The 107,929-nt window shown below is 37.3% G+C and overlaps 2 protein-coding genes across 4 annotated transcripts; one reads left to right on the top strand and one right to left on the bottom strand.

Annotated features, from left to right (window-relative positions):
- Nucleotides 1-5,187: 5,187 nt before the first annotated feature.
- Nucleotides 5,188-92,768, bottom strand: MINDY2 (MINDY lysine 48 deubiquitinase 2). 3 transcript variants are annotated; one of them, XR_014293749.1, is made up of 10 exons: nucleotides 91,801-92,768; nucleotides 78,087-78,144; nucleotides 66,788-66,852; nucleotides 56,520-56,678; nucleotides 48,003-48,105; nucleotides 41,481-41,623; nucleotides 21,524-21,697; nucleotides 18,159-18,353; nucleotides 14,080-16,885; nucleotides 5,188-5,206 (listed from the first exon to the last, which is right to left on the bottom strand). XR_014293749.1 is itself a non-coding variant. In XM_082617723.1 (10 exons), exons 1-9 carry the CDS (start codon nucleotides 92,644-92,646, stop codon nucleotides 17,705-17,707), a joined length of 1,824 nt encoding a protein of 607 aa, XP_082473849.1. In that variant the 5' UTR covers nucleotides 92,647-92,768; the 3' UTR covers nucleotides 16,810-16,885. The 3 variants fall into 3 exon arrangements, 2 of the variants coding, with proteins under 2 accessions (XP_082473848.1, XP_082473849.1); XM_082617723.1 differs by lacking the exon at nucleotides 5,188-5,206 and adding an exon at nucleotides 17,705-17,785 and having other exon boundaries at nucleotides 16,810-16,885; XM_082617722.1 differs by lacking the exon at nucleotides 5,188-5,206 and having other exon boundaries at nucleotides 10,073-16,885.
- On the top strand, nucleotides 27,197-28,485 carry LOC309802421 (RING finger protein 11-like; the record flags this gene model as incomplete). Its single annotated transcript, XM_082617980.1, has 1 exon — nucleotides 27,197-28,485. One exon carries the CDS (start codon nucleotides 27,197-27,199, stop codon nucleotides 27,743-27,745), a length of 549 nt encoding a protein of 182 aa, XP_082474106.1. The 3' UTR covers nucleotides 27,746-28,485.
- Nucleotides 92,769-107,929: the final 15,161 nt, after the last annotated feature.

The following is a 107,929-nucleotide window of genomic DNA, read 5'->3' as shown; positions in this document are numbered from 1 at the left end:
TATTTTCCCTTTTTTATATTTAGTTATTCTCCTATGATTATTGGGGTACCATGTTCAAATTTAGTGAGATCCCCACTAATTTGAACCCCAGTGTTAAGTCCATGAAGCTGTGCGAATTGGTACGTTTTAGTAAATGTTAAATTCAGAACCTGCACGTTGTAGAGGCACAAGAGCCAATCAGCTCTGTTTTTATCTTTTTGTTATATAAGTTCTTTTAGCAAATTTTGGATTTCCAATTGGCTCAAACTGTGAATCTTTGTTTCAGTTTAATAATGTGTGTGTTTGTGTGTGTGTTCATTTATTAGCTTCTCCTGTATCCAGGCTCCTTTCCTTTCCTTTCTCCTTTTCTTTCTTCTTTTTCTTTTCATTTCCTTCCCTCTTTCTTTCTCCCTTTTTCTCTCCCTCCCTCCCCCTTCCTTTTCTCTTTCCTTGACTTTTCCCCTCCCTCCCTCTTTCTCCTTTTCACCTCCTTCCCTCCCTTTTCCCCTCCCTTCCTCCCTCCTCTCCTTTCCTTCCTTACTTTGACACTGGATATACTGGGGGGAGGTCCTTTATTCTGCTCATATTTTTTTCCTCCAGAGAGCCTTAAATCAGTATTGTTAGGGTTAGGGGCCTCTCTCGTGGCAATGGTTGTCTGGTTTAAGGACGCTTGGCTTAAGTTAGGTTTGAACTAATCCCTTTGCTGTGCTGCAGAAATACCATGGTATTTTTGAAAGATGGAAACTACTGTGCTACAGATCTGCCTTTTGCTTCATGGGGGAAGCCACAGCTTTCACTTTGTATCTCTGCCTGATGACTCATAGTGCCAACCTTTTAGGTGGTTATGGGAAAAGGAAGGGAAGAGGCATGGTCTACTCCTAGGTGGCTGTCTTTCCTTTCCAAAGGATCTGGGTTGGGACTTAGCACCAAAGGAATCTCTCTCCTTGGTACAACGCAGTGAGCCCTTTGTCCAAAGTATCAGTCCTTTGGCATGTGTTATGTGGTGACAGCTACTAAGGCACCAGCACACTGTCTAGGGGTCTTGCATTATTGGGTAACTTTAACAAGTATTCTGGGTGGAGAGGTGCAAAGATGAGATATTCCTCCCCCTCTCCTCTCCTGATTGCTTTAAGATTTTCTATTTATCACTGTTTTTTAGCAATTTGATTATGATGTGTGTTGGTGTATTTCCTATTTGTGATTTGTTGAGCTTTGTGGCTCTGTAACTTTTTTTTTAAATCAAATTGGAAAATTTTGGCCATCTTTGTTTTTTCTACACTCCGTACTGTTATTCTAAGACTTCATTTACATGTATTTTCTAAGATGATATTGCTTCAAGGGTCACTGAACTTCTGTTTATTTTTTAATTCATTTAATCTTTTTGCTTTTCTGTTTACCAGTCTTTTCATCTGCAATGTCTAATCCACTGTTAATGTTATCCTGTGAAAATTTTATTTCACATATTTTTTTAAATCTCTAAATGCTTTACTTGGTTTTTAAAAAATATTTTTGATTTCTCTATTATGTTCATGTTTGCCTTTAAATACATAAATATACAATAGTATTTAAGGTCCTTGTCTGCTAATTTAACATCTCTTACAATCCCTTTCATTTGAGGTTTCTTCCTGGTTAGGGATCACATTTTCTTGGTTTCTGGCAAGTCTAATAATTTTTGACTGGATGCTGAATACTATGAATGCTGTATTGTTGAATGGATGGATTTTGTTATCTTCCCTCAAGGAATATAAGGCATTTAAGTTATTTGTTGATCAGTTTGATAAATACGAGCTTTGTTTTAAGGATTTGTTCATTCAAGGGATAGTTTAATCATAATATTGTGGGATGGTTTCTTTGTGGTCAACAATGTATGCCCTAGTTGATCACTTAGAACTCTGCTTTGGCTGGTTGAAGCTTGTACTTATTGCCCTGCATACCTCTGGGGACTGTTCAGTTTAAAACTATGTTTGTTTGTTTGTTTTTTAACCCAACCTAATGAGTTTCAGTTTTTTACTCAGCCTAATGTCCATTTAGGTCTTCTGCCCATTTTTTGATTGGGTTGTTTGTTTTTTTGATATTGAGCTGCATGAGCTGCTTGTATATTTTGGAGATTAATCCTTTGTCAGTTGCTTCATTTGCAAGTATTTTCTCCCATTCTGAGGGTTGTCTTTTCATCTTGTTTGTGGTTTCTTTTGCTGTGAAAAAGCGTTTAATTAGGGCCCAATTGTTTATTTTTGTTAATATATCATTATTAGTGTATAGAAACACAACAGATTTCTGTATATTAATCTTGTATCCTGCTACCTTGCTGAAATTATTTATTCTAATAGTTTTTGTGTGGAGACTTCAGGGTTTTCTACATAAAGTATCATGTCATCAGCAAATAGTAATGGTTTTACTTCTTTCCTTCCAATTTGGATACTTCTTATTTCTTTTTATTGTCTGATTTTTGTAGCTAGGACTTCCAATACTATGTTGAATAGAAGTGGTGACAGTGGGCATCCTTGTCTTGTTCCTGAATTTAGTAGGAAGGCTTTCATCTTTTCACTGTTGAGTATTATGTTGGCTGTGGGTTTGTTGTAAGTGGCCTTTATTATGTTGAGATATGTTCCCTCTATACACACTTTGGTGAGAGTTTTTGATCATAAATGGATGTTGAATTTTGTCAAATGCTTTTTCTGCATCTATTGAGATGATCATGCAGATTTGTCTATCTTTTTGTTAATGTGGTGTTAACATTAATGTCAATGAACATTTGTTGATTAATTTACGTATCTTGAACCATTCTTGCGACCCTGGAACGAATCCAACTTGATCATGGGGTATTATCCTTTTTATGTATTGTTGGATTTGGTTTGCTAATATTTCATTGAGAATTTTTGCAACTATATTCATGACAGATATTGGCCTGTAATTTTTTTTGTGGTGTCTTTGTCTGGTTTTGTTATCAGAGTAATGGTGGCCTTGCAGAATGAATTTGGTAGTGTTTCCTCCTCTTCAGGTTTTTGGAACTGTCTGGGAACGACAGGTGTAAGTTCTTCTTTATATGTTTGGTAGAGTTCCCCAGGAAAGCCATCTGGTCCTAGACTTTTGTTTGCAGGGAGTTTTAAAATTACAGATTCTATTTCTGTTTTAATTTTTTTTTTGGCTGCACGCGGGCTTTCTCTAGTTGCAGCGAGAGGGGGCTGCTCTGTTGCAGTGCACAGGCTTCTCATTGCGGCGGCTTCTCTTGTTGCAGAGCACGGGCTCTAGGCATGTGGGCTTCAGTAGTTGTGGCACACGGGCTCAGTAGTTGTGGCACACGGGCTCAGTAGTTGTGGTGCATGGGCTTAGTTGCTCCGCAGCATGTGGGATCTTCCCGGACCAGAGCTCAAACCCGTGTCCCCCTGCACTGGCAGGTGGATTCTTAACCACTGTGCCACCAGGGAAGTCCTCGTTTCAGCTTTATAGACACACATAGGGTCAAAGTGAAGGGATGGATGATGATATTTCAAGCAAATTGAAATGAAAAGAGGCGGGTTTAGTCATAGTTATATCAGACAAAAGAAGACTGCAAGTCATAAAGGGTAAGAAAAGACAAAGAAAGTAATTAAATAATGATAAAGGGGGCTTCCCTGGTGGCGCAGTGGTTGAGAGTCCGCCTGCCGATGCAGGGGACACGGGTTCGTGCCCTGGTCCAGGAAGATCCCACATGCCGCAGAGTGGCTAGGCCCATGAGCCATGGCCGCTGAGCCTGCGCGTCCAGAGCCTGTGCTCCACAATGGGAGAGGCCACAACAGTGAGAGGCCCGCGTATCGCCAAAAAAAAAAGATAAAGGGGTCAATACATTAAGGAGATACAACAACTGTAAATATATACACTCCCAATACCCTAGCACCAAACTATATTAAGCAATTAATAATAGATTTAAGGGAGAAATAGACAACAATACAGTAATTGTTAGGGACTTCAAAACCACACTATCAGCAAGGGATACATTTTCCAGACAGAAAATCCACAAGGAAACATTGGAATTGAACCACATGTTAGAACAAATGAGCTTAACAGACAGAACATTCCACCAAACAGGAGCAGAATACATTCTTCTCAAGTGCACATGGAACATTCTCCAGGAGAGGTCACATGATTAGCCACAAATCTTAGTAAATTTAAGGAGATTGAAATCATACCAACTATCTTCTCTGAACACAATGGTAAAGAAATAGAAATCAACAATAAGAGGAAAGTGAGAAGATGTACAAATATGTAGAAACTAAACAACACACTTCATTTGATCAAAGAAGAAAAAGGGAAGTTAAAATTTATCTCAAAACAAATGAAAATGAAAACACAACATATCAAATATTGTGGAATGCAGCAAAAGCAGTTCTGAGAGGAAAGTTTATAGCAATAAACACATTTGTTAAGAAATTAGAAAGATCTCAAATAATATAACTTTACACCTCAAGGAACTAGAAAAAGAAGAACAAATTAAGCTCAAAGTCAGCAGAAGGAAGGAAATAGTAAGGGTCAGAGGAGACAAATGAAATAGAGAACATAAAAACAACAGAAGAGGGCTTCCCTGGTGGCGCAGTGGTTGAGAGTCCGCCTGCCGATGCAGGGGACACGGGTTCATGCCCCGGTCTGGGAAGATCCCACATGCTGCGGAGCAGCTGGGCCCGTGAGCCATGGCCACTGAGCCTGCGTGTCCGGAGCCTGTGCTCCGCAACGGGAGAGGCCACAACAGTGAGAGGCCCACGTACTGCAAACAAACAAACAAACAAACAAAAAACAATAGAAGAATCAACAAAACTAAGAGCTGGTTCTTTGAAAAGGTAAACAAGATCGATGAACATTTAGCTAGGCTAAAAAGAAAAGAGATGACTCAAATAAAATTAGAAATGAAATGGTGAGAAATTGAAAATGTTTCTCTTAAGGTCAGGAATAAGGCAAGGATGCCCAGTCTCACCACACCTATTAAATATAGCTCTGGAAGTCCTAGCTAGAGCAATTAGTCAAGATAAAGAAATAAAAGGCATCCAAATCAGAAAGAAAGAAGTGAAACTGTCATTATTTGCTGATGATATGATGCTATATATAGAAAATCCCAAAGAATTGGTCAAAAAACTTGGAATTAGTCAACAATTTCAGTAAAGTGGCAGGATACAAAATCAACAGACAGTGTAGCATTGGTGGTACAGTGGTGAGCATAGCTGCCTTCCAAAATCAACATACGAAATCACTGAAGTATCTGAAAAAGAAATGAAACCATCCCATTCACATAGCATCAAAAATAATAAAATACTGAGGAATAAATTTAAGTAAATGAAAGATTTGTATAATGAAAACTACAAAACTTTACTGAAAGAAATTGAAGAATACACAAACAAATGGAATGATATCCCATACTTATGGATTGGAAGAATTAATATTGTTAAAATGGACATACTACCCAAAGCCATTCACAGATTCAATGCATTACCCATCAATATGCTAAAGACATTCTTCACAGAAATAGACGAAACAATCCTAAATTTGTGTTGAACCATAAAAGACCCTGAATAGTCAAAGCAATCCAGAGACAAAAGAACAAAGCTGGACGTATTACACTTCCAGATTTCAAACTATACTACAAAGCCATAGTAATCAAAACAGTATGGTACTGGCACAAAAATAGACACATCGACCAATGGAACAGAACAGAGAGTCCAGAATTAATCCCCAACATATACAATCAACTAATATCCAACAAGGGAGCCAAGAATACTCAAAGGGAAAGGACAGTCTCTTCCACAAATGGTGCTGGGAAAACTGGAAAAATACATGCAGAAAAATGAAACTGGACCCCTATATTTCACACCACTCAGAAAAATTCACTCAAAATCAATTTTTTGAATTTTTCAAACCTGATACCATAAAACTAGAAGAAAACATGTGGAAGAATCTCATCGATATTGATCTTGGCAATAATTTTGGGGGTATGATGCCAAAGCACAAACAAAAAGAGAAAAAAAATCAACAAATGGGACTACATCAAACTCAAAAGCTTCTGCACAGCAAAAGAAACAATTAACAAAATGAAAAGACAATGTAAAGAATGGGAGAAAATTTTTGCAAACCATGTGTTGGATAAGGGGTTAATATCCAATATATACAGAGAACTTGGTCACTCAGTAACAAAAAAAACAAGCAATCCAAATAAAAAATGGGCTGAACTAGTCATTTATCAAAGAGGACATCAAAATGGCCAACAGACACACGAAGAGGTGTTCAACATCACTAATCATCAGGGAAGTGCAAATCAAAACCACAATGAGATATCATCACACACCTGTTAGAATGGCTATCACCAACAAGACAAGAGACAACAGGTGCTTGTAAGGACGTGATGTAAAGGGTACCCTTATACATGGGAATGTAAACTGGTCCAACCAATATGGAAAACAATATGGAGGTTCCTAAAAAATTGAGAATAGATCTACCATAGGATCCAGCAATTCTATTTTTGGGTATATACCCCCCAAAAGTGAAAACAGGATTCAGACAAAATATATGTACTCCCAAGTTTATCGTGGCTTTATTCACAATAGCCAAGGTATGGAAACGGCCCAAATACCCATCAACCGATAAATGGATAAAAAAGATATGTACATATTAACAACAGAATATAATTCAGCCATGAGAAAGGAAGATACTCTCTCATTTGCAATAACATGGATGGACCTTGAGCAAAGTATGCTGAGATAAGTCAGAGAAAGATAAGAACTGTAAAATATCACTTATATGTGGAATCTAAAAAAGTTAAAACTGTAAAAAACGGTAAAATGGTGGTTACTAGGGGACAGTGATGGGTGGGGAATAAGAGTGATGGTGCTTAATGGTATAAACTTGTAACAAGTAGTAAATAAGCCATAGAGATCTAATGCACAGTGTAATTAATATAGACAATAATATTGCACTATAATTATGTAATATAAGCATATTATGAGCAATCAGCAATCATATTAAATATATAAATGTATCAAAGTAACATGCTGTGCCCCATAAACTTAGTGTTACACATCAAATTTATTCAATTAAAAAGAAAAAAATTAACTTGAAATGGATCATAGACCTAACTGTAAGGACTAAAACAATGACACATCTAGAAGAGGAGCAAATCTTTAGTGATCCCAGGCTTAAAATTTTGATTGGATACCAGGAATGTAGATGAAAAATATCAGAAATATAAGAAGTGGTTTAAAAAGGAAGGAGGTCATTGGAACATATTAGGTATGCAAATTTGTGAATGCTTCCATAATTGTGCAGTAAAGAGAATGGACTATAGAATATTAGACAGGTTCAGTTTTAAATTTCAAGTTGCCACTAAGCACTGACTTTTTGCAAGTTGCTTAATCTTTCAAGTTTCTGTTTCCTTAGCTGTGATAGTATCAATCTCTTAAAATTTTTGTGAGGATTAAGTAAGAATAATATAAACAGTTCAATGTCTGATAAATGATAATATTCCAATAAATAGGGAGTACTGCTGCTATAATACTTATTAGTAACCAGTTAGTTCCATATTTTAAGGACTAGGACATTCAGTGGAATGCCAGGGTTCAGAGGCTACTATATTTTATTTAAAGTATCACCACTTCTTTATAGTGATTTATTTAGTAAAGTTGGCAGCCCGAAGAAAAGTCCTCAAAAGGATGAAGAATCCTTTAAATGCTATCACCTTCTGCCTGAGTTGATTGAAGGGTAGCAGAATATGCCACCCCAAAATATGCCTCTTTGCAATAAGAATTATTTGGAGAAATAGCAGATACAGAAGAAGTTCTGAAAACAAAGTTGCTTTTTTGTAATGGAAATTTATACTTATAAAGGAAATCTTCCTTTACCAGAAAGAGGACTAAATCACAAGAGAATCTAATCAATGGAGAAGGCACCAATTTAAAGACTTTAATCTGCATAACAAATCTTGCTCTTGTTTACTGTACTTTTCATGGTTACTTCTGCATAACTGGTCTCCCACACACACTTTCTTTTGTCTTTAACTGAAATGGTATTTAAGCCAGAATTCTAAGCTACCTCTGTGAGTTACTAATTTTTCCCTATCTCCCATGTAAACGTATTATAAATTTGTTTTTCTCTTATTAATCTGTCTTCTGTACAAGGCCCCAGCCAAGAACTTAGAAGGGTAGTAGAAGGAAAATTATTCTTTACTCCCCTACATGACCCTGACATTGTTGAAGGTGCTGACTTGAGCCTGGCTGACTTTCTTGGTCCTATGCTCTTGACTTCTACTGCACTTAATTTTAAAATTTAATGCCATAGCTTTAAATATAGATCATTGACTGTCCAAATATGGTCCTTCCTATTAAGTCTAACTTCCTGAATCTTCCTTGATAAATGAGTAAACTAATGAATCTCCAGGGAGAACATGTCACAATTTCCAAAGTCTTATCTGGAATTTATGATTATATTATTTTATGTATTCTGAAGTTTTGTTTGTCCCATGTTTTTCACTCTGGGCCATTCTGAGTCCAGGTTGATCTCAGTTCTTATGGTAGGATCAGCATTATAATTGGGAGAGAATCAAAAAATGTTTACTTTTATAAGGATTAAGGGGCCTTCCTAATTTAAAGAGGTGTTTTTTCACGTTTAAAGTTCTTGGCTGGTAAGAAAAAAGTTATCCCTAGTCTGTTATCCACAATCTGTTATAATTTATTGAGTGTTTATTATGTATTTGACAATTTAAGTACATTAATCTTTATAAAAATTTTACGAGAGAGAAATTATTGTTTTACAGTTGAGAAAAGAGGCTATGCAGATTAACTGGCTTTAAGACTAGTGAGTACAAAGGAGGCTTATAGACCTGATTTTGAAGATTTCTGCAGGGTTTGAAACAGATGTGTCTTAAAAAGTCAAGAGTCAGAATTTGAACACAGACCTGACCTAGATTTATCTGTCCCCTTCCAGATATATTTGTGAGCACAGTCTCTGGAGTCAGATTGCTTGGCTTCAAATCTCAGCTCCAACAAATTAATAGGTATGTACTTCATAGGATAATATAAAGTGAGGAAAGAGACCCTGTAAAAAGGGTATGAAATGGGGAAAGAACAAGGCTGCTTACTTTAGTTTTGTTGAGGCTGCTGTTCCCCAAGCAGCCTAGGAGGATACAGGATGATACCCACAGAAAATCAGGGGAGTCAGGTAGTAGGGGGAAACAGATTAAGGATTTTGGTTCCTTCTATCTATATAACTTTTATGCTAAAGGGGAAAACTGATTAAATAACTCAACTTACTTATCTTACTTATTTAAAGGACAGGCAAGCAATATAACTTACCACATAATATAGGTATTTAAAAAAATTCCTCTAAGTAGATATTAGGTTCATTTAAAGTGCCAGTGATCATGTAATATTGCCAAGAAAATCAAGATGAATAAAACATGATCCCTGTTCTTAAAAGGCTCACAGTCTAGCTTAAGTGCTATAAATGAGGAGAAGTCGTCAAAACACTGTGTGGAATGATTAATTCTGCCTAGAAGGCTGGAGAGTCTAAGAAAGCTTTCACAGGCACTTCCCTGGTGGTCCAGTGGGTAGGACTCTGCACTCCCAGTGCAGGGGGTCCAGGTTCAATCCCTTGTCAGGGAACTAGATACCACATGCATGCCGCAACTAAGAAGTCCGCATGCTGCAACTAAGACCTGGTGCAGCCTAAATAATTAATTAATGAATTTAAAAAGAAAGAAAGAAAGAAAGCTTTCACAGAGAAATGCCAGACATCAGCTGACAAAAACTTTGTTGGACAAAAAACTTTATATTAGGATTGGCATGGTGTAAAGAGAAAATATTCCTTCCTCAGTTCTTGCTAACTTAGTCCTCCAAGAGAATATTAGTATCAGATATAACAAATCTACCATTGGGATCAGGTAGTTAACTATTATATAATTTAGAGTTAATTGTTTCTTTGTTCACTGTCTCTTGAGGGAAAAGCACTGTCTTTATCAAGAGTTGGTCCAAGTATGTTAAGAGTTAATCCTAAGTAAATATGAATTAATGTCAATTCCCCATTTCCCCACTCTTAACATTTGTAAGTAGCTTAATGAGATTAATATATATAGCAGAAAGACTTTTTGGTCTAAATATCAAAGTTTATTGAAATAAAATATAATCTATAATAAAAAATACTAAGGGTGTTACCACTGGTTACAGATTTAAGTATATTAACAAAAATCCAACATTTTAATCCAAGAATGACACTATCCTTGTGGTACAATAACAAACATGAAATTAAACGTTGAATAATACTGAATAATTCTTTCAGAAATATCTTATATTTTCCCATCTGTGTTCAATATGCCTTTTTTAGGAGTATCCTCCAAAAATGAAACTTCTGAAACTTAAGACTTACTTTTTAAAATCAAATGGTTTTAGCATAGTTAGCATATAAAACAATAACTTTCTTTCATAGAAATTCAATTCAACCCTAAGCTGGGTAGATGCTTTTAGGTGTCTTTATTCAAAAAAAGTATTTCAATGCTCTTTTCCATCAATCTCTAGGGTTGCTATTATTCTACAACTAGAATTAAAGCTGGTCATAAAGCAAAACAGATGAATTATTTCAGAAGTAGAAAGGGCATTAAGATAGTAAAGGAAAGGAGGAGAAAAAAAAAAAAGGCACTCGTACACAATCTATATATTTAAACTCTTTGAGAACTCTATTTCAATTGGCCATTCTTGGCCTGGCATAGAGATCTATCATAGCAACCTCCTGACCCAAATAGCTGGGCAATAAAGTGGAAGAAGAAAATTTGTTTTTTCTTGTTGTATTTCAAGATCACTTTCTCTGCAGCCATTATACCATTTCACTTGCTACTCCTCCAAATATGTGCCACAAGCCAGTTATTCTGCACAATTCAAGGAAAAAAGACTCACATGCACTAACTTTAGGAAATGACTTTCAGGGTACCTCTGAAGTTTCACAAGTGAAGATTATCCCTTTTGCTGATTGTTAGGTAGCAATCATACATCAATCTCCGATCATATTGTCCTACTTGTGATATGTGAATGTGTGAAAATAATAGTTGTCATTTTACTGAGAAGATAGCATTTTAACAAAAACTACTGGAAGCTTTTCAAGTCCTCATCTTTAAAAATCTGTAAAGCTTTAGGATATCCTATATACCCTGGGAAAAAATGGTTATTTCATACAACCACGATGTAAAAAACAACAAAAACTGACAAAATTCAGAGACATACTGGACAGATTAAATGCCAATCTTAGTCTTAAAACACATTTCATTAGTTAGAACTGCTCTGCAGGGTATTTCAGTTATAATGCTCATTTGGACAGGTCACTGATTTGGGAACTTAAATGGGTATTTCAGTTTACTGAATTCCTATTAAAGCTGTGACTACTAGAGCCAAATAAGCCAGGATCACCTTCAGAAGAATTTTGCTTTGTCCATGCTCTAATCTAGGAGGCACCCCTGCCTCTCAAGATAGGATATTACAGTGAGGATAGATATAAGGTTTGTAAAGTTAATGGTGACAAAGTATTAAGTGATTTGAAGGAATTCTTAGAATTAATATCAGATGAAGTAGAGACATTATAGAATAATACTACAACTTTTTGTTCTTTAAATCTACTGTGGTTTAAAGCTTAGATTTTATATGTTTCTGCCACGGTATTTCAACACCTTATCTGGGATAGTACCATGCCCTAAAAAATATCTTTTATAAGCAGACAAATGTAAATCTTGTCCTTTCTCAGCTCAACAGGATAAAGCTAAACTTGAGGCAATAGCTGAAGACTTTTACCCTGTTTTGTCTTTTTTTTTTGCGGTACGCGGGCCTCTCACTGTTGTGGCCTCTCCCATTGCGGAGCACAGGCTCCGGACGCGCAGGCTCAGCGGCCATGGCTCACGGGCCCAGCCGCTCTGCGGCATGTGGGATCTTCCCAGACCAGGGCACGAACCCGTGTCCCCTGCATCGGCAGGCGGACTCTCAACCACTGCGCCACCAGGGAAGCCCTACCCTGTTTTTTGAGTTGATTTTTTTTGAGATCAGAAAAGTGAAATTAGAATCCTTCATGTAAAAATATATATGTGTATCGCCATTTATTAAACTCTAATTTCTAATGGCAGAAACAATGGGATTAAGTAAGACATGCATGAGTTAAAATTTAGACAGATCTTCAAAATTAGTTAAACTTATCAGGGTCCTGCAATTTGTCCCTTAGACTGCATGATCTCTATATTGCAGTATATTTTGTTCAAGAAGCCTTCAATTATAATTTTAGTTTTAAAGTGTCACTAGAGAAGAGTAACCACAATTTTTTATGTTTTCCCAAGAGCTTTAGAAGTGTTGGACATCAGTAAAAAAGGACACTCAATTACTAGAGGGCCTAAGAACTCTGGTTCTGGTTAGTTATTTTACTATTTTTGGTCACTTTCTAAAAGAAATTTAATTGTATATTATCAAATAACATTTTACACTTAAAAAACAGAAATAATTTAAATAGCCCTAAAAAGGACAGTACTTAAGAGATCTAAATGAATTCCATCCATGCAAAAATGTTTACATATATGTATTAGTAACCTGATCCCATTGTACTTTGTTCCATGAAGAGGCAAAGAGAATCTAAATATTTAGAAATATGAAAGATATCAGAAAAAATAGATTTTTAATGCTTTTATACTCCCAAAATACTCTTGGTTTTGATCCTATAGCCCACAGAACACAAAAGCAACTGTAAAATACTACATTTGGGGAAGAGGGAATTCCCTGGCAGGGGGCACGGGTTTGATCCCTGGAGAGGGAACTAAGATCCCACATGCTGTGCAGTGTAGCAAAAAAAAAAAAAAAAAAAAAAATTGGGGGAAGAGATGATGCCATGCTCAAAGACAAGATAATTCTACAAACTTTGACAGCATTAAAAAAAAACAACAACTGGCTTTAGAAATATTGTCATTGGGGAAAAAAATCTACACATTCAAGAACAAAAGATGTGTGTAATATTTATGATTATTTCAATAATACCCTGTGCTTATACTATGCCCTTTATTCCAAGGTGCAAAGCACTAAAAATGAGCATCCTTTAGATATTTAGAGTAAATTGAGGCATGGTAAATTTGCCGAAGGCAAGATAAAAGCCAGGTTTTTAGACAAAATGATTCAGAATTTCACATTTCCCATACCTTAAAATACAAATTATATGCCATCTTTAATGCCTCCATCTTATTTTATCAAACATTAGTAAATTTATTATTATAGTTTAAGTTGTATGCCCAAATATTCTGTGATAGGTAAAAGCCATAAGCTTTCCATCATGTTTTACAATATCTCCATTGAAATAGGAAAGTTAAGTGAAATACAATCAATTTGCTCTTTGTTTTTAAAAAAATTTTTTAATAAATGAGATTGTTTTAGGACAGTTCTAGAAATTCTTGCCTTGATTTTTCTCCAGCAGAATTTTACAAATATCTGCTTTATATGCCAACATTAATATGATAGTTCTTTCCTTAAATATATATTTTACTTCTAGTCCTCTTTCCTCTCAAGATCTTCTGTCTCTTAGTGAACTGAGTTGGTGATTCATTAAAAACAAAATGTTAAGGTTTTGTGAAAGTACAAAATGGTTAATGTTGGGTTCAGTCAACTAATCTCTGACAGTAACTTGCTTAAGCTAAGATCAAGAAGTATGAGGAAGAATTCAAAACATAAGTAGTCAAATACTAGAAATTTTAGACAAAAAATATATACATATATTCCAAAGACTAATCCTAACCTTAAATCTATGTCTCACTCAACTACTAACTTGACATCTTGAAACATGAAATAAGTTACTTTAACTATGCACATTGAAACAGCATATTATAGGAAGCAGCCCACTGCAATTTTAGCTGCCTCAAACAGCTTGGTGATGATGATTCTTAAATCTGAGACTCCTTTGAGAATCTATTAGAAGTCATGGATCCTTGCTTCAGAAACACACACACACACACACACACACACACACACACACACACGATGTATTTTTTAGTGTTGATAATGTATTATAAATCACAGCGTTGTTGATTCAATGGGATTAACATGAGGAAAATTTTCATACTGTTAACAAAGACTGGTCACTAACCTTAAGGAAAAGTCTTTGAAGTATGAGACAGTTCAATGACCATATCCATTCATTCATCTGCTTCTTTTGCTAGCTCTGGTTGCAGAAGAGGTGACTGGTTGATGCAAATGTGTCTCTAATCTAGCCTATAAATCTTAAAAACAAAAATGTTTAAGTTCTAATTTCTACTAGCAGTGCACATTTAACAGTTTTCAAGCATTACAAAATACTGTGAAGGAAAGACTTTAATATACCACTATCAAATTCCAGTGTACCTAAACCAACAATGAAATGTCTGAATATGTAATTTGTTGACTTGAGCAAAATAAAGACATAATAGCTCTAAATTCTTTATAACTTTCAAGGATGGGAAACCAGTATCTCTCAGAAGTTTTTTTTTTTTTAAATAGAATTGAACATTTAGTTTTCCCCCACAGTATTCAAAGTAAACATTTTATCATTATTACTCTTGGTATATCAAACTGAATTCCAGGAATGTAAGAAAGCCTGACTGGGAAATATTACATAGAAAAAGGGTGAATTAACAAACACATTACATTTCTTAGTTATTTCTTATAAGTATACATTGACATTTACTTATCTGATAGCAGCACTGCTGGTTTTGAGTGAATTTTTTTTTCTTCTAATGGGACTGCAGAATGGCAGTGTTATCTTTGGAACAAATTAAGACAGTAACAATTAACAGAAGAATAGCTTCTACACATATATTTTGCAAGGGCAATAAATAGTTAATTATATAATTATGGAAAAATATGCCTCAAATATGTTTTTTAAAATTTCTCAGGATTTATTGTTTTGCTTCTTAATAAAATATAATGCACTGTCACTACTATCTGTTCTGGGAAAAACAAACCCTGAGGTTTGAGTTTCCTCCTTTAACCAATAGAGTGATATCAAGAATAAACTTGGCCTAAAAGTCAACTTGTTTGAGCCAATAGAGAATTCTGTAGTACATTTGATTACTTTAGCAATATACACATATTCTGGGTTATTATCAAGAGACTAACCAAATATTTTGTATGAAAGTTTTATACCCCAAACAGGTTCTCTGATGACTTATCATGCTAGCATATGAAATTTGAAGGAATAACAAATGGTATAACATAAACAGACATGCAATATAGAAGGATGTAAAAGATACAGCTTGACCCTGGATATTTCCCTTAGAATAATTTCTTCCATAAATAAGACTTTACTTTTTACATATAGATTTATCTTATATCTGGTCCTGGATCACGGAGAATGTTAAGGACATAGCTTAAGAAATCAAGACCACATTTTTTTTGTAGTCTTTTGTCACCCCAGACCACAAAAAGCATTCTCCAAGTGGATGCTCAGGTTAGATTAAGATGCTCTTGAACAAACAAATTTACTGAGGCTTAGAATGTAAATCACGTAACTACTTGCAGCAGCAATAGTCTTTTCAAAAATGACTAAAACAAACTTTTAAATATAAAGCATATAAAAAGGACTATTAAGGATAGTTTTCCAAACTATAGAAATACAGGAAAATATGTGTTGCCTCATAATAAAGTTCAATAAATATTCTTTCTGAATCCTAGAAACACTATGTTATAGGTTTATTTGGTTCTCATAAGTTAGAATAATCTGATTGCTTCTACATAAATTCCTCCAGATTCTTATCCTCAAACAGATTTTTTACTAATGCTTTTCTACTAGACTGAGAGATTATCTAACATCCTTTCAAAAATGTGCTTTTTTGTTGGTTTTAATAAGTATACTTAATTTTCTAGAAAATAAACATGATTTAAAATTTAAGGTTCAAGGTAATTCTAGAAAAAGGTAGACACTGAACTATCTCCTTTTCTATTTCTACATCTCCATATTTACAAGGCCTAGCATCCACATGGTTTCCTCTTTATACTCACTTATCACACTATCAATAAATAGTAACTGTGGTCCAAGTAACCTTTATTAAAGATTTCAAAATTCCTCAAATTTTATAACACTACAAAGTTATTAAGATTTGATTTTGATGAGTATTGGTGTTATGTAATTTTTTTTAATTGGAAAAGAAATACAAATCTTTTTTTTTCTATCTAAATTAAATCCAAGCTCTATTATCAGTTCTCAAGATATATCTAAAATGTACATTCCTAAAGAAAGGTAAAGCTGTTCAAGGGCTGAACTAGTCCAATATACAATTGAGGGTTATTTATTCTTGTTATTTTTGTCTTTTCTTTTCTTTTTAAATCTATATTAAACCCCTGGTTTCTCATGGATTAGATCATAATTTAACATTGTAAAAATTAATTTCAGAAATTATTGTGCTAATATTTAGATTTGAGGAAGGAAACAATGAATACTATTCATTGTTAGAACAGAAGATGAAATAGCTTACTAACTGATATGAGTTATGAATGTCACTATGACACAAATTTGCTGTGATTTGCTTATTTGGCTACAAGTGTATTATTTTTCATGAATGACAACACACAGCATTTTCAACTTGTAACATGAAACTCCAGCTCATAAAGAGTGTACTGTGTGACTTGAAAAAGTCTGATTGTAACTAAGTAACAACCTTTCCCCTGAAAAACATGAACAAAATCCATTGGGAAATCAGGCACAGACGGTATTTATCGGTTTTTCTTCCTTTCCTCCTATGGTTTTGTTTCTGAAGACATACAGATGGTTCCAACAAGATCCACACTTGTTACAAAATGACACAGCTATTTTTTTCCTTTTCTTTTTCTTTATCTTTTTCTCGAGGTTCCTTTCGTTTACGTTCACTATTCCCAGATTGTCTGCCACTCGATGGAGAGGCTTGTGCTGGCTGGCTTTGCTTTAAGGAAAATAAACAGGAAAAAATTACCACAATTTTTCCAAGATGCTTAAGCATAGTTATCTAGAAAGAAAAACTACAGGAGTGAAAGGAATTATTAATGGAAAAAGGCTATTGGTGTATAGACTTGTTATGTGATATGGTATCTGAATAACTGCCTCTATCATTCAGAATAGATATAATTAATGTATCCATTATTCTAAGTAAATGGAACTTCAAACAATAAATAACATATAGCATTATATTGCCTGAAGACTCAAATTCAAGATAACTTATGTTAAAGTTTAGGAAATGTTAAAGAAAGTGACACCTTTTGGCAAGCTACAATAGTTTTCCAAGATCTCATTAAATACTATAATAAACAGATTTTAAAAGGAGGGGGAAAAAATCCCTGAGGACTCAGAGTGTGAAATGTGTATTCTGTGCAATGAGAGAAATTTTTTAGTGAAAAGCTAATCATAACATGGTAGGTTTTAAATTTTAAGCTTGGAGTAGTCAATATTTCTAGAAATAGAAATGTTATACCTATTTTAATAGAGACCTCTATATTTAAAGTTTCATCAGACCTTAAAGGGCATCAAGTTTTCTTGAATACCCAAATCAAAGGAATAGTTTCTAGCATGGTACAAACATAAAAGAAGGGGAATATTTTTTTCATTTAATGAAATGAGATTTAAGAAATAGAAACCCCCTTAGTTACATTTTCAGTGCTTAAAACATTTAGCTGGGGAAAGTGGAAAGGTGCTAACCTTTGTTGAATACTTAGCACATGTCAAACATTGGATTAAATGCTAACATTATTTACTCTTAACCACAAACCTAAGGTTTAAGTATTATCTTCTTTTTTCCAGATAGGGAAAATGAAGCTAAGAGACGTAGAGGACTTTGTCCATGTTGCACCTAGTAAGGGGAGACAGAAGCAGAAAATGCAAATCCACATTTATCTGGCTCCAAAGTCTACATTCTTTCCAGCAGTACCTCATACTGCCTTCTAATTGATAGGAAAGATTTGTTCAAATTGGTTTATATTGTTTGAAGCTATTAAGAACTTAATAAATTTAGAAAATCTTCCCATCAGAACCTCAGAAAAAGTAAATTTAACTAAATTAGAAATATATTAAGATAATCACAAACTTAGGACAATGTCATAAAATCCATGGATGCTAAAAATGCTAACAGAGTCAATACCTAACTTAAAAGTTTTTATCTCAGCACAAATTTCTTTATTGCTAAAGTGATCATTATATTTAAGAATCAGAACACTAGTTTTTACCTGGGCCTGTGTAGAAGCAGAAGCAGCAGCTGCTGCCGCTTGTTCCTGTTCCTGGTAATACTGAGAAGCTCGTCTATCCTCTTCTTCTTGGAGTTTCTTTGCTAGTTCCAAATCACTGATTCCTTCAGGTATTTGTTCCCAATTGATCTCTTGGCTCTGCTGTTCTTGTTGTAGAGATAATGCCATAAGGTAGTCCTAAGAAATTAAATGATAACCATTTTTAGCTATGAGATTTTATCCAAGAACTAACGTGTGTGAATATAGGTGTTATATCTACAAACCTATGAGAGTGGCTTTTAAAAAACATACCAGAGGGTAAATGTAAAAATAGAAGTTTTCTATTTATTTCTGTTTGGGAGGTATGAAATTATTTCACTGATGTTGCCATTGTTATAAGTATTTTAAATATTCATTTGAAATTCTTTCTAGAAGCAGTATATAAGGCATTCAGAAAAGCTTAAAAAAAAAAGAAATACATGTCTGTAGAAAATTGTTACAAAGGAAAAAAGCATAAATAAGAAAGTTAAGATTACCATAATATCATTACACAGAGCCAACTACTGTTAACAATTAATATATAATTGTTATATATTAATCATTTTTTTCTATATTCACATACAAACACAAACACATCTCCCAACCCCTGAAACTATCATAATCTGCTTTCTTTTCCATTTAATGTCATAAAAGTCTTCTGTTTAAAAAAAAGTCATAAGAACTTCCCAAGATTTTTTTTTATTATTTTATTTTTTTTGCTTTATAACAAATTTAATCAGTTATACATATACATATGTTCCCATATCCCCTCCCTTTTGCATCTCCCTCCCACCCTCCCTATCCCACCCCTCCAGGCGGTCACAAAGCACCGAGCTGATCTCACTGTGCTCTGCGGCTGCTTCCCACTATCTATCTACCTTATGTTTGGCAGTGTATATATGTCCATGCCGCTCTTTCGCTTTGTCACAGCTTACCCTTCCCCCTCCCCATATCCTCAAGTCCATTCTCTAGTAGGTCTGTGTCTTTATTCCTGTCTTACCCCTATGTTCTTCATGACATTTTTTTTTCTTAAATTCCATATATATGTGTCAGCATACAGTATTTGTCTTTCTCTTTCTGACTTACTTCACTCTGTATGACAGGCTCTAGGTCCATCCACCTCATTACAAATAGCTCAATTTCATTTCTTTTTATGGCTGAGTAATATTCCATTGTATATATGTGCCACATCTTCTTTACCCATTCATCCGATGATGGACACTTAGGTTGTTTCCATCTCCGGGCTATTGTAAATAGGGCTGCTATGAACATTTTGGTACATGTCTCTTTTTGAATTATGGTTTTCTCAGGGTATATGCCCAGTAGTGGGATTGCTGGGTCATATGGTAGTTCTATTTGTAGTTTTTTAAGGAACCTCCATACCGTTCTCCATAGTGGCTGTACCAATTCGAAGAGGACGACCTTCCCCGATAGAGGAGGACCGTTGTTCGGTCAAGGGTATATGAGTAGCTGCGCTCCCCTGCTAGAACCTCCAAACAAGCTCCCAAGATTATTTATTAATTATTCTTCCAAAAGATGATTTTTAAAGCCAACATAGCTGTCCATCATACAATCATATTCAGTTACTTAACTATGCCTTTCTCTTCCCACACACACACCCAGATTATTTCCTAAGAGATAAAGTGATGCATCTTTGGTCAAAAGTTATATTATCTAACAACATCCACTTTTATTAAGAATTAGTGCTGAATGAAACTTGACTACTCTTGTGCACCTCCCCCAATCTACCCTCAAAATAAGAGAATTTTAAATAACCACAGAGGATATGTAAAAGGTTGTTCCCTGTGAAGTCCTTGTACTATCTAGCATGATTATCTTACTGACATCAAGAATTTGTCCTTCAAATTTTTCTCCTCAATTCTTCAAACTCTGCTCTTTGCCAAGTCCCTTCCTTGCTACTTTTAAAGACAATATCATACATTTATTCTCAACACCTTATGACTAGATTACTGTGGCAATCTATTGCTTTACTTCATTCCTGTGCCAATATTTTTTACATACAGTGGTTAGAAAAATCCTGTATATTTCTCTTAAGTAACACTTAAAAAACCATGCCCCTGTATATCTTCTGAAGGAAAATGAGTATGTTGATTATTATGGCTGTTTGTCAAAGGAAAGCCAAGAGTCCTAGAAAGATCAGTATTTGTTTGAATCAAGTATTCTTTCGTCCATTCATAGCTTGCTATTCAAATTACCATTATAGAACTTAACATATAATATTAGTTGGTCAAATACCTGCCTCCCCATCTAGACTGCAGAATCTTTGAGGACAGGACTGAATGATTTATCTTTGTGTCCCCAGGACGTAGTTGTAGTGCTCAATACAACTGCTCAATGAATAATGGTTAAATGAACACAGTCTCTATGCACTTAAATTATCAGCGAAACATGTGCCAACTGTTTAACATAAACATATTTCTGCCTCAGTTGAGGAAAATGTCACATCACTGTTATACTTCTAGTAATAAACACACCTGTGGCTCTAAGCCTACCAACCAATAGCAGGCAAAAATCTCATGTCTCAGTTCCAAATAAGAATTCTGCTCAGTAGTGCAGCTCCTGCTGTAAGTGTCTGTTCCTCCTTATCTTGGACTCTAAGGCTTAGAACACCCCCCTACTCTTTATCCAGTGTATGCTATCTTCAAGATTCCCTCTCTTCTACTTTTTCTGACTAACCAAAATAGATCTCAAATATGTACTTGTCTCTTCATCTCTACCACCAAGGCTAAGCCATCATCACCTCTTGCTTGGACTGCTAGTCTGCTTACAACCGTGTCCTTCCTATGCATTTGCCACATAGCAGGTTTTTAAAAAGGTAAAGTAGTGCTCGCTTCAGCAGCATAAATACGAAAATTGGAACAATACAGAGAAGATTAGCACGGCTCCTATGCAAGGATGACACGTGAATTTGTGAAACATTCCATATTTTTTTACAGAAGTAGAAATATACTGTTATACATATGAAACATATAATGTTATAAACTAATGTTACCTCAATTTAAAAAAAAGGTAAAGTAGATCATGTCACTTCCATGTTTAATACTTGGCATACCTTCCCTACTACAATTAGAATAAAATTTAAACTCTTTACCATGACCTTCACAGTTCAATATAATCTGGCCTTCTGAACCAAAGTGTACAATTAATGTACATGTAGAATAATCACTTACCTATTTAGGAAGTGTCAGGAAAATTTCACAAGTATATTAATGAACAAATCTTTAGTTCAAAAATTTAAATAACTAAATTCACGTTTGAAAGGAATGAGCACTTTAAACAATATGAAGAAGATAAAACAACAAATTTACCTGATCTATCTGATCTTGTTGTCCTCTGTATACGGTTTCAGGATCAGAAGGTGGCCGCAGATGAAATTCTGAGTCACAGAAATTTCCATCACCATCGACATTGTGTAGGCTTTCCCAAACAACTTTTTCTTCAGTGAGAAACCCCTGGTCTGTTACCAGCAAATACAGTAGACCCTTAATAAGAAATAAGAAAAAGGACTGTTAAATTGATCAAAGCTAGTTAATATTTAAGAGAAATTGTATAATCTTTTTAAAACATATAATTATTCCTACTAGTTAGATCTGCACAACATACTAAATAGTTGACCAAGTAGATATCTTATTTGCTCACTGAATTATATCCACTTGGCTTTGAATACAGTATAAAAGGTACACTACAGTATGATGAGAAATAGGAGTTCTTGGCATGTTCAACTAATTCATAACTTATAAATAGCCCTTGGGGTTTGTTTTTTTTGTGGTACGCGGGCCTCTCACTGTTGTGGCCTCTCCCATTGCGGAGCACAGGCTCCGGAAGCGCAGGCTCAGCAGCCATGGCTTACGAGCCCAGCCGCTCCGAGGCATGTGGGATCTTCCCGGACCGGGGCACGAACCCGTGTCCCTTGCATCGGCAGGTGGATTCTCAACCATTGCGCCACCAGGGAAGCCTCCTTGGGGTTTTTTAATCTCATTTCACAAAATAGAAAAACACTATACAAGTTCCTAAAAAATACATCAGATAACAAATAAGACATAGTCACAATAAAATTATATTGCCTGGTTTTTAAAAAAATTAAGCACATATGACTAATCCATTTCATACCAATTTTTCCTTCTCTGCACCATTAGCTGCTCTTAATTTGTAGACCAACAGTACTTTGTACTTTTTCTATAGTAGCATTAAATCACACTGTACAATGATTATGTTTTCTTCCTTGTTCCCCAGACTGTATTTTTTTTTTTTTTTTTTTTTTTGTGGTACGTGGGCCTCTCACTGCTGTGGCCTCTCCCGTTGCGGAGCACAGGCTCTGGACGCGCAGGCTCAGCGGCCATGGCTCACGGGCCCAGCTGCTCCGCGGCATGTGGGATCTTCCCAGACCGGGGCACGAACCCGTGTCCCCTGCATCGGCAGGCGGACTCTCAACCACTGCGCCACCAGGGAAGCCCCCAGACTGTATTTTTTAATCTATCTCTGAGCCTAGTGTAGGCTGTATCATAAAGTTGAAGCCTAATATTTATTGAATTAATCAATGAAGTCATAATGTATTTACAGTCATTACATAGAATTTAGCATTGATCTCTAATTGCTCATATGCATTAGTTTTAACTCCAATCATATGTAAAGTGTCCCTAGTATACCATATAACATTTGTAAGCCATTTTTATTTCACATTTGCCAAGGACAAGACTTTCATTTACTTGTTCAGAGTTCCCACTGGTTAATATAGTGTTTATTATTGCACAAGAATCATACTTTTCAAGTCTCACTTATACACAATCTTAATAATTAATAATAAGAAATTCCTTTAAAGAATTTGGTGGTGAGAGTAGAGAATTACTGAATAAATTCTGAAGCTTTAAAAAAAACTAAGTAGTTGTTATTTTTGAACATTTACTATGTGTCCAGCACTATGGGACACAGCTCCTCCTAAAGTACAAAGTTTTTCCTGTTGTCTAGTAGCAGTTACATTCAAGAATCAGCTGTAGGTACTAATTAATTTACAAGATCACTGAAATTACTATTGCAACATGAAAAGGATTCATAAAGAAACACATTTTGGTATGAAGTTTAAAGACATTGTTTTAAGAAAAAATTAAGTCCAGGCTCATGTTTTGTTTTGTTTTTTAAATCAGGTATGTTCCAATTTATCAAATATTGAATGCCTACCATATGCTTAGCACTATGCTAAGTGCGTGAGGATTCATATCATGGGTAGTAATGATCCCATCTTTCTCTGGTATTAGTGCCCCTTTTATGTGACTTCATAGAATCCTGGACTTAACAGTATTATAGCACCTTATACATTGAATTGCAGTTGTCTGTTTACTTAATCATTTCTCTTAATACATTCTAAGCTCCTTGAGGACCAGAGCCATGTTTTATTCACCCATGCAGTCTCATTACCTAACATATTTTTAATACCCAGTTAGGGTCTACCTTGTTCTGGGATGATTTAAGAGAAAAACTAATTTTCCACTGAATAGATCTGACCCTTCTCTTTATACTTACCACAATGCATTTCAACATATTATATAATATATAAGTTTTACAGTTTATTTTGTATAGATCATATATTAGATTGGCTGTTTGTTGGGAAGGAACTATAATCTTTTCAATAATTTTCCTCCAAATGACACTTTAGGATAGGTAAATTCTGGGAGCATTTCTATTGAAAGCTACTATCACCCATAGCACATGAATATTTAAAAGTTTTAACTAAAAGTATCTATTTCTTGGTATAGGTGACCTGTCTTCTCATGGACCATCAGCCTCAATTTCTTCCTCTTTTAGATCTTGACATTTATCAAAAAAAGTGTGTAACTGGTCCACTGTCAACAATGCTGGTTATTACTTAAAATAACAAAGCATGTGTCAGTATAGTACTGAATACTTTAGGCCCATTTGTTCCTGAGAGTCTACAATTAAATCACCATCAAGAATATTTCTTGGGGATTCCCTGGAGGTCCAGTGTTCAGGACCTGGCGCTTTCACTGCTGTGGCCCGGGTTCAATCCCTGGTTGGGGAACTAAGATCCCGCAAGCCACACGGCGCGGCTAAAAAGGAAAAAAAAAAAAGAATATTTCTTGCTTTTGTATCCCAGCACTTCTGTTAATATTATCTAGCCAAAGGTTTCTTTTCTAAGCCTTAAATCTTCTGCCTAATCTCACTCACCAGTCTCTAAAATATTAATTTCACAATACAGAATGCATATATTAAATTAAATTGTTTATTAATGTATAAAATGTATGTTTATTATTACATAAAAACAAATGACATTAGATAATTTTTATAATTTTTTTAAAAATGAGCAATTAAATCACAAAAGAAGACTGAACGAAAACCTGTTCTATCTAAAATACTCTGATAATTCTATATAGAGTATATACGTTACTTTTATTAACAATATACATAATACTATCACATTTTGTAAACTGGTAAAATAGAAGAAAACCTGATAATGTAATACAAAAATTAAGTAATTCCAGCCTTTAAAATACGGAGGAAAGCACTGCCTGAATATTTCTGGTTAACTAGCTTGGATTTGAATTATTTAAAGTCTTTGGACCTTAGTTTTCTTTTCTTATAAAGTGATATAGAATCAGTGAGACGAGACGATTTCTAAGGAATTTTATAAATTGAAAGATGAACTTTACTTCTACTTAAAAAACATCAATCTCACCTACAAGTAACTTTCTTACCCACCCAGAGAGGCAGAGCTGTTGAGAGTGTGAAGTTAAAAGTCAGACTGGAGCTGTGTACAAGCTGTGTGGTCTTGAGCAAGTTACTCAGGGCTTTAAGCCTGTTCTCGCAGATGTGAAGTGGGAAGTTGTGAAAATTAAATGAGATAATGAACGTAAAATGCTTAGTATAATGCAAGGCACATGAACAGCCCCTAAATCTATCTCGGTTTCTGTATCTATCTCCTTTTCCTGCCTCTTATTTAAAAGGAAAAGATGTATCTCTCTGCCTGTACTGTGGAATCACTTTTCTTACTCTGTTACCACATTTCTTTCCCCTTCCCGCTTCTAAAAAATTTTTTTAAAAGAAAGTGACAATTTGGAAATTCCCTGGTGGTCCATTGGTTAGGACTCCACGCTTCCATTGCAAGGGGCACGGGTTTGATCCCTGGTTGGGGAGCTAAGATCCTACAAGGCGCGTGGCACAGTCCCCCCCCCAAAAAGTGACAATTTTTTATGTATCAACTACCTTTTAAAAATATCTAAATTAGGGCTTCCCTGGTGGCGCAGTGGTTGAGAGTCCGCCTGCCGATGCAAGGGACACGGGTTCGTGCCCCGGTCCGGGAAGATCCCACATGCCGCGGAGCAGCTGGGCCCGTGAGCCATGGCTGCTGAGCCTGCGCGTCTGGAGCCTGTGCTCCACAACAGTGAGAGGCCCATGTACCGCAAAAAAAAAAAAATATGTCTAAATTAGGTAATTTTTACTTAAGTGTAGCCTTCTGTGGAAAAAAAAATTCCCACCATACTCTTAGCTGAAGAGAAAAGTGAATGGACAAACTTACTCTCACTTCTAATCCTTAAATGTAAAGTAAAAAAGCAAACTAATAAAAGCCAACCTTAAAAAACACCTTGGTTTCGAATATACTCCAGAGAGTTGTCAATAATTTAAAACCAAGAGGTAGAGGAAACAGTCAAGACATGGATATAAAAGTTGATATGGGAAAGGGATGATCAGGGGGAGTCACGATGGGGAAAGAACTAGGCAGATGTCGTTATTTAACCAAAGATCTAGAAGCTAGGTGATCTAGACAGAGGCCAAGGAATCAGTAGTTTATTTTACTCAAGAGCAAGCAGGGGGGCTTCCCTGGTGGCGCGGTGGTTGGAAGTCTGCCTGCCAGTGCAGAGAATGCGGGTTCGATCCCTGGTCTGGGAGGATCCCACATGCCACGAAGCGACTGGACTGGACCCGTGTGACACAACTGCTGGGCCTGTGCTCTAGAGCCCTTAGGCCACAATTGCTGAGCCTGTGGGCCACGGCTACTGAGGCTCGCATGCCTGAAGCCTGTGCTCTGCGGTGGGAGAGGCCACCGTGGTGAGGGGCCTGCGTGCTGCAGCAAGGACTGGCCCCCGCTTGCCGCGGCTGTAAAGTGCCCGTGTGCAGCAGCGGGGACCCAACTCAGCCAAAAATAAACAAAATTTTTAAAATTTATTTTTTAAAAAAAGAGCAAGCAGGAAGTATTAGAGAAGCAGAGGAGGATCATTAAAATAAAAAGGAATAACTAGATCTTGGATATAGAGTTATATATATAAGAATCCCGAAGCAGAACAGACCAAAATGGGTCTGTTTCTAGGAAAGTGGGGATTTATTTACAGCCCATTTTTATACTTTCAAATTTCCTGTCTGGTTAAAAAGTCATCTTACTATTTAGAACCACAAGAATGGCCCTGAAAGCATGTGCACTCTCACTAGCATCTCCTCCTGCTACTTTCAGATCCTAATCTTAGTTATGCTGATGAAAAGCACAGATCTTCGTAGGATCATGTACTCAATGTGGATTTGCCAAAATGATCTGCCCAGTTTAACTGTACGAGATTAGATGGAATTACATGGAGCAAGGTAACATACGAGATAGAAATTAGGGGTATATGTATTTTTGCCAATGGACAGGTGAGGGAAGAATAGTTTAATCAAGGGTTCATGGAGAGTGCTATTACAACTAATAACTAACAAGAGCTGGACTTGATTGCTTTGCTAGTAATGGAAGAGGTACTTGTCCAGAGTTTAGGAATGGTAAACCACAAAACTAGAAATAAGAGGAGTTTCCAAAAACAGTAAGTCAACTAGTATCTGCTGTCAGAGAAAATGTCATGAGAAGCTGTGCAATCAAAACCATAGATCCATACACAGTTGAGAAGTGTGAAGTTGACTGGCAAATTATTATAAAAATCAAGAATAGGAAAAAAGTATAATAGGGAAAAAATCAATTTAAGTCACACATCCTCTGTGACTCTGCGATGACAGAAGGCCTAATTAAAAAGTCTATGGAGGGGAGAAGACTGTCAAAACAGCGCACAGATCACACACCCCAGCCCTGGAAGATGGGGAACTGCCTCAAGTCCCCCACTTTGGATGACATCTCCCTGCTTCACGAGTCTCAGTCCGACCGGGCTAGCTTTCGCAAGGGGACGGAGCAGGATCAGGAGCCACCGCCACCATACCAGGAACAAGTTCCAGTTCCGGTCTATCATCCAACACCTAGCCAGACTCGCCTAGCAACTCAGCTGACTGAAGAGGAACAAATTTGGATAGCTCAAAGAATAGGCCTTATACAGCATCTGCCTAAAGGAGTTTATGAACCTGGAAGAGATGGATCAGAAAAAAAGATCTGGGAGTGTGTGATCTGTATGATGGACTTTGTTCATGGGGACCCAATTCGATTTCTCCCGTGCATGCACATCTATCATCTGGACTGTACGGACGACTGGTTGATGAGATCCTTCACATGCCCCTCCTGCATGGAGCCAGTTGATGCAGCACTGCTTTCGTCCTACGAGACTGATTGAGCCACGGTCTCTCATCTGACTTCAAGTGAACCATCATTTTTGGTGGTTTTGATCTTTTGTCACTGAGCCCAAAGAGCCAGGGATTAGGGATTAAGATCATGCACAAAAGTTTCCTAAATATTCCTGAATGGCTGCAGATGTTGGGGAAAAGTATGTGATATTTTAGAAGCTTAGGGGGGAAAGTAGGAAGGTATTTTTATGTAAAGCCTTGACCCAGTGTTCAAAAATATAATTGTATTTAGATCTTGTTATTGTTCCAGTACATAGGAATTGTGTAAAGTGTTAAAGCAGCTGTATAAGTTTAAATTGTGTATGTCGAAGATTAGGAAAAAGATAGTGGTTGTTTTTCCTAAATGAAATAACTTTCTTCTTCCCCCCACCCAAATTCTTTTCTCAAGTTGCTGGCATTTGGGTCAAGGTTTTATTAAAAGCTACATTTTACAACACTGGCACAAAAAAAGGAGTTTTAAGCTTGTTTGTACAGTTCTTTTTTTCCATTGGAAATGGAATTCATTGCCTTAGGTCTTTTTAAATAGTGTATTATTATCGTTGGGGCTGGCTCTATGCTTGAAAACCAGTTTATTTATAACCTGTTATAAGTGCTATATCTGTTTGCAGTTAGGAAATGCAGAATTCAAAGTGATCTCCTAGTGTGTAAGCAAGCTGAGATGCACTATCCCTTTTCTATAAAAAAAATGAGTTAATGTGTCAAGAAACCAACTCTAGTATAAAGTGGGATTTAATATTACCCTTTCTTATGTGTTTCACCTAATTATTTTGGTTAATATGGTGATAACTAAAAGTCAAGGTAAATTTTAAACATTAAGAATTCTGATTTATTGAGCTTGAATTATGCCACCATGCTTATGTAAAAATGAAAGTGGCACCATGATTAAACTGAGAAAAGTTTCTCAGTTGTAACAGTTTTGATTTATTCTTTCCTGTGACCTCCTTCCCTGTATTGTAGTGCTGAGGTTACTGAAGTCATGTAAAACACATCTCTGTTTCTGTTTCTTGGAAGAACAGTCCTGCTAGTTGACTGACAATTCTAAGCAGGGAGAATTAAGATAAATGTGTTTCATGTTTTGCACACAAATGCAGAATTTGTATAACCACATGACTTCATAGTTGTGATCTCAAAAAAGAAGGAATTTCTCTTTTATCTTTTTCTTGCAGTTAATATAAGAACACTGAATCTCTAAGCTTCTGAAGTGTTAGAAGTAGAGATGGTCTAGTAAGGATGTAGTTGTAATGCTTTATCCATTTAGCATGCGTTTATTTTTCTTAATGTACTCAAAGGTGACATATTTGTTCAACTCAGTGATATTACAGCTAAAAAAATCATTCATTAGGGCTTCCCTGGTGGCGCAGTGGTTGAGAGTCCGCCTGCCGATGCAGGGGACACGGGTTCGTGCCCCGGTCTGGGAGGATCCCACGTGCCGCGGAGCGGCTGGGCCTGTGGGCCATGGCTGCTGGGCCTGCGCGTCCGGAGCCTGTGCTCTGCAGCGGGAGAGGCCACAGCAGTGAGAGGCCCGCATACCGCAAAAAAAAAAAAAAATCATTCATTAGCAAAAGGAGAAGCAATCTCAACCCAACAAATCAGAAATGTTTCTTATTTTATATTGAGTTGAATATTTGACTTTAACACTTTTCTACATACAAAACACAAGTCTCTTGAAGGGTTCTTCATAATTGCATTATAGAAGAATTTAGTATGTCATAAGCACTTAAAAGATTTGACATTCAACTGTAGCAGTATCTATGTTGGTTAATTTTCTTATAAGCCCCATGATGAGTTTCAGAAAAATTGAAAGAAATTAGATTATCAGGTTCTGTTAAATTGTTACATGTATCTTGCTTAAGTTTTTGTTCATTAATTTATATCCAATTACATAAAGCAAATTTGGAGGAAACACCTGAAGTTGTGCAATATTTTCATAGATATTACTTTTTTTATCTTTGTGTTTTCTACTTAAACATGATGTCTGTCATCAAGTATTACAGTCACTTTCTTTTTTCTAGATTGTTAAATTGATAAATGAACTTTTTTAAAAAAATCATCTTCTATGTTGCTGTTAGTCTTTATTACAAGGCTTCTTTCACAGAAGTTTGGCAGTAATATTGAAGGAACCAGGATTGAGCTGACTGCTTTTTTTTTAAGGTATTTTATATTCTTTAATTTTGATCTCTACATACCATGTTAAGAACCATCAATTTTGACTTTTACCAAGTTAAATAAAGTTATAATACAGTTGCAAAAAAAAAAAAAAAAAGTCGGTGGAGGGCTTCCCTGGTGGCGCAGTGGTTAAGAATCTGCCTGCCAATGCAGGGGACACGGGTTCAAGGCCTTGTCCAGGAAGATCCCACAGGCTGCGAAGCAACTAAGCCCGTGCACCACAACTACTGAGCCTGTGCTCTAGAGCCCACGAGCCACAATCACTGAGCCCGCGTGCCACAACTACTGAAGCCCGTGCACCTAGAGCCCATGCTCCGCAACAAGAGAAGCCACCACAATGAGAAACCCTCACACAGCAAGGAAGAGTAGCTTCTGCTCACCACAACTAGAGAAAGCCTGTGCACAGCAACGATGACTCAACACAAGCAAAAATAAATAAAAATAAAATTAATTTTTAAAAAAGTCTATGGAAATGGAATCATAAAGCTAGTAAACAGAGAATACTTTGTCCAGTTTTAGAAATATGGTTTGAGAGAGTCACCAAAAAGTTTAACTGAACAAGAGAATTTGCCCCTGCCTCTATCCAAAGTCTGGAGACAGGAGTTAGAAAAAAGATATAGTACTAAAGAATATTAAAGGAGACACATACCTTCTTCCCTTTGGTCAAACAAAAGTCCATGGCTCATACATCTCTAGAGTTCCAAAAGACTTTAGATGACAAAAATATTTTACACACAAGGTAGAATTTAGTAAATTGCTAAGGAAATTGGTACAACCTATAAAGAAACTAGAGATTCCCTTTCCTAGGTAATCCTTTTTGTCCCAACACAGACTTCTTCCTTGTTGGTCTTGGTCCTGAGATAATAATGGCATATAATACAATATGGATACCAAAAAGTATAAAGATCCTTTCTGCAAATCACAGTAAAAATAAGCCCCACTAATAGAATAATACACTTATAGATACTTTTGACTGATTGCCAACTTATTATAGACTGGCAGTTTATTATTATTATAGGTCCCTAGTTATAGACACCATTTATCTGTAGTAGAAAATATTCTATCCAGATATTAAATTTATTTTTTGTTGAAAGTATATCTAGAGGGACTTCCCTGGTAGTCCAGTCATAAAGAATCCACATTCCAATGCAGGGGACGCGGGTTCAATCCCTGGTCAGGGAACTAAGATCTCACGTGCTGCAGGGCAACTAAAGCCCACGCACCTCAACTAGAGAGCCCACGTACTGAAACTACAGAGCCCACGTGCTCTGGAGCCCGTGCGCCACAACAAAGAGCCCATGTGCTCTAGAGCCTGCACACCACTAGAGAAGAGAAAACCCACATGCTACAACTAGAGATAAGCCCATGCGCCGCAATGAACAGCCCACACGCCACAACTAAAGATCCCGCGGGACTTTGCTGGTGGCACAGTGGTTGAGAATTCGCCTGCCAATGCAAGGCACACGGGTTCAGTCCCTGGTCCAGGAAGATCCCACATGCCTCAGAGCAACTAAGCCTGTGTGCCACAACTACTGAGCCTGCACTCTAGAGCCTGCAAGCCACAACTACTGAGCTCGCATGCCACACTGAAGCCTGTGCACCTAGAGCCCATGCTCCGCAACTAGAGAAACCACCACAATGAGGAGTCCACACACCACAACGAAGAGTAGCCCCCGCTTGCCACAGCTAGAGAAAACCCGAGCACAGCAATGAAGACCCAACACAGCCAAAAATAAATAAATAAATTTATTTTTAAAAAAAAGATCCTGCATGCCTCATCAAAGAGTCCACGTGCCACAAGACCTGACACAGCCATAAAAATAAATTAATTAATTAATTAATTAATTAATTTTTTTAAAAAAGAAAGTATATCTAGAATTCCATGGAATGAACTGTGTTTGTACTCTAGTTGTTCCAAGGAGTTCACAGGGGCAGGAAGATGCAAAATAAAGTGATCATTAAATATGAATGCATAAAATGGCCCTAAAAATCTCAAGGTCCTTCAAAAGTGAAATGTTAGAAGTCCTTATGAAGATCTAATACAGCAGTAAAAGTAGGCAAAACTTGTTGGAAAAAGCAGCTTTCTAGTTTTTCCTTACTTATATCCTTATAGATTCCCTAGGGCTCAAGTTTATAAAGAACTACAGAAACTCTAACAACCCAGCAATTAGTGGTACAGAATAATAGTTTTAATGCTGAACAGGTTTAATAGAACAAGGGCAAAATCTTCCATCTTATTTCCTTATCAAGCAAATGGAGGAACCCCTTCCTTAAATTTTAGTAAGTATTCCTAAATTTAGGGCTTCTAGTTTTATACCAACAACTGAAGAAGTGCTATAGATTTTGTAGTAAGTCGGTTATCAGTCACTGGGTCAATTAGGAGGGAAAGTGTCTCTGACTCTTATAAAGAATGTACTCATTGGGTACTTTGCCAGAGTAAAGCAGTGTCTAATTTAAAGACCCTCAGAACTGGAAAGAAAGTTCAACAGGAATATAGGAAATAGAACTGGGAGGATTATAATGAGGCAGATACAAATAGCCCAAAGACCCAAAAGATTCCTGGAAAACACAGGATTTATGTCTAAAAAGGACTTACTTCACCAAATGTAACACAAGGTCCTTGATTAGATCCTGGTTTGAACAAACCATCCATAAAACCATTTGGGGGACAAATGGGAAATTTGAATATGGACTGGGTATGAGATGATATTAAAAATTATAGATAACTTTGTTAGATGCAATAATGGTACTTTGAAAGAGTGATTTGAAAGGGAAATGTTCTTGTTTAGAGATACGTACTTAAGTATAAGCAAAAATATAAAAATAGATAAAAATAATACGTCAAAATTGCTAAAAGTAGGTGATGAGTATAATAGGAACACATTAAATTAGTCTCATCATTTTTCTGTAAGTTTCCAATTTTTCATAATAAAAAGTAAAAAACAGTGCTACTGTTTCAGTTTGGTGGTCACTATAGAAAATAATACCATTTCCCCCTAGTGACTGGCCACCAGGAGTTGTTTCCATTTATCCCTTCTATAAAAATAGTACTACCAGGAATTCCCTGGTGATCCAGTGGTTAGGACTCATTGATTTCACTACCGAGGGCCCAGGTTCGATCCCTGATTGGGATACTAAGATCCTACAAGCCACGTGGCACAGACAAAAAAAAAAAAAACAAAAAAAAACAGGACTACCTTGTAAAGAATGGTGTGGTTTTTTTTCTAGGAAAATATTTGTAAGTTTGGACAATATCATCTTGTACATAATAACATCACGCCCCTAAATTCCTTTGCTCTTCTATTCTTTGATGCACCCACTTAACGAAGTCCCAAATCTAGGATAACTAACTACCTTCACCAGGCCTACACTCTGATGAATACTCCCGCAGAAAAATGACACAAGTGGTATATTCACGTAATAATTACCATCCTTAACACTGCCTAGTGATTCTTAATTTCTCTAGTTAGTCCTTTCTCCCACATGCTGTAAAGACTACTTCAAATTTTCTTTCTTCAAATCTGGAACCAAACCAAGATCTTACCCCTCCTCAGTCTCAGTAAATGATCTTGCCTTCTACATTACAGAAAATAGAAACATTGAAACAATAACTTTCTCAATTTCCTGCCAACAAATCTATAAACTTACCTGTAGCTCTACTCATAGTCTATTCTTTCCCTCCTTTACAATGGAGAGGTCTCTTTTTAAACCAAAGGTCAATCCCTTTTACCTGTGAAAATGTCTATCCTTTCTCACCTTCTTGGAGGGTTCTAACATTATCTCCTCTCCTGAATTTTCAACATTTCTCTCTATTGAGTCCTTCAATATTTTAATATTGTCAAGTTTCTCATATCAAACAAAAACAACCTTCCCTTGATTCCACACTCTACTATAGCTATGAGCCATTATGTCTGTGCCTCCTCACAGACAAACTGTTGTTTGTCAAAAGTTGCCTATAATCTGTTCTAGTATCTGAGACCCCAATCATTTCCTAACCAATTCAATGAGGTTTTTTTTTCTGCTTCCACCACTCTCTAAAAGATATCAATGAAATCCATATCCCTAATGAACACTTTCCCCCCAAGTGTTCTTATCTTACTCATTTTTCAATAGCATTTAACAATTGAGATCTCCATTCTTCTTGAAACACTCTCTCCTTGTTGGTTTACATGATACCATATTCTTTAGATTTTCCTTTTGTTCTTTTCTTTTCTTTTCTCCTTTGCCAGTTTATACTCCACTAGTTGATCCTTAAATGTTGGCACTCCTCAAACCTCTGTCCTAGGCCTTCTCTTTTCTTCCAATTCCACATTTTTCTTGTAAATCTCATACTCTCCCTCTCCCTATTTGTACACAAAACTTATTCCAATCCTGAACCATTTAACCAACATTTCCACTTGGAGGGATGCCTGAGAAGCAGCTCTAACAGTTCTAAAAGTTCACATCTTTTTTCTGTTCCAGTGTTCTGCGTTTTGATAAAGAGCATCATCATTCATCCAGTTGTCCATGCTTAGAACCCGGAAATCATTCTTTCTTTTTTTAAATTAAAGAATAATATATTTACAATACTGTATTATTTTCAGGTGTACAGCAAAGTGACTCAGTTACACATATTTTTAAGATTCTTTTCCATTATAGGCTGTGATAAGATATTGAATATAGTTCCCTGCTATACAGTAAATCCTTGTTGTTTTTCTATTTTACATATAGTACTGTGTATCTGTTAATCCCATACTCCTAATTTATCCCTCCTCCCCGCTTTCCCCTTTGGTGACCATAAGTTTGTTTTCTATGTCTGTGAGGCTGTTTCTGTTTTGTAAATAAACTCATTTGTGTTATTTTTTAGATTCCACATATAAGTGACATACAGTATTTGTCTTTCTCTGTCTGACTTATTTCACTCAGCATGATAATCTCTAGGTCCATCCATGTTGCTTCAAATGGCAATATTTCATTCTTTTTTATGGTTAACATTCCATTGTTTATATACACCACATCTTCCTTATCCATTCATCTGTTGATGGACACTTAGGCTGCTTCCATGTCTTGGCTATTGTAAACAGTGCTGCTATGAACATAGGGATGCATGGACCTTTTTGAATTAGAGTTTTTGTTTTTTCTGGATATACGCCCAGGAGAGGAATGGCTGGATCATATGGTAGTTCTATTTTTAGTTTTTTAAGGAACCTCCATACTGTTTTCCATAGTGGCTAAACCAATTAACATTCCCACCAACAGTGGGAATATTAATATTCCCACATATTAATATTTCTCCACACCCTCTCCAGCATTTATTATTTGTAGACGTTTTGATGATGATCATTCTGACCAGTGTGAGGTGATATCTCATTGTGGTTTTCATTTGCATTTCTCTAATAATTAGCAGTGTTGAGCATCTTTTCATGTGCCTGCTGGCCAGCTGTATGTCTTTTTGGAGAAATGTTTATTTAGGTCTTCTGTCCATTTTTTGACTCGGTTGTTTGTTTTTTTGATATTAAGTTGTATGAGCTCTTTGTATATTTTGGAAATTAACCCTTTATTCATCACATCATTTGCAAATATTTTCTTCCATTCGTGGGTTGCCTTTTTGTTGATGATGTCCTACGCTGTGCAAAAGCTTTTAAATTTGTTTAGGTTCCATTTGTTTATTTTTATTTTTATTTATTTTGCCCTGGGAGACTGATCTAAGAAAATATTGCTGTGATTTATGTCAAAGAATGTTTCCCCCTTTGTTTTATTCTATGTAATGGTGGCCTCATAGAATGAATTTGCTAGTGTTCCCTCCTCTTCAATCTTCTGGAATAGTTTGAGAAGGATGAGTTCTTCTTTGTATGTTTGGTAGAATTCCCCAGTAAAGCCATCTGGTCCTGGACTTTTGTTTTCAGGGAGGTTTTTTTTTTGGGGGGGGGGTGTTTTTTGTTTTGTTTTGTTTTGTTTTTCTGTATTTTTTTTTTTTTTTCTTTTTGCGGTATGCGGGCCTCTCACTGTTGTGGCCTCTCCCGTTGCGGAGCACAGGCTCCGGATGCGCAGGCCCAGCGGCCATGGCTCACGGGCCCAGCCGCTCCGCGGCATATGGGATCCTCCCAGACCGGGGCACGAACCCGTATCCCCTGCATCGGCAGGCGGACTCTCAACCACTGCGCCACCAGGGAGGCCCTGTTTTTCTGTATTTTTTTTTCTGTATTTTTTTGTGTGTGTGTGGTACGTGGGCCTCTCACTGTTGTGGCCTCTCCCGTTGTGGAGCACAGGCTCCGGACGCACAGGCCCAGAGGCCATGGCTCACGGGCCCAGCCGCTCCACGGCATGTGGGATCTTCCCAGACCGGGGCACGAACCCGTGTCCCCTGCATCGGCAGGTGGACTCTCAACCACTGCGCCACCAGGGAAGCCCTGTTTTGTTTTTTACAGATTCTATTTCATTTCTAGTGATCAGTCTGTTCAAATTATCTGTTTCTTCTTGATTCAGTTTTGGCAAGCGGTATGTTTATAGAAACTATCCATTTTTTGTAGGTTGTTCCAATTTGTTGGCATAGGAGTTTTATGGTATCATGTCTAATATTAAGTCTTTAAGGCATTTTGAGTTTATTTTTGTGCATGGTGTGAGGGAATGTTCTAACTTCATTGATTTACATGCAGCTGTCCAGCTTTCCCAACACCACTTGCTAAAGAGACTGTCTTTTCTCCACTGTATATTCTTGCCTCCTTTGTCAAAGAGTAATTGACCATAGGTGTGTGGGTTTACTCCAGGGTTCTTTATTCTGGTCCCTTGATCCATATGTGTTTTTGCACCAATACCATGCTGTTTTGATTACTGTAGCTTTGCAGTATTGTCTGAAGTCTGGGAAGATTATGCCTACAGCTTTGTTCTTTTTCCTCAGGATTGCTTTGGCAATTCGGAGTCTCTTGTGGTTCCTTATAAATTTTAGGATTATTCTAATTCTGTGTAAAATGCCACAGGTAATTTGAAAGGGACTGAATTAAATCTGTAGATTGCTTTGGGTAGTATGGCCATTTTAACAATATTAATTCTTCCAATCCAAAACCACAGGATATCTTTCCATTTCTTTGAATCTTCTTCAGTTTCCTTTATCAATGTTTTATAGTTCTCAGTGTATAGGTCTATCACCTTCTTGGTTAGGTTTATTTCTAGGATTTTTTTTTTTTTGGATGCAATTTTAAAGACTTTTTTTTTTTTTTTTACTTTCCTTTTCTGATATTTGTTAGTATAAAGAAATGCAACAGATTTTGGTATACTAATCCTGCTATCTTACTGAATTCATTTATTAGTTCTAACAGTTTTTGTGTGGAGGCTTTAGGGTTTTCTGTATAGAGTCTTGCATAGAAAGACAATTTTACCTCTTCCCTTCCAATCTGGACACATTTTATTTATTTTTCTTGTCTGATTGCTGTGGCTAGAACTTTCAATACTATGTTGAATAGACATGGTGAGAGTGGGCATCCTTGTCTTGTTGCTAAATTTAGCAAGAAGGCTTTCAGCTTTTCACCATTGAGTATTATATTGGCTATGGGTTTGTCATAAATGGCTTTTATTATTTTTAAAATTTATTTATTTATTTATTTGGCTGTGTTGGGTCTTGGTTGTGGCATGTGGGATCTTTGTTGCGGCATGCGGGATCTTTCATTGCAGTGCATGGGCTTCTCTCTAGTTGTGGCATGCGGGCTCTAGAGCACAGGGGCTCAGTAGTTGTGGTGCGCAGGCTTAGTTGCCCTGCAGCATGTGGGATCTTAGTTCCCCGATCAGGGATTGAACCCTGGTTCATCCCCTGCATTGGAAGGCAGATTCTTAACCACTGGACCACCAGGGAAGTCCCATAAATGGCTTTTATTGTTGAGATGTGTTCCCTCTGTACCCATTTTGGTGAGAGTTTTTACCATGAATCGATGTTGAATTTTATCAAATGCTTTTTCTGAATCTATTGAGAAGAGCATTTGGTTTTTGTCTTTTCTTTTGTTGATTTGGTGCATCACATTAATTGATTTGCATTTGTTTGAAACATCCTTGAAACCCTGAAATGAATACAACTTGATCATGGTGTATGATCCTTTTTATGTATTGTTGGATTCAGTTTGCTAATACTTCGTTGAGCATTTTTGCAACTATATTCATCAAAGATATAGGCCTGTAATTCTTGTGGTGTCTTTGTGTGATTTTTGGTATCAGGGTGATGGTGGCTTCATAGAATGACTTCGGTAGTGCTCCCTCCTCTTCAATCTTTTGGAATAGTTGGAGAAGGATAAGTTCTTTGTATGTTTGGTAGAATTCCCCAGTAAAGCCATCTGGTTCTGGACTTTTGTTTGCAGGGGGTTTTTTGGGTTTTGTTTCTTCAGGGTTTTTTTTGTTTGTTTTTTGTTTTTTACAGATTCTGTTTCACTTCTAGTGATCAGTCTGTTCAAATTATCTTTTTTTTTTAAATTAATTTATTTTTGGCTGCCTTGGGTCTTCATTGCTATAGGCAGGCCTTCTTTAGTTGCGTCAAGCAGGGGCTACTCTTTGTTGTGGTGCATGGGCCTCTCATCGCGGTGGCTTCTCTTGTTGTGGAGCATGGGCTCTAGGCGCATGGGCTTCAGTAGTTGTGGTACACAGGCTATAGAGTGCAGGCTCCTCAGTTGTGGCACACAGGCTTAGTTGCTCTGCGGCATGTAGAATCTTCCCAGACCAGGGCTCGAACCTGTGTCCCCTATATTGGCAGGCAGATTCTTAACCACTGCACCACCAGGGAAGCCCCAAATTATTTTGACTCAGCTTTGGCAAGCTGTATGTTTATACAAACTTGTCCATTTTTTTCTAGGTTGTCCCAGTTTGTTGGCATATAACTATTCATAGTATTTCTTATGATTTTTTTGTATTTCTGCAGTATTGGCTATTAATTCTCCTCTTTCATTTCTTATTTTGTTTACTTGGGTCTTCTCTCTTTTCTTCTTGGAGAGCCTGGCTAAAGTTTGTCGATTTTGTTTATCCTTTCAAAAAACTTGCTTTTGGGGCTTGCCCTGAAGTCCAAAGCACCTTAATGTTATACAAGGGGCAGGGAGACACACACCACTAGTGATACACTGTTTAGCTATAGAATAAGGTTTACTGAGAAAAACTTAGAAGTGAGAAATAGCAGAATGCACACATTCTCTCGGCTATCATCATCTCATGGAAATGCATACTCAGTCCAGAAACAGACCCAATGCAGAAAGTGCTCCAGGAGAGGCACACCCTTCCCAACCACACAGGAAGATTGCGAACACCTAGGTGACTAGTAAAGGACTTCCAGGTCAGGGATATGGCCTTGTTAAAAAAAAAAAAAAAAAAAGGGAACGTCTAAAACTCAATTTTGGGAAGTTGTAGAACAACCACTCGTGACAGCCAGAGATGTTGTTTTCTCAATTGAACTATCTTACCCCTATGGAGAAAAAAAAAAAGAGAGAGAGAGAGAGAGAACAAAAAGAACAACTAGGCGATCAGGAGACCAAAGTCTATTTCTCTCATTCATTCATTTATTTAATTTTTGGCCACACAGCATGGCTTGTGGGATCTTAGTTCCCTGACCAGGGACTGAACCCGGGCCCTGGCAGTGAAAGTGCCAAGTCCTAACCACTGGACTGCCAGAGAATTCCCTATTTCTCCTTTTAACTTAGGACTCTACAAGATCTGATATCTATCTCTTGAGCCTTACATCATGCCTCTTGAGCCTTACGTCATGCCTCTTATTTTCTATGCTTCAGTCACATAGCCCTTCTTCGAATTCCTTAAAAAGTTAGGTTATTTCCCTCCTCAGGGCTTTTGCACACATGTTCCATCTGCTTAGTTAACTGCACCACCCCCCTTTTTTTCCTGACATCTTCAAATAGGTTATAAGTCCTAATAAAAGTACTCACAGCATGTTTTATGTACCCTTCACAGAGTGTATCTCAATAGAAATGATACCTACTTGTGTAGTTATTTAACATTTGTACCTTGTCAAACTAGGAGGTCCTTAAATGGCAGGAACTATAGCTGCCTTGCTCAGGCTGCAGTCCTAATACTTAGCTAAGTACCCAGTCATAATCATGCTCAATAAATATTTGTTGAATGAATGAATTAAGTGTGGACTTGAAGAGATCAGGTAAAGCGAGATGACTTAGCAGTATTTATTATGTAGCAATAATTCTGATTTTGTGGTTCTTTGGCCTTAGATTTTTGAGGAGTATGGATAAGTCTGGGCCCATACCTAGCACACATCTAGCTTAAATATGGGAACAATACAAACAAACCCTTGCTATAACTAACAGGGGAGCAGGAGAGCTAGGGCTATAGAGTATTCTTAAATAAGCAAACAAATCATTATTTTACACTACTTTGTGCAATTCACTGATTAAAGTGTTGAAGGAAATACAAAGTCAGATTCCTGACTTCAATAAGCTTACTTTCATTTAGAAAAATGAGACACATTTACATGGAAAGAAAACTGTTAACTAGGTACTCATCAATAAGGGCAAAGTAAGGACAATGTGGCCCATAACAAGTAAAGGAGGAAGGGTAGAGTAGTGATCCAGAGCCTTAGCTGCATATTTAAATCACCTGGAAAACATTTTAAAAATACTGTTGCTCAGGTCCCACCTCTACAGATTCTGATTTAATTGAGTTGCTGTTGGGTTCTGCGCATTGGTATTTTTTAAATAGCTCCGTAGGCAGCTCTAGCGTACAATCTGGGTTGAGAACCACTGATTTAAGGAGAGAAGAAGTAGCTTTACTGAAGAGTTAGTATTGAAAATGTTTCTTAAAAGATAGGTGAAATTTGGATAGGCAAAAAGGAGTGAGAATGTTCACATAGGGATTAGGAGTAAGAAACAAAATGGGAAAGCATAAAGTGTATATGGGGATGGAGGACTATTAATGAGTAGACAGATCATTATGGCTGAAGCAAAGTGTTGACACAAGGGGATAGCAGAAAATACCTTGCATTTTTATCCTCTAGGCACTGGGTGCTACTAACATTTTTGCAATATTATTGACCTGATCAGAGCAGTATTCTGCCACAGAAATCTAGAGATAAACTGATAAACTCCTGTATTAGGTGGCAGCTGTAAAAATGGAAGCACTGAAGAGATAACAAGAGGGATGAATCAGTAAGATTTTTTTGGCAAAGCCATAAATGACATGATAAAAAGAATTTAAAGTCACACTGATAACTTAATAATAGAAACACTATCATAAAGACAAATCTTGATTCTTTCTCTAAACTCCTTTAGCCCTCAAATGTAAACATCCATCATTAGCAGTCATCCTAGTTCTAACTCTAGGGTTTATCTTCTTTTTTCTTAGAAAGAAAATAATAAATACATTTTAATGCAGTAACCTGTGAAAATGGAGTTGAGACCTAAATAAAAACAAAAAACTGATTTTAAGTAACAAATTGCTAATCCATTCCACCCTAAAGAATTAATTATTACCTTTATAATTTGATGGTTAAAGAATATTATGCTAAAATTTTTTATTTGGAAGCAGATCATAAGACATCTCTAAATCAAGCTCCTTTAGTTTAGAATAACAGTAGCTATTTCTATATCATACCTTGTATTTGGTCATGGTGCTAAAATGATTATTCCGAAAGAACACACAAAGTTCTCCTTCCTGAACCGTTGAAGTTAGTTCACATAATCCATGGTATGTCAGTTGAGTGGCTGTGTTATTTAGAAACTGCTCAGCTACAAAGCCTAGGAACCAATGCATAATATTAGATGGAAGAATAATTTCAAAATTTAAAAGTTTTCCTATTTACATTGTGTTCCAAGTATGAACAAAAGCCAATCAAAATAAGACTCTTCCTACTATAACATGATGGCCCTAAATTGGAGATTTTTTTTCTAATTCTGCGATGGAAGATGTGTCTATAGACATTTCCAGGCTAAAGAAACAGTTACCTGAAATTCTTTTTATCGATAAATGTATTTACTTATACCACACCTACTTCCGCAAAGGATTTCATGCTCCTTGCAATAAAAGAAACACACACAATAAAACTAAAACCCAATAAAACAATAAGAAGGTAAGGGTTAGCAATTTAAAAAGTGGATAGGAGCAAAAGTTAACAACTACTTCCCCAATGGATAGGTGTTTAGAAATTAAAAGTAGCCTCAAGAAATTGAGTTACTTAAGATTTTGACAAAGATCCCAGATAATTTTCAATTCACAAACTGCTCAATTCTTGCCTTAAAACTAAAAGCAGGCATAAGACTGAACAGAAAACAGTGGGGTAACTGATGATATTTTTATCCTAATCTCCTCCAACATATTCTACTCATTATGTAGATATATCAAGTTCAGAAATAGAAATCATCTCTTCTGTTTTCAAACATAATGAAATATAAAGAAACCTTCTGGGGTTTAATTTAAAAGCCATATATACAGTTGATCCTCATTATTCACACGGGTTCGTATATGCTAATTTGCCTACTATCTAAAATTTATAACTCCAAAAATCAATACTTGTTGCACGTTCAGGGTCATTCTTGAATATGCGCAAAGCAGCAAAAAAAATTGAGTCACCCAACACACACATTCCCCACTGAAGTCAAAATAGGCAACAGTGTGTCACCTTCTTGTTTCAGCTCTCATACTGTGAACAAATGTCATTTTCACATTCTATTTAATGCCACATTTATCACATTTTGTGAAATGTTTGTGCTTCTTTGGAGTGATTTTTACTGTGTAAAATGGCCCCCAAGCATAATACTGAAGCTAGTGTTCCTAAGCACACAAAGGTTGTGATGTGCCTTATAGAGACAATGCATATTTTTGCAGCTTCAGCCGGGCATGAGTTACAGAGCTGTTAGATAGGAGTTTAATGTTACTGAATCAATATATATTAAACAAGGTGTCTCTAAGTGGCATGGACTTATATATACTACCAAATGTAAAACAGATAGCTAGTGGGAAGCAGCCGCACAGCACAGGGAGATCAACTCCGTGCTTTGTGACCACCTAGAGGGGTGGGACAGGGAGGGTAGGAGGAGATATGTGGATATATGTATATGTATAGCTGACTCATTTTGTTATAAAGCAGAAACTAACACACCATTGTAAAGCAATTATACTCCAATAAAGATGTTAAAAAAAAATAAGGTGTCTCTCAACAGAAACACACAAAAAACAAAGTTATGTATTGATAAGTTGATGAAAATCTTGTGACCAGAGGCTCACAGGAAGCTAATGTTGTGTTTCCCCTATGAGCAGTGGTTTGGTATTCACTAATTCAGTGTTCACAGCAACTTTATGGAACATAACTATCAGTAATAATGAGAATCAGTTGTATAAATATTTTTAAAGCCTATATCTCTCTCTTTCCTTCTTTCTCTTCCTTTACTCTTTTTGCTCCCTTTCTTTAAAAAGGAATAGGGGGGAGGAGAATGCTCTAAAAAGTTTTGTAAGTGAGCAGGGAGGTGCAGATATAGGGAGTAAAGATGAAACTGTGTTAAGAAACTGATGACTCAATGAAAAATTGAAAATAAACTTGGTAGAAACTTGGTTGGGCCAGAGGCAGCTACATAGTATAGATTTATTCCACTTCCTCACTTTTAGTGTCAAGCCATAGCACTTCAAGCTGCAAAGTGGTTGTAAACAGTTACCAATATATCACACTATTCCAAGGAATTGGTAATGTAGGACGGGAAGTACAAAAAGTTATACAGGGACTTCCCTGGTGGCGCAGTGGTTGAGAGTCCGCCTGCCAATGCAAGCAACACGGGTTCGTGCCCCGGTCCGGGAAGATCCCACATGCCGCAGAGCGGCTGGGCCCGTGAGCCATGGCTGCTGAGCCTGCGCGTCCGGAGCCTGTGCTCCGCAACGGGAGAGCCACAATAGTGTGACGCCCACGTACCACAAAAAAAAAAAAAAAAAAAAAAAAAAAAAAGTTATACAGAAGGCCACAGCCAAAGGAAATGTATAGCTCATTTGCAACTTCCTGGTTTTATACATTTAGAAATAAGACCCCTCCTCAATTATTATCATTACTTTGCTAAATGCTAAATTATTGAGTAGAATGTATTAGTTATATATTCAAGCATTTTCTATTATATAGCATTTAAAAAGTAAGCATTATGCCTGTGCTGAGAAGTACCACTGCTGTCTATAATATCCATGTAACTAAACACTTCCTTCAGAAAGATGTTTCTAAATGTCCCTCCCACACCTCATTCATACAACATACTCTCTACAAAACCCTTTCAAAAAGATACAAAAATTCAGTGGAGATATAGCACAATGTTACTTTCATGTATGAAATTCAAAAATGTAACACTAGAAAAGTCTTTCTCAGCTGCTTGTTTCTACAGAACATGACATGTATTCAGAGAGAATAAGTGACTTGCTCAAGGACAAAAAACTAGTATGGCAAAGTGAAGACTGGAACTTAACTGGTATTAATTTATAAAATGTAGTGCTGATTATTATAAATGCAAACTGAACTTTATTTCTCCCCAAACCATAGAGTGTAGACTAATTTAGACTTGGAGAGAAAAATGTTTCCTAATTCTTCTACTAACTTGTAAACAGTGACACCTGTGTGATTTTAGTGGAATATTCAAAAGCCTAATGTAGTTTCAACTTTTCATAACTAAACAAATTATGGAGTTTCAAAACATAATATCAGAGATTACTTATTAATTACAAATGGCAAAGGGCATCTTTCCAACAACAAAACATCTGGTAAATATCACCTTAATCCTATTTGAACATCACCAACAGTGGGATAATCAGACATCGTGTGCCACCTGATTTGATGCACTAGAAAAGACACAGTGTCACCTATGTAGTATTCCCACGGAAAATATATAACCCAAATCTACTAATGAGGAAACAGTCAGATGAATCCAGATTGAGGACTATTCTATAAAACAACTAGCCTGGACTATAAAGAAAAGTAAATACCACAAAAGACCAAAAAGAAAAAAAAAGAAAAGAAAAAAGGATAGGGATCTTCTGTTCTAGATTACAGGAGACTAAATTGATATGATAATTAAATGATACTTGATTGAAACTTACACTGAAAAAACTTAAAAGCTATAAGGGGCATTACTGGGACAACTGGGGAATTCTGAATATAAACAGTATATTAGATAATAGTATTGTATCAATGTTAAATTTCCTGAGATAACTGCATTGTGATTACATAGGAAAATTCTTTGTTCTTAGGAGACAAATCAATATTGGAGAGTTAATGGATAAAGTGCTATAATATTTGCAATTAATTGTCACATGATTTAGGAAAAAAATTGTGTGTGTGTGAATACAGAAAGTAAAAATTCAATATGCTAATAATTGGTGAATTTAGATGAAACATATATATGTACAAATATGTATATAGGTACATATATTCATTGTGCTATTCCAATTTTATGGGTTTGAGTTTTTCCAAAATAAAGAGAAAAAGGAACTCAATATTATTTAATCAAAAATAATATGAACTCAAACTATAATCTTCAGTGTTTATGGCACATAATAAAAGCTCAATAAGTGAGCTCGAATAAGTGAATATGCTGGAATAATTTCCTTAAGCATATTTTTTTTTTTTTACCTAGAAACAATTGTTAAAGAGAAATTATTCCTGAGAGATCTTCTGGAATTAAATGACCAGTTATCGTGAAGTCTGGAAACTGGTACTGTGCTATTTTTTTCCTTGTTGATTTTTGCTGCCATGCCACAACCCATCATTATAACTTGATTCAAAAAAGTATTAATATCCAAAAGAGGTAGCAAGTAATAAATATTCTATGTACATATAAAAGTTCTGTACTTTTATTTACAAGGTATTGCCACCAGAAAAAAAAAATGTTCTCTGAAAGAAGTTGAAAGAATATCTAATTCTATTTGACTATTAACTAAATAATATTTCTTTTTCATCAAAAAAGAATGATAGTAAACATATTTCTTGTATTCTGCACCTTATGGAGATGAAATATTTGAATATTTAAAAAATCATCTAAGACCAAAGTTTAATAATTTTTAATAAAGAAGGATTAGAAATAAACCACTTTGGGATACTTTATGATTCAGAAGGAAAGTTACAGTTGTAGGCTAAACAGAAAAAGAAAGCAGACTACTTTGGTTGAACAATATACCCAAGAAAATATGATGAAGAAAATGGGAAAAAAGCTAATTGCTATATTATATAAGAAAAAATGTCCATTGTGGCCTTTCATTTCCTTAATGATTTCATAGTGCCTTATACAAGTAGCCACTGGGATTGAATACTTATTTCAAACAGACTACATATTTGTAATTTCTTATAAACAAAAAACTAGTTTAGCTTTTTAATTGTACTGAATTTCATATATAATTTTTCCTTGACTATGTATGGAAATATGTAAGCAGAATTTCACCATTATGAAATTTACATATCAAGGAATTAATCAGCTCTGATATATATTACCTGAAAGTTCTATACCACTAAAGGGGAAGATTCCTACTTGCTTTTACCAAGATGTTCTTCTCAAGTTATCAATTCTATACAAATTAGCTACAGTTTTTTATTATCCCAGGGATTCAATACCAGAGAAATAATAATAATAGTTGTAAAACCACGTTGAGAAAAAGAAGTGATGAAGGGACTGTTTTTTGGTTGTTGTTCATTCTGCTAGTGTAATAAGTCCTACCCCTGTAATATTGCAGCCTAGCTTGGTGAAAATGCTGTTAACATTAGTGTTTCCCATAGCTTCTTACCTTATAAATATATTCATCCAAATATCACTTATTGGCTATCATTCTATCTGTTACTTATTGGCTATCATTCTATCTGTTAACACTTTCTGGACCCTACTGTTCTCTCAATTACTATTGAATAGAATACTGAAAGTTACTGAGAAAGCAGGAATCCACAGATGGATACTTTCTTTATAGCCTACTTTCTAAGAATATTTACAGTAATGAGAGCTTGGATAAAGAATGGAAAGTTCTAGTGAGTGGAATTTTGTTAACTGAGGGAAAATATTTTTTGTAACAACTTTTGTTGCTCCTCTCTCCCCTAAAATTTAAACTTTGCTGCCTTAGGTTGTAGTGAAAGAGGCGTCACACAAATCAATGATCAATATTGCTGAATATCTGTGTGTTTATTGCAAGCAAAAGACTAGATGAGCCTCAACTAACACACTGTGTATTTTCCTGCTACTGGCCTCTTGCATAAACATGTTAAACTTCTGGATAATTGAGTAGTGTAATTAGTTGGGTTCTTATTAATCAATATAGTATGAGATTCATGTACACATCTTCTTTTATATGTTCTTAGGTACTCTTGTAGTCATTTGGTTTTAATTTTTTTAAATGTAGTGATGATGATAAATTTTTATTATACCTCATGTGAAAGAACTGTGTGTCTGCTTCTCACGATTTCTCTTTCTTTTGTTAACCCTTCAAACTGAGGAGAATAGCAGTCTTAGTATTTGTGTATATTTATGAAAAAGTGAAGTGGGTGACGGTGAAGTTATACCCAAATGCTATGGTTCCTGACAGCACTCTGGTTTCAAATCTCCTCTTCCCTTCACTGACTGGAACACAGCTTAAAAAACAAACAAACACACAAAAAATACTTCTATGCTGATGAATTTAGCAATTTTCAATTTTAGCTAAGGATTAGGGAAACTGATGATCAAAGGTGTACTCTGATCCAGAATAGAGCTTTAATATACTATTGTACTGAAATATAAGGTAGAGCTCTACTAAAATGAACACTTGAGTACCATAATACACATCTTAGTCAACAGAAGTGTTCAGGATGAATTATAAAGTTCCCTCAGTACTCCCAAATAGTAACTCTTTTTTAAAAGAGTAATTATCAGTAACCCGAGTAACTGATTATATCAAAGGTAGCAAGTGATTCCAAAGACTTTTATTAGAATCCAGGAGTGATTTTACAAAACAAGTAAAAAGGTTTCTAGGAAAAACCTTTCACTGGTACCTTTATGAATAATTACTTCTTTTAATTCTCATAGGTAGAATCACTTTTATTTTTTAGAAGTTGTATTTAAGACATTTAAAAGACATTAAATTTTAAGACAAGTTACTTTGCCAAGAATAAGTCAGATAATAGCAACACTCACCCACCTTCACTAACCAGCTCACTGTTGTCTGACTGCTTACAAGAGATGATCTTCTCCACTAGCTGGTTGTAGCTGCAGTTACCAACAGCTTTTACAATGTCATCAATCTACAAAACAAACAACTGTCTCACTAATCATGATAAAATTAAAAACAATAACAAAGAAACCCATATAACTCTTGAGGGTTTTATTCTAATATAATACTAAATATAAAAGTATTACTTATGAAAAAAGAAAATCAGCACTAAAATCAACACCCAACAGTTTCCAGTTTTGTTTATGGCTCACAATAACGTATTATGAACAATATTGCTTAGCCATATTTCAATTATGCAAAAACTAATAAAATGGAATTATTATATGCAACTTTATTTCTTAAGATTGTAAAGCAAGGTGGGCTTCCCTCGTGGCACAGTGGTTAAGAATCCACCTGCCAATGCAGGGAACATGGGTTCGAGCCCTGGTTCAGGAAGATCCCACATGCGGTGGAGCAACTAAGCCCATGCGCCACAACTACTGAGCCTGTGCTCTAGAGCCCTCGAGCCACAACTACTGAGCCCGCTGGCCTAGAGCCCATGCTCTGCAACAAGAGAAGCCACCGCAACAAAGAGTAGCCCCCGCTCACCCCAACTAGAGAAAGCCCAACACAGCCATAAATACATTAATTAATTAATTAATTTTTTAAAAAATTTAAAAAAAAGATTGTAAAGGAAGGCAAATCTAAAAGATGTTAAGTTATGGGATAAACAGGGTTTCCCATTTTATTTGTTACTTAGTTCCTAGCATAGTGGAGATATGAGCAGACATAACTAATGTCATTTCCCTAAAGAAAAGTTAATATATATTAACTAGGGAAAATATTTGCCTCATGATTCTTATTTGATCTTTGTTTGTGAAGGTACAGTAGAAAAATAAATTCAAAGTTTTAAGGTATAGGAAAATAAAATTGGGCATCTCTACTCTCCTTCCATATACTTTGCTTTTACTATTGAAGCAAAATAGATATCTGCTGTCTAAACTTACTTTGATTGCCCTCCCATCCCTAAAATATATTTATTTGTAAATTATTTACATGTACTTTATTAATTAATATATTAATTAACACAAATTAATACAATGAAATAAAAAATAAGAGAGGCCATGTTTTATTTCCACATCCAAATGATCTTCATGAATACCTATTCTTTGAACACCACAAGAATTGACAGATCTGCACAATAGTAAGGACAGTGGTTTTCAAACTGGGAGCTTTTAAAAAAGCTAAAAGAATTCAAAACTCAAGTTGTTTCTCAAGTGCCTAAGTTTTCATTCCCCTGCCGCCTAGCAAAGTTTGAGAACAACTTCTCTAGATTATAATTTTTCTTTGTTCCTGCAAAATTCAAGGATGGTAAAAGCCTCTTAACCATCCAAGTGGGACTGACAGTTGGCTGAAGGTCAGTTAATTGAATAAATTAAAGCAGGAAACTGTGGAAAATGTTACATACATATCTTAAACAGTTCATGTTAGCTTAAAACACACAAACGTATTCACTCGTCAACCTTCTGATACAGAGCCAAATAAGGCCGTTTCTTTGAAAGTGGATCTTTTGGCTATGATTCTAGGTAAATGACACAAAAGAATATGCCTTTCAGTTTTCATTTATTTAAAATGAAAACTTAGACCCTTAAGAAGCAGTTTGAGAGCACAATCCCTTTAAATTTTCATTATTTTTTGTAACACCTTTACTGATTACAGCAATTTTCTTTAGTGACTCAACTTCACTGTCTTTCCAAAGAACTGAATTTTCAATCCTAAGGAATCCACAAAAATATACCTAGAATAATAAATACATGATCAATATATAAAAATCAGTTGTACTACTATAGACTAGCAATGAAAAATACAAAGATTTCAAATTTCATAAGCAGGATCTCTACATTAATATTTCATTCAATTAATTCATTTGGATGCCTTTTATGCACTACTATGCACCAGGTGCTGTTAGAGAAACTGAAGACTCAGCAGTGAATAAAATAGATGGTCTATGCTTTCATAAAGTTTATATTCTAGAGAAAGGACAAACAATAAACCAAATAAGCAAAAATATAACATACTAGGTAGTTGTATGCAGTGGTATGCAGCTGTTCTTTGCTTCCATTGTACTATAGCATTCCATAGTATGAATATACTATAATACATTTATTCATTCATCTTTTAATGGCTATTCAAGTTGTTTTCAGTTTGGGGCGATGACAAATAATACTGCTATGAACATTCCTGTACATTTATCCTGTTTCACAAATCTAGTTTCTCTAGGGAATTTGCCTTGTCAAATTCTTGAGTCTTCCTCAACTTTACTAGATAACTCCAAACTGCTTTCCAAAGGAGGTAGTCAATTTACATTATCATTAGCATGGAATGAAAATTCTCTATACTGCATATCTTCTCCAATATTTAGTATTGTCAGATTTCTAAATGTCAGCCATTCTGATGGGTGTGTAGTCATACCTCATTTAGGTTTTAATTTGCATTTCCCTGATGACTAGTTCAAACATTCACTGGTCATTTGGGTATCCATTTTTGTGAAGTGTCTCTTCAAGTCCTTTTTGAAGAATTTTAGCTTTGTTAATCTTCTTTATTATATATTTATTTTCTATTTTAATACTTTTGCTCTTAAGATAGATATAAAGTTCACTAATTTTCAGTCTCATTATTCCTTAATATTCGATTTTAGGGCTTTAAAAACCCCTTTAAAAACTGTTTTAGCTAAAAAAAACTGTTTCAGCTAAATCTCACAAGTTTTGATAGAGATTTAGTTGTTGTGTAGTTTAAAATATACTTTAAGTTTCACTATGATTTTTTGATCCAGACAGTCTCTACTGTTTTTTCTGCTGATTTCTAGTTTACTTGCATTGTGGTCAGAGACTATTCTGTACTTCATATATTTTAAATCCTTAAAAATTTGTTGAAACTTGCTTTATGGTCCAGCATTAGGTCAATTTTTGTAAATTTCATGAGTGGATGAAAAGAATATATAGTCAGGTTCATAAAAAACAAGGGAAGACTGAGAAAATGGCAGAGACAAGGGGAGACTAGGAAGATACCGTGATTAAAATGCAATGTGATACTCTGGATTGGATTCTGGAACAACAACAACAAAATTAGTGAAATACAAAGACTAATATAGTTAACAGTAATGTACCAATACTAAATTTGTAAGTTTTGACACATGTACTATGGTCATGTAAGATTAGGGGAAACTGAGAAGCATGTATGGGAATTCTGAATAATATCTTAGCAATTTTCTGTAAATCTGGAATTATTCAAAAACAAAAAGTTCATTAACTTTTTTTAAAGAATGTATGTTCATTAGGTTCTCTTTTCTGCTTCTATCAATTACAGTGAAAGGTATATTAAAATCTCCCAGTATGACAATTTCTTTCTTCTTATAATTCTGTTAAATTTTGCTTTATGTACTTTGAGGTTATGTTATTAGATGCATACAAATTTTGTTTTCCATTGTTAAAAACTGACCTTTATTCTTTGTGGCAATTCCCATGGGTCCAAGGAATAAACAGTCAATCAGGGTATTTACTTTCCAGGTGTCTCCAGGCACATACAAATTTAAAATGATTATATCTTCTTGGCAAATTAAACACTCTATTATTAGTAATGTTTTTTGACGTAAAAGTCTATTCTTTCTGATATTACTATAGATACACCAGCTTTCTTTTGATTAGCAACAGTATGGCATCTCTTTTTTCTCTTTTTATTTGCAATCTTTCTGTTTAACTTCAGACTGTTTTATATATGTCTCTTGTAACAGCAACTATATATATTTTAATCCGGCCTCAGAATCATTGTCTTTTAACTAGGGCATTTAGTCCTATTGACACTTACTATAATTATTCATATATTTGAACTTATTAAATCTACCATTCCTTTACCTCCCTTTCTTCCTTCTTTTAGGATTAATTTTCCCCATTCTACTAATCTAGAAGTTATCCACTATGTTTTCTATTCTTTTCAGTTACTCCAAAAGACCATTATCCAATAGAGTACACTGTAATAATGGAAATATTCCAAATCTTTGTTGCCCAGTAAAGCATCCACTAGCCACATGTGGCTACTGAGCAATTGAAATGTGTCTAGTGAGACTTAAGAAGTAAATATTTAATTAAGTTTAAATAGCAACAGTTGGCTACCATGTTGGACAGAGAAGCTATAGGAACTATCACATCTACCCCTATCATATCAAATTCAGAAGTTAATTCTCTCTTCTTGAACAATTAATTCTAGGCCCTTAGAATGCTTTACCCTTCTCCCAACTTATGTTATTATTTTTGCATATGCTAATGTTTTTTAAACCCCAAAAGATAATGTTATTATTCAATACAGTCAACAATCGTTTATATTTATCATGTTATTTTCTCTCTATTCACTCTTCCATCTGGGATCACTTTCCTTCTTTTCAAAATACTTGCGTAGACTTTCCATTAATGATAGTCTGCTGGCAAGAAACTATCTTAATTAATCTAAAAGTGACTTTATTTCTCTCCATTTTTGAAAGATAATTTTTCTGGGAATAGGAAATAGGTTAGCATTTGTCTTCTTTCAGCATATTGAATGTATGATTTCCACTGTCATCTGACTTCCAATGCTGCTCTTTTTAAAAAAATTAATTAGTTAATTAATTAATTAATTTTAACTGAGTTGGGTCTTTGTTGCTGCACGTGGGCTTTCTTTAGTTGTGGCGAGTGGGGATTACTCTTTGTTGTGGTACCCGGGCTTCTCATTTTGGTGGCTTCTCTTGTTGCAGAGCACAGGCTCTAGGCATGCGGGCTTCAGTAGTTGTGGCTTGTGAGCTTAGTTGCTCCGCTGCATGTGGGATCTTCCTGGACCGGGGCTTGAACCCATGTCCCCTGCACTGGCAGGCGGATTCTTAACCACTGTGCCACCAGGGAAGGCCCCAATGCTGCTCTCAAAGAGTTAATTATCAATTAATAATGGAGAAACACCTTCCCGTGGCTGAACTATGGTGCCCGCCCACCATCCAGAGAATGACTTGCAAGATAATTATTTGCAGTACACATAATCATAATACAAAGAACTAGCCAGTTTTGAGAGATATTTCATAGAGACCTATGGATTTCAAATTTTGCCTTGTTCTTTTTTCTTTCTCAGCATCAGAATCCTTCTGTCACAAAACAAGTAAATAGATAAAAAGCACAGCTCTCAGGCCCAAGAGTTTGAAAACCACTGTGTAGACCAGAAAAATCTGATGAAAATTTTCTGTCCTATATTGGAGTACCTATTTTTCTTTAAGCATATGAATTCAGCTGTTTGCCAGGCAATATGTAGCTACATATACAGTCAGAGGGATGATCTGAGTCCAGTTTTTAAGAACTCAGGCTTAAGTTCCTTAGGTCAAAAGTTCATCCTCCTCAAGAATCTAGGCTACCTGGCATTGCCATCTGCCAGGATCCAACATGACTCACCTTGGAGGTTTCAGATGCTGGACATGTTTAGACTTTTCAGTGATGTTCTCAGAGACAGAGTGCCAAAAAAAAAATACAGATGCCCTGCTTATAGTAAGCCACCCTTTCACTGCCCAGAATACCAGTTACCTTTACCAAATGACAGGGATGAAGAAACACTACCAAATCCTTGCTATTATGATCTCTCCTCCCCTATAGGTAATGCATGCATGTTTCATTCCATCAGTTAATATCTATTGAGAACCTACTATGTTCCAGGCACTGTTCTTAACAATGAGAAATAAGAGCCCATCTCTTATAAAACATACACTCAGACTTCCCTGGTGGCGCAGTGGTTAAGAATCCGCCTGCCAGTGCAGGGGACATGGGTTCGATCCCTGGTCCAGGAAGATCCCACATGCTGCAGAGCAACTAAGCCCGTGCACCACAACTACTAAGCCTGTGCTCTAGAGCTCGTGAGCCACAACTACTGAGCCTGCATGCCACAACTACTGAAGCCCGCATGCCTAGAGCCCATGCTCCACAACAAGAGAAGCCACCACAATGAGAAGTCTGCGCACCGCAACAAAGAGTAGCCCCTGCTTGCCGCAACTAGAGAAAGCCCATGCACAGCAACGAAGACCCAACGCAGCCAAAAAAATAATAATAATAAATGAAATAAATTAATTAATCAATTAAAAAAAACCCAAAAACATACACTCTACTGGGAGATGAGAGTCAATCAAGTAAATAAATAAATAATAATTCTAGATAATGACTGGGGGAAAGAGGGTGACTAATTTCAACAAGGGAAGGCCTCTCTAACAAGGTGATATATGACCTAAGACCTGAATAATGAGGAAGTAGAAATGGGGAGATCTGGGAGAACAATGTGTTAGGGTAGTAAAACAGTGCTCCACAGTGGCCAATCAGCTAGTACAAAAACCCGAGCTAGAAATGAGCTTGGTATGTCTGAAAGACAGAAAGGCAGCTGGTGTTGTTGGAGGGTAGTAAAAAGGTGGGAGAATTATATGAGGTGAAGTTTGACAGGAGGCAGAGTCTAGATCACGCAGTATATCATAAAAACTCCAATACAGGGGCTTCCCTGGTGGCGCAGTGGTTGAGAATCTGCCTGCTAATGCAGGGGACACGGGTTCGAGCCCTGGTCTGGGAGGATCCCACATGCCGTGGAGCAACTAGGCCCGTGAGCCACAACTACTGAGCCTGCACATCTGGAGCCTGTGCTCCGCAACAAGAGAGGCCGCAATAGTGAAAGGCCCGCACACCGCGATGAAGAGTGGCCCCCGCTTGCCACAACTAGAGAAAGCCCTCGCACAGAAACGAAGACCCAACGCAGCAAAAATTAATTAATTAATTAATAAACTCCTACCCCCAGCATCTTCTTTTAAAAAAAAACAAAAAAAAACTCTAATAAAGAATTTGTATCTTATTTTAAAGAACGAAATAATGCCATTTGCAGCAACATGGATGGACCCAGAGACTGTCATACTGACTGAAGTAAGTCAGATAAAGACATATATCATATGATGTCACTTATATGTGGTATCTAAAAAAATGGTACAAATGCACTTATTTACAAAATAGAAATAAAGGACTTCCCTGGTAGTGCAGTGGTTAAGAATTCGCCTGCCAATGCAGGGGACACGGGTTCAAGCCCTGGTCTGGGAAGACCCCACATGCCATGGAGCAACTAAGCTCATGCACCATAACTACTGAGCCTGTGTTCTGGAGCCTGCAAGCCACAACTACTGAGCCCGTGCGCCACAACTACTGAAGCCTGCGTGCTTTAGGGCCTGCATGCTACTGAAGCCTGCATGCCTACAGCCCGTGCTCCACAACAAGAGAAGCCACTGCAATGAGAAGCCTGTGCATGGGAACAGAGAGTAGCCCCGACTTGCCACAACTAGAGAAAGCCCACACACAGCAATGAAGACTCAACACAGCCGAAAATAAATAAATAATAAAATTAAAAATAAACAGAAATAGAGTCACAGATGTAGAAAATAGACTTATGGTTACCAGGGGGCAAAGTGGGGGGAGGGTTAAATTGGGAGATTGGGATTGACATATACACACTACTATATATAAAATAGATAACTAATAAGGACCTACTGTATAGCACAGGGAACTCTACTCAGTACTCTCTAACGGCCTATATGGGAAAAGAATCTAAAAAAGAGTGGATATATGTACATGTATAACTAATTCACTTTGCTTTACACCTGAAACCAACACAACATTGTAACTCAACTTTACGCCAATAAAAAGTAAAAAAAAAAAAAAAAAGATTGTGTATCTTATTTTAGTTACACTGGAGGCTTTTAAGGAAAAGAGTAGGGCGCAGAGATAAAGGGGAGGGTTAATTTCACAAAGATCACTCTGACTGCCAAGGCAATTCACTGGGGGGAAGAATAACCTTTTCAACAAATGGGGCTGGTACAACTGATTACCCACATGCAGAAGAATAACGTTGGATCCCTTCCCCAAACCATATACACAAATCAACTCAAAATGGATCATACTCCTAAATTAAGCACTAAAACTATATACTCTATACTTACATACTTTATATATTATAAATATACAAAGAACTCTTAGAACCCAGTAACAAAAAGACAAATAGCCCAATTAAAAATGGGCAAGAGATTTGCAGATATTTCTCTAAAGAATATATGCAAATGGCTCATAAGCACACGAAAAGATGATCAACATCATTAGTCATTAGAGAAATGCAAACAAATCCACAATGAGATACAACTTTACACCTACTAGGATGGCTGTAATCAAAAAGATAGACAATAACAAGTGTTGGTGAGGATGTGGACTCAGCTTTGTAGTTGGCCTCTAACTCCAAGAAATTATAGTCAGAAGTCTTGGGCAGATTTAGCAGTCTGGAGGACTGTGCTCCTAACCTCACAATGTGGCTAATTTCATGTAAAAGCACAAAAACATAAGTATCAGAAAATATAAATCTAGATTAATTTGCCAAATTAATGGATTTTTACTATATTTGTGTTCATATAATTTAAGATCTTCTACTTACCTGAGGGTCCACTAGCCATCCATGGTACAGAGGAATATCAAGAAGATCAAATACTATGCATTCTGGTGTATATTCAAACACTCGAACACCAGTGAATTTTACATTTACATCCAAGCCTGTCTGTAGTTTGTGCAGTACTGCCATAGCATCACTCATATTCTGAAAATAGAAAGGGGAAGAGAAAAAATGAGGAAAATCAAACAACAACAAAAAAGATATTTAAATGCAGGCACATTTACTACAAATTTTCCATTTTATCCAATTTATTCATCCCTTCCATTTTTATTATTAAGTACCTACTATGTGCCAGGCACTAGTATGAGTTCTAATGATAAAATAGTGGATAAAACAAAGTTCCTAATCTCATGGAACTAACATTCTACTATGAGAGACAAATACATAAATTTAAAAGTCAAGCATTAGTAAGAAAAATTGAACAGGATAAGTATGTACAGAGTGAGAGGGGTGAGGGACCTGTTTTTAGACCAGGAAGTCCAAAGACAAAATTTCTAGTCAAAGAGGAAGGCCTCTCCCACTTCTAGGTATATTCTTAAAAGAATTGAAAGAATTTAAAGCATCGTCTTGAAGAGATATGTGTACACCCATATTCACTGCAGCATTATTCACAACAGCCAAGAGGTGGAAGCAGCTCAAATGTCCATTAGCAGATAAATGCATAAAGGGAACATAGTGTACATATACAATGGAATATTATTCAGCCTTAAAAAAAAGGAAATACTATTACATGCTACAACATGGATGAAACTTGAGGACATTATGCTGAGTGAAATAAGCTGCTGCAAAAGAACAAATACTGTATGACTCCACTTATGTGAGATATCTAGAGTAGTCAAAATCATGGAAATAGAAAGTAGAATGGTAGTTGTCAGGAGCTGGAGGGAGGGAGATCTGGACAGTTGTTCAACGAGTATAGAATTTTAGTTTTACAAGATGAAAATGTCCTAGAGATGTTACACAAGAATATAAATACAGTTAACACGACAAAACTATACACTTAAAAATGGTTAAGAGAGTAAATTTTATATTATGTTTTTTAACCACAATTTTAAAAAAAGAAAGAAAGAAAAAGAAATGAGCTATCAAGCCATGAACAGACATGGAGAAACTTTACATGTACGTTACTAAGTGAAAGAAGCCAATCTGAAATATATTGTATGATTCCAAATGACACAGTGGGAAAAGGCAAAACGATGGAGACAGTAAAAAGATCAGTGGTTGCCAGGGGTTAGGAGGAGGGAGGGATGTACTGGCAGAGCACTGAGGATTTTTACGGCAGTGAAAACTATTCTGTAGGATACTATAATGGTGGATACCTGTCATTATACATTTCTCAAAACCCAAAGAATGTATAAACACCAAGAGTGAACCCTAATGTAAACTATGGACTTTGGGTAATAATTATGTATCAATGTAAATTGTGGGAGATGAAGTCTGAGAGAAAGAGGCTGGATCACGAAGACTTGTTGGTCAAATTAAAGAGTTGTTCTGTCCACATCAGTTTTCTCAATAAACATGGTCATGTAAGTGTGTAATGAAGACTATTTTAAAACATGTTTTTCTAAACATTTTAATATATTAAATATGGACATAATTTAGAGGAACAAATAAAAACCAATATATAAAATTTGATAAAATTTTATTGAATCCCTACTGTTAATCAGACACTGTGCTACATACTAAAGATATAAAACAGGAGTAGACTATACCCTACTTATAGGCTATAGTAGAAAGGGTGAACTATACTCTACTATAACTCTATACTCTACTATAACTCTAACTCTAACTCTACTATAGCTTATAGTAGAAAGGGTGAACATGAAATAAATCCTGTTATATTAAAATTAGGGACTCTCACTGAAATCTGAGAAGGACAAATTTAGGTCATAATAACAAAGTTCTGTTTTACCAAATAACTTATAAAATTCCATGCTAAGAGACTATACAGACTGAAAACAAATTATTCAAATGTTTTAAATTTATGAATGAAGAATTTATAACAGGATAACACTGTTATATACTCTTTGGATTTTGTCAGTTTCACCTCTAATAACTATATTCCCCTAAAACAATATATTTTCTCAGTCTTCCTAAAAGTTGAACCCTTGAAAACAATCAGCTCGGGCTTCCCTGGTGGCGCAGTGGTTGAGAGTCCGCCTGCCGATGCAGGGGACACGGGTTCGTGCCCCGGTCCGGGAAGATCCCATATGCCGTGGAGCGGCTGGGCCCATGAGCCATGGCCGCTGAGCCTGCTCGTCCAGAGCCTGTGCTCCACAACGGGAGAGGCCACAACAGTGAGAGGCCCGCATACCGCAAAAAGAAAAAAAAGAAAAAAAAACCAATCAGCTCACATTTTTTTCCTTTCAGTGTTTTAAAACTTTTCCTAAAGCCATAACAATGATGAATGTGAAAAAGTAGTAACAATAATGAGCCACTGTAGGATTATAGTTCTACTATGGATACTACTGATTTTTTTCTGCTATCTGTTAAATTCTTAGTTGCCAGTCATCCAGTTTCCTTCAGGGGGAAGTATCATTTCTAACAGCTCCTGGACTCAAGCTTATACCTTTATGTATCTTCTACATTTTTAATAGATTATATAATGTTAAAATAACTAAGTTAATACAATTAATAATCTCCATAAATAAAACTGATAAAAATAAACAAATTTATAAACAAAGAGTTAAAGAGTATTTTGCCATCTTGTTCCTGAATCCAAATGGGTGCTTACAAGAAAGGATTACTACTCCTTTAAGCCAGTAGTTCAACTGTTTCTTAAAATTTTTCTTAAAGGTACCGTTAACGTGGTGAAATTTTAAATTTAAATATAAGATATATTTTAAAAATATATTTGCAGTCATATAAAAACCTGTCACACACACACACACACACACACACACACACACACAGTATTTTCTTGTGTTGTCATCATTAAGCAAAACGGAAAAAAATACACTCTTTGTTCATATTATGCTTTCTGGTAAAAGGGTTTTTAATTAGGAAGACTGCAGCTCTGCATTGGTCTTTCTAAAATTTAGGCTTAAACATTTCTGCTCACACAAAACTATACAAAAAGAACCTTGTTACATCACACCTGTGGAACATTAAACACCAGCTTAGACTCAGTCTTATCAGCTTGGTACATACTATTCTCAAAACTAATGGTAGGGGCTTCCCTGGTGGTGCAGTGGTTGAGAATCTGCCTGCCAATGCAGGGGACACGGGTTCGAGCCCTGGTCTGGGAAGATCCCACATGCCGCGGAGCAACTAGGCCCGTGAGCCACAACTACTGAGCCTGCGCGTCTAGAGCCTGTGCTCCACAACAAGAGAGGCTGCGATAGTGAGAGGCCTGCGCACCACGATGAAGAGTGGCCCCCACTTGCTACAACTAGAGAAAGCCCTCACACAGAAACAAAGACCTAACGCAGCCATAAATAAATAAAAATTAAAAAAAAAAACTAATGGTAATGCAATCACAATACCTTATAAATAGTTTTAGAGCTTATTTTAAATGCAGGGTACTTTCTGTCTGACATGTTTATAAGAAATGCAAGTGGTTGTTAGTGTCTGTTTCAACTTTGAAGCAAAACTTTACTTCCAATCATTTTCCAAGAGTCTAGATCACCTTAATGGAAACATATCCTGAGACTGCAAGACAGACTTGAAACAAAGTGTTGATATCATTTGCAAATACTCATCACTCAAGATTTTCTCAAAAATCAACTACCATATGGTAACACATATATATGGAATAAAAAAATATGGTTCTGATGAACCTAGGGGCAGGACAGGAATAAAGAGGCAGACGTAGAGAATGGACTTGAGGACATGGGGAGGAGGAAGGGTAACCTGGGACGAAGTGAGAGAGTAGCACTGACATATACACACTACCAAATGTAAAATAGATAGCTAGTGGGAAGCAGCTGCATAGCACAGGGAGATCAACTTGGTGCTTTGTGACCACCTATAACGGTGGGATAGGGAGGGCGGGAGGGAGACGCAAGAGGGAGGGGATATGGGGATATATGTATACATATAGCTGATTCACTTCGTCATACAGCAGAAACTAAGACAACATTGTAAAGCAATTATACGTCAAATAAAGATGTTAATAAATAAATAAATAAATAAATAAGATTTTCTCAAGACTGTGCAACAGAAGTAAAATGAATTTTGAGGTTAATGTGAAACTGCAACTATGATCCATAATTTCTAATTTCAAGTTTTTGTATTAATCATAATAGCCTTGCTGATTTCAATAAGAAATGATACAAATTTGATAAATAAATGATATAAATTTAACCATAACACTTTATACTTATAAAATATTTACTGGTTTTATATATTGAAGGTTAGCCTAAGATTTCATTTGAAAAGAAGTTTCCATTGTGAAAAATGGAAATCCTTGCTTTAAGCTACAAATTCCAACAGAATTTAAATGATTTAGCATATCTATTTGGCTTTAGCTATGGATATCCTACCTTACACAGTGATGCAATGCAACATACTGGCTTTTCCATTTTATTAGGACTAGATTATTTGAACATTCAAATTCAAGAAATTTTGCAATACCAAAATGAATTTTGTTTTCTTTTTGCCATTTGGATACTGTTGGAAGTATGTAGTAAGGGTTACTTTGAAAGTAAACATAAAAGTTCCAATGATGTCTGTTTCTTCCCTGCCTGATACTTCTCCCACTGTAAGAACCTGGTTTCTTCTTGCCTTCCATTGTCAAACAAAGGAAGAATACTGAAGAAAATGAAGCTCTGCTTGCTTTCTTAAGCTCCAATAATTTTGAGCCCAGTGGTCACCTCCTATATTACAGAATAGTATCTCTAAAGAACATGCCAAGCAATGTAGACACATTGAAACTATGAAACAGCAGATTTAGTCCTAATGACATACCCCAGACATCATTTGCTGAATTGTTTCCTACATATAATTTAATTATAAAATATATACAAATGAGGAAAGATAAATCAATAACAAATTCACTTGAAAGTCAATTTTTTCAAGGAAAATACCAAGTTATCATTCTACATAGGCATGTAGAACAATATCTATGTTTCATTCTACATTGCATATAGATTCACATAAAAGAGAGATCAGCAAAGTATGGCCTGTGGGTCAAATAAGGCTGTGAGCTAAGAATGGTTTTTACATTTTTAAAAGGGTGTAAAAAGAGAAAACAAAGAATATGCCCAAAAAGCCACTGAGACTCCCTCTTGCAAGAGCACCAGAACCACAACCAACTGCTGGACAATCATGGACAGGAAGACACTGGAACTCACCAAAAAAGATACCCCATCTCCAAAGACAAAGGAGAAGCCACAATGAGATGGTAGGAGGGGTACAATCACAATAAAATCAAATCCTATAACTGCTGGGTGGGTGACTCACAAACTGGAGAACACTTATATCACAGAAGTCCACCCAGTGCAGTGAAGGTTCTGAGCCCCACATCAGGCTTCCCAACCTGGGGGTCCAGAAACAGTAGGAGGAATTCCTAGAGAATCAGGCTTTGAAGGCTAGCGGGATTTGATTGCAGGACTTTGACAGGACAGGGGAAACAGAGACTCCACTCTTGGAGGGCACACACAAAGTAGTGTGCACATCGGGACCCAGGGGAAGGAGCAGTGACCCCACAGGAGACTGAACCAGACCTACCTGCTAGTGTTGGAGGGTCTCCTGCAGAGGCGGGGGGGTGGCTGTGACTTACTGTGGGGACAGGGACACTGGCAGCATAAATTCTGGGAAGTACTCCTTGGTGTGAGCCCTCCCAGAGTCTGCCATTAGCCTCACCAAAGAGCCGGGTAGGCTCCAGTGCTGGGTTGCATCAGGCCAAACAACCAACATGGAGGGAACCCAGCCTCACCCATCAGCAGACAAGCAGATTAAAGTTTTACTGAGCTCTGCCTACTAGTGCAACAGCCAGCTCTACCCACCACCAGTCCCTCCCATCAGAAAACTTGCACAAGCCTCTTAGATAGCCTCATCCACCAGAGGGCAGACAGCAGAGCAAGAAGAACTACAATTCTGCAGCCTGTGGAAGGAAAACCACATTCACAGAAAGACAGATAAAATGAAAAGGCAGGGCCTCCCTGGTGGCGCAGTGGTTGAGAGTCCGCCTGCCGATGCAGGGGATAAGGGTTCGTGCCCCGGTCTGGGAGGATCCCATATGCCGCGGAGCGGCTGGGCCCGTGAGCCATGGCCGCTGAGCCTGCGCATCCGGAGCCTGTGCTCCGCAACGGGAGAGGCCACAACAGTGAGAGGCCCGCGTACGGGGAAAAAAAAAAAAAAGAAAAGGCAGAGGACTTTGTACCAGATGAAGGAACAAGATAAAACCACAGAAAAACAACTAAATGAAGTGGAGACAGGCAACCTTCCAGAAAAAGAATTCAGAATAATGATAGTGAAGATGATCCAGGACCTCGGGAAAAGAATGGAGGCAAAGATCGAGAAGATGCAAGAAATGTTTAACAAAGGCCTAGAAGAATTAAAGAACAAACACCTAGAAAAGTTAAAGAACAAACAAACAGATGAAGAATACAATAACTGAAACGAAAAATACACTAGAAGGAATCAATAGCAGAATAACTGAGGCAGAAGAATGGATAAGTGGGCTGGAAGACAGAATGGTGGAATTCACTGCCGTGGAACAGAATAAAGAAAAAAGAATGAAAAGAAATGAAGACAGCCTAAGGGACCTCTGGGACAACACTGAATGCAACAACATTTGCATTATAGGGGTCCTAGTAGGAGAAGAGAGAGAGAAAGGACGCAAAAAAATATGTGAAGAGATTATAGTCAAAAACTTCCCTAACATGTGAAAGGAAATAGCCACCCAAGTACAGGGAGTGCATTAAGTCCCAGGCAGGATAAACCCAAGGAGAAACACGCTGACACACATAGTAATCAAATTGACAAAAATTAAAGACAAAGAAAAATTATTGAAAGCAACAAGGGTAAAAGGACAAATAACACACAAGGGAACTCCCATAAGGTTAACAGCTGATTTCTCAGCAGAAACTCCACAAGCCAGAAGGGAGTGAAACAATATATTTAAAGTGATGAAAGGGAAGAACATACAACCAACATTACTCTACCTGGCAAGGATCACATCCAGATTCAATGGAGAAATCAAAAGCTTTACAGACAAGCAAAAGCTAGGAGAATTCAGCACCACCAAACCAGCTCTACAACAAATGCTAAAGGAACTTCTCTAAGTGGGAAACACAAGAGAAGAAAAGGACCTACAAAAACAAACCCCAAACAATTAAGAAAGTGGTAATAGAAGCATACATATCAATAATTACCTTAAACATGAATGGATTAAATGCTCCAACCAAAAGACACAGGCTTGCTGAATGGATACAAAAACAAGACCCACATATATGCTGTCTACAAGAGACCCACTTCAGACCTAGGGACACATACAGACTGAAAGTGAGGGGATGGAAAAAGATATTCCATGCAAATGGAAATCAAAAGAAAGCTGGAGTAGCAATACTTATATCAGATAAAATAGACTTTAAAATAAGAATGTTACAAGAGACAAGGAAGGACACTACATAATGATCAAGGGATCAATCTGAGAAGAAGATATAACAATTGTAAATATATATGCACCCAACACAGGAGCACCTCAGTATGTAAGGCAACTGCTAACAGCTATAAAAGAGGAAATCGACAGTAACACAATAATAGTGGGGGACTTTTAACAGCTCACTTACACCAATGGACAGATCATCCCGACAGAAAATTAATAAAGAAACACAAGCTTTAGGGCCTCCCTGGTGGCGCAGTGGTTGAGAGTCCGCCTGCCGATGCAGGGGATACGGGTTCGTGCCCCGGTCTGGGAGGATCCCATATGCCGCGGAGCGGCTGGGCCCGTGAGCCATGGCCGCTGAGCCTGTGCGTCCGGAGCCTGTGCTCCGCAACGGGAGGGGCCACAACAGTGAGAGGCCCGCGTACAGCAAAAAAAAAAAAAAAAAAAAAAAAGAAACACAAGCTTTAAATGACACAATGGACCAGATAGATTTAATTGATATTTATAGGACATTCCATCCAAAAATAGCAGATTACACTTTCTTCTCAAGTGCACATGGAACATTCTCCAGGATCGATCACATTGTGGGTCACAAATCAAGCCTTGGTACATTTAAGAAAATTGAAATCATATCAAGCATCTTTTCCAACCACAATGCTATGAGATTAGAAATCAATTACAGCAAAAGAAACCATAAAAAACACAAACACATGGAGGGTAAACAATACGTTACTAAATAACTAAGAGATCACTGAAGAAATTAAAGAGGAAATCAAAAAATATCTACAGACAAATTACAATGAAAACATGATGATCCAAAACCTATGGGATGCAGCAAAAGCAGTTGGGATTGACATATATACACTAATATGTATAAAATGGATAACCAATAAGAACCTGATATATAAAAGAAATTTTTTTTAAAAAAGATGACATAAACAGATGGAGAGATATACCATGTTCTTGGACTGGAAGAATCAATATTGTTAAAATGACTATACTACCCAAAGCAATCTACAGATTCAATGCAATCCCTATCAAATCACCAATGGCATTTTTTACAGAACTAGAACAAAAAACTTAAAATTTGTATGGAGACACAAAAGACTCCGAATAGCCAAAGCAGTCTTGAGGGAAAAAAATGGAGCTGGAGGAATCAGACGCCCTGGCTTCAGACTATACTACAAAGCTACAGTAATCAAGACAATATGGTACTGGAACAAAAACAGAAATATAGATCAATGGAACAGGATAGAAAGCCCAAAGATAAACCCACGCACCTATGGTCAACTAATCTATGACACAGCAGGCCAGGATGTACAATGGAGAAAAGACAGTCTCTTCAATAAGTGGTACTGGGAAAACTGGACGGCTACATGTAAAAGAATGAAATTAGAACACTCCCTAACACCATACACAAAAATAAACTCAAAATGGATTAAAGACCTAAATGTAAGGCCAGACACTATAAAAGTCTTAGAGGAAAACATAGGAAGAACACTCTTTGACATAAATCACGGCAAGATCTTTTTTGATCCACCTCCTAGAGTAACGGAAATAAAAATAAACAGACTTATAAATAAATAATAAAACAGACTTATAAATAAAAATAATGAGACTTAAGAGCTTTGCAAAGCAAAGCAAACCACAAACAAGACAAAAAACAACCTTCAGAATGGGAGAAAATATTTGCAAACAAATCAACGGACAAAGGATTAATCTCCAAAATATATAAACAGCTCATGTAGATCAATATTAAAAAAACAAACAACCCAATCAAAAAATGGGCAGAAGACCTAAATAGACATTTTTCCAAAGAAGACATACAGATGGCCAAGAAGCACATGAAAAGCTGCTCAACATCACTAATTATTAGAGAAATGCAAATTAAAACTACAATGAGGTATCACCTCACACCAATTAGAATGGGCATCATCAGAAAATCTACAAACAACAGATGCTGGAGAGGGTGTGGAGAAAAGGGAATCCTCTTGTACTGTTGGTGGGAATGTAAATTGATACAGCCACTATGGAGAACAGTATGGAGGTTCCTTAAAAAACTAAAAATAGAATTACCATATGACCCAGCAATCCCACTATTGGGCATATACCCAGAGAAAACCATAATTCAAAAGACACATGCACCCCAATGTTCATTGCAGCACTATTTACAATAGCCAGGTCATGGAAGCAACCTAAATGCCCATCGACAGACGAATGGATAAAGAAGATATGGTATATATATATACAATGGAATATTACTCAGCCATAAAAAGGAACAAAATTGGGTCATTTGTAGAGACGTGGATGGATCTAGAGACTGTCATACAGAGTGAAGTAAGTCGGAAAGAGAAAAAGAAATATCGTATATTAACGCATATATGTGGAACCTATAAAAATGGTACAGATGAACTGGTTTCAAAGGCAGAAATAGAGACACAGATGTAGAGAACAAACGTATGGACACCAAGGGGGGAAAGTGGTGGGGGGGTGGGGGGGGTGGTGTGATGAATTGGGAGATTGGGATTGACAAATATACACTAATATGTATAAAATAGATAACTAATAAGAACCTGCTGTATAAAAAATAAATAAAATTCAAAAATTCAGAAAAAAAAAGAAAAGCCACTGATAGAGACCAATGAATATGTCCGTAAGTAAAAATTAACTATCTTAATATAACAAAAATTGTATCTATTACCTGCTCATAGTTTAAACGTTGAATTTCTGAAATTTCTTTTGGCTTTGTATCAAGCATGTAATCTCCTGTAAAAAGAAATTGTAAAGTTGCCTTTTAAAAATGTTACTTTTTTTCTAATTACAAAGGTAATATATTTTAATTATAAATTGTAGCAATAGGTAACATAAAATATTGACCCCCCCCCATTCAGAGAAAATCAATGTTAACTGTTAGCTAAGGTCTCACATATTTTTTTCAGTGTACATCCTATGTTTTGAACTTTCTTTTTCTTCCTCTTTATATTTAAGCATCTTTCCATGTCACTACAATAAAGCTCTAAAAGGTTTTTACCAAGTTTCACTACTATCAGCAAGATAACTATTACCCCAATACCTTTCCAAGAATGGGTGTCATCAGTCTTCTAAATGTTTGTCATTCTTAGAAGTAAGCAAACACTTTTTTCTGCATTTAAAAAATTGGTATCTTAGTGGTTACCAGTGAGGAGAGGGGAGAGAGAGAGGCAAGAAAGGGGTATGGAATTGAGATACAAACTACTATGTATAAAATAGATAAGCAACAAGAATATATTGTATAGCACAGGGAATTATAGCCATTATTTTGTAATAGCTTTTAATGGAGTATAATCTGTAAAAATACTGAATCACTATGCTGTACACCTGAAACTAATATAATATTGTAAAGCAACTATACTTCCCCCAAATTGATGTATTTTTATACATGTATTTTCACTTGGTATCACCTTTTTAATATATAAATGACTTTTTAAAAAATAAATTTATTTACTTATTTATTTTTGGCTGCATTGGGTCTTTGTTGCTGCACGTGGGCTTTCTCTTTTTGCAACGAGCAGGGGCTACTCTTTGTTGCAGTGCACGGCCTTCTTATGGCGGTGGCTTCTCTTGTTGCAGAGCACAGGCTCTAGGCATGCAGGCTTCAGTAGTTGTGGCACACAGGCTCAGTAGTTGTGACTCACGGCCTCTAGAGTGCAGGCTTAGTTGCTCCATGGCATGTGGGATCTTCCCAGCCCAGGGCTCAAACCCATGTTCCCTGCATTGGCAGGCGGATTCTTAACCACTGTGCTACCAGGGAAGCCCCTATAAATGACTTTTAGTATATGTGATACCTTTTAAATATATGTAGCATCATTTTAATACATGCAGTAACTTTTTATCCATGTTTTGCCTTTTTAACTATGTATTAATTATATATACTTTTCTTTGAATTGCCTGCCTATACAAGTATCATTTTTTTTTTTACTGAACCATAAAAGCTCTTTTTCAGTTAGAGGAATTAGAACATTTCCTTTTATACATGGTAATTTTTTTTTTCCCATAATGGCTTCTGACTTTATGGTGATGTTTTTTGCCTACTTTTCACCATACAGAAATATATAATTTCAGTATAGTCAAATTCTTCTATTATAGCTTCTGGGTTTGATGGGTTTGATGTCATGTTAGAAAGATTTTCACCTCTTCAGAGTATACAAACATTCACATATACTTTCTTCATGTAATTTTATGTTTGTCTTTTTTTACGTTTAAATCTTTAATTTATCTGGAATTAATTTTGATATAAACGGTGATACATGGAACTAACTTCTCAGCCAGCCTCCCAAATCACTAAGTTGATAAATAGTTTTATTAACTTTTATTTTCAAATTCAAAATAAACTTCTAAAGACTGCATCAAGTATTCTTTTAGGGACTTCCCTGGTGGCACAGTGGTTAAGAATCCGCCTGCCAGTGCAGGGGACATGGGTTCGAGCCCTGGTCCGGGAAGATCCCACATGCCAAGGAGCAACTAAGCCTATGTGCCACAACTACTGAGCCTGCACTCTAGAGCCCGTGAGCCAAAACTACTAAGCCAATGAGCCACAACTACTGAAGCCCATGCGCTTAGAGCCTGTGCTCTGCAACAAGAGAAGCCACCACAAATGAGAAGCCCCTGCACTGCAACAAAGATTAGCCCCTGCTTGCTACAACTAGAGAAAGCTGTGCGCAGCAACGAAGACCCAACACAGCCAAAGATAAATAAATAAATAAGTTTATTTATTTATTTATTAAATAAGTTTAAAATAAGTTTTAAAAAAAGTATTCTTTTAGTCTCTCTAACTCTGATAATAAAGGAATTCCTATGAACATCAATATATATTATTATTTTTGCTTTTATTTAGAACTTTAAGATGGCAAAATCTAACTGATAACAAATTTATTCCACCATAGGTACAGGAACTCTAAATCACTAAATTAATTCATTCACAGAAATATATAAGCAAGTGTATTTAACAAATATTTTTGAATCCTTACTATACATGGCACATTGTATATTTACATGTTGAGGTTTTAATATAGCATCTAACTGAAAACTACGCTTTGAGTAAATTTTATACATTATTTATTCAAATAATTGAGAACATATTTGCTATACTTGTATCCTGTATCTCATTTGAGCTCTGTATTTATCCTGATAAAAGACTGTAGTGTATGCTTTCCTACAACTTTAATAGGGTCAGGATGCAGAACATTACATAATTCAATACTAAATGACCCTAGATATGCTATCATAGATTAAAGCTTAGGTGCCAAGAATAGAATAATTATTGGGAAAGACTCAGATAAGCAACTCCTCTTTTCCTGAGGTCAGAAAAGATCTTCAGACAAGAGAAGAATGGCCTGACTAAGGGAGGCAGCCTCTTTGATGGACCTCAATGAGCCCTATAGCCTGGCATTCATATCTTTGTATAATCACCTTCCCTTGAGTGTGGATTGGATTCACTTCTAGTGAATCAAATACAATAGAATTAATGAAATGTCACTTACAAAATTATAAAAGAAAATATTGTGTCGTTTGTCATGGTGCTTTCTCATTTGCTCACTCTGAGGAATGCCACCTGCCATGTTCTGAGCTGTCTTTTGGAGACGCCCATGGCAAGGAATTGAAGGAAGCCTCTAGAGAGAGAGCCACAGAGAGCCACAGTCAATGAGGAACTGAGAACCTCAGTCCAACAACCTGTGAGGAACTGAATCCTGCCAACAACCAAGTGAGTAAGCTTGGAAGCAGATCTTCCTCAGTTGGGCCTGGAGATAAGACTGCAGCCCCAACTGACACACTGACTACAACCTCATGAGAGACCTTAAGCCAGAGTCACTTAGCCACACCCAGATTCCTGGCCTACAGATACTGTGTGATAATAAACGTTCATTGTTCTAAGTGACTAAATTTTGGGGTGATATGAAGCAATAGACATCTGTATTTTTAGGAAAGTTTGTAATAGAGAATTAGATATTTTTAAAAGACTGATTTTGAGTTTTTAAGGGAGCATCTTTCAGTTTTAGATATCTAAATAAATCATCTCTTAAGAATTCTGTCTAGCTTATCTAACCTTTATAACAAAATTGGTCAACAATACTACTTCAATCAAAAAAATTTATTGAGGGACTTCCCTGGTGGTCCAGTGATTAAGAATCTGCCTTCCAGTGAAGGGGATGCAGGTTCAATCCCTGGTCAGCGAACTAAGATCCCACATGCCGTGGGGCAACTAAAACCACACACCGCGACTGCTGAGCCCGCACACTCTAGAGTCCGCGTGCCACAACTAGAGAGCACACATGCTGCAACTACTGAGCCCATGGGCTCTGGAGCCCGCGGGCCACAACTGGAGAGCTCACACGCTGCCAACTACTGAGCCTGCATGCCCTGGAGCCCGTGCGCCACAGTGAAGAGCCCGTGCACTGCAAAAAAAGATCCCACATGCTGCAACGAAGATCCTGCATGCTGCAACTAAGACCTGATGCAGCCAAATAAATAAATAAATAAAAACATTTGAAAAAAAACAGTATTTATTGAAAGTCTATTCCGTGTTTAGCAACAGGTTAACGTGTTTGGAAATGAGCGTTTCCCTTAAAAAACTAATAATTTGGTTGGAAAAGAACATACAGGAAACAGAATAAAATAACAATAAGGTATAATAGAGTGTAAAATGTAATAAAGGCCTTAAGTACCAAGTGATTTTGAAAAGAAATATTGATAAAGCCTGTAGCACTTAGAAATATCCTTTGTAGGGGGTAGTATCTAAAGCAGATTCAGAAAAATTGGCAGAACTTGCCAAGGCAGTGAGAGGAAAAAGCATTCTTTGAGGGAGAAAGAATGATGGGAAAAGCAAATATAAGAAACATCTTGCTATATGGGCAGTTTATAAGGAGGTTTATACATAAGGTTTATGTTGCAGAGTGGTGGGAAATACGGCTGGATGGGTAACCTTGATCAGATTATAGAAAATCATAAATAATACATCAGTAAGTTTGGCTGCTTGTGAAAGATCATAAGGGAATCTTTCTGTTTTTAAGTAGACAAGTGAAGGATGAAATTGGTGCTTTAAGAAGATAACACTGATATGTAGGCTAATTTGGAGAGTAGAGGAAACAAAAGAGCTTGAAATAAATCACGTTCCGAAGTACCAGTATACAGAGAGAGGAAAGAATTTCAAAGAAAGAATCCATAAGACTTTGCTATTAATGGGGTATTTCAGACAAACAGAAATTAAGAAACAAAAGCCTGACAGCCACATTAGGCCAAAAAAGGAAGAGAGGGTTTGGCAGTAGGTAGTAGGTAACTTATCCCAGGTGAGCATTTGGAAAAGAAGAGACACAGTCAACTGTGGGCAAAATTGAAATGCTTGTATTTATGTTCAAAACATAAAATAAATTAACTTTTAAAAAGTCAGACAGCACCATCATCCTAACAACTATTTTCCTTACTATAATACGATGCTAGTCTCACCATCATACAAACTGTCTTGGATGGTTGAAACCTTAGTGTATATTCTAGTTTGTGTTGTGCTTTTTTACCTCATCTTCCTAACCATTTTCTGCCTTCCACCTACACTTCTTCCCCACTTTATTAGACCTCCTAGCACTTACTAGGAGCTTTCATGTTGCTTTCTTGAGGCCAAAGCCCTCCAACAAGCCATGTCCATGTTTGGCCCTGCTCTAATACTCCAGTAACAGAAATTTCCAAATTAAAATTCCCTCCTCCTCTAAACTTTGACAATCAAAATTCCCATTCCCGTGGCTCCTCAGCTAGGTACTAGGAAAACCTTTAATGGTTTCTTTACAATCTTTCTACTAGTGTTTGCTTATTAATGAAAAAGTATCTCTGGTTCCCCCAGAAAACTGGAGTAATCTCAAGAGAACAAAATCCAAATAGCTTAGAAAATTAAACAATTTGTTTTGGCAGGATTGGCTTTAAATAAAGTTTACTTTTGGTGAGGCAGGGTTTTCAGAATCTCTCTTCTCACATTATTCTTGCTCACTTCTCTCCCACCTCCCATTAGGATCATATTACTTTCATGCTGTCCCTGTAGATGAGTCTCCTCGCCCAGGACTTCCAAACCTCTTTAGCTACCCTAGATCTAAATATTACTTCGTCAGTTTTTCTTTTTCCCTATAATTTAAAAAATTCTCTACTCTATGTCCTGCTTCCTCAGGGATTTTTAAAATCTAACAGTTAGATAAATTTAAGATACCAAGATGCACTAATTATTTTCTTTCCAAGAAAAATACCATGTTAACATTTTCTTAGTATATTTATGCAGCCACGTTGACTGTATTGTTGACACCTCCAAATAACTTGTCCACAGTACATAATCAGTAAATATTTGCTGGATAAGAAAAAGAAAAAAAAAAAAGGAAGAGACAAGTAGTAGGAATTTAAAATACTCTATCAAAAACACGAGTGGTAGAAAGGGAGAAGGGATATACTTTTGAGAATACTAGCCTTTCAGCATTTTAAAAATCATATTAGAAGGTGCCTAGATGGAGAGAACACATAATTTAATCTTTCTGAGCTTTGGTTACCTCATCTGTAAAATGAAGAGGTATTATAATTTATGATGCTTTTATTTCCACTCCAATCTTACCCTTTTATACTATTAGTACCTCCATTCATATGCCCTCTGCCTCTGCTCATGGGTCTCTGCCATTACAAATGCATTCTTTAGTTATGGGAACTAACAGCAAAAGAGCTCATTTTGTCTCAGAAGGTAGAATAGAAAAAGGCAAGTAGAGTGATGGTAATAACTAGCAGGCAAGAGGTTAGGTAAATGGCCTCGGTCTATGATAGCACAGAGAGCAGAGCCAGGATGACGTAAGAAGCTGTGGAGTGGCAGCACAGTTTAAGGTTAGCACTGTCCAACAGAAATACAATGCAAGCCACAAATGCAAGACCATATGTAACTTTAAATTTTTAGTAGCCACATTAAAAAAAGTAAAAAGAAAGAAGTAAAATTAATTTTAATAATATATTTTATTTAGCCCAGTATATTAAACGTCGCCCCTGCTGAACCCCCCCGCCCCGCCCGCCGTGGAAAAATTGTCTTCTACAAAACCAGTCCCTAGTGCCAAAAGGTTTGGGGACCACTGCTCTAACCCATGCATTTCAGCAGGGGTGATGTTACCACCAAGGGGGCAAAAACTGATTCTTGGAGGGTAGGGACAAAAGTATCTTAGATATTATAATGGTTTCTGGCCTTCAAAGGGCCACAGAACATGAAGAGACATACAGTATATCTGTGGTATTAAAATTTCCTGGAGTGAGTGATTAGGGCAAAGATGTCTACAAAGGCTCCTTAGGGGGGCAATACTGAAAAAAAGGTGGAGAAACACTGCTCTACCCAATCCCTGCATGCTGGGAAACTTTAGGAGATGATCCTGGACCCACGTCTCTTCTCTCTTTATACTTTCTCTCTTAATGATCTCATCAATTTCCACAGATTTAAATACAATTTTTATACTAACGACTCCTAAATTCCTATCTTGAATTTCAGTGTCCTCTGGAACTCATGGTCTCTCAAATCTTTTAAGTATTTTCTTTTCTTAATGTTTCCTTCATCTTCTGCCTAAATGAAATTTGGCTCTGCCTTGATGACACTGCATCCCTCTCAAGTGATATCTTTTCTCTCTCATACTTCTTTACCAGTGAGCCTGGAGGTGGATCTACTTGCTCCTTAGGGTCATTCTTTCTCTCCCTCCTCCCTAAAACTCCTCAGTTTTAAAACTCATGCTATCATATAATACTACCCATTATCCACCCACCTGGTTATAGTTCTCTACCAACTTTCAGGTCAATCTGCCTCATTCCTAGCTCACTACCTCTCTATGACACAAATCCTGCCATAATTTTTGATAATTTCAATACTCATAGAGATGACCCATCTAATACCCTGGACTTTCTGTTCCTTGACCTCTTTTCCAACAAAAATTTTATATTCCACCTTATCTCAGAAACTCCTTCCCTATGATCATACAGCTTTGTTATTACCAGGCTCCAAAAATTCTTCAGCTGTATCAGGGCCTACAATCCACTAAATCCTGTCACATTTTTCTTCAACATATTTATATCCTCATTTCCTTGTTATGCAACTTAAATATTATAGCTCATCATTATAACCACTCTCTACACATACCTTCAATTTCCTAGACTCTTTCTTCAACATACTCACTTGGCAAAAACCCAGCTCTGGTTAAATCCTGCTCCTCCACTATTCAGGCCTATACTCATGCAGCTGAGTGTGACTGAAGAAATCATACTACCAATGTTGGCTGGTCTCACTAACCCCAGTGGTAATGCCCAGGAATCATACTTCATCTCCCTGTTCACCTCCAACTTGTCTAGGCAACTATTTTATACCTTCCTTCTCATCTTCAACAACTCCTCCTTCACATTCGCTCTCAGCTGATGACCTGGTTTCCCATTTCACTGAGAAAATAGAAGCATTCAAAAGACCTTCTATAAGTTACCACACCCACATCTGTCCACCTACCTGCATCTATTTTTAATACATTCTATCTTCCCCCCTATTGCTAAGGATAAAGTATCTGTACTGCCTAAGACTAATACTTCTATTTGTCTAAAATACTCTTTTCAATTCCTTTCCTTCAATTTTCTCTTTTTAAAAACAGCTTTATAGAAATGTAGTTCACATACCATATAATTAACCCATTTAAAGTGTACAATTCAATGTTTTTAAAGTATATTAATAGGATTGTGAAATTATCATCATGATCTAATTTTAGAACGTTTTGGTCTCCCCTTAAAGAAACTCTATACCCATTAGCAGTCAATCTCTATTTCCCCCCTATATTCCCGAGTCCTAAGCAACCACTAATCTACTTTCTGTCTCTAAATTTGCCTATTCTGGACATTTGATATAAATGGAATCATATAATAAATGGTATTTTGTGACTTAGCTTCTCTGACTTAGCATAATGTCTTTAAGGTTTATCCATATTACAGCATGTATCAATACATTCCTTTTTATGGCTGAATAACGTTTCACTATATGGATATACCACAGTTTGTTTATCCAGTCATCAGTTTATGGCTATCTGGGTTGTTTCCACTTTTAGGCTATTATTAATAATGCTGCTATGAACATTCCTGTACAAGTTTTTGTGTGAACATGTATTTTTACTTCTCTTGGGTAAAGTTGTAGGATCATAGGTAATTCTATATTTAGCTTTCTAAGGAGCTGACAAACTGTTTTCCACAGTAGCTTCATTATGTTACATTCCTACTGGCTATGTACAATATATAAGGGCTTCTAATTTTCCCCTGTGCCCACTCCAGTCAGGTTTTTATCCTGTGGACTCGCTGAAGTTACCAATTACCTCCTTATGGCTCAATCAACGGTCAATTTTCAGTCTTCATCCTGCATGGCCTATTAGCAACATTTGATTCAACTAATCTCTAACTCTTCACTGAAACTCTTCATTTAGATTCTAGGAAATAGTCTTTGGTTTTTCTTCTACACAGCTGAGCTTCTACCCATTCTTCCTCTTCCTCAGCTTCTAATCACTGGCACGTCCAAGATTCAGTCCACTGATCTCTTCCCTTCTCTATCTACATTCATATTATTTGTGACTCAGTCTAACTGTCATTTATATATGTTGTCTGTTCCCAAATGTGTATTTACAGGCTAGATCTGTGCTGTCCAGTACAATAACTAGTAGTGACATGTGGCTATATAAATTTAAATTTAATTAATTAATAAATATTTAATTTAATTTAAATTTAATTTAATATTCAGTTCCTCAGTCACATCAGCTATATATTTTTTTTTTTTTTGCGGTATGCGGGCCTCTCACTGTTGTGGCCTCTCCCACTGCGGAGCACAGGCTCCGGACGCGCAGGCCCAGCGGCCATGGCTCACGGGCCCAGCCGCTCCGCGGCATATGGGATCCTCCCGGCCCGGGGCACGAACCCGTATCCCCTGCATCGGCAGGCGGACTCTCAACCACTGCGCCACCAGGGAGGCCCTCAGCTATATTTTAAGATATCAAGAGCCACATGTGCCTAGTGGCTATGAAACTGGACAGCAGATATAGAACATTTCCATTGACACAGAAAGTTTTACTGTACAGCACTGATTGAGATCTCCTCTAGACTCTATATTTATATATCCCACTGCCTCCCTGATACCTCCACTTGAATGCCAATAAACATTCCAAAACCAAAATCCTGATATTCCTCCCTAAACATGTTCCTTCCATTTTTTCCTGTTTCAGTTGATATTAACTTTGTCTTTCCAGTTGTTCAAACCAAAAATCATGGGGTAACCCTTGACTTCACTCTCACTCCACATTCAACTGATCGGCAAATTCTGTCAGCTCTATATTCAGAATCTGACCATATTTTATAATCTCCACTTCTACTACCCTGCTTGAAGCCACCACCATCTTTTGCCAGTTTTAACAGCTTGCTAACCAATCTCTCTGCTTCTGTCTTTACACCACTAAGTTCTATTTTCAACATAACAGCCAGAGAATTCTTGTTAAACTCAAAGTCAGATCATCAGTCCTCTGTTCAAAATCCTTTAATGGCTTCCCAATCACCCACAGCAAAAGTCAAAGTTGCTATAATAGCCTAGGGTTCTGTATGATATGATCCCATTACCTCTAATCTCATCTCCTAATACTTCCCCTTTGCACAGTCCTTGGCAGTCATACTGGCTGTTCATCAAAAGCACTAAGCATATTTCAGCCTTTTCCATGAAATACAATTTAGAAATCACAAAGTTTAAGAATCACCAAGCTAGAGTAAAAGAGGTTTAAATAGAAATTCTATTTCCAGACATCTAGATATTGAAAGTAATCTACACTTAACTATGAGGCTCCCTAGCCAGTGAGCAGGATTAAATGACATTAATTACATAAAGAAAAAGGTCTTCCAGGGTTTCCCTGGTGGCACAGTGGTTGAGAGTCCGCCTGCCGATGCAGGGGAAGCGGGTTCGTGCCCCGGTCCGGGAAGATCCCACATGCCGCGGAGCAGCTGGGCCCATGAGCCATGGCCGCTGAGCCTGCGCGTCCGGAGCTTGTGCTCCACAACGGAAGAGGCCACAACAGTGAGAGGCATGCGTACCACAAAAAAAAAAAAAAAAAAAAGAAAAAGGTCTTCCAAAAGCTCTAATCTCAATTACTTCACTAAACCTATACCTCACACACACACAAAAAAAATCAGTTAGCTAGTTGTCTGGAATGGCATAAATAAACTAATCAGCTAATAAGATTTTTTTAAATAAAAATTTAATTATTAAACAGCTGTAAGAATATGGATTAAGATTTCTGATTTGGTAATAGTATAAATATATAAATTCTTATTTGCTAAATTATAAAAGACCACAGGGTGATATACAACAACCTGCTCTGTAAACAAGTTCTACTCAATGCAACTGGTCTGCAAACTGTGTATTATGGTCTGTTTTGAAATAAGAATCTTGCATAAGAATGCAATTCAGTACACTGCTTCCTTCATCAAGAAAAATTGGCTATCAAAAAATTTCAGATGGACTAAAATGTTTTACACTCTAGTATAAGCCTCTGTTTCACTGCAGACTGGTAACTAATATTTTATAGACTGACAGAGGTCCATGAAACATATTTTGGGTAGCACTGCTCTAAATCACCTCCTGGGATTTAATTCAAGTCTACTCAATATTTTAAAACACTACCTACATTCAATGTTAGAGTTTTTGTGCCATTTCCCAATCTGTAGTTTATTGGAATTAATATGTACCTTGTTTTCTAGATGTCACTAGTCTCTTTATTTATATTAAAGAATTTTAATGCTGGTCAGAAAGAAGGCATCCAATAACAGAAACATACTGATAAAATTTTTTAATTAAGAGATTAAAAATTATAACTTAAAAATAGCCTCAAAAAGGTGAAATTTGGTAATATATTAGCTTTGAAAACTTTGGTTTATTTTGAAAGAGATATAAAAATCATTCACTTTTCAACACTAACCTAAATATTCCATCAGCTGTTCAGCAGTTATGATTTCCATCATCGGTGGAAGTTTCACCTGAAAAACAAAGTATTTTTCTATAAAATCAAATGTTTTAGATAATTAAAGTGTTTCTTCAGTCAGAAACACAAGTATGTATGTGTATTATATGTATCCACTGTATGTATACAACACTCACATTTAAAAATCTTTGTAACTAATCTTTAATACAACAAAGCCAATCCTATCACCATAAAATTTACAGGGTGATACCAGATCTCAGAGAGTCAATGAGAAATCTATTTTCAAAGCCAAGTGCTATGCCTTTTGTCACCCATCCTGATTGTCATTATGCACCTGCAACAGTGTCCTGCATGATAGAAAATACAGTTTAAGGGCAGGAAGAGGCACCGAACATGTTTTGACAGGTCACCCATGCAGCAGTTTTACTGAAGACAGGCTTAACACAGGTCAATATTCCATTACTTCAGTCTACCTGGGCCATTTTTTTTTTGTTGAGTAGCTAAAATGAATACAGTATAAAGGATGGTCATAAACTGAAGGATTCATACTATATGAGTCAACCTGTAAAATTTAAAAACAGGCAAAATTAAACTTTACTGTTTAGAGCTGTACATGTATAAAGAAAAGAAAATGGATACTATAAAAATTAGGAATGTGGTTAACCCTAGGGATAAGAGAAGGAGTTATAGTTGTAACAGGACATGTAAGAGACCTCTGGGGTGCTGGCAATGCTCTATATCTTGACTTGCATGGTAGTTCCACTGTTTGCTTTATGATAACTTGTTAAACTGGACATCTCCGTTTTATGTACTTTTCTGTATGCGCTATATGTCACAATAAAATGGTTAAAAGTAGATATATATGTTATAGTCATATTTAAGTTTCAAAAGTTATGTCAGCTGCAACACAGTCTAAATGAATTTTTCAAATGTATTATCAGATGAATTACATAGATATTACAGCCAATGATTGAAATATTTTAGCTGACTTATTGAAAAGCATACTCCTTGGTATATTCATGGAAGAAAAATAAGTACTGTAGGATGCAAACTCGAACAAAATAATTAACATAGCAATGACAGAATAGCAGCATAATTAAAAATTCCTCAGGAATTACTATTTCAGGATCATTTAAATGAGCAATTTCTCCAACAAGTGTTGAAGAAGGTACTCTGGATCTTTATGTTACCAAATGTAGTAACAGTATGTCACAATTTTTTGTTTGTTTTAATCAATGAATAAAGTAAGTGCTAAAAAAGATCCCTGTAAAACAGAACAGTTTTAGACCCTCTGAAAGCATACATGACAGTTGGTACTTATGAGTTAGTCATCCAGTGGCTTTATCACTCAGTGAAAACCAAGAGTTGCCATGGAAGTTTTGATCATTACTTGTTTCTAAATTATTCTTATTTTCTAGGACACTTCTTAAAATTGTAATAGACTTTTTTTTCTTTTTTTTTTTTGGCTGTGCTGCACGGCATGCGGGATCTCAGTTCCCCGACCAGGGATCGAATCCATGCCCCCTGCAGTGGCAGCGCAGAGTCTTAACAACTGGACCACCAGGGAAGTCCCAGAAATTGTAATAGACTTTTTTTTGGAAGCAGTTTTAGGTTTACAGAAAAATTCAGCAGGAAGTACAGAGAGTTCCCATAAAGAGTATATTTTTCAAATTGAAACTCATTGGCAAATTATAGTCCCCTGCTTGTTTTTCTAAATAAAGTTGTATTGGGTGTCATTCTCATTTGTTTATGGACTGTCTTTGGCTGCTTTTGCACTATAATAACAGAGTTGAATCTTTGCAACAGAGACAATATGGCCTACAAAGCCTAAAATATTTACTATCTGGTCCTTTACAGGAAAAGTATGTTGAACCCTGCTTTAGATGATTTTAACTGCTTTTAGATAATATTTTATCAAGGTGTTTCAATACCACTTTGAAGGTCTGATATTTAAACCAGTAGTTTATATACACTGTGGATATTTACATTCTGAATAACTGTCAGACCACTCTGAAAGTCCAATTTTCACCTAACAAGCTTCTTAAATGAGACCTATATATTCTTTTATTTCAGACAAATTCAGTGCAGAAATATATTCACCAGAAAATCCCATAAACAAATAGCTTATCCTCTTTTGGTCAATGTAGTAATCCCACTATAAAATTGTCAATAAGAAACCAAGGCACTAACAAGTATATGTATTTGGGAAATACATTCTACAATCCTAGATTTCTACAAATAGATGATTTCAGGGTTTAGTCTTGAAATTCCCAAATAATAACAACTGCCTCTCATGTCTTGCTTCAAACATTTGAAATAGGAAATGACAACCTTTATAGAGATTTTAGAAGTGGGACAACAAATACGCAAATATTTTAACTATTCCCAAGCATACTGAGTGGTATATTCATTTCCCGAATCTTAGCCAACAAAATATTCTGGATGTTCACTAAAGCTAGGGACAAAAGAGTATAATAGTGAAGAAATGTCTGCCTCCCTCCCACTAATACTTTGGAGCCATCAACAGATCTTAGTTTTTTTAACCACAAAATGATCTTCCTGGATGCTTGCTTCTCTTTTTGCTTCCCTCTACCACCATCACCACAAAAGCAAATTGCTGAAGATTTTGTTAATGATCCTAAGACTTCCTTTCCTTTGTCTCTTTAGAGTCTGTTAAAGAAAAAACAGGTTATGGGAAAGCTAGCTAACGATACAGAATTTAAAATTGTGGCATTCTGTCTGATTCTCTAAATTTTAAATCTTATGATGAAAAACAGACAAACAAATGAAGTATGACCTAGGTTCTCAGATGGTCCTCTTTTAGTAATAATCTATAACATATTGTTTACAAGTAAATTAATGTATTCAAGGACACCTGGAAGGTACTCTAAGTAGTTTAAATATTCTTCCTAAAATTTGAGCAAAACCTCTTAGTACATATTCACACACAGTTTCAAATTAATAGAGTCCAAATAAAATGAAGCTTTTATCATCTAGGAAAATAAATTATGTCCTATCCTATAAATATTTTATTATTCTAACTAGATTTCTATTAAAATTAATATTTAAATAAAATATTTAATATTAAACATTTAAATTAACAAAAGAATATTTAAGTTAACAAAAGGAAATAGCTACTACAACTCCAAATATTCAACTATAGGATAAAGCATCATTAATTCAGCCCAATTATTCTGTAATTCTTAGTCATTCGAAGAGTGAAGTGTACTTGAGAAAAGACTCAAGAGAGACCAAAAATAAAAATAACAAAACCTGCTTAAAATGTTAATATCCTGAAGAGAAATGTAAAACATCTCAAACGTGATATGCCAAGATTTTGATACCTATAATTTTGATATAGAGGAGAGGGGGGAGAGAAATGCACGGGACCCAGTAATAACAAAGAAATAAGGAACAGTTTATATAGCTAATGGTAAGTATGAAAACGACCAGCCAAAGAATATTGTTAAATGTTTAATTAGAATACCAATTAATAAGTACTCAAGAAACACAGTTTGGGGCTTCCCTGGTGGCACAGTGGTTAAGAATCCACCTGCCAATGCAGGGAACACGGGTTCGAGCCCTGGTCCGGGAAGATCCCACATGCTGCGGAGCAACTAAGCCTGTGCACCAAAACTACTGAGCCCGTGCTCTGGAGCCTGCGTGTCACAACTACTGAAGCCAGCACGCCCTAGAGCCTGTGCTCTGCAACAATCAATCAATGTGATACACCACATTAACAAACTGACAAAAAAATCATATAATCATCTCAATAGATGCAAAAAAAGCTTTTGATAAAATTCAACATCGATTTATGATAAAAACTCTCAACGAAGTGGGCATAGAGGAAACATACCTCACCATAATAAAGACCATTTATGACAGGGCCACAGCTAACATCATACTCAATGGTGAAAAGCATTTCACCATTTCCTCTCAGATCAGGAACAAGACAAGGATGCTCAACCACTTTTTTTTTTTTTTTTTTTTTTTTTTGGCCACCCAGTGTGGCTTGTAGGATCTTAGTTCCTGGACCAGGGATTGAACCTGTGCCCCCTGCAGTGGAAGAGCGGATTCCTAACCCCTGGATCACCAGGGAATTCCCATTACCACTTTTAATCAACATAGTATTGGAAGTCCTAACCACAGCAACCAGACAAGAAAAAGAAATAAAAGGAATCCAAACTGGAAAAGAAGTAAAACTGTCACTGTTTGCAGATGACATGCTATACATAGAAAATCCTAAAGACACCACCAAAAAGCTACCAGAACTCATGAATGAATTTGGTAAAACTCCAGGATACAAAATTAATATACAGACTTCTAAAAACAGCAACACTTTCTTTCAATGAAATCTTATATAAAACATTATCTGAAATATATGTATATATATGTGTGTGCGTGTGTATTTTTTTTTTTTTTGGCTGTGCCGCACAGCATGTGGGATCTTAGTTCCCCAGCCAGGGATCAAACCCGTGCCCCCTGCAGTGGAAGCACAGAGTCTTAACCACTGGACCTCCGAGGAAGTCCCGTGAAATATATTTTAAATGAAGAACTGACAGAACTTTGTGACCAGTGAAAAGTGGAGGATGATGGGAAAAGAAAAATTGAAGTTGACTCTAAGGCTCAGGGAACTCTAAAACTTAAGATCCATACATTTAATAAAAATAAGACATTTGGTAAGGGAAGGTAAGTTTGTAGAAGAAAATGATGTCTGCTTCATAACTGTGAAATTTAGTTGGACATTCAAACAGAAAGTTGAGTTAGAACTCAGGAGACAAAATTTTTTTTTTTAATATTTATTTATTTAGTTAGTTAGTTGCACCAGGCAGGCTCCTTAGTTGCAGCTCGCAGGCTCCTTAGTTGCAGCTCACAGGCTCCTTAGTTGTGACATGCATGTGGGATCTAGTTCCCTGACCAGAGATTGAACCTGGGCCTCCTGTATTGGGAGCATGGAGTCTTAACCACTGTGCCACCAGGGAAGTCCCAGGAGACAAATATTTTTAATTTGTCCGTGAATTATTTGATTCCTGTGCTGTAGTCTGTTTTTGCATTACTTATGGTAAAAAGGATCACTAAATAATACAATTTCTTGGGATTTCCCTGGTGGTCCAATGGTTAGGGCTCCGCACTTCCACTGCTGGGGGTGTGGGTTCAGTCCCTGGTTGGGGAACTAAGATCCTGCAAGCAGCACAGCGCGCCCAAAAAAAAAAAAAAAATTTCTTCTCAGTTCAAGTTTCACTGATTGTGAATATGCAGCAAATCATATAGTATGCGTAATTTTTTTAAGTTGAAATTGTAAAGAAATAATATTATAAGTATTATTAATGGGAATCAAAGAGACGAAATGCAGCTTTTTTCAAAATAAGGGCTAAAAAACTTAAGGATCCTTTCAACATGCCTTTAATTCTGGCTCCAGCAAATAAACATGTATTATAAGCTATTATACATCATGCTTTATATTCTAATTTCTTATAGGTAATATTCATTTATTATTAAGAATAATTACTGTAATTAAAAATACTAAAAATATAACTTTCTACATGCCATCAGTATTTCAAATCAGGAAAATTTAATAAGAGACAACTTTCAACTTCGGCCAGTCTGAAACACCTTTACCCTCAATGTTTATCAGAACTTAGACCCCATTCTCAGAGTAATATCGAGGCCTATTTAAAACTATTTAAAACCATCAGAAACTGCAGATATATTCACATGTATTAGATTTTCAAGAATGTCCTATTTTATATGCAATTCAAAGGTTTTAGAACAATGAAGAACATTTTTCCAGTGAAATTTTACCAGTAAAAGATGTATAATAAAAGAAGACAGCTTGGGGCTTCCCGTGCAGTGGTTAAGAATCCGCCTGCCAATGCAGGGGACACCGGTTCGAGCCCTGGTCCGGGAAGATCCCACATACTGTGGAGCAACTAAGCCCATGCACCACAACTACTAAGCTTGCGATCTAGAGCCAGCAAGTCACAACTACTGAAGCCAGTGCGCCTAGAGCCCATGCTCCGCAACAAGAGAAGCCACCACAATAAGAAGCCCGTGCACCACAACGAAGAATAGCCCCCGCTCACTGCAACTAGAAAAAGCCTGCGTGCAGCAACAAAGACCCAAGGCAGCCAAAAATAAATAAATAAATTTATAAAAAATAAATAAATATAAATAAATACAACTTAAAAAAAAGGCATCTTTAGTTCAAATTTCACTGGACTTATATTTAAGCAGCTCAGCAAGCTTACCATGCTGAAAATATACCCAAAGAAAAAGTGACAGTGAAACATTTATATTAATTGGTTGAAAGACAGATGAGAATAAGATGAGACAAGAGAACAGTTAAAAGGCTACTAAAGTAGTCCAGGAGAGAGATGAAAGTGGCCTGAACTAGGGTAGTGGCAGGAGAGAGAAAACTTAACTACTGAAAATATCAAAGAAAATACTTAATAAACTTTGATGGTAAAGGCAAGCTCATTCACCACAGAACTCAAGAAAGGCTCTGAAATTGGAAGTGTCAGATAATTAAGAGGACATGGGATAAAACACAGGGGGCTAAAAACAGAAGGAATCTATACAAAGAACAGATCCCCAGGATTTGTTCTAAGGCATCGTGAAGTCTATTTCTGCTTCTCTGACTTTATCACTAGCTCTTCTTCCACCCTGGTTTGTCCCAGGCCTATTGTCCACCAGGCTTACTGTTACCTTGAATTTCAACTTTCCAACCAAATATCTGAAGTAAGAGCTCAGGTTCTGGAGTGGGTATAAACTTACCTTGGGTAAGTTATTTACACTTTATGCACCTCAATTTTCTATGTACGTAAAATAGGAACAATATCTACACAAGGATTTCATGATGTGGTTGAGAAAATTAAAAGAGAAAATGCATATAATACATGTAGAATACTTAGCATAGTATCGACATAAAAATAATTGAGTACTTACTGTTACTATTCAAAGCCCTAGGATTACTGATACCACCTGTGCTCAAATGTCCTTCACCTGGGACTTAACAGAGACAAGGATGGAAGGAGAATGGGAAGGTTTTCCACTGAAGGACTACTCATAGCAAAGGGAGAGGACATCACTAATAGGACAACCACCACAGGGAGTATTCATAATATCATCAGCCCATATCCACTTTATCTGACAAACCCAGAGATATTACACCAATCCTAATTCTTAGGAAAGACTGGAAATGAAAGCCTTGGAAGTGTTGCTTGCACCTTTTGTGTAAACAGAACTCTACCACTGTGTGAAGTTTTTAATCTCTTCTTACAGGATCTATATTAAAAAACAAACAGGGTAGGGCCTCCCTGGTGGCGCAGTGGTTGAGAGTCCGCCTGCCGATGCAGGGGATACGGGTTCGTGCCCCGGTCTGGGAGGATCCCATATGCCGCGGAGCGGCTGGGCCCGTGAGCCATGGCCGCTGGGCCTGCGCATCCGGAGCCTGTGCTCCACAACGGGAGAGGCCACAACAGTGAGAGGCCCGCATACCGCAAAAAGAAAAAAAAAAAAAAACAAACAGGGTGGGCAGAGGCTAAAATGGAATCTTCAGCTCACCACCTGTTTTTCCATTTTTATAAGTAATACACTTGGAAATCCTCAAAAGAGCTTTGTGCCTACTTTAGGAAAAGGGGAATATGAGAAAATTTGTGCAGTTGCAATATTCCTATGAGTCAGGAGGTGAAAAAAGAAAGTAAAACCTAGTCAAAAGTAAGAAGAGGTATCTGTGAAAAGGTATGAGAAAAGAAAAGTCATCAAGGAGGGAGGGAGAACTAGAGCAAAAGCTTTCTTGTAAGAAGCTCACCCTCTGCAGGTGATAATGAGACAGAGGATATGTCCTCTTGAACTTCACTGAATTTTCTGCTAATGGCCTTTTGCTCATTTTGCTCTTGGGTCACTCATCTTTTTCTTTCTAATTTATAAGAGCTCTCTGTAAATTAAGAAATTAGGCCTTAGACACATAGAGTAATCTAGCAGATAATTCCCTTAGTTTGTAGTGTGTGTTTTGACTTGACTTAGTTCCTGGTGAAGTTTTTTTGGGGAAGGGGTATCTTTTTGTCCTTTTTTTTAACCTTAAGTTTTTTGTTTTTTACTGAATCAAATGTATCAATTTTTATTTTATATTGATAGTTTCTAGGTTTAATGTCTGGAACAACAAGCCTAAGGTAAACAAACTTGCTTAAGAATCCTGCTGTTCCTCCCTTGATGTGGAGTAGGAGATCGTCTCAGCATCTGCTAAGCAAAGGAAGAAGAGGAAGAATTTCCCACCCAAAGGACTAGGGAGGAGAGGGGATGTGCTTCCAGCATCTTAAATCAGAATAGTGCATTCAGTCTTCCACTAAAATGCTACATAATAATTAGATACATAATGATTAGATATTACAATACTATATGTCTTCTATTACAATGTACAGTATAAGTTATATATATGTGTGTATGTGTGTATATATATATATTTTGAGTATGTGGGCTTTAGAACCTATATTCTTTCTATAAGAAAACAAAAGTGTGACAAAGCAGGGACTCCCTCTATTATTAAAGTAATACCTTCATAAACATAAAAATATTAAGGCAGAAGCTTTTAAAAATGTTTCATAATGCAAAATTTGAATCATATGGAAAAGCCAAAAAGTAACAGCATAATGAACTTCCAAGTACCCATCACTTTGCTTCAGTATTTATAACATAGGCCAATAACATCAGAAAGTAAATTTTATATTTTATATATCTTCTGACTTGTTGATTTTTATAAACACAACTGATTAATTGGGTCACAGCCCTCAAATAAACCTATAAATGGCATTGTTTTATGACAGATAAAATGAAAGATTAAAGAAAAACTATTAAAAAAACACCAGAAACAGTCTAAAATAAAGAAGCAAAATGAAAATGTATTCTAAGACTTCAATTTGGGTCAATTTACCTGGTGTCAGCTAAAGAGAATTAGAAATTTGAGCTTGAATTAAATTTAATAAACAGATTTCCTTCTTTCTTGATTTGTTGGATTATCACAGCTCAACTATTTTACAGATTAGTGATGATCACCTACTTTCCATCAGTCCTAAACCAACACTTTTCATTAAAACTCCAACATTTCCAACTCAGTACTTACCATGTTTGATAATTTTAACTGTCATCTCTCACCCAGAATCATCATGGCACTTACTTCCTTTGAACCACTCAAATCTTCCTAATGTATTCAGTTTATTGATTTTTTTTTTTTTTTTAGTTCCTCAACCAGGGACTGAACCCGCGCCCCCTGCAGTGGAAGCGCAGGGCCTTAACCATTGGACCGCTAGGAAATTCCTTACTGATTTTTCTCATTACTTCATTCTTCCCCCAAAAATATGATCAACTGTTTTACTTTCAATTCTTAATTCCATTGACTCTCCATGAAGCAACCCTTGAAAAGCCCAATACATGATAATCCTAACCAGCCATTCTTCCTGCTCCTATTTCCAGGGATGAGAGAACTATCGGGGGGGGGGGGGGGAAGCAAAATTGACATACTAGAAGTTTTAAAAGAATACCCCCAATTTATCCATGGCCACTGACTACTTTCTGCTTATGCCTCAAATTCCTAGGCATAATCTTCAACGAGATGAGAACTTCTTCAAAACACAACATAAATTTCTCACGAAATTCACCCTTCGATGCTTTACAACTTCTCTCCTTAATTACTGGCAAGTTCAATAGCTATTACTGATGAGATCATCTGTTATTCTGCCAAAATGGAGAATGAGGCCTCAATTTTCATGTCTCTCTATCTTAACATGACCTTGTCTTTGTATCTTCCTTCCATTACTTCAGAAAAAAAGATTGTTGTTGTTCTCCTCTGAAGAGAATTTTACCACCTATTCTGAGGATTCCATGTTATCCTGACTTTTTAGCGACCTTGTTCTCATATCTGTCCTTTTTGGCAAAATCTTTCCTACTCCAATAGTTCCTTGATGCTGCTGCATTTAACAATGATAACTGACCTTTTTTTTTTTTTTTAAATTAGAGTCTCTCTCCCACACTACTATCATGACTTTGTCCTATCTCTAGTTCTCATTTACATCTCAAATTGTGCCTACACTGATTTCTTTTACACACTCTCATCTTTACCGCTTAGCATTCTCTTCTCCCCAACAACTTTATTCCTCTGTTTTCCTCTTTATTCCTCTGTTTTCTCTATGTCTACTGGAGAACTGGATGGAAGAGGGAGCAAGAAAATAGAGGGAGGATGTTTATAATGGCAATTTGTAGTTCCTCACATATACTGGGATGGCAAATAGTTGAGAACTATTCACCACTCTCTTTGGAGAATTCATTTATTCTCACAGATACCATACTTATATCTATGCAATAATTCTCCAGTTCAATTTTTCTCATAATTTTGACGTCTTTCCTGAGGCCCACTCTATGTTTCTGGAGGCATAATGAACATTTGTATTTTTATGTCCCACTAACAGACAATTCCAACCTGACACAGCCAAACTCTGACATCAACTTTCCCATCTAAAACACATTCTCTACCTTTTGAATGATCCAACCAATCTTTATTACCCGATTAGAAAAAGTGTCACATCCTTCATTTCCTATATCCAGATAGCAATCAATTCATCATTTAGGCTGTGACATTATCCTCATCAGAGAGAAGGGGCAGAAAATTTCCCATCCAAAAGAGCTATCCTCATCAATTCTTCCCGCTACACTCACTACAATCTCACCTCCAGTCTAATCTCAAATGAAAAGACCCCTTTCTTTATGTCATCCCTCTATCCAGTAATTTATAGTAGCTTCCTATTATCAGCTGTATATAAAGTCTAAACATGTCTAATGATGGGTCCTCTGAAATCTGACAACTACCTTCATACCCTATTTACTATTTTTCTCTACTACAGCATTTCTCAAGCTTTTTGGTCTCAAGACCCTCTTCAGTCCTAAAAATTATTGAGGATCCCAAAGAGCTCTTGTTTAAGTGGATTATATCTCAAGATTTACCATACTAGAAATAAAAATTGAGAGAAATTTTAAACACAAGAATGCACGAGCACAGATTCTGTTAACTGTCAGAGCAATTATGTCATCACACATCATACAGCCTGAAAAACTCTACTGACACTGAGAGAATGAGAGCGAAAAAGGCAAAAAACAACTTAGTACTATTATGAACAGTACTGACCTCAGAAGCCCTGGCTCACTTTGAGAACATTGCTCTATCCAACCTTGCTTCTCTTAATCGCTCTCCCCATCAATCACTGATGATTACTGATGAATAATTTTCGTGTGCATCAATAGCCTTGAGGCAGAAAAGAGGCTAAGAACCAAAGATTTATAAAACAATCTCGAAGTTCCTTAGCATGCCTGCTCATTCAGAGTCTAACCCACCTGTCAATTTTATTTCCTGCTACTGCCATTTCCTTCTCCTCCTCCACTGCACTCCAAGCAAGGTTGGAGTCTCCAAATAGAACAAACCTTTTTCTGCTTCAGCATCTTTGAACACACTATTCCCTCTGCCTGGAAGGAACTTCTCTTTTTTTTTTTTTTTTTTTTTTTTTTTGCGGTATGCGGGCCTCTCACTGCTGTGGCCTCTCCCGTTGCGGAGCACAGGCTTCAGACGTGCAGGCTCGGCGGCCATGGCTCACGGGCCCAGCCGCTCCGCGGCATGTGGGATCTTCCAAGACCGGGGCACGAACCCGTGTCCCCTGCATCGGCAGGCGGACTCTCAACCACTGCGCCACCAGGGAAGCCCGGAAGGAACTTCTCTTACTCATCCATCAGACCCAGTACACAGGTTACCTCTTCTGTGAAGCTTTCCCTTGACATGTTCCATTCCCAATTACACTTTTCTCTGTAATTCCATAGCATATTTAGAAATTCTACATTGCAATGTGGTTATTGTTTATATGTCTGTCTCCCCATTACTAATGAGCTACATGAGGGCACACATGCATCTTACTCATCTTTGTATTTCTAGTACCTCACATATAGTGGGAACCCAAATGTATGCCGTCTTTCAAAGACCAATTCAATGCTTATCTATCCCCAAATATTTGAGACCACGGTACTTGCTCTTTCCTCTGAACTTCTGCAGTACTTTGTAGAAACTAGGAAGTGAGAAAAGCCTAAAGGAAACTGTTACTCCTTCTGATAGAAAGACTGGGGACTTTGGCTCATAGGATGAAATTTGACTCCTTAGTCTGACATTCAAGGGCTTTCATCAAGGAGCTCTTCACCTTTTCGATCTTATTTTCTATTATCCTGCAATATGAACTTACCGCTCCTGTCATCCAAAACATACACACACACACACACACATTATCCATTTTATTTTCATCCCTTTTATTTATACCCTTCCCTCTCCCAGGAATTCCATTTTCCTGTTATTTTAAATCCTACTTTTCCTTAAAAGCTTCCTTCAAGATCTAAAAATTCCATGAAGCTCTCTGGAACTATGCCAGACCAAAGGAAAACTTCCCCTTTTGGGATGTCTAATGCATTTCAATCTGCTTCCTATAACCTAGCATTTATAGTGTATTGTCTTGCATTGTTCTTTAGTAATTTCAAGTAAGTCGATGCTGCAACTCCAAATAGCTCAACAGCTCTTCAAGAGCAGGCAGTTTTCTCTCAAAACATTTTAGTGCCATTATGTACTAGATACTGGTAAGATATAATCTTATTTCTTTTGCATTAGCCCTTGCTAGAAAGGAAGATGAGGGGACTTAATAAACACTGTTTCCTTTACTTGATTTTCTTCCTAACTAGTCACAGTAATCCAGATTATTTTTTTCTAGGGAACATTTTATCTATAGATACAATTCTCAATTTAAAAGTAAAATATGTACTCTAAGATGCATCTTCTCAGCACTCTAAAACTGCAAGCTTAAATAAGACACTTCATTTACAGGTCCTCAATATATTGAGTCCTCAATATACTTCCTTTTGAAGGGCCCTTCCCTCTTTTGCTCCTTTAACTTGAATATATCTTTTCTTATTTTAGTTGTTATAATATTAGCTCCCTTAACACATTCTGATGTGTGGTTACTGGTAATAATGCCAGACTATTTAAGTAGAGTCAAAGAAATGAGGCACGTAAAAATCATTCATAAAATAAAAACAATCTTTGAAAACCAAGAAGTTATGGTAATTAGGTCTCAGGCCACTGCTTTTCCTTAAATGGAATTTGTCTAAGGGGCCACATCTTCCCCAGCACCATGTCCTTAAGTATCCACACCCAAATGGAGCAAGCAGGAGTTGGAAAATAGACTAAACGTAACCATCAAAACTTGCACCCTGATATCACGGATTGATGGTAACTTCTGAAGATGACCTTCCCCATTTCTTCACTCTTTTGCATATGTGATAAGGTCAGTAAGAAGGAATAACACAGAAAAATATAGGTTAAAAAAATAAATCAAAGGGTTTAGGATGCTCCTAGTCCCGGTTGTTTCCAAGTATATCAGCCATAGCTGAATGCTGAACGCTCATCACTAAACACTACAAGAGAGACCTGAGGTTGCTGGCAATTCTTTCTGACATACATATGAAAACACTCTTCCAACAAGAGAGTCTCAGAACGAGTTTCATGAAAGAAGAAAAAGGGATGGATTGATGAATGAGGGAAAAAAAGGAAGAAGCCATCAGCTGACAGGCAGCAGCTCCCTCGCCCCGTGTTCCCCCTCCCCGAAAGCTGTAGGAAATAGAAAGCTGCGGAGTGTACCTTCCAGGCCAGAAGCAAAACATTGAGGATGGCCAGTAAAGGGCAGGGGCCATTCTCATTCTGCGTGATGATGGGTGTGTTCTCTTCCTTCCACTGGATCCACTTGATATGATAAACAGATTGTCCCGGGAAGCGTTCCTTGGAGGCCGCCAGCACCTGGGCTGCCTCCCCCTCCTCCTGCTCCTCCTCTCGGCACAGAGGCACAGCCCGGGGCAACACCGCCGCGCCCTCCTCCTCCTCGGGGACCCTGTTCTCAGCTCCTTCCTCACTATTGAACTCGGAGCTACTTGGGAAAGAATGCAGGTTAGAGAACGACTCCAAGGAGTCCAGGCTCGGCGATTCCCCGGGAGGGCTCGGGTCGCTGCAACTGCTGCTGAGGCCGCCGCCGCTGCTGGGCTCCTCGGAGCCCGCGGCCGCCGACTCTGCCTGGCAGGTGCCGGCGGGATCCGCGAGGGCGCCCGCGTCTCCGGCCGGACCCAACTCATGGTCGGCTCCGGCCTCAGCTGCCTCCGGGGAGGCGGTCACCTTGTGCTGCCCTGTCAGAGGCGCCTTCTGGGCAGCAGGACTCTCCAAATCGCTCCCCTTCAAGTCCAAGCCCGGGAGGGAGCTGCAGGGTACGAGAACCCGAGGCGAGCCGGCGGGAGAAGCCGAGTCCGAGAGGCTCCTCCCGGCGGCTGCCGCCCCCTGCCCCTTCCCGCCGCTGCTCTCCGCCGCCCATACTCCAGGACCATACCCAGCGGCGAGCCTGGTCTCCTGTCGCCCTTCCTGCGGAGAACCTGTCCCTGGCGCCGGGCCGGCGGCCACTCCGTGTTCTAGCGGCTGCAGGCTCTCGGGGCCGCTCTCCATACCCAGCCGCCCGCCCCTCGCTCTAAAGAGACCGCGGCGGGTTCTCCTCAGACAGCGCCTCAGACGCCATGACAGCGGCACTGGCAGCTACAGCGCCCTTGCGCGGCCTGGGCCAGGCACGTCAAGAGGAGGGCACCGGGAGCGCGCGCGCGCCGCCGCCGCGCTGTCCGTGGGCCCTGGGCATTCCTGCGCGCCGCTGAGGGAGGTCGAAACTCGCAGCGGCCGCCTACGCGGCCCCGCCCCTCCCGCGCGCCCGCGCGCTCTTGCTCGCGCGGGGCGTGGAGGGCGAGGCTAGGAGGGTGTGGCCAGGAGGAAAACATCCTCTCATTTTGTGGCCGGAAGTTGGACTCTGGGGCAGCTCGACCGCGCGCGGCTTCTTTAAAGGCCAGCTGGGTAGGCGGTCAGCTAGATGTGACCCTTCAGAACTGGGTCGTGTGTGGTTCAGCCTTGGACTGAGGGATGGGGAGGTGGCAGTGGTTGTAGTATTTGGAAAAGAGCTCATCCCTGAAGAGCTCCGGAGATTTGTTTCCCCAGCTTGTAATATGGAAAATGGAAGGAATTTCTTACGAGATATAGATTTTTAAAGACTGGAATCCACTCGAGGTGTTTGGATTACTGCACTGCACAATTTCCAGTCTCCCTCGGTTTTGGCTGAGAAACACCGTGTTCCTCACCAGCTACTGGTGAAAACGTTCGCCCTACATGAGGCATCAGTGCGGTTGTGGATATTGGCCTGCGCGGCAAAAAAAGTGGGTAATTTGGGCCAATCATAATAAATTAGCTTGTGCTTGCATTAGCCAAGTCTTTGCTGTTTTGTTGACTTGGCCTCATTTTGCATGGAGTGGGAAGTGCCTGTTCCTGAAAAAGTGACTTTTCTATTGAGAATCTACTCCTCTTAAGGCCATTCAGTTTTCAGAGAGGGCAGACAGAGTAGGCTGGAAGTTTTGTTGGTGACAAATAAAAGGGGATTTGGGTGCTAGTCTAACCCACTGCGATCTGTTCCTGACAAGGACTTTTTTTTTTTTTTGTCTTTCCATATTTTCTAGGTTCTGGGGATCCAAAACTTGACAAACGGGTCTTCTTCGTAGTCAGATATATAAATTCCTGATACCTAATAGAATGTGGTCTTTTTGTATCTCTTTTGATTAGGGAAGATAGACGAAATTAGTAAGCAGTGTTGCATTCACTCATTTAACATATTTCAATACCCATTATATTGCTGGATACTATGTTTGGCACAGGGGATGCCATGGTGAATAAGAGGAAGGGCTCATATCTTCTTGCGGTTTACTGTCTAGAGGTTTTTTCTTATTGCTACATTTTAAATATTTGCTTGGGCAGTACAATTTCCTGACAATGTAGAAAAAAGGTGCAACACTCTGAAAAGGTGGAATGCCTTTCCTTCCACCTTTTTACAGTGACACAATGTTATGATATTTATCCAACTCTTGGCAACGAGGAAAATTAGAAGAGATAATAGAAAGCTTCTTCACAATATTGAGTTTAGGTCTCCATGTCAATCTGTAAGCAATAAATACTATTGTTCAAAGTAGAATTTTTCCCTGAAAAATAATTGCAAATGTTAACAGATTTAGATATATGTTGCTAGATTAAGCACTTTACAATATTTAAGATCATTAAGTACAAGTGAGAATATTACAGATTTCAGGAAATTCGGAACTTTGCAAGGTGCCTTGACTATAAAAAGGAGATTTGTAATGGTGTATTACATGAAAAAAATTGAATGAATGAATCATTTGTAGGCCAGAAACCATAGAAGAGCTAAAAATCATGAAACAAGCATCTCAAATAATGACCTTTCACCATTTTTCAAAGATGCTACTTAGATAAATCTTCTTGCTCTGTTAGTTTTTATTAGTATATGTTTCAAATGTTCACATGCATAATTTAATAACTTATTTATAACAAAGAAACAGAACCAGTTTTCCTTTCATATGTTGTCAGCAATTATGTAAGTCAAGATGACCAAATATATGTATTTAAGTTTGTGAAAACGTACATAGTATTTTTCTAAGGGAGGTGGAGAGTGGCATCTAGGGACAAATGTCAGAAGATAATAAACTGGAAAATGTTTCATTCTTTTTTGCTTATTTGCATCTTTAGTTAATTGTGAGATAAAATATACATTTTAAAATAAGCTGGTTACTATCCAAAATTCTTAAATTATTTGTCAGAGTTACAGATGTAATAGTGTTAAAAGTCAAATAGTTTATGTACAAACAAAGCAGTTCTCTGCTCTCTGCCTCCACAATGAAGCAGTCCCATTCAACTCCTAGATATTTTTAGCTCCTTATCTCCATATTTCTGAGCAACATGATTCCACTCTGATTTCTCCATTTAAAAATTGTAGATATTGGGCTTCCCTGGTGGCGCAGTGGTTGAGAGTCCGCCTGCCGATGCAGGGGACACGGGTTCGTGCCCCGATCCCGGAAGATCCCACATGCCGCGGAGCGGCTGGGCCCGCGAGCCATGGCCGCGGAGCCTGTGTGTCCGGAGCCTGTGCTCCGCAACGGGAGAGGCCACAGCAGTGAGAGGCCCGCGTACAGCAAAAAAAAAAAAAAAAAATTGTAGATATTGTTTACTGATTTATTCCCATGAAAGATGGGGATTTTGTTCTTTTCTCTCACACTATTCTTCCTTCTCTTGCTCCAACCTCCCAATTATTTCAAATTTTTGATCAAAGTACTCAAAATTTAAAGCACTAGAGTTATATATATGTTATTCACCACTAAATCAGGTATTTTACTGTGACTGTGATTACTTTTTTTGTTAAAGTTTTGTTTTCCCTGGAATTAACAATTGCCTCATCATTTTGTTTGTTTGCTTTACTCTTCACCTACCACTAACTCAGGCAGACTTACCAGTACGGTCAACCATATCAAGTTACTTCTCACACCCATTTTAATCTTGGATACATCTCTCCTGGAACACTCACTTCTCTTGCTCTGATCTGGACTTGTTTTATAGGCCTGCTGCACAGCTGTCATCCTGGGATTTCTCTTTACTGTTGTTTTAGGAATTCCTTCTTCCTCTCTTACATGTTGATTACTTTCTGTCTTGGATCTCCTGTCTCCCTGTTTCCTTGATTTGGTGGAACATATTCTCAGCTTCCTGAGAAAGAGCCCATTTTTGTAGGTCATGTTTGTTTGAAAATAGCTAGACCTTTATTCTACTTTTACATTTTATAGTTTGGCTGGATATAAAACTCAACATTGGAGATACTTTTTCTTCATTTTAGTCATTGGTCAACTGTCTTCTAGCTTCTAGGTGATTGTAGAGTAGTCTGATACTATTGGACTCTGGATCCTTTGTATATAACCTATTTCTTTGACATTTATTTGATCTTCTTTTTCTTCTTGGTGTTCTGACATTTCAGTATTTGATATACCTTTGGGTGGGTCTTGCTTTATTCACTGGGCTGGGTATTTGGTGATCACATTCAATGTAGAAACGTCCTTCAGTTCTGGGAAATTTCTTTTTTCATTTCTTTTATAAATCTTATCTTTTCTCTAATTTTATTTATCTTTTCTTTCTAAGAGATTTCCTCAAATTTGTCTTTCAATTATTTTAAATGCATTGTTTATTGACACTATTGTATATTAAATTTACAAGAGTTCTTTCTAGTTCCTTTATATTGTTTGATGGCATCCTGACCTTTCATCTCAGAATATTGATCATAATTTTTTATATATCCTTTATATTTTTCAAAGAATATCTGAACCATGTGCTATAAAATAGTATTACTTAGTCAGTATGGAGTTACAGTGCCAGAGTATGAGATATGGGGGATACAAGTGTAAAACATTGGTTTTATTCTTTGGGAGAGCAAAATCTGCTTTGGGAAGTAAGACATTCACATGAATTGGTCATTGAGAATAGAAGTTAATTAATAATACTAAAGGAGTAGTACAAGCAGTAACTTAAAAAGATTCAGATGAGAAAAAATATTTAGTGTGAGATAATTAAAGAGGAATTAAGCTATACTCCCCTAATTAAAATCACAGACTGATTATTACCTCAGGCTTAAGAAATCCAAAAAAAATCTCTAACTCTCAAAATGATAATTCTTTTAAAATGCTATTTTTCATAGTTGGATCATACCTTTTATAGCTCCCATGACAGAAAAATTGATGCTATATTTGACTTTTACCCTAATTTATTTACTATTATCTCATCTATCAAGTCTTGCTGATATTGTACACCCCTTTACTATTTCATTCATCTATAGCCACTTCCTAGCTGAGTCCTTATCACCTTCCTACTAGAGTGTAACAGCATTCTAGTTATTCCCCAGCCTATGGTTTTGTGTTCCTCATGTTATCCTGCATAAACCTATTAGAGCTATAGTTCAAATATCTTGCTTTTATTTTGTTGATGGTTCTACTAAAACTGTGATGGTTCTTTATTGTTAGCTGAATCAAAATTGGCTCTGAGCAGATTACTGCACAGGTACAGGGCATATATACCTTTACTCCTCTTCTCTTAGCTTTCTACCCAAGAGAGAGAGTGATAAAATTCTGAGTTAAAATCAAGGGTTTCACACATGAAAGACTGCTCAACATCACTAATCATTAGAGAAATTCAAATCAAAACTACAGTGAGGTATCACCTCACACCAGTCAGAATGGCCATTATCAAAAAATCTACAAACAATAAATGCTGGAGAGGGTGTAGAGAAAAGGGAACCCTCTTGCACTGTTGGTGGGAATGTAAATTGATACAGCCACTATGGAGAACAGTGTGGAGGTTCCTTAAAAAACTAAAAATAGCACTACCATACGACCCAGCAATCCCACTACTGGGCATATACCCTGAGAAAACCATAATTCAAAAAGAGTCATGTACTACAATGGTCATTGCAGCTCTATTTACAATAACCAGGACATGGAAGCAACCTAAGTGTCCATTGACAGATGAATGGGTAAAGAAGATGTGGCATATATATACAATGGAATATTACTCAGCCATAAAAAAGAAATGAAATTGAGTTATTTGTAGTAAGGTGGATGGACCTAGAGTCTGTCATACAGAGTGAAGTAAGTCAGAAAGAGAAAAACAAATACCGTATGTTAACACATATATATGGAATCTAAAAAAAAAATGGATATGAAGAACCTAGGGGCAGGACAGGAATAAAGGCACAGACGTAGAAAATGGACTTGAGGACACAGGGAGGGGGAAAGTTAAGCTGATATGAAGTGAGAGGGTGGCATGGACATATATACACTACCAAATGTAAAATAGATAGCTAGTGGGAAGCAGCCGAATAACACAGGGAGATCAGCTCGTGCTTTGTGACCACCTAGAGGGATGGGATAGGGAGGGTGGGAGGGAGATGCAAGAGGGAGGAGATATGGGGATATATGTATATGTATAGCTGATTCACTTTGTTATAAAGCAGAAACTAACAATTGTAAAGCGATTATACTCCAATAAAGATGTTAAAAAATAAATTAATTAAATAAGATTTAAAAAAAAAAATCAAGGGTTTCCATGTAACTCAAATTGCCCTGGCTCTGGCCTTCAACTGACTATGCAGAAACTCCAGCCTCCTGTAAAGTACATCCCCTATTTAATTATTTCTGAGAGCCCCCATGAGGAGTCTCACACCTGTTCGGAAACAAATTCAATCCTATGATATTCTACCAGGTACTGCTTCTACTACATGCTGTTTCACCAGATGCTAGTCTGTTCTGGTGGTGTTAAAGATGTGTGATAGGGCCTCCCTGGTGGCGCAGTGGTTGAGAGTCCGCCTGCCGATGCAGGGGATACGGGTTCGTGCCCCGGTCTGGGAGGATCCCATATGCCGCGGAGCGGCTGGGCCCGTGAGCCATGGCCGCTGGGCCTGCGCATCCGGAGCCTGTGCTCCGCAACGGGGGAGGCCACAACAGTGAGAGGCCCGCATACCGCAAAAAGAAAAAAAAAAAAAAAAAAAAAAAAGATGTGTGATGGTGACTGGAGGGAAATGACCTTCTTTTCCCTTTTACTGTGGCTCTAAAATGCTACAGTATTAATAAAACAGTTTTCTCAATTTTACTTATGTAGTCTTTTTTAAAAGTGGGACCTAAATATGGGTCCAGATGGGTTTCACCAGGAATGAATTAAAGGAATATAGTCCATCACCTTCAACTCAGAATCCTTGCTCCCCTGGTATTACACCAGCTATTAAGGTTTGTTTCTGTTTTTGTTTTTGTTTTTTTTAATTCCCCACACTCCAGCTCTTTCTCACTGTACCATCCCAACCCAGTTCCCTTCCCTAGAGCCCCCTTGCTCCTCCATGATCAGGGCTCTTCTGCCTTGTGAGAAAGAGGCTCTGGAATTGGCTCTGCTCATCTGGTTCAGGTTTTCTCATTGAATCAAGTACATCTCATGCCTTAGGACTTCTCTCCTCAAACAAATTTCTCCCCTGTCAACCTACCAACTTAACAGATCTCTCTCAACTCTAGTATGATTGTTTTCAAAATGTGGTTTGGGAATTAGCAGTATCAACATCACCTAGGTTCTTGTTAAAAATGTAAATTCTCTAGTCCCACCGAGATTACAGAATCAGGAACTCTGGGTGTAAAGCCCAGCAACAAGAGGTCTGTGTTTTAACAAGACCTCTAGGTGATTCAGATACACGATAAAGTTTGAGAATTACTATTCTAGCATTAAGCGAAGCCTCTCCTCCTCATTCCTACTGCCAATAAATAAACCTTAGCAAGAGAAAAAGGTTTCTAAATTCATCTTCTATAGCCAGTGTTATTTTTCATTACTCTCCCAGAACGCCACACTGCTCCAAAGTTAGTCTTTTGGCCATTTTTCTATACACTCTCCTTTGAGATATGTATAGAATCCTGATCTCAAGATGCTTTTTGTTCTTGGCCTTCCCACATTTTTCCATATAAGTGTCAGTCTCTGTCACCCAGGCTTAAAATATTCAAGTAGTTTTGTTTTAGTTTCCTCATGGTCAACAAGTCCTATTTTTTAATATAAAATGCTTAATGTAAAGAGATAATTAATTTTGCTTTTTTAGTAGAAAACCAAAACATATTCATTTTAGAAAAATTAGAAAACAAGATAAGCAAAAAGAGGAAAATAAAAAACACCCTTCGTTGCACTATGTAGAATGAAGTATTAGAAATAACACTAGTGATACTTCATTGTATGTCTATCCTTCCCAAACTTTTCTAGGCATCTGAACACATACATATTTTTGTAAACAAGAATTAGACCATTCTAAACACATTTGTTTCAGTTATCAATCTATCGTGAACATTTTTATGCATTAATATCCATTCATCTGCAACATTCCTAGTGATTTAATAATATTCCACTATGTGACTGAACCAATCCCTGTTTCTTAAATATTTAGATCATTTCCATTGTTTAACTATTATGAACTTCACCGCAATCAATGTCCTTGGAACTGAATCTTTTTTTTTTTTAATATTTATTTATATGGCTGTGCCAGGGCTTAGTTGCAGCATGCAGGATCTTCGTTGTGGCGTGCGGGATCTTATTTTAGTTACGACCTGCGGGATTTTCAGTTGTGGCATATGCGATCTATTTCTCTGACCAGCGATCGAACCCGGGATCCCTGCAATGGGAACGTGGATTCTTAACTGCTGGACCACCAGGGAAGTCCCTGGAACTGAATCTTTATATCTGTACTTATAATTATATTCCTCAGATATATTTCCAGAAGTGCAAGTCAAGTCAGGATTTGACTTTCCTCAATGGTTTATCCAAGCCTTGCTTTCCATTCTCTCTGGTGCTGTTCTAGGTTAGTGAGCGTGTTGGGGTAAACCTGCTAACTGATTTCTCTACAATTTCTTTTCCTTTGAGTACATTATGGATATTGCTAGATTAAACAGTGCTTCCTTTAGTTCCACCTACCGCTGAAAAACCTTTAAAGGCACTTCCTTAACTACTGAATATCATGAGTTGACCTGGCAGTAAAAGCTTTTCTTAATCTGTCCTTATTCTTTTTAACCACCCTTACCAGCTACTAAAATGCAATAGCAACCTTCTTTCTATAAGATTTGGTTTGGTCACTCCACTAATTATACCTATCCAAATCATTAGCTCATTTTGCTTCCCTAATTTAAAGTGTCCTCTGTCTTCTTAGCTTTCAAAGTCTACTCAGACCATGTCCAACTTCCCACCTCCAAACTCTGTTTTTACTACACCATTTAAAATATAAGTACTGAATTTCCTCAGGTCTAAGTTTCACTTTCTTAATATTTAAAATTTTCTAGGTTTGGAATTAAACATTTTTTGAGGATTTAATGCTCTTTTCTTCAAAAACTATTATTGAATCAATGGTGTATCTTACAATTGAGGTTATCTTAGAATCAAGGAAATGTATCCTCTTCTCTTTTGTTTTTATATGTTGAAATATATATTTTTTTATATGTCGACATTGCCCTTCCTAGAGAACCTGATATTTTATATTCACTCTATCCCTCATTATGTTTATTTGGAACAGTGATTGTCAAACTTCAGCATGATTAACTCTTAGGTGGAAAACCTGTTGATAGGCATATTTCTGGACTCCATCCCCAGGAAGTCTCATTCAACAAAATTGGAGAAAAACCCAGGAATCTGCCATTTTGACAGGCATCCTAAGTGACTCTGATGCTGATATGCCACTGGCCATGTGTTGAGAAATACTCACCTAGAACAATATCAGATAATAACCATTTGCATTATTGAGACATATAGTTGATATGTTAAGATACATATAATAAGAATTATGACTCACTGGCTTATAATTACAATAAAAAACCTCTGTGATTATTTATTCAATATTTACAATGTGGTATTCTGGGGCTCAGAAGAAAATATTAAGCATGGTCATGCAGAAGCAGCCTAATGTATTGGGTTGGCCAAAAAGTTCATTTGGGTTTTTCCGTAAGATGTTACAGAGCTTTCTGGCCAACGAACCAATAGTTGAACGCGTGATGAACAGAGACTAGAAGAACTGGGACTAGAACCTGGTCTTGCCATTGACTAATTTTATAAGCTTGGGTACATCAATTTACTTCTGCTAACTTCAGTTTTCACCTTTTGTAAAAGAAAAAAAAAATCAGGGGAAAAAATATTAGCATGAATGATTTTGCTATGTGGTTTTGTGAATAAAATGGGAACAGATAGTAAAGCTCTTCAAATATATTATTGTTGTCACTGCCCTCAAATTGGTTACAATCCGGTTAGGAAGACAAAACATAAACATTTGCAAATGAAATAAAAATGGGAACCTGAAGCAGTGCGTAAGGGCTACTATAAGGTGCTTCCCAGAAAAGTGAGAATTAAAAAACCAAATCAGTCTAAAATGAATCAGTTTAGCTATTTGTCATAGTTCCCTTAGAAAACAGAATTCTTTCCAAGTCCAAAAGAAGCGAAAGTAAGGCCTGGAAATTAAATCAAAGTCTGAATAGGCATAAGAAGTTGTGGCCTAATCAATTATATTATAACTGAAGAAAGCAAATAATAATAACAGAAAGGGAGATGGTAGTCTGTGTGGAGTCTAGAGAAGATCCCAAAACATAAGGGTTCATCACAATATGCTTCAATCACCATATAAGGTTGGGGGGCACCTGAACAGGTGGATGGCCTGGTACCTGTCTGGTACCTTGATAGATTCTTGTGTGGCATAGTCAGTTGGATAGTTGGATGAAATAGTCAGTAAAATCATTCAATTAATTTATTCTGCACTGATGCCTTGCTTACCTAAGCCACTTTCAGTTGTGACTTCCCTTCTGAAGCATCGAAGATTTAAAAAAAAGAATGTATTGACTTGCTATCATGAATGTCTCACTTATAAAACAATAAGGTGACATTTTGATCAAGACATAAGTCCCTTGAGAGTTTAGTTCCTATGAGTTAGTCTTTGTCAGCTGATCATCTCAGGTTGCAGTGAGAGAAATCAAGCTTCTTGACCTTTGAAGCCAAGAAGTAGATTCTGGACCATGGCAGTGATAATAAGGATGAATTTATCCAGTAATTCAAAAGACTAGACAACAAGATTCGGAGTCAAACATACTTGGTTTAGAAGTCTGGTCTGCCCCTGCTTCCTCATATGTAAAATGGGAATCTACTTCATAGCATTGTTGCAAAGAGTTAAATGGGATCATGTATGGGAATTACTTATCTTGGTGCCTGGCACTGCATCAGGAATATTGTCTTGGTGGTCTGGAAAACCCCAAACCAGGAGCAGAACAAATATTTGTTGAATGAATAACCAATAATTATCATTGTCACCCTGTAAAGTTTTTTGAGTGCCCTCCGCTTTGCCTCAAAGCCTCTTTATCTAAGCCCTCTGTAACATCAAAATAATAATATGAGAGTTTCTATATAGTAACATATGATTAATTGCAGATGAAGGATATAAATAATCGGTGCTTTGGACTAAAATGTGATTGAGATTAGGGGGCCCCAGGGGTCTAGGAAAACAGGACTATTTGGAACTTGGTCTAATTCTTAAATCAAGCATCAGAAGGTCAAATACTGACAGTGGTAGTGCAGACTGGGGTGACATTAGACCAGCCGCATCCAAGGAGGGCAGCCTCTACTCAGTTTTAGCCAACTTCTGTTTTGCAACAACTTAAGTCTGCTTAACCTTTCAGCTTTCACAGAAAATCTGGCATCTAGGTTTTAACGTGAAAGCTCCTAACTGTTAAATAGTGACATATAATTAAGAAAAAAAATTTAACTACAAATGAAATTGAACTTGTCTGTGAGTCTAATTTGGTTTATGAGCTACCAGGTTGTAACCAGCACTTTAAGACTATATATGAAATACATGTTAAAAGGTAAACTGAAGCATATTAAACATTTTAAGAGGTTATTTGAACAAAACTTGATTTGAATCAGGAAGCATCCAATCTAGCAGATAGAAAGGAGCTCTGAAGAGCTCTACAAAATGAAAGGCTTTTATAGGCAGAAGGGAGTGAAAACAAGGAAGTGATACTAGGCAAAAAAAGCTGTTGGTTATTGCAAAGTTACTTTCGTTTACAGGATAGCAGGGGACTAATGGGCACATTACCTAACAAGTGCTGATCAGGTGCTTCCTGATTGACTGGTTAAAGGTTCCATTTCTGGGAGAACTGAAACAATTAAGAATCTTGGTTTGTTGACATGGGGCTTAGCATAAGTAACTCCATTTTTGGTCTGTTGTCTTTTTTTTTTTTTTTTAATATACTGTATGAGCAGAAAGGAAACCGAGGTGACAAAAAGCATGGAAGGGGGAAAGTTGAAGATAGTTTGGAGTTCCCAAGTGTAGTTTGATAGTGTGGAGTAGAAGTTTCATTGAAAGGAGAAGAGAGAAAAGTTTAGACAAATGAATTTTGTGGAGCATCTTGAATGTTAGAATAAGATATCAGGATTTTAGGAAGTGGGGAGGGGGTCACTCCTAGGTTTTGAATAAATTAGTAAAATGGGTCCTATTCTGGCATTAAGATTCAATAAACATTTGTTGAATATATATTTGCTTAACTCTCTGAGGTTCTGTTTTCAAAACCCCTATAACATGTGATTCATTATTATCTTTAAGAATTAGGGAAGATTTAAAATAAACAAATACAATACAGTTTGATATAGCTACTTTATAAGTATGGACATGGTATATATTAATTTTGTCTAGTGGTGAAGTTAGTGAAGATTTTACAAAGGAGAAACCTGAGCCATATGTTTAACAATATCTATTCCTTTACATTTGAAAGGAAAGTGACATTTATTACATGCCTTCTAAATGCCTTAACTTGTAAATACCATTTTCCACTGTTCTCTTTTCCCCAAAAGTGGATTTTCTAAGTGCTTTTCCTCTCTGATTCCTCTTTTATACAGAAAGCAAAATCCTAACCAAAAAAAGTGTCTTAAAATGAATTATTGAAATTCCACATGGAGGGAATAAAATATGCAAAGATATCGAATTTAGTGTGGCCATGTAAAGACAGGAAGGCATTGGCTAGTATAAGTTAGATATGTAACAACACCTAAAATTTTGCAGTGCTTGCTATATGCCTTGCAATATTCTCAGTGCCTTACTTCTATTAATTTATATAACTCTCAAACTTCTGAGGTAGGTATTACTACTCTCCCCATTGTAAACATTAGGAAACTGTGGTACAGATGCCTTAACTTACTCAAGGTTGCACGGCTGGCCCATGATGCAACTAGGGTATAGGGCTGGTGCTTGGGGCACAGGTGCAGGAAAAGTGCGGACTATGTGCTAGGCAGTGGGGTAGAATTCAGAACAAGACAGACCCAGGCTTTGTTTTCATGGAGTTTACAGCCTAGTGAGTCATAGACATTTGGAGGTGGTAAAAAATAATCATGCAAGTGAGGAATGAGAAGATAAAGCCAAAGATGGAGTCCTGAGGAACACCAATATCTAAAGGATAAAGAGAAGAAAAAGCCCCAGGGTAGAGATGCAGCAGTCACAGTTAAAAGTAAGGAGGAAGAGACCTTCAAGAGGCGGAGGAGTAAGTCGTGGAGATCACCTTCCTCCCCACAAATACATCAGAAATACATCTACATGTGGAACAACTCCTACAGAACACCTTCTGAACGCTGGCAGAAGACCTCAGACCTCCCAAAAGGCAAGAAACTCCCCATGTACCTGGGTAGGGCAAAAGAAAAAAGAAAAAACAGAGACAAAAGAATACGGACAGGACCTGCACCTCTGGGAGGGAGCTGTGAAGGAGGAAAAGTTTCCACACACTAGGAAGGCCCTTCGCGGGTGGAGACTGCGGGTGGCGGAGGGGGGAAGCTCCGGAGCCACGGAGGAGAGCGCAGCAACAGGGGTGCAGAGGGCAAAGCAGAGAGATTTCCACACAGAGGATCGGTGCCGACCAGCACTCACCAGCCCGAGAGGCTTGTCTGCTCACCCTCCGGGGAGGGCGGGGGCTGGAAGCTGAGGCTCAGGCTTCAGTCGGATCTCAGGGAGAGGACTGGGGTTGGCTGCGTGAACACAGCCTGAAGGGGCTAGTGCGCCACAGCTAGCCTGGAGGGAGTCCGGGAAAAAGTCTGGACTTGCCTAAGAGGCAAGAGAACGTTGCTTCGGGGTGTGTGAGGAGAGGGGATTCAGAGCACTGCCTAAACGAGCTCCAGAGACGGGCGTGAGCCACGGCTATCACTGCGGACACCAGAGATGGGCATGAGATGCTAGGCTGCTGCTGCAGCCACCAAGAAGCCTATGTGCAAGCACAGGTCACTCTCCACACCTCCCCTCCCGGGAGCCTGTGCAGCCCGCCACTGCCAAGGTCCCGTGATCCAGGGACAACTTCCTCGGGAGAACACACGGCGCGCCTCAGACTGGTGCAATGTCACGCCGGCCTCTGCCGCTGCAGGTTCACCGCGCATTCCGTACCCCTCCTTCCCCACCACGGCCTGAGTGAGCCAGAGCCCCCTAATCAGCTGCTCCTTTAACCCCGTCCTAAGCAAAGAACAGACGCCCTCAGGTGACCTACATGCAAAGGCGGGGCCAAATCCAAAGCTGAACCCTGGGAGCTGTGCAAACAAAGAAGAGAAAGGGAAATTTCTCCCAGCAGCCTCAGGAGCAGTGGATTAAATCTCCACTATCAACTTGATGAACGCTGCATCTGTGGAATACCTGAAGAGACAAGGAATCATCCCAAAATTGAGGTGGTGGACTTTGGGAGAAACAGTACACTTGGGGTTTGATTTTTAAATCATATTTGTTTCTGGTTTATGTTTATCTTAGTTTAGTATTTAGAGTTTATTAGCATTGGTAGATTTGTTTATTGATTTGGTTGCTCTCTTTTTTTAAAATATATTTTTATATGTATTTTATATATTTTTCTCTTTTTGTGAGTGTGTATGTGTATGCTTCTTTGTGTGATTTTTGTCTGTATAGATTTGCTTTTACCATCTGTCCTAGGGTTCTGTCTGTCTATTTTTCTTTTTTTTTTTTAGTATAATTTTTAGCGTTTGTTTTCATTGGTGGATTTGTTTTCTGGTTTTGTTGCTCTCTTCTATCTTTCTTTTTTTTAACCACTTTTTAATTATTTTTATTTTTAATAATTTACTTTTATTTTTTATTTTAATAACTTTTCTTTTCTTTCTTTCTTTCTTTCTTTCTTCCTTTCTTTCTTTCTTTCTTTCTTTCTTTTTTTCTCCCTTTTCTTCTGAGCCGTGTGGTTGACAGGGTCTTGGTGCTCCGGCTGGGTGTCAGGCCTGTGCCTCTGAGGTGGGAGAGCCAAGCTCAGGATATTGGTCCACCAGAGACCACGTAATATCCACCACTGGCTCCATGTAATATCAAATGGCGAAAGCTCTCCCAGAGATTTCCATCTCAACAATAAGACCCAGCTCCACTCAACGACCAGCAAGCTACAGTGCTGGACACCCTAGAGAACCAACTAACAAGATAGGAACACAACCACACCCATTAGCAGAGAGGCTGCTTAAAATCATAGAAGGTCACAACACCCCAAAACACACCACCTGACGCAGTCCTGCCCATCAGAAAGACAAGATCCAGCCTCATCCACCAGAACACAGGCACCAGTCCCCTCCACCAGGAAGCCTACATAACCCACTGAACCAACCTTAGCCACTGAGGACAGACACCAAAAACAACGGGAACCACGAACTTGCAGCCTGTGAAAAGGAGACCCCAAACACAGTAAGTTAAGCGAAATGATAAGACAGAAAAACACACAGCAGGAGAAGGAGCAAGATAAAAACCCACCAGACCTAACAAATGAAGAGGAAATAGGCAGTCTACCTGAAAAAGAATTCAGAGTAATGATAGTAAAGATGATCCAAAATCTTGGAAGTAGAATGGAGAAAATAAAAGAAACGTTTAACAAGGACATAGAAGATCTAAAGAGCAAACAAACAGTGATGAACAACACAATAAATGAAATTTAAAATTCTCTAGAAGGAATCAACAGCAGAATAACTGAGGCAGATGAACAGATAAGTGACCTGGAAGATAAAATAGTGGAAATAACTACCACAGAGCAGAACAAAGAAAAAGGAATGAAAAGAATTGAGGACAGTCTCAGAGACTTCTGGGACAACATTAAACACACCAACATTCGAATTATATGGGTCCCAAAAGAAGAAGAGAAAAAGAAATGGACTGAAAAAATATTTCAAGAGATTATAGTTGAAAACTTCCCTAATATGGGAAAGGAAATAATCAATCAAGTCCAGGAAGTGCAGAGAGTCCCATACAGGATAAATACAAGGAGAAACATGCCAAGACACATATTAATCAAACTATCAGAAATTAAATACAAAGAAAAAT

The sequence above is a fragment of the Mesoplodon mirus genome (genome assembly GCF_964341445.2).
Source record: "Mesoplodon mirus genome assembly, chromosome: 4".
Lineage (NCBI taxonomy): Eukaryota > Metazoa > Chordata > Mammalia > Artiodactyla > Ziphiidae > Mesoplodon > Mesoplodon mirus.
Note: the sequence above shows the minus strand (reverse complement) of the source record. Positions and strands in the feature narration are given on the sequence as shown.

Excerpts from the sequence above, each read along its gene's own strand:
- MINDY2 (XM_082617722.1), bottom strand. The coding sequence starts at position 92,646 with ATGGAGAGCGGCCCCGAGAGCCTGCAGCCGCTAGAACACGGAGTGGCC. Across the intron at positions 56,679-66,787 it reads AACGTTTAAACTATGAGCAG|AATATGAGTGATGCTATGGC; the intron begins GTAATAGATACA and ends TTCTATTTTCAG. Across the intron at positions 41,624-48,002 it reads CAGTGAGCTGGTTAGTGAAG|GCTTTGTAGCTGAGCAGTTT; the intron begins GTGGGTGAGTGT and ends ATTGGTTCCTAG.